Source organism: Marmota monax, unplaced genomic scaffold, assembly GCF_021218885.2.
Source record: "Marmota monax isolate L192 unplaced genomic scaffold, Marmota_monax_Labrador192_F-V1.1 WCK01_AAM20220418_F8-fsc00060, whole genome shotgun sequence".
Taxonomy (NCBI): Eukaryota; Metazoa; Chordata; class Mammalia; order Rodentia; family Sciuridae; genus Marmota; species Marmota monax.
This window is the reverse complement of record NW_026692826.1, coordinates 11,179,849-11,324,027: the sequence shown is the minus strand read 5'-3', so window position 1 is coordinate 11,324,027 and position 144,179 is coordinate 11,179,849. Positions and strand designations below refer to the sequence as shown.

Sequence of the window (144,179 nt, the reverse complement as noted above, 5' to 3'; positions counted from 1 at the left end):
TCACCCCCATCATGGCTCTGGGATCTGTGTAGCATAAGCCTACCTAGACACCCCTGAGGAGTCGGTGTAGTGCAATACAAAGTTTGCCCCGGCGGTATTCAAAAGGAAGGTGTCTGGGAGTTGCAGGCCCCCAGGGATTCTGGGTAGTATAGTCTTGCCCTCTACCTCCATAGCCCTCACTGTGGAAGCCTCTGAGAGTTCTAGGCCACATGGACACGGGGCACCTCCAAGAATTCTAAGTAGTATAGTTCAGCTCCCTACCCTGAAGCCCTCAGTATTGCAGATCCTGGGAACTGCAATTCCCCCTGAGCATTCTGGAGAAGGTAGTCCAGTGTTTTGCCTACATGCCCCTACTGCAAGGGCCATGAGAACTGAAGGCCACATGCTTGCCTTGGTGCTGAAGACCTCACGGTGGAAGCCTCCTGGAATTGCAAGCAGCACACTCACCAGTGTGTCCCCAGGAATTGTAGGTAGTGTAGTCTGACCTGCATAATGCACAGCTCTCACTTGGGAGGCCTCTGGAAGTTGCAGGCTGCATACTCACCTGGGAAACACACCCCACCAAGGATTCTAGATACTGTAGTTAAGCTCTCAGTCCAACAGTCCTCACAACAGAGGATCCTGAGAGCTACTGGCACCGAGATTTGTGGGTAATTTAGTCCTGTGTTTTTCCTACTCACTGCAGAAAATTCTGAAACTAAAGTTCCCCCTTAGGATTGTGGGTAATGCAGTTCAGTGGTTTGCCCACTCACCACAGAGGATTCTGGAAGCTGCAGTCCCTGAGGGTTCTGGATAATGCAGTCTAGTGTTTGGCCTGCACATTCCTGCTGAGGATCACAGGAGATGAAGACCCCATGCTTTCCCTGGGACCCTGGAGATTCTAGGAAGTGAGCTCTACCAACAAAACCATCACCACCAAATCCTCTGGGACTTACAGGGTTACAGGGTATGCAGGCATCCCCAGAGATTCTGAGCATTGAAGTCTGGTATTCTGCCCTTACAATTCTCACCCCCAGAGGCTCCTGGGCAGAGCAGGCACCCAAAAGTAATTGGCAGCATAGTTTGATTTTTTGTCAGTACAGCCCTCTCTGCAGAGGTCTCTGCAAGTTGCAGGTCCTCAAGAATTATGGGTAGCACAGTCTGTCATTTGACCTATGTTGCCCTCACTGTAGAAGGCTCTGGTAACTGCAATGAGGATTCTGCAGTTACCCAGGATTCAGGTAGTACAATCCATCATAATCTTTGCATCTCTCATCCTAGAGGCTCCTGAGAGCTTCTTGCTGCATTTTCATGAGCTCTTACCCTCAGGCCCCAGTGAGACTCCAGGCACTGGGCCCTCCCTGCACCATCTTGAGGGGGCATTTGTGTCCTCAGACACTCAAGCCACACAAAATACATTGACATACCATGATAATGAGCAGCCAAAGCCTCAGTAAGAAATACTGTTGTAAAATAAGTTCTCCTAAAATATTACCTGAGAAAGTAAAGAACATGGCAGAACTTACTTCTCAGCCCACCAGGCAGTGCACAGGAAGCTTCTTCCTCATGTTTTCCTCACATGGACCTCAGTCATCCTGAATCCACAGTGGAGCCTCCATGGGTAGGTGCCAAGGAGAAGGAAGCTCTGGTCATCATCATAGACATATCCACCAGGCATCCCCAGTCCATGGTATCTTTCCAGGTGTCTCCCCAGGATTTAAAAAAAAAAGAAGGAAAAAAAAACCTCTGGTCTACACCTTAGATAGAGCCTCTAGGAGTCCCTAGATGTGGCATCTCTCAGGTGGATCCCCAGGAGAAGGAAGTTGGATTAGGGCACAGAACACAGCCCCCAAAAGCAGTTGATCAGAGAAAGTTGTTCTGAGTTCCCCCTGCTGGCCACTGTGGGCAGTGAAGGATGCTGGGTGTTCACTGTTCAGAGCTGCACCCCCTTGTGCTAAGCACAATGAAGCTCTTAAATTCATAGTTCTGACTATTCCAGGTCATGATTTTGGAAATCGAAAAGAAATAGAGCCTACCTCCTATGTCTTGATCAGAATAGATGGAGATAGCAAGCAGCAAAGTACATGGCCCATAGACAAAATTTCATTGATTTCCTATATTTCAGCCATCATATAGGGGAAAGAGTGAAATTTATAAACTGGAATAAGAAAAATTTTTAAAGCATTAATATTTAAAATAGAGACCCCAAATTTGAAGTACTTACATCTAAGTATTAAAGTACAATCATATTTCAGAAAATCTTGAAATGTTTATAAAGAAATCAAATGAAATATAAATAAATACAGAGATAGTCTTTGTTCAGGTCTCAATATAATCAACATGAAACTACCTCAAACCTGATCTGAAGATTCAGTGCATTCCAGAAATTCCCAACACGCTCTTTTTAAACCTAGACTAGACATCACTGACTTCAAAAGGACACACACTTCAAGAAGCCACACATAAGGATGTCAGAACCTATCAAAATACTCTCTAGATTTGCATTTAAAATGGGAAACTGTAAAACTCTAGAAGATGTGCATGACCACATATTTCATGATGAGGTTCTAAATACAACCCACCCCCAAAATCCACGAAAGCTATGGATGTGGCTCAGTGGTTAAGCAACCTGGGTTCAATCCCTGCTATCAAACAAACAAACAATAACAACAAGAAATCCATGAAAGAAAAACCTGAAAATGTGGACTGTATTAAATTCCTCTGTAAAAAAAATCATATTAAGGAAATAAAAAGACAAATCAAAGACTGAGGGAATCTTTGGAAAGTATATGTCTAAAACAAACTTGTGGGGGCGGCGGCGGCGCGGGCTGGTGCGCGGCACAGCGTCCTGTGCTGGAATGTGCGGCTCCCGCGAGCTCGCGGCGCAGCAGCAGGCCAAGCGCCGCCGAGGCCCCTGGCCCCAGACCCCGGCGGCAGCCCGGACGGCTGGGCGAGGGCTGGCAGCCTGAGCACTTTCTGCAGCCCCGCTCCTGGCCTTTAAGGGCCTCGACAGCCCAAGCACCCAACTTTTTCCACCCCTCCCCCCCTCCCCTAAAACTCCAACAACAAAGAAAAGTAGTCGGCGGAGGGGTGGCGACGCCGGGTCGCCAGTTCCCCCTCTCCGAGGAAGACCGAATACAGTTATGGCTACCCAGGTGATGGGGCAGTCTTCTGGAGGAGGAGGGCTGTTCACTGGCAGTGGCAACATTGGCATGGCCTTGCCCAACGACATGTATGACTTGCATGACCTCTCCAAAGCTGAACTGGCTGCTCCTCAGCTTATCATGCTAGCAAACGTGGCCTTAACTGGGGAAGTGAATGGCAGCTGCTGTGATTACCTGGTTGGTGAAGAAAGACAGATGGCAGAATTGATGCCTGTTGGGGATAACAACTTTTCAGATAGTGATGGAGAAGGACTTGAGGAATCTCCTGAAATAAAAGGTGAACCTAATGGACTCGAAAACATGGAACTGAGAAGTTTGGAAGCCAGTGTTGTAGAACCACAGCCTGTATTTGAGGCATCAGCTGCTCCAGAAATTTACAGCTCAAATAAAGATCTTCCTAATGAAACACCTGGAGCAGAGGACAAATGCAAGAACTTGAAGACCAAACCCTTTCGCTGTAAGCCATGCCAATATGAAGCAGAATCTGAAGAACAATTTGTGCATCATATCAGAGTTCATAGTGCCAAGAAGTTTTTTGTGGAAGAAAGTGCAGAGAAGCAAGCAAAAGCCAGAGAATCTGGCTCTTCCACTGCTGAAGAGGGAGATTTCTCTAAGGGCCCCATTCGCTGTGACCGCTGTGGCTACAATACCAATAGATATGATCACTATACTGCGCACCTGAAACACCACACAAGAGCTGGAGATAACGAGCGAGTCTACAAGTGCATCATTTGCACTTACACAACAGTAAGCGAGTATCACTGGAGGAAACACTTAAGAAACCATTTTCCAAGGAAAGTATACACATGTGGTAAATGCAACTATTTTTCAGACAGAAAAAACAATTACGTTCAGCACGTTCGAACTCATACAGGAGAACGCCCATATAAATGTGAACTTTGTCCTTATTCAAGTTCTCAGAAGACTCATCTAACTAGACATATGCGTACTCATTCAGGTGAGAAGCCATTTAAATGTGATCAATGCAGTTATGTGGCCTCTAATCAACATGAAGTAACTCGCCATGCAAGACAGGTTCACAATGGGCCTAAACCTCTTAATTGCCCCCACTGTGACTACAAAACAGCAGATAGAAGCAACTTCAAAAAACATGTAGAGCTACATGTGAACCCACGGCAGTTTAATTGCCCTGTATGCGACTATGCAGCTTCCAAAAAGTGTAATCTACAGTATCATTTCAAATCTAAGCATCCTACTTGTCCTAATAAAACAATGGATGTGTCAAAAGTGAAATTAAAGAAAACCAAAAAGCGAGAGGCTGACTTACTTGATAACAGTACTACCAATGAAAAAACAGAAACAGAGCAAACGAAAATAAAAGGGGATGTAGCTGGAAAGAAAAATGAGAGGTCTGTAAAAGTGGAGAAAAAAGATAATGTTTCAAAAGAGAAAAAACCTTGTAGCAATGTTTCAATGATTCAGGTCACTACCAGAACTCGCAAGTCAGCAACAGAAGCTAAAGACATGGATGTGCATACAAGAAATAATTCAGAAAAATCCTGTAAAGCCAAGAAAAGCAAAAGGAAGATGGAAATTGAAGCCCATTCCAAGCATGATCCTGTGAATGATGAGGAATCTATGACAAAAAAGAAAAGGAAGATAGAAGGTAAATCCAAAAATAGTCAGGAAGTACCAAAGGGTGATAACAAAGTGGAGGAGAATAAAAAACAAAATACCTGTGTGAAAAAAAAAAACAAAGAAGAAAACCCTAAAAAATAAACAAAGTAAAAAAAGCAGCAAGCCTTCTCAGAAAGACACCTCTCAGAAGGAACCTGTTCAAAAGGAGACTAGTCAGAAGGGGCCTGTTCAAGATGTTCAGAAGGGGCCCTTGCAGATAGAGTTGCCTCTACCCATGGAACCTGTTCAGGTAGAGCCTGCTCACATGGAGGTGGTTCAGAAGGGGCCTGTTCAAGTAGAGCCTGCTCACATGGAGGTGGTTCAGAAGGGGCTTGTTCAAGTAGAGCCTGCTCAGGTGGAAGTGGTTCACCAGGAGTCTGCTCACATGGAGCTGATCCCTCCTATGGAGACTGTCCACATGGAGGAGGTTGTTCACAAGGGGCCTTCTCACGTGGAGCTGCCCCCTCCTGTGGAGTCTGCTCATATGGAAGAGGTTCAGAAGGAGCCTGCTGAGATGGAGCTGCCCTCTCCTATGGAATCTCCTCTTACAGAGGATGTTCAGAAGGGGCCTCTGCAGATAGAGTTGCCTCTACCCATGGAACCTGTTCAGATGGGGCCTGTTAACATGGAGTCTGTTCAGATGGAAGTTGTTCAGAAGGAGCCTGCTCAGATGGAGCTGTCTCCTCCCATAGATCCTCCTCTTCACAATGAGCCAATTCCCAAAAAGACTTCTCCCCGAAAAGATAACAGAAAGGAAAGGTCCAATATGCAGAGTGAAATGACACGTAAGGAGCAAGTCCTTATTGAAGTAGGCTTAGTGCCTGTTAAAGATAGCCAGATTCTAAAGGAAAATAAAAGCACACAGGAACTTTTGGCATCATCAACACCACTGCCAAAGGAAGACTTAAGAGAGGAGGAGTCAGAAGACCAAAAATTACTCTCAGAAGGTGAAGGAAACAAAGAAGACCCTTTTCTGAAAGTAGGAACAGAAGAAGCAGAGAAGAGTGTAGCCGATTCCTGTACCAAGGAATCTAGTACTAGTGTTTCATCTTCTGGACAAAAGTTGAATATGCCAGGGGGTGAAACTTTAGCTGATAAGCATCAGACTGACTCAGCTATGCTTTGTGAAGTGGAAATGGATACTGATCATAACCCAGCAGAGAATCTCCCTGATAAAGACTCAGCAGTTGGAGAACCAGTTTCACCATTGCTTCTTCCCCCACCAATAGGCGAACATGAAGCAGTGTCCCAAACTGTGCTGGCTTCACCTCCTGTTACTGTGGCAGTAAATGAGTCTCAGGAAATTGATGAAGATGAAGGTATCCACAGTCATGACGGAAGTGACCTAAGTGACAACATGTCAGAGGGTAGTGATGATTCTGGATTGCATGGGGCTCGTCCAGTTCCACAAGAAGCTAGTACAAAAGATGCAAAAGAAGCCTTGGCAGGCAAAGGGACTGAGGGAGATTTTGTTTGCATCTTCTGTGATCGTTCTTTTAGGAAAGAAAAAGATTACAGCAAACACCTCAATCGCCATTTGGTTAATGTGTATTTCCTTGAAAAAGCAGCTAAAGGGCAGGAGTAATTAAAGATTGGGACAAGGTTCCAGTTCTTGGTTTGTAAGAGCTATTAATTTTTATATTCATTTATAATAGTAGAAAAACCTTTTAAGATTGCTTTAATTAGTGTCTAGTATTGATTTTTAAGAGGCATCCTTTTCCTTAGGACTTCATATATACCTGTTGATTGTTGTATAAATTTTAGCAAATCCAAGGGAGTTTAGTGTACTAAAAAAAACAGCAGATACCTAAATCTATTTAGCTTATATGTTCAATTGAAATGAGAAGGCCATGATGATATAATAGCATTCTATTGCTTTGTCCATTTACAACTTGACATTGTTTTCCTCCGTGTCTGTCTTCTATCACTTTAGTTTACTTTTCCTTTTTTATTTAGCTCTATAAAAATTGGCTCAATAGCAAATTACTTGAACAATTTGCCTGCTTTATATAAAGTTAGCACTTTAAGATTTCTTTAGAGATGAAAAAAAGACATTTAAATTGAAGAAAAATTAGCCCAACAGTGGACATTGTATCAGTCCAGGTATTTACTTGCTGAGTTTTGATCAATATTTTGTGTTAATTGTCATAAAAACAGTGATTTTGGTGTTTTTAAATTTTTTTTTTATTTTGGTGCTTTAATGGCTTAAGATGTTGCACATTGTTTTTGTTTTTTGTTGTTTTTTTTTTAACCTATGCAGTTATATTTTTCTAGAAATAGCATTTGTGTTGAGCAGTAACACTTTATACATATATATGCATGTTTATTTTGGCCTCATCAGAGGAATATTTTTAGGCTTGTTTGCAAAAGGGCAGTTTTTATTTTCTTTGCTGCAATTGTCTTTTTTGCAGAATAATAGTGTGTGCAAGTTTGTGAGCAAATGAAACATGCAGGTTCAATCCATTCATTATGATTTTCATATCTTATACCTATGCCAGAATCTGTATTTCACATTAAGTTATTTATTTTGAAAGAATATAGTAAATTCACAGCTCTCTTTCTTGATTTTGCAATAAATAAACCAAGAGGTTTTTATTTTTAAAACACATTTTAATCTCAAATACCAACCATCAGTTACATTATTTTTTAATTTTTTTTGCCTGTTATGGTACAGTTACTTCTTAACTGTAATGTTATCTTTGGGGAGAACCTTTTCTCTTAAATGGTTGGTGTCCATGTGGCTACTTAGCTGAATAAAGAATTGTAACTGAGATTTGGAAATTGCAAACCTAGAATTAGGAGACGCAATCATTCCTTCAAGTTGTATGGGACATCACTTGTGAGATTCCAAAGCCATAGCTATTATACAGCAAATCTAGAATGAGAGATGGCATGAGTTCTGGCAAGTCAGCTGCAGCTTCCTGTGAATACAGCGAAGAAAGCTGGTGAACTTCAGTACAGTCCAGATTTTAAAAATCATACTTTCTCAGGGATCTCCACAAACTAGTGGGTGTCCTGGCTGTCCCTATGACAGCCTCTTCTACAGGTGAGGCCTCAAGTGAATTGCAGCTATCCTGATGTGCCTATAGGGGCACTTTGTATGAAAAAGGGTGTGTACTCCAAAACTGTTCTGTAGGTTCTTTGGCCATTTGCCAGAGAGTATGAAAGAATCCAACATAGGATTTGTATTAACGTTAGGAGTTCATTTCAGTAAAATAAAGTGTGATCCCAATAGGGAATCTTGAATTTCAGCCTCCCATGTTCTATTTTTGAAATAACCCCCTTCATGAATATTTTGATAATTTTCTTTTACCTGGTTATCTCTTTGAGGTAGGTTTCAGATTTTGGCAGTACAACATGAAAGATTAGGACAAGCATTAATGTATGGGTGGAAAACTTGTTAATCTGAGAGTGAAGTTTGAGTTAAAAGTTGCTCAAACTTGGAATTGACTGGGAGGCCAAAGAATTTTAAGAAGATTCTCTCAAAACATGAGTAAGTTGTGTGATAACGGTGTGTTTGGCGTGTATGAATGGGAATTTATAAATGTTGAATTATAGGCTCCGACAATCATTGTCAGCAGGAGATCAAGCTGCAAATATTTATGTTTTAAACCTTAAATTATAAAGCTAGTTAAGTCTTCCTAATAACTAGTTTTTAATGTTAATGAGCACATTTTACCTAAGTTACCTTTTACATTATATTGAAAAAGATTCATTTTAAGCACAGATTAGAGATTGGGAATCTGCTTGGGGAAGAGGTCTTTCTGGATTCTTTCATACTGTAAAGGAAAGAAATTTGCCTTCTGGGGAATTGAACTAATTTCTAATCTAGCCTTTAAGACTAGAATGCTGAAGACAAAAATATGAAGGAGATTAAAACCCCTTATTAAGTTGATGTGTAAAACATTGTTACTGGAAATTGATTGGGACTTGAGGCCTTTCTTCCAGAAAACAAGGACTTGATTATCAGGCCTATATTAGGTCCTGAACCTTAATGCCATGTATTTGTACTTTTTAAAAATTGTTTCAATGAAAAATATATTAGTAATTGGAACTTCTGGTCCAGTTGGGAGTTCTTCCATTTGAAAAATGTGATATTTGCATGGAACTGTTTGAATCTTTGTATTTTCTAGTGCCCTCCCCACAATAGAATTGAAGCTAGAACTTTCTCTTTTGATAAAGGAACAATAAACATGTTATTTGTAAATTGGTATTTAGTAACTAGTGGTAAACTTGAAGTACTAGAATGCATTATAAGCCTAATCCTAGGTAGTCATGAAAATCTAATTATTTTTGAACCTGTATTCCCATTGGTTTCCAGTATATTTAAGTTATATTTTCCTCTTTATCAGAGCTGCTTCTTATTCGGGGGCTACTTTTATTTTTATTGAGGTGTCATTCATAAGGAGCTAAAATTGTTTTGATAAGGCTTCTTATAACTGTAGCTGGATGTTTTGCTCTAGTCTTCCAAGAAGGGCCATTTTATTTTTTAGAGTAGTCACTTATAACGGCATGTGGTCATTGACTCTGGGGGCCGTTTGCATTGCATGCTGATATAAATTAAAACCCCAGTTAACATCATCACATGTCACCCCATGAATGTTGAAGATGGAAGGAATACCTTGCCTGTAGTATACTGTCACTTCTGGACTGAAAAGCTGGGGGAGGAAATTTACTTTGCATATATCAAAAAAACTTAAAGCCAGTATGTCAAGTTCAATTGTTGACCTCAGCAGATGAAGTGAGCTGATAGTGTTAATTCAGATTTAAGAAATTATCTGAATCTTGGTTTGTGTAGATTTATAATCTACATACTATATTAATTAAATCAGATAGCTTTTACAGTACCACATGTGTACATAGGCACCCTCCCATCCCCTTCTGCATCCATTAGTTACTGAACTTTCTGAACTGGCATTGTAACATAACAACAATGTTTTGTTGCACCAATTTTATAAACTTTTACAGTGCAATACGTGTTATTTTTCTGAGGCAAACCAAAGGTATATTTCTCAAGGTTCTTGCTGCTTTCTTTAGCAGCATTTGATGGTGGATCTTTTATATACATTTGTAATAGATAAAAATAAGCCAGATTGCAAATTCTTTTTAAAATCTTAAACCATGTACCAAGTTTTCGGTTGAAATTGTGTAGGATAAGTTAAAACTTAAATTGCATTCTATTAACCAATGTGAGTGTATTTCTGTAAGCATAGTTATGTTGAAATAAAGTTTTAAAAAGCAAAAAAAAAAAAAAATAAATAAATAAATAAATAAATAAAAATAAAACAAACTTGTGTAAAAAATATAGTAAGACTCAACAATAAGACAACATAATGGGAAAAGATATGAACAGACAACTCACAAGAAAGATACGACATGGTAAAGAAGCATAGAAATGATTCTTAGTATCACCTGTCATGCACTGCACATCTACCGAGCTGCTAAGATCTTTAGTAAGTGTAGTATCAACCATGAGGATGATGAACAGCCACAGGCACTCCTGTGCATTGCTGGAAGAGCACAAAACAGTTCAACACTATCAAAAAACTGACCATTTTCCCCAAAGTTAGACATGGTTTCACCACATGGTCCTAAAAATATAGACAACTGCCTCAAAAATGTATATCGAGATAACAGCACACCATTACATATAGTATTCTATTCACAATGCACTAATACCTTAAGCAATCAGGATGTACTTCAATGGGTAATAAAATAGCATAACTGCTATGAATCTATGCCATGGAGGCCCTGGTGTCTCTGAGCTCCCCCAGGTCCCTACTCTAGACTGCCTTTACTTTTGCACACCTCACAGAGGGAAAAGTGAATTCTGAATAAAAACACCTGTACATGCAGCTCATCAACTCATGCTCAATATGCAGTTGCTGCCTATGGAAAAAGATTAAAAAGTTCTGGATGTGGGTGGTAAACTTAGAAAAATGCAAGCACAACAACCCAGGCCTACATCTTTGTTCATAGGAGCTTCCTGGGGAACAACAGACAAATGTGGAGGCAACTCCAGGATCCCCACACAACCACATCTAGGGGAGAACCTGAAGGTGGCTGTCATTAGGGCCCCTGTGTCTCACCTCTGATCAGCTTAGAGGACATTATGCTACAGATTCATACCTCCATCCCAATTTTTAATTTCATCTCTTTCCACAGGTTGCAAATGCATCCTGAGCTTGGATTCTGTTGATTGATTAGCTTGTTTAATGTTGCAAAGAGAGCTATTCCACTACCTAGTCCTGATGCACAACCTCTGAAATTCACTGTTCTGGTTATTCAACATACATTTGGTTTAGCAGTTGTTGGGGTTTGCACACTCTGCCATCTGCGCAACTTTCTCTGTGTCCAGAGGCTGCAGAGGTGTTATCTGTTGTTCCAATTAACTTTTCCCTTCATTTTCATTGAGCCATAGTGGCCCTGAGGTTAGCAATTGTAGCTCCAACTCATCGAAATTCTGCAGGTCTCCTCCGGCGAGCAGAGTGTCCCTGTCTCCCGGGGACTGGTGGCAGCTCTGTGGGAGTGGAGCAGAACAGTGGAGTGGAGCCTCCTCGGGCTGGGGAACCTGGAGGAGAAAGGGCAGAGCCGAGGTGCGCGGATGCCAGACCCACAGTTTCCACTGCAGGATAAACCAAGCACCTTTCAGAAACTACAACCTGGCTTCTGTCCGCCAAGTACCTCCTATGGGCGGCACAAACAGGGGACCTTTTTGGCAGCAGAACGTGGAGACCCGGAACCCCTGAAGCCACACCTGAGAAGGACGAGTGCCCTCCAGGCTCCATAAAGTCAATCCAGGGTGCTGGAGTGGGAGAAAGGGCTGCGTTCCAGGACGTGATTTCTGAGTTCTAATTCCGCTGCACCCTGGCCCAAGCCTGCGTGGTTTGGCTATGTGACTTAACCCCTCTGAGCTGTAGTTTCCCACCTGCGCCAGGCGGTGGCAGTGCTGTCCTGGTTCCGGCCAGATGGGCAGCAAGGAGCTGGTGGTTTCAGGGTTGGAAAGCACTCTGGGGCTCTGTAGCACTGCCACATTCTGTGCATGGATCCTGCTCCCCTCTCCATAGCTCTGTATTCAGCTTGTACTCAGCTTCAAGTCACTGCAGCCATAACGTAATTCCACATAGGTAATCGCCCATTCTTCAATATACCCCACATTGTTTGGAGAACCATGCGGTAAATGCCCTCATTTGCGGGGCTGGGATGTGGCTCAGTGACTGAACGCTTGCCTCATACATGTGAGGCCCTAGTTTCAATCCTCAGCACCACATAAAAAGAAAATAAAAATTAAAAATAAAAACTAAATGCCCTCATTTGCTATTCCCCCTTTCAAGACTTAAACCTTTCTTTCAAGCTTTGGATCTGAGATTTCTCAGTGTCCAATGCAGGTGGGTTTGGTTTTTCCCTCATCTAAGACTGGACCCTGCATTATGGTGGGGCTGGAAGCTGATAGGCATGAAGTGGTGTTTACACATGATGTTGAGGCTGGGACAAAGTTATGTCTAGGAATAGTGACTGAGTCTGAACCAAAATGTAAGGAGTTTTGAGAGCTGTTGAGTAAACACCCAGGCCCTGCCTCTCTGATTTTGAGTCTGAATTATACAAATTAACAGGTGGGATGGGAGCTACTTCTACATAGCATACATGAAAGCAATTCATAGGAGAAAGGAAGAAAGAAAGACTGCAGAAAGGATCCTACACTTGGCTGGGCTCTGGGCACTTCTCTGACCTGTGGCCCTTCCCCCATGGGGCACTAAGCCGTGCCCCTTTACTGACAGGAGGTTCCCTGTCCTACAGACACCAGGTTGTCCTCATCTTGGACATAAGGGTTTTCTGGGTTTCAGCAGAAGTTCAGTGTCTAAGCCCAATGGATGCTACTGGAAAGAGCGGGCAGCTGCAAAAGGAGGATGTGAAAGGCTGGCCAAGGGGAAGTAAATGCAGGTTTGCCCTTGCACAGAAATGGGCTTTCAGTGGACACACTTTGTGCAATAAAGTGGCTAACTCTGAGATAAACAAGATTGATAAGCATTTAGCCAAACTAACCAAAATGAAAAGAGAGAAGACTTACATTAATAAAATTAGAGATGAAAATGGAGAAATTACAGAAATTCAGCAGACATAAGGGACTATATTGAAAACTTATACTCCAATAAATTGGAAAACCTAGAAGAAATAGACACATACAACCTACTAAAACTGAATCAAGAGGACATAGAAAACCTAAACAGACCAATAACTAGGAATGATATATAAAAACCATAAAGTATGCCTTCCAAAAAATAAAACCCTGGGACCAGATAGATTCTCAGCTGAATTCTACCAGACCTTTAAAGAAGAACTAAAGCCAATACTCCTCAAATTATTCCATGAAATAGAAAGGAATGGAGCACTTCCAAATTCATTCTATGAAGCTAGTATCACTCTCATATCAAAACCAGATAAGGACACATCAAGTAAAGAACACTACAGACCACTGTCATTGATGAACTTAGACTTTTAAAAAATATACCTAATAAAATATTAGCAAATCATGTTCAACAACATACTAAGAAGATTGTACATCATGATCAACTTGTTTTATACCAGAGATGCAAGGATGGTTTAATATACACAGATCAGTAAATGTAATTCATCACATAAGTAGAATTAAGGGCAAAAATCATTTAGTCATCTTGATAGATACAGAGAAAGCATTTGACAAAATTCAGCACAAAATTTGACAAAATAAAATCAATGAAGAAACTAGGGATAGAAGAAACCTTCCTAAATACCATAAAGGGTATATATGAAAAAACCTAAAGCCAACCCCACAGTAAATAGGAGAAAACTGAAAGCATTTCCTTTAAAATCAATAACAGACAAAGATGTCCACTCTCGCCACTCCTGTTTAATATAATTCTAGGCAGAACAATTAGACAAGAGAAGGAAATAAAGGGATTAAAAATAGGAAAGAAAGAAGTCAAATTATCACTGTTGGCAGATGATTTGGTCCTATACTTAGAAGATAAAAAAAAAAACTCCACCAAAAGACTAGCAGGGCTAATAAGCAAGTTTGTAAAAGTAAAAAGTTACAGAATCAACATAAAAAATCAGTAGCTTTCCTATACATCAATAATTAACCTGCAGAGAAAGTAATCAAGAAAACTATTCCATTCTCAGTAGCCTCAAAGAAAATAAAATACCTGGGAATAAATCTAACCAAGGAGGTGAAAGATCTCTACAATGAAATCTATAGAACATATAATAAAGAAATTGAAGATGACTCAAGAAGATGTAAATACCTCCTGTGTTCATGGACACAAATATGAGCTTTCAAGGCCCCGTCTTTTTTCTGATGTGGCTCACAGGAGTCAGAAAGCAGTGTACTTAGTACTGCAAATTCACCACAAAGCCTATCTTTCAAACATATCTTAAATAATAAACTTGAACAGGCAGGTGACAAAAATCAGGGAAAAGAAACCATAAAGGGCATGTTGCTTCATGCCCTCTCCAGGTACCACCTCCCAGCACCTTCAGCAACATGGAAGGTCCTTAACCCCTGTCCTTTTGCTTTTCATTTAATGATTCATTAAATAATTACTCATGGTGATCACCTGAAACTTCAACTCTCAATCCTCCCCCAAACCTGTGGGAGGGTTCAAGTTCCAATGAGCTGATCACAGAGTTGGTTCCACTGCACCCAGGGCCACCTAGGAATCATAGACCATGGTTCACCTCCCTGGCTGCAAACAGACACACTGCTTCATTGATTGAAGGATCAGGAGGTTAGTGCCAGGAAACTGGGTCAAAGATCTTTTTTTTTTTTTTTTTGAACCAGAGATTGAACCCAGGGACACTTAACCACTGAGCTCCATCCCCATACCTTTATTTATTTATTTATTTATTCAACTATTTTATTTTTAGATAAGGTCTTCCTAAGTTGCTTTAGGGTATCAATAAGTTGTTCAGGATGGCTTTGAATTTGTATTCCCCCTGCCTCACCCTCCCCAAGGCACTAGATTAACAGGCATCCAACACTGTGCCTTGTCCGTATTTCTTATTATGACTCACCAACACACATAAAGAAATAAATGGAAAATAAATAAATGAATTTTACATATGCTTTTCAACTTGAAAAAGAACTTGAATACACACTACACTAGCAAACATGAAAAGATGCTTAACGACTTAATTATGGACATGTAAGTTAAAGTCACAGTGAAATTTCCTCACTCCTGTTAATATGACCATTATCAAAATAATTTAAAATAGCAAGCATTGGTAAGAATGAAGACAAATGTGTAATCTGTATGTGGAATAATTGCAGTTTCATCAAAAAGTTAAAATTAGAATTATTAGAATTATCATAGTACTCAAGTCTGTTCCTAGGTTTTTACACCAAAGAACTGAAAGAAGATATTCAAAGCAAAATGTGTATGTGTTCTTTCCATCTGTTTAAGTCATGAAAATGAGGGACAGGCTCAGAAAGAATTCCAGGAAGAAAAATGGGGATCTGAGTAAAAAATTATTATAGCTATGGTGTTTCATCCCCCATTAAAAAAAAAGAAATTGTCAACTCTTTTCACGGAGCACAGCAGGCCTGTGATTCTTGCTCTCATAGAACACCAGTTAGGTGGGTCTCCATATACAGCACAGCAGTCCTGTATGTTCCTGTCTTTCCATGTAGACATGCTCACAGTTTAGATATCAAGTTTCTTGTATCTGCCAGTAGACATGATCAGCCTTAAGAATCCTTCCATCAGAAAACTCCAGTTTTCTGGATATAGAATTCAACAGTTTTGCACATCTACCCATCAATAGAACCCCAATCACCTGTCTGACAAATGGTGCCCAGGAGCCCTGAGTTTCCTGCTATCATTATCCCAGTTGCCTTGCTTTGAATATGGACAGAAGCAGCCCTGGCATTGTGGGTCTCCAAATAGATTCCAGCAGCCATGGTAATTCTGAGACCATGAGCATTATAGACCACTAGCAAAGGAAATTCTGGACAGTATGAATTCCTGACCATACAGAACCCCATGCTCCAGTTCCTGAAGTACAGCCCATCAGTACTGTGTGTCCACCCATCATGGAAACCAAGTTGCCTGGCTTTTTTATAGCAGTCCATCAGTCCTTCACATCCTACCATCATAAGAATCCATTTCCCTAGCTGTCCACAAAGAGCAGAGCAAGTTTGTAAGTCCTGACATCACAGGACCCCAATTTTCTGTGACTTCCATATAAATTCAAGAAGCCCTGCAATTTCTGCCATCATAGAAATCCAATTGTCTCCCCTTGAGCATACACACCAGCAGCCCCAGGAATCTTGTCATTAGAGAAACCCATTTTCTCTGTTCTCCACATTAAAACCAGCAGCCTGGCAATTCCTGCCATCATACAACCAAGTTAACTTGCTCCCCAAGCAAATCCCAACAGTACTGTGAGGCATACCATAAATTCCCCTTGCTTACACATGGAGTTCAGCAGCTTGGTGAATCCTGCCATCATAGAACCCAATTTCCCTGGATCCCCATATACAGCCCAGTAACCCAGTGAATTCTGCCATCCTACAACACCAGTTACCTGCCTCTCCATGTGGACACCAGCAGCCCTTGGATTTCTGATATCATGGAAACACAACTTTCTGTGTCTCCATGAAGATTGCAGCAGCCCTGTGTGTACTGCTGTCATAGACACCAGTTCCATGTCTTTCTATCTAGAAGACAGTAGTCCTAGTTGTCCAGTCATCAATAGAATCCCAGTTCCCTTGATACAAGAGTCCAGCAGTACTGTGAGTCCTACCATCACAGAACCATACTTCCCTGAGGTTTCTCATAAATCTGGGAGCACTTCAAGTCTTATCAACAGAACATCAGTTCCCTTGCTCGCCATATAAAAAAGCAGCAGCTCTGGGAGCCCAAACATCATTGAATCACTATTCCATTGCTTACTCAAAGCCATCAGTTCTAAACATCCTGCCATCACAGGTTACAAAGATCCCTTTGCTACACAATTAGTTCAGCAGTCAAGTATGCTTTTCTCATAGAAAATCAGTTCTGAGGCACTACACAAAGATCCCTACAGACCTGGAGGTTCTGTCATCAAAGTCTCCAGTTCTGTGCCATTCAACATAGACCCCAGTATAATGAAGAGTCTGGCCATCACAGAAACTCTGTAATCTTGCTTTCCACATACATAATATCAACATTGTGTATTCTTCCTTCATAGTATATTAGTTCCCTGGTTCTCCAAATAGAGCACAAAGCCTGGCAATTTTTGTTCCCCTAAAACCCCAGTTCCCTGGCTCTACACATACACCTAGCAATGCTGAGACTCCTTCCACTATAAAATGCCAGTTTCTTGACTCTCCTCATGAAACCCAACAGTTTGGGCTGTCCTACCATCATACCACATCAGGTCCCTAGGTCTCTACATAGAGCACAGCAATGCTGGTTGCCCTGCCATCAGAGAACTCCTGCTCCCTGGAACCCCATGTAGAGACAACAAGCCATGAGTGTCCACATCATAGAATTTCACTTCCCTGGTTCATCACATATAGCACAACAGCCCTACAGTCTTTCCATAACAGACCCAGATTTTCCTGACTCACCATGGAGAGTCAAGTAGCCTTATGATACACACCATCATAGAACTCCAATTCCCTGAATTACCTCATAGAACTCAGAAGATATGAACATAATGCCATCAATGTAACACAAGTTTCTTGTCTCAGTATCAAGGCCCAACAGCTCCAATGAGTCATGTCATCAAGAAAATCCCAGTTTCCAGTATTTCCACAATAAGTCAGAATTCCCAATATCCCTGCCATCATAGAATCTGTTTCCTGGCTTTGAACAAAGAGACCAGCAGTCTTATAATCCTGCCATCATAAAAATCCAGTTCCCTTGTGCTCAAATAGAGTCCACCAGCCCTATGAGTCTTGTCATCAAATAACACAACTGTGTGGGCTAAGCAGAGTCCAGTGAACCATGAGTCCTGACATCATACAATTCCAGTTACTAGCTCTCCGTGTACAGACCTTTGGTACTGAACATGTAGACATCAATAGAATTATAGCTCAATGTTTCACCACATAGATTCCAGCAGTCCTGAATAGTTTCCCATCATAGAACCCCACATTCTTCACTCTCCACCTAGAACCCAATAATTCTGTGAATCCTGAAATCCACTTCCCTGACTCTCCACATAAAATCCAGAAGACCTGTTTCCTTTCATTATTAGAATCCCAGTCCTAGGCTATCCAAACAGTGCTCAGCAACACTGGCAATCATATCATCAGAAATGCCACTTATCTGGTACTCCATGTATAACTCTGCAGCCTTATAAAGCTTGTCATCCATATAAATCCTTTATACTAGTCCAACACACAGAGACCAGTAGAACTCCAAATCATGCCATCAATAGAACCACATATCCCTGGCTCTCCATCAAGTCCATTAGTCTTTCAAGCCCTGCCATCATAGAACCCCATTACCAGCAGTACCACAATGTGTGCCATCATAGATGCCCTGTTTCCCACCTCTCCATATGTTGTCTAAATGTTCTGTGATTCCTACCATAATAGTACTCCATTTTCCTTGGTCTCCACCTAGCACTCAGCAGACCTCAGAATCCTGCCCTAATAGGTCCCTGGTTTCCTGGCTCCTCACAAAGTGCCCTGCAGCTTTACAACTGCTGCCTTTCTAGAACTCCAGTACCCTGGCTCTCCACAAAGAGCTCAGTAGAAAAACAATATCCTGTTTTTTCACAGAGTCCAATCTTGTGTTTCCTTCCAATTTAGATATCATGTTCTCTGGCTCTCCACAAAATGCTCAGCATTTCTATAAGTTCTGCAACTTTATAAAGCCAGTTCCTTTACTCTTCATATATAGTCAAGTAGCTTTCAGTGTCCTTCTATCATAGAACTAGGGTTCCTTAGATCTCTGAACAGACTCCAGCAGCCTTGGGTGTTCTGACTTAATAGATCCCCAGTTCTCTGGCAATCTGTGAAGAGGCTACAGTCCTGAAAATAAAGGCCTCCAGAGCAGCCTCTGGTTTTCTTTGGTTATTTTAGCAGACCCACCCTATCCATGTGGCCCTCTGTCTTGCAGAGTGATGCCAGTGTGGTGAGTTTTCTAACACTCATCCTTGAACCTCTCCATGCCAAAGAGCACTTACCTGGTTCTATAGCCCTGTGCAGTCACAGCCACACCTTCCACCTGAACAACCTCTTCATCTTCAAGATCTCAACCCTGAAATAGTACTTTCTTAACTCCTCAATATGTCAAATTTTTTACTCTCACCCTCCATGTGAAAATTATGTGGTTTTTCTTTTTTGCCACAAAATGTTACGAGGACTCTACTAAAGTAACTTGGAAATTTAAATCATATCTTTCTCCACTTAAAAACATGTGGTGAGGGGCTGGGGATGTGGCTCAGTGGTAGAGTGCTTGCCTAGCATGCATGAGGCACTGGATTCGATACTCAGCACTGCATAAAAATTAATAAGATGTTGTGTCCACCTAAAACTAAAAAAAATACATAATATAATATAATAAATAAATAAATAAATAAATAAAAACATGTGGTGAGCCACTGCTGTAGGGCATACATATAATCCCAGCTACTTGGGAAGTTGAGGCAGGAGGAGTCCTGGAAAGTTCAAGGTCAACCTGGACAACATAGCCAGACCTTGTGTTGCAAAATAACACTAAAATAAAGGGCAAGGAAAGATAGAGATCTTGCCTAGTTGCAGAGCACTGTCCCCTAGGCTCAATCCCCAGTACTGCAAAAATAATAAAATAAAACAACATAGTGGACTAGGGTTGTAGCTCAGTGATAGATCACTTGCCTTGATGCATGAGGCACTGGGTTTGAATCTCAGCACCATATAAAAATAAATAAAGATATTGTATCCATATACAACTAAAGAAATATTTATAAAAACAACATAGTGACCAATTTTCCAGTTCATTTCAGCATAACTTACAGACATTTTGGGACTCAGTGACCACCATAGGTGGGAGATCAATATGACAACAATAGTTCCAAGGTCATCATCCACACATACACCTTGTTTCTCAGACAAATTCAAACGTTACCATCAAAAGTAAAATCCAGGATCCCCTATGAAACAAGAGGCCCTTTCAGAGGGTCCATAAAATGAAAACTTTTCATGATATAATACATTATTTGCCTTTTTATTCTCATCATTTCATATTTGTATAGCAGAATTTGACCAGAGACTTACATTAACCCAAGAAACTGATTGCAGAAGCAATTTTCAAGAATCTGGTTTTTTATCATGCTAGACTTTAAAATATTTGCAAAAGAGTAAAACAATACTGCTCTTCTCACTTTTTTGATTATTATTTATAACAATTTTATGTTAACTTGTGATGCATTTATAACTGTGTGTGTGTGTGTGTGTGTGTGTGTGTTGTGATACTGAAGTGTGAGCCCAGGGATGTGGGCCACTGAGCTACATCCCCAGCCCTCTGTTTTATTTTGAAACAGGGCCTGGCTAAGTGTCCCAGGCTCTCCTCAAACTTTTGATCCACTTGCCTCAACTTCCCAAGTCCCTAGGATTTGAGTGTGTGCCAATGTGCAATTAATAAATTACTAATTGTGATAAGCAGAATAATGGTCTTTCAAAGATATATACATGTTTCATCTGTGGAACCTTTCAATATGTTATCTTAAATGACAAAATGGATTTTGTAGATATGATTAAGAATCCTTTGCTGGGCTTGGTGGTGCACATCTGTAATCCCAGGGAGCTGAGGTTGATCTTGAGAGGGAGACATCAAGAGATTGCTATCTGGCATACTTTCATTTTAGCCCTGTGAAACTCATCTTAGACTTCTTACTACAGGACTCTAGATAATAAATATTTGTCATTTAAGTCACTATCTGTGGCAACTTCCTTGAGCAGCCATAGGGAATTGACACAGTAACTCAAACTTTACTCAATTTTAATTTCCAAAACAATAAAAATGAACTGATGTTACCTTATGATAAAAGCTCTTTGTGATGAACAATTAACAATTAAAAAAAATGGGATTGTGCTCTGTTGTCCAGAATTTGTCTCAAATTCAAGACCTCTCAAGTGATCCTCCTGCCTCAGCCTCTCTGAGACAAAAAATTTAAGAACCACTCCTCTAAATAAATCCTGTGTCTTTATGACTTGTCACCTTTGTTCTTGCTGTTCTGAGTGCCTAGAATGTCCTTGCCTTAATTAAAATCCTCACCATTGTTTAAGGTCCATCTTACTGTGTACCTCATCATCACTCCAGCCAGAAGGCTCCCTCAATCCTGTTTTCTGACATTCCGTGAGGAGGTAACCATCTCTGTAAATCCTGCTCTCCACAATTCAAGGTCCCTGGCTCTATACATAGACCCCAGCTATACTGCCATGATAAAATCCCAGGTTCTGGATGCTCCACAAAATCCAATATTCCCAGTGAGTACTGCTATCATAGACTCTAATTTACTAGCTCATCATGTAAAGCCCAGCATCACTGTGAGTCCTACCAGCAAGAGAATCCCAGTTCCATTTTTCTAAACATAGAGTTCAGAGGAACTGAGTGTCCTGCTGATACAGCTGAAGCCAGATTTAAAGATAGGTAGTTGTTAGACCAGGATGCAAGAAAAGACCACTGACTCCAATTAAAACCAAATTAAAGCAAGCTTATTATTTCAATCGGCTGGGCTGCCTCTCCCTCCCAAAACGGCGGGAACAAGACAGCAACCCCAGATTTCCTGCAGCCCAGCTTTATAGCCCAGAAAGTTACACAAAGGGGGGTTACAGATAACAGAACTCTGACAAGCATCACACTAATGGTAGTTTACATTTTTTGCTGGCCCCAACATCAGAATTTATGAGGACCATTAAAGCCTCAGAGAGGGTCGTTGTCTGGCCAGGGAAGGCTAATATTTATGAGGTGTCATTAAGTTTCAGAGAGGGCTGCTATTGTAAGGGTCCGGCGAAGCATTGGAGGAAGAGACCACCAAGAGACTGATTCATGCAATTGCAGAAGGGGATTTATTGTGGATCCTTCCAGCGCACTGGGGCTCCGTGCTCACTCAAGAAGGGAGAGCAGCCCAGAGCCCAGAGCAGGGGCTGAGCACTGCTTAAGTACACTTCTTGGGGAGGGCGGGGACTTTACATACATCACAGTCTCCTTTAACAAATCATCATACACCACGGGAAAATCAAACAACAATTCCTAAACATGATTAGTTCATTCATTGGAGGGAACAGGTCAGGCGGGGGTGATTGGTTACTCCTAAGCGGGGTACACATTCAAACTGATTGGTTTAGGCCCTGCGATGCCTACGTGCAAGATCGCACAGGGCCCTAGGCTATTAATCAACTAAATGGCCAGTAGGGCGTTGTCTTAACTGCCTCAGGAATTTCAGGTTCTGGGTGTAGCAGAGGAACTTAACAATACCTAGTCCTTCACTTTTTAACTCAAGCCTTGCAGCTTAGGAATTTTACAATGCCTGGTCTTTTACATTTTAACTCAGGCTTTGCAGTTTAGAAGCAGCTTAGAAACTTTACCCTTTCATTATCTGGTCAGAGATCCAGGCATGGGTGAGTTCAAGGCATGGGCAGGCATTCCAAGCAGGTTCAGAATTTGCAGTAATTTATAGTAAAGCCGAAATTATCTTTTCATGGCTTTGTGGCAAGATGGCTCCCAATTTTAAGAAAAGATCAGGTTGGGTCTATCATAGTTAGTGTACTTAGGTAAATTGGGTCTAATATGGAGTAAGATAAAGAAAATGGAGACCATTATCGAGAATGCAGTCCAGGAAACCAGAGCAGCATTTGGGGAAATTGAAATGTTAATGTCCCCAATGCTGGGAATCCATTCTAAGGAACTGTTAATGAGACAGCTCTCAGCAAACAGGGAGGTGCTAATCAAACCACCCCAGGCCCTTCCTGCCAAAATACTCCTCCAGTCATCTGTCTCCCATCTTTTGGCCTTCCCACCTACATTCTATCACTGCAGGATAAAGGGAAACAAAGGACAGAAATGTGGGAGGAATAAAAGAAGACCTTAGCTATAAAAAAGGGAAGACCTCGCCCTTCCACCTTTTGGGTTCCCTTCTTCCTGGGGAGGAAGTCTTTTCTGCTATCCTTTAATAAAGCTTTCCACTTTCCACTCTACACTTGTCTCGACATGCTTCTCTGGTGTTATACTTCAATGTTCAGGGAAGCAAGGACTCATCACCAGTAAACAGCGGTAACACCACTGATTATCAGTGATGAGTCCTGCTTCCCCACATGTTGAAATTTGAACATTAGAGAAGTACACTGAAGCAAGCATATTAACCAGGGTTTATTTTAAAAGGGGTAACATAGACTTCTCCAGTGAGGGAAAAGGGGGCCATAGCTGGTATCCTGGTATCCCAAGAGGTGAGGTGTTCTGCCCTTTTTAATATGTCCTAGGATTCCTTTGTTCTCCTCCCTTTTCCCCCTTATCTTTCTCCTTCCTGCCTAGTGACTAGGCCCAGGAATGCCCAGTGGGAGGGCCAAAAGGTGGGAAACTGGTGGGCTGAAGGGGGAAGGGCAGGACTGAGTAGCCAAGGACACATTAACAACTTTATAGCTCCCTTTAGGGAGGGGAAATTCTTGGGACAGGTTACTTTGGGAACAGGTTGGAGCAGGGGCAAGTTCTTGATAAGATCCCACAGGGGACAGTCTCCAACTTCCCATACTCACTCAAATTGGCCTCTGAGACATGACCTGACTTGATTTACTTATCTACACTGGTTGCCTGTCTAATTCTGGCTTCACTGCTACCAGAGAAACCCACTTACCTGTCTCTCTTGTAGACCGCAGGAGACCAAAAATTCTTCCATAAATAGAGCCTCAGCTTCAATGCTTTCCACATAAAGATTAGCAGGACAGATTGTCCCACCATCCTAGAATTGCAGTTTCCTGTAGGTTTGTTGTTGTTGTTGTTGTTTTGGTACTGGGGATTGAACTCAGGGTCACTTGACCACTGAGCCACATCCCCAGCCCATTTTTGTGTTTTATTTAGAGACAGAGTCTCACTGAGTTGCCTTGTACCTCATTGTTGCTGAGGCTGGCTTTGAACTCATGATCTTCCTGCCTCCTGAGCCACTGGGATTACAGATGTGCTCTACTGCACCTGGAAGTTCCCTGGATTTTGAAGAAAAACCCAGAAGCACTGTATATACTTTCATTATAAAAGCCACTTTTGGCTCTCTGCATGGAACCCAGCATTCCTGCCATCACAGAACCCAATTTCCCTGGCTCTCCACATAGACCTCAGCAGGCCTAAGAGTCCTGCCATCATATAACCCAAAGTCCCTGCCTCTGAAAGTATTGTGCTGTAGCCTGGGGAGTCTTGCCATGATAAAAACCCAGTTCCTTTTCTTTACACCTAGAGACAAACATCACTACAAGTCCTGTCATCATGGAATCCCAGTTTCCTGGCTCTCCAGGTGAATTCTCAGAGGCCTGCAAGTATTGCAGTGAATAAAATCTCTCAATGTAGATTTCAGCAGACCTATGTATCTTGTCATTATAAGCATCATTTTACTCCTCTCCATGTACAGCTTAGCAGCCATACATTCCCTGACGTCATAGAAACAAAGGTCCCTCTTTCTTTAGATAGATTCCATCAGCCCTGTGATTCCTGCCAACATGTAATCCAAGACTCCAGCTCTGCATACAGATCCCCAAAGCCCTGCCATCCTGTCATTATAGAAACCAGTTTTCTTCTCCCCATATGTAGATCCGCTGGCCTGTGGGTGCTGCCACCATAGAACCCAAGTTCCCCAGTTCTCCACACAGAATGTAGTAGTGCTGGGAGACATGAAATTATTGAAATCTCATGATCTGACTCTCCACATATAGCCCAGCAGCCCTGTGAGACCCACCTTCATAGAACTTCACTCCCCTACCATCATAGAACCAAGTTCCCCTCTGTCTACATAGAGCTCAGTTGAATTGTGAATTCTGTTATAAAATCTTAGTTCCCTGGATGTCCAAATAGAGGTGTCCAGTAACATTACAAATCCTGTCAGCAATGGAATCACACTTTACTTTTACTCCACATAAAGCCCAGCAGCTCCAGGTTTGCTATAACCACAGAAACATAGTTTCCTGTTTCTGCACATAGAGCCCATAAGCTTTGGAAGTCCCTCCAACAATACAACCCATTTCCCTGTTTTTTTATCAAGAGCCCAAAAGTACTGAGAGTCCTGTCATCATATAACCCCAGTTCCTTGTGGCTTCCAGTTCCATGACTTCCACCAGACTTGAAATTCCTGAAAACATTTTTTTTAAAAAAAAGTTCACTTGCTATATCCATGGAGAACAGCAGTCCTGAGGGTCATACAATCATAGAAACCAAGTTCCCTTGCTCTCCATATACAGACCTGCAGAACTGTGAGTTCTGACATGATAGGACCCCTTTTCTCTGTCTCCAAGGAAAGCCAAGAAAACATGGGAGGCCAGTTTATCCAACCTGTGTTCCCTGGCTTTCCACATATCTCAGCAGCTCTGGTGTTTGTGCTATCATAGAAAAGAGTTTTTCTCTACATAAAGCTCAGTTGTCCTGCTGTCACAGAACACCAGTTTTGCATCTCTCATTGTAGAGTCCAGGAGCCCTGTGCATCGTGCCATAAACAGAAAACCTGTTTTGTTGTTGTTTTGGTTCTTCATGTACAGCTCAGACAGGATAGGAATTCTACCATCATTTGAATTTCATCCCTTTGTTCTTCGCATGGACCACAGAAGCACTTTGAGTCCTGTCAACATAAAATCAAGATCTCTCAATTTTCACCAAGAGGCCAAAAAAATGTGAATCCTATCATAATATAATCCCATTTCCCTAGGACACATAAATCTCAACAACTTTGTGAGTTTCACCATTATAGTGTCAAATCTCAAGTCATGTCATGATAGAACCTCAAATCCCTGGCACTCCACAGAGTCCTGCAGCATGGAGATTCCCATCATTAGTACTCCAGTTCCTTGACTCTCCAAATATGATCATGAAGACTTGGAATCCCTGCTATTTTATTTCTCCTGTTCTCTGGCTATCCATGAAAAATCAAACATTTCTATAAGTTTTGTCATTATAGAATTTGTCATTTTTTACTCTTCACAGAGATCCAAGTAGCTTTGGGTGTCCTGTCATCAAAGAAACCCAGTTCTATGACTCCACATTTTTAGGAGGCTTTGGGTATTATAAAATCATAGGTTGAAATTGACCAGACCTCCATGAAGAGCAATGCATTCCTTGGAGTCAGCCTTAATTTAAACCCTGTTGCCTGGATTTCAGAATAAAGTCCAGCATACTACAAACACCTATCATAAAACTCTATTTCCCTGACTCTCAAAGTAGAATCTGGCAGTCTTGCACATCTTGCCATACTATAATGCCAGTTATCTGTCTCTATATGTAGATCCAGCAACAATAATCACATTGCCAACAAAAGAGACTCAGGTCCCTGGCTGGCCACACAGAGTTTAGAAGCCCTGGGGTTTCTACCATTACAGAAACCTGTTTTTCTGTCTGCACATATAGCTGAGCAGCTCTGTGTGTTCTGACATGAGAGAAACCCAGTTTCCTGGCTTTGGACATACAGTAAATCAGTCATTTGACTTCTACCACAATTGAACCCTATTTCACTTGCTTTTCACATGGAGACCAGCAGACCTTTTATAACTGCTATCATAAGACACTACTTATCTGGATCTCCAAGTAAAGTGCAGAAGATCTGAAGATCCTTAAAAAATATAACACAACTTGTCTGACTCTCTTTGTAAATACCAGCAGCTTTTCTTTCCTCCCATCATAGAAACTGGTTCCTTTTTCTACACATAGAGGTCAGCAGATCTATGAATCCTGTCATAATGGAAAACCAGTTATATGGCTCCCATAGACCCAAAATGATATGGTTTGTCATCATAAATCCCAAGAACCCTAGGTAGATCTCAACAGTTCTGGGAATTCTAACATAAAAGAAACTGTTAACTATGTTCTACACTGTGCTCAGCAGGCTTGTGTATCCTACCACCATATAAGATGAGTTATATGGTTCTTCAGAGAGTTCAGGAGCCAGTGAGACTGCCTATAATATAAACCCTATTCTGTGGTTATGCACATATAGCCAGTAACTCTGGGAGTGGTACCATCAATAGAACCTTAATTCCCCAGGTTACCATGTAGAGTCCAGTATTGCTTTGAGTCTTGGTATCATAGAAATCAGTTCACTGACTCTAACTCTAATCCTAACCCCTGACCCTAACCCTAACCCCAAACCCTAACCCTAACTATAACCCTAACAATCTTACCTTAAACCTACCCTGCAGTTAACATTAAAATTGTTGAGTTTCATAACCTATAAGCCTTAGGGAAGTAGTTCTTTGGATTCTCTGCAGCTAGGTGGCATTTTTGAATACTGCATTGTTCACAATCCTATGGTCCTTGAAGCTTTCAGGTGTTCTTGAAATGAGTGGTGAAATTGCTAGACTACATTACGCACCATCCCACATAGACATGTTTCCCAGAATCTCTGAACTAATTTGACTGTTCACTCAATGATGGCCACTTTTTTAATGCACAAGTATCCTAGTAATTCATACAGTCATCTGGCAAATTACAAGATAACATTTACCATAATACTTAGGTAGTTCCTAGATCCTCTACAGTAAGAGAGCAATCCAAGGACTACAAAACCCACAATGCTAAGACACTGTGTGTTCCCAAATTTTCCTGCTATGTGATAAATTACAAATATTGATTACCCACAATCCTACATGGACAAATTTCCCAGAATTCTCTGCAGTAAGCAGGCAAATTTTGTGATTATATTACCCACAGTTCTTAGGAAGTTTCCAGAATCCTCTACAGCAAAAGGGAAATTCTAATGACTAACTTGCCAACAATTCTAAGGGGCAGAAACCACCATGGTTGCCCATCAGTGAGCAGTCAAATTGAATTACAGTGCCCATGATTCTTTGCGAATAAGTTTTTCAGGAATCACTGCAGGACTACAGTGCCCACAATAATTTTTAACAAGTTTCCCAGGAATCCCTGAAGCAAGCAAATAAATTTTGGAAATGTATTATCTCCAATTCTAAAGAGGTAGGAAGGTCTCAGAATCCCCCACATTGAGTGGTTAAACCCAGGACTAAGTAAACCATAATTTAATTATCTATAATTTTCTAAAATGAAAGAGCCCAAAATTCCTCATTGTGAGACCACTTTACCCACAATCCTAATATGGGAAGAAATGCCCAAGATTCCCTAAGTGAACAGGTAAAAACTTGGGACTACATTACCTACAATCCTAAAGGGAGCAATATCCCAGGGTACCCAGTGCCAAGCAAAAAAATTGTGGGACTACATTGTCCACAATCCTAATGGGAGGAAGTTTCCAAAATCCTCTGTCATGAGTGGTAAACCCAGGAATGTATCACATACAGACTAAGATTTAGGAACTCCTAATTTCCTACTGTGAGCTGGCTAAACCAGGGACTACACTACCCACAATTCCAAGAAAAAGGGAAGCTCCCAGCATTGCCAATGGTTACCAAGGAAAAATGGGGGCATGTTATTCATAAATTTTGGAACTGTATTACCTAAGGCAAACATGTTCCAGGAATCCCTGGGCCTGTGGTAAACCTGAGACTGTATTTTTTAAATCTTTATGGGGGAGGAATCTCCCAAATCTCCCAGTAGGTGATAAACCCAAGACTGCATTACCCACAATCCTCATTGAGGAGAATAACAAATCCACAGGAAAGGAAACTTCCACAAGTTCACCAATGTGTAATACGTGGACTACATGACCCACAATTCTATGGCACAGGAAGTTCCCAGAATTCTTTACATGGAGAGGGCAAATCATGGGACTACATTACCCAAAATTCTCAGGGAGGATGCTCCCAGAATATCCAGCAGTAGGCAGGCAATTTAGACTACATTACTCAAAATCCACCTTTGAAATCCTACTGCTATCAGGGAAAAACCTGGGACATTAAGGGTAATACTAAAATGGAGGAAGTGGGATACTGGGAACTTCCTCAATTTTAGGATTATGGGTAATGGTGTCCCCCCCCACACACACACAAAGTGGTTATGTCTAGAACTACAATACCCACAATTATATGGGCATGAAGCACCCAGGAATCCCCAAAGTGAGTAGTAAATCTGAAATTACATTACCAATAATTCTAGGGCAAGAGTCTCCCAGGACAGCCGTCAGTGAGCAAGCAAATAATGGAACTTTAATTCCCAGAATTCTATGAAGATATATTTCCCAGGATCTCATGCAGTAAGCAGGCAAAATTTGGGATTACATACTCCACCAAACTAAGGGATAAGATGATTCCCAGAATACCCAGTGGTGAGCAAGCAAATGTTGGGACTACATTACCCATAATCCTTAGGAGAGGAGGTTCCCAGGATCTTCTGCACAAAGAAGACAAATTATGAGACTACATTACCCACAATTCAAATAGGAAGAAAGCTCCCACAATTCCCAACAGATAGTATAAATTGTGTGACTACATTACCCACAATTCTGAGGGGAGGAAGTTCCCAGAATTCCGCAAAGTGAGTGGTATGCTCACAACTACTTCACCCACCATCCTCAGGGAAGGAGGCACCCAAAATACCAAGTGTGAGTGGAGAAATACTGGGACTATGTTACCCATAATACTAAAGGGGTGGAACTTCCCAGGATCCTTTGCACAAAGAGGACAATCATGGGACTACATTACCCATAATTCTATTGGGTGGAATTCCCAGAGCTGCCCAAAGTGAGTGGTATGCTCTTTACTACTTCACCCACCGTCCTTATGGGAAAAGGCTCACAGAATACCCAGTGGTGAATGGCAAATGTTGATACTATGTTATTCATGATTCTAAGGAGAGGAAGTTCCCAGAATTCTTTGCTCAGAGAGGCTAAATCATGGGACTACAATACCCACAAGTTCATGGGAAAGGAAGCTTCCACAAATCCCCCACTGTGTAGTACGTGGGACTACATGACCCACAATTCTATGGCACAGGAAGTTCCCAGAATTATTTACATGGAGAGGGCAAATCATGGGACTACATTACCCAAAGTCCTCAGGGAGGAGACTCCCAGAATACCCGTCAGTGGGCAGGCAATTTGAACTACCTTACCCATAATCCTAGGAGGAAGGAAGTTCCCAAGGTCCTCTGCACAGAGCCAATAAATCATGAAACTACATTACCCACAACTCTATCTCCCACAATTCTCCACAGTTGAATAAAATGTGGGATTATATTACCCACAATTCCATGTGAGTTGGTGGGAGGAATTACCCAGAATTCCTCAACCTGAGCCATAAACCTCTTAATAATTCACCCACAATATTTAGGGAGGGCCTCCCATAATACCAAGCTAAGAACAAGAGAAATTGGGACTACATTATCCATAATACCAAGGGGAGGAAGTTGCCAGGATCTCCAGTGTCAGTGGTTAAACCTAAGACTATAATTGTCACGAGCAGCTTCTCAGCCTTGTCTGGTTACCAGGAGTTCCCTTCCGGATATCTGCACTGGACCCCGGACCGCGACGTACGCGAACACCAAGCACGAACTCGATTGCCTTTTGAAATGCTGGTTTATTCGCACACCACACAAAGCAATACACGAGGTGACTGGCTCACACTGCACGATCTTACTCTCAGGCGATGAGAGTTGATTGTGAGCAAATACATGGAGTTTCCCTCGCGCTTATATACTCTATATGTTTACAACAAACTTGTTTATGTCTAACTTATCTAACATAAGCACACTACCTAGTTACATCATCAACTTATCTAACATGGGCATACTATCTAGTCATCCTATAACCAAAAACATGTTTACAACTAAAAAGTCACTTAGTCACTGCAAAGTCCAAAACAAGTCCAAAACAAGTCCTTTTGCTGATTCATGTTGTTTGTTCATCCTTGATGTTTACTCCTGTCAGGATCCTCATGGGTCACATCTCTAGGGATCCCTCCTCCTCGGGGAGCTTCCTTCTCTTCAGACTAGCCTCAGGGAAACGTTCTAGAAGTTCCTGGATGAGCAGGTGGCAGGTGATTAAAAGGTGGGGAGAATGTGGAGAGAGCTCTGTATTGGGCTTGAAAGCTGAGGGCACCCCTGTGTGTGAATTCTGCTTTCTCCTTCACTATTTCATCCAGCTCACTTCACTGAAGGGCTCCTTCCCCCAACTGTGACCCTCATCATGTTAACACAGTGACCTAGGGTGGTTTCTCAGGATCCTGACAGGCAGGAAGGAAGAACAGTGAGGGAGGGTCCTGAGCTTGAGAAGAGGCTCCATCATTTCTTAATGTTTTAATAGTTCATTTTCTCTTGCAGTGTTAAAGTAGAAGAAAAAATGTTGAAAAATTTAAAAGTAAATATTTAAGCCCACAAAGTTATTTAAGTAGATGAATTATTTCTAACACAGTCAGAATTTATTAAAACTTATTTCAAGACTTTCATGGAATTAAATATCATATTTTCTTTGGTTGATAAAGTCAGTGTTTAATTGGCAGTACATGTAAAAATATTTTTATTAGAAGATTTTAGTTATACATAATAGTGGTGTTCATTTTGATGTATATATACATGCATGGAATATAATTTAGTCCATTTCATCATCAGTACTTCTACTTTCTTTCTTTCTCCCTCTCCTTTCCCCCTCCTCTACTGGTCTTCATTCTATATATTTATTGTTTTATTAAATTGGTGCTTAATAGATACACATGAAGGTGGAATTCACTGTGGTCTCTTTATATATATATATACATACCATCATTTGATCAGTTTTATTCCTCAGTTTCTCCCTTTCTTATCCCTCCTTCCTTCTCATTCTCCTCCTCCTCCATCCCCTTTATTCCACTGATGGAATAGGATCATACCCTTTTTATATTTCCTCATTTCCCTCTAGTTTCTACATATGAGATAAAATATTTGACCCTGAAGGAGATGTCCGGCTTGGGGACCCTCTTGGGTCATGTCTCTAGGGACACCAGGAGCTCTCATTTGACTTTCTGAGTCTGACTTAATTCATTTGGCATGGTGTTCTCCAGATCCATTCATTTATCATCAAATGCTGTAATTTCATTCTTTATGGCTAAGTAACTGTCATTGTGTATATACATCATATTTTCTTTATCCATTCCTGTGTTGATGAACACCTGGGTTGGTTCCATATTGTGCCTATTGTGAATTGTGCTGCTGTAAACAATGATGTGCCCATATCACCATAGTATCCTGATTTTAGTTCTTTTAGATAAATACTGAGGTGTGGGATAGTTGGGTCACATGGTGGTTTCATCCTAATGTTTTGAGGAATCTCCACCCTGCTTTCCAGAGTGATTGGACTAGTCTGCAGTCCCATCAACAACATGTGAATGTACTTTCCCTGTACATCCTCACCAATACTTGTTATTATTTGTATTCTTAATGTTTGCCATTCTAACTGGAATGAGATGAAATCTCAGTATAGTTTTGGTTTGCATTTCCCTGATCGCCAGGGATGTTTTTTCATATATTAATTGGCTATTTCTATTTCTTCTTTTGAGAAGTGTCTGTTTAGTTATTTTGCCCACTTATTGAGTTATTAATTTTTTGTTATCAAGTGTTTTGGCTACTTTTTCATCAGCAATATTTTAAAAAATATACTTTTAGCTTACTTTGTTTTTGATTGAGAGAATTGTCTGGTTTGAAATTTCTCATAATAATCATAAATGATTTTAATTAATTTCTACTTATTAAGATATCACTGGGGGCTGGATGTGCAGTTTGGTGGCAGAGCACTTGCCTAGCACGTAAGAGGCCCTGATTGGATCCCAACACCTACTCTCCCTTTCCCCTCACAAATAGAAGATGTCTTTGACAGGACCTAAGCATCAGAAGTATCCAGAGGTATCATTTGAAAAGATTATGTATTTACACATATGCATATACATCACAATATATGTCTTCCAAATTTGGATAAAATAATTCTGAGCAAAATGTTCAAATCAATTTTGGAAGATATAAACAGAGTTGTGATATTTTTAATGGCAACTATTGATATTGCATACTTAAAACCAGTATAGATGAAATTTCCTCAGGATTCAAATCATTATAGTATGTAAGAGGCAAGTCATAGCTGCATTTTGTAATTCAAGACATTTACTAAAAATAAACTTTTAACAGAAATTTTCTAATTTTTAAATTTAGGAAGTATATTCATGTGTCTTATTAAAGTTGTACATTCATCAGAGAGTTTATTTTATTACTTGCAAACAAGGGGAGTGGGCCTTCTGATGAGCATGATGCTTTATATATTGTCAGGAATTGTTGGAGAACTCTATTAAGTGTTTTGTCTTTGTTCAAAATATCATTTAAAAATGTACCAACATATTTGATATCAGAAATTTAAATTTCTTCTTTTGAGATTATGTATTTATTAGCACTTGGGGTTATTTCATGTGGGAAGTGCCATGATTACATCTTATCCTAACATTGGTACTTCTATGTGTTTATAAGGTTGTTTCTAGAATAGAGTTGAGTATATCTTGTATTTGTTGGATTTATTAGAAAAGTATATATACTTTTTACCATATTTCAAAGGATTATCATATTTAAATTAGAAGAAGCAGAGATTAGACATATTAATATTGTGAGCTAACAAAGTACAGGTTTAGTCATCATGTTGGGGAGGTTGACATAATGGTTTCTGCCCTGTTCTACACCTGCCATGGTTGTCTATGATCGGATATCTGTCCTGGAGAATTTTAAAATTTTATTTTGGTCAGAGTCTTGCTAAATTGCCCAGTAGGGCCTCAAATTTGTGATCCTCCTGCCTTAGTGTCCCAAATACCTGGGTTTGCAGGTGTGTGTCAAAGTGATTGGCTTGTCCTAGAGGATTTTAATGTTAGTATCATAAGTTTCCAATGTATGAATAATTTCCCAGGCTAAATTATGGTCATTTTTATTCTTCTCGATAATTGATAAAGTTTTTTGTTGTTTTGATGGTTTGCTTAATACAAACATACTTGACAATGTGACACTGCTGTTCATGATAGTTTAGCTGTGCAAGCTGTGCTGGTTCATGATAGCAAGAAGAGTATTTTGATTCTGGTAGTCTGAACTGTGTTTCAGGTCAACATGTTTCTTAGGAGTAGTGATTATTCATTTTCTATTTGATTACACAAATAAAGCAAAAATACTTTTTTTTGTGGTGGTGGGGGTTGGACCCAGGGTCTTCTGCATGCTGGGCAAGCACTTTTCATTTAGCATCATAGATCCTTTAATTATCATTAGCTTCATGACAATCTATAGTGATAATAAAATAACTTAGAAATTCAGCTAAATTTAGAATGATTCAACAGTTTGGGCATCCACTTTTTTGTGGTTTCTAGAAGGTATAGTGTTTTCCTACAACACAGCAGCATCTAAGGTCACTCCTGAACTGAGCTGCCACCCGTGCTCCTCTTTTTGGTGCACTACTTCCTGCAGAACATCATAGAAGAGATGGATGCCGGTGTCTTTTTAAATTCTTCTACTTGGGAGGTATTACTCATGGTGGTTGCAATTTCCACTTACCTTTTTCTTTTCTTTAACTCTTTGTTCCAGTAGCAAATATTTGATTCTATTTCTGCTAAAGGGTATCCATAGAAACAAAGTCAGGGATCTTTGGGAAGGGATTGAAAGTCACAATGAGCCAATTTAACATTGGAACTTTTTTTTTTAAACAAAGACACTCTTTTGAGAAAGTTTAGCCATATATCAAAATAATCACTGAAATGTTTTTTTTTTCTCTAAAGAGACTGGGTTTTCAGAAGGCACACCCAGGACCTAGTGACAGCATAAAAGTATAATAAGTTTACACGTGTTATTACATCAACATAAAGCATGTAAGTAAAAGGCACATATCTTTTTTTAAACTTTTTTTTAAAAGAGAGAGAGAGAGAGAGAGAGAGAGAGAGAGAGAGTTTTAATATTTATTTTTTAGTTTTTGGCAGACACAACATCTTTGTTTGTATGTGGTGCTGAGGATGGAACCTGGGCCGCATGCATGCCAGGCGAGCGCGCTACCGCTTGATTCACATCCCCAGCCCGAAAAGGCACATATCTTAAATTAAATATTTGAATTATTTATTTTTTTTGTCATAAATGTTTATAAGAAATTATAGAACTGGCTGAGTGTCAGCTAACAGTAATTAACTATCACTAATTAAACAAGTAGATGTTTGAAAAATATAACCATGTCTTAAGGTTATATTTTATCTTTATGCAGAAATTGCAAAGAAAGTGCAGAGATTGCCCAGATAGCCTCAACCCAATTTTTCCCTTGTGATGTCTTACGTGCGCTATCTCAGATGTGTTAACATCTTAGACCATATGTATGAAGAACAAATACTGGTATGCTACTGATTACTGAAATTGCATTTCCTTTGGATTCTCAGTTCTGCCTCTTCCTGTTCCAAGGCCCAATCCAGGATCCCATGTGACAACCAGTTATCATATCTCCATAGACTCCTCTGGAGGTAACAGTGTCTATGACCTTCCTTGTGCTGATGACCATGACAGTGTTAATAAGGACTTGTTAGGGCTGGGGATGTGGCTCAAGCGGTAGCGCGCTCACCTGGCATGCGTGCGGCCTGGGTTGGATCCTCAGCACCACATAACAAAGATGTTGTGTCCGCCGAAAACTAAAAAATAAATATTAAAAAAAATCCTCTCTCTCTCTCTCTCTCTCTCTCTCTCTCTCTCTCTCTCTCTCTCTCTCTCTCTTAAGAAAAAAAGAAGGACTTGTTAGGTATTTTTTTTAGATTGTTCTCCATTGGGTGTTTTAGTTTTTCTCATGTTAAGACTGGGGTTATAGGTCTGGAGAAAGCAGGTCACAGAGGTGGAGAGCTATTCTGTCATATCCTCAAGGTGAATGTCATGTTGGTACTTATCAGAGTCAATGGCCAGCATCTCACTGGGGGTTCTTCTTTCTGCCTAGGAGGGGGTAAACAACCCTAAAACTTAAATCCCAAATAATTAGTGGATAACAAAACACAAATACTCAGAAATATGTTTACAAAAGGTGAAGCCCCTTATAGCTCTAGTCCTTATGGATTCTGGAACTAGACAAAGAAAAAAATGGCTCTGGTGGTTTATTTAAGGAGGTACCTCAAAGGCAGGGATAAGGTTTCAAGCATGGAATCTTACTTCATGATGTCTTACAGTCAGCAGGTTGATTGACATCTTGGTAGGACACACCCATCTCAGGTGCTATGTGGGCCATGGCAGAACCGGATAGAGATTCACATTGTCCCTGGGCAATTGACCAGAGAAAATGTCCACTGGTCATTCTCAGACATCAGATGTCTCTACCCATGTGGCTTCTATGCAAGGTGACCCACATTGCAACCCTTGGGTATGTCTGCTTTGATTATCTGCAATTGTTGTACACAAAAGGTTTCTTGGCAACCCCATTTGTTTATATGTTCAGTCCAGTGTGGACATCTGGATAGGTACTTTAAGCTGTGTTATTTAATTCTCTAGTATTTTGTTGCCCAGTTCATTTCTGCTTTAGCCATTGGGAGTTCTTTCCAATGGGGGTTCTTTCTATTTCCTCCTATTGTCCTTTAGCATAATTTCTGTTTTTTTCCCCAAAGTTTTTTCTTTCTGATACTTGATGATTACCCTGACTCATTAATTTACTGTATCAGTCCTAGCATCCGCCACTTCTTCAAAGAACCCTGGCTCCTTTTATTAGAAAGTGATATTAAAAGCTTTCATTTGGCAGCTGAATGTGCTCATTGCATCCTCACAACTGACAGTGCAAAGAAGTGTATGTGCATTCTAATACACACCCTCCCATTATAATTATGTTTATGTGGAACCATCGGTGTTTGTACTAAGCTAAACATGAGTTTATATTGATCTGCAGTGAGTGGGTTCAGATCCATTATGATATAGATCACTCTGCCTTCACTCCTTACTTATCTGTAACTTCTCACCTAGATTCTGTCATGTAATTAATTTATTGTTTGGTTATGAGCAATTAATTCATTATAGTTTTAGATTATAGGTTGTGATATAAGAAACACACACTTGGTTTCAGTCCTCAGCTTCTGGTTCAAAGATCTTAAAACTCTCATATTCTCCAAGTAATAGGGTATTAGAATCATCTTTTGTCCTATTTGTTCTTTGACCTTGGTTCCTTAAACAGAGCTCCTAAATCCTCCAGAATCTCCTGGGTGAAAGGAAGATCTTTTGCTCTCATAAGATTATTGACAGGCTCTAGGGAAGCTTCAGGTTGTAGGATGGTCAGGAGAAAGACCAAGCAAAAGCTTGGAACTTTCAGTCCCCCACTCTATCCTCTGGAGGAAAAAAAGCTAGAGATTGAGTTAATAACCCATGATACTTACATGACTTTTTCCATTTCTTTACCAAAGTCTCTAAAAACAAAGGTGAATTAGGGAGTTTTTGAGTTGCTGAATACCTCCATGCACAGAGAGAGTAGTGTGCCCCAACTCTAAGTGGACAAAGGCTGTTGTACTAGGGACCCTCCTGGGCTTCATCCTGTGCATCTCATCTGACTGCAATTTTGTCTTTTCTAAAATGTCATAAAAGATGGGCCATACAGTGTGTAGCCTCTTCAGTCTGGCTTATTTTACTTAGCAGCATATCAGGTAGGATTTTTTTATTAGTTGCTCAAGACAATACAATGATCTTGACATATCATACATTCGATTCAAATAGGATATGAATTCTCATTTTTCCATGTGTACAGATTGCAGGATCACATTCGTTATACCTCCATGTGTATACATACAGCCATCCTAGTGTCAGTTGTATTCTGCTGCCCTCCCTATCCCCCCTCCCCTCCCCTCCCCTCCCCTCCCATCATCTCTCTCTACCCATTCTACTGTGACACTTATCTCTCTCTCTCTTTTTTTTCTTCCCTTCCCCCTTACACCATCATATATGTATTTTGTGAAACCATGAGGGTCTCCTTCCATCTTCTGTGCAATTCCCCTTCTCCCTTTCATTCCCTCCCACCTCTTTTCCTTGTTTTGTGGTAATCTTCTTCTCATGCTTTTCCTCCCTACTCTGTTTTGAGTCACCTTCCTTATATCAGAGAAGACATTTGGCATTTGTTTTTTAGGGATTGGCTAACTTTGCTTAGTCAGGTAGGATTCATCTGTGTCTCTGTATAGGTTGGTGGTTTATTCCTTTATGTTGTGTGCTGATTCAGCTATGGAAGGACATTGGACATTCTGATTTTTCATCTAACCAACATCAGCAGAACTGCTGCATGTAATTACATACTGGATTTTTTGATTATGATTTTTCAAAATATTTGTTAACTGCAGATAATTGATAGGCACACTGTTGGGTCATAGATTAGACTTCTTTTGTTTTGGAAAGAACTGGCACACTGTCCTCCAAAGTGGCCATGCCACATGTTTTCCTAGCAATGCGTGAGAGTGCTGATGTCCCACATCCTGCAGCTGTTGATGCACTGCTATTTCTTTGAGTGTAGCAGTTCTAATAGCTGTGCTGTGCTACCTCACTATTGTTTTAATTCATGATTCTCTAATAATATGTAATGCTGAGCATCATTTTGTATAACTATTTGCCATGTTTGTATTTTCTTTGGTTATGTGTCTGTTCAGATATTTACCATTTTTATTTGGGTTTTTAGTTATTGGCTTTTGACAATCCTTTGTGTATTTTGAATGAATTTTTTTCAGGAATGTGTTTTGTAGATAATTTATCTGTCCGTGACTTGTCTTTTTGTTCTTTTTCTCATTGAGTATATAATTTAATTTTTTTTGTGTGGTGATTGAACCCAGGTCTTCCTGCTAGGCAAGTGTTCTACCACTGAACTACATTCTACCCCTTTTTAAATATCCCAGTCTGGCCTCCAATTTATAATCCTCCTGCCTCAGTCTTTTGAGCAATTGGAATTATAGGCATGCAACATTGGTAAAAATTTAATTTTGTAAAGTCCACATTATCAGTATTTTTCTTCTGTCCATTGACTTTTTTTTTAATATTTATTTTTTTAGTTTTCGGTGGACACAACATCTTTGTTTGTATGTGGTGCTGAGGATCGAACCTGGGCTGCACGCATGTCAGGCGAGCTCGCTACCGCTTGAGCCACATCCCCAGCCATGTCCATTGACTTTTCTTATTGTAAGTTAAAATGCACCACTAAGCACTGGGGATATAGCTCAGTATTATAGAGCTTGTCTGGCATGTCTATGGGCCTGCATTTTATCCCCAGTACCAGAACACACACTTATACCCTCACCACTAAGTCTAAGATTACATAGATTTTCTTCTGTTTCCTTCTAGAAAATTTTTAGTTTTCTCAAAGTTTGCTTATGGACTATTATGAGTCAATTTTTATAGGAATTTCAGTTTGTGTGTACATTGATTTCATTCAATATAGTTTTCAAAAACTTGTTTAATCACAGCCATTTGAAAAATTGTGGAGAATGGGTTTCATTTCTGTTTGAGTTTCCAAAATCATGGCTTTGAATAAACTAAATACAGTGCTGAATATCATTCATTTCTTAGGAATTCCAGGAGGGTGTGTGTGTGTGTGTGAACTGCTGAACTGCAGTATCCTATGCTGAGCTTCAATGGCTACCAGAGGTTGCACAGCACCTTACCAGAACTGGCTGTATAATAATACAGAGATGGTGGTGAGATAATGCCAATGTGTCAATCATCCATATGTAGCCTCTAGTGCTAATACATTCTCTAGTGACCTTTGATGCTATTCCACATGTGGCCTCTGGTACAGTGTCCATAGTGACCTCAAACACTAATACAATAGCTGCCATATGATCTTTTTTTTAAATATTTATTTTTTTAGTTGTAGTTGGACAAAATACCTTTATTTTATTTATTTTTATGTGGTGCTGCGGATTGAACCCAGGACCTTACGTGTGCTAGGTGCACACTCTACACTTCAGCCTCAGCCCCAGCCCTGCCATATGGTCTTTAATGTTAATATAATGACCACACTGTGGCCTCTAACATTAATGTAATATCCTAACACTATATTGTGTCCTCTAACACTAATATAATTTTCACACTGTGGTCTCTAATACTAACACAATAGCCATACTGAAGCTTCTAATACTTGTGGACTTTGATATTAATATAATGTCCACACTTTGGTCACTAATACTAACATAATAACCGCATGGTGGCCTCTAATACTTATATAATATCCATGCAGTGGCATCTAACACTAACATAATAGGTACTCTGTGACCTTTTCTATTAATATAGTGTCCACACTGTGAGTTCTAATAAGAAAATAGCTTCTCTGTGTCCTTTAAAGTAAATATGATATCCACTCTGTCTTATGAGAATATAATACATGCCATGTGTTCTTTAATGTTAATACAATGTCTACACTGTGGTTTGGAATACTGTAATATCTACACAGTGGCATCTAGTACTGATTTAATACCTGCCTTGTGGCATTTAATATTAATATATTATCCATACTGTCACTATTAATATTAATATAATATCCATATGGTTGCATCCAACACAAATATGAGCCACATCATGGTTTCTAAGGTTAATTGAATCCAACCTTTAGCCTTTAATCCTAGTATAATATCTGAATTTTGGAAGTTACTAATGTAATGTCCACACTGTGGCCTCTAATAATACTAAGATAATATTCACAGTATGTCATCTAACATTACACTCTTATCTGTAATAATAAAATAATATCAGTAATATGGACTCTAGTACTAACATTATAACATCTTTGTGACTTTAAAGTAAATATAATAACCACATTGTGGCCTGTAAAACTAATACAATAGCTGTTCTGTGACATTTCATACTAATATGATATTCATACTCCAGCATCTAAAACTAATGGAAGAGCTTCCCTTTGGACTTTCATGTCCATATTGTATCCATGCTGTGGCATCTGAAAGTAATAAAATAGATGCCCTTAGGTTTTTTCATAGTAATATTATGTCCATACCATAGCACCTAAAACTAATAAAATAGCTGCCCTGTGGCCTTTAATATTAACATATTATCCATACTCTAGTATCTAAAATCACAGCACAATAGCTGCCCTTTGACCTTTTATATTAATGATATCCATATTATAGTATCTAAAACTAATACAAAAGTTGCCCTATTGTCTTTAATACTAAAGATGTCTATATTATACACTCTAAAACTAATAAAATAGGTGTCCTGGGACCTTTAGCACTAATATAGTATCCATACTGTGGTCTCTACATTAATATAATTACTGCCATGTGGCTTTTAATACTAATTTGATGTCTACACTGTTGACTCTAAATCTAATATAATAGCTTCCCTGTGGCTTTTTTTTTTTTTTTTACTGATATGATATCCATATTATAGCATGGAAAATTGATTTAACAGCTGCTGTGTGGATTTTAATATTAATATGATACTCATACTATAAAATATAAAAGTGATATAAATGCTACCCTGTGACCTTTAATATTAATATATCTACACTGTAGCATCTAAATTGATATAACAGATGTCCTGTTGCCTTTAATAGTAATATAATACCCATATTTTAGTATCCAAAGCTAATATTATGGCATCTCTGTGGCCTTTAAAATTAATGTAATATCAGTACTATTCTATGTTAAACTAATATAACAGCTGTCCTGTGGCCTTTAATACTGATGTAATAGCCACACTATAGCATATTATACTAATATATTATCTGTCCCGCAGCCTTTCATACAGATATGATATCCATTATATGGCATCAACAACTAATATAATACCTGCTCTGTGGTCTTTCACACTAATATGCTATCCATATTACAGCATCTAATGTTAATATAATATTTGCCCAGTGGACATTAGTACTAATATATCCTCCATAGTAGAGCATCTAAACCTGATATAATAATTACTCTATGGCCTTTCATAGTAATATGAAATCTAAAATATACGATCTAAAACTAATGTAATAGCTGATCTTTGGTCTTTAATAATGATATGATATGCATACTGTAGCATCTTAAACTATCCTAACAACTGCTCTGTGACCTTTAATACTAATGTAATATCCATATTAAAGCATCTAAATTCAATATAATACCTCACTTTGGTCTTTAATGTTAATATAATATCCATTAGTGTAGCATCTGAAACTAATAAAATAGCTGCCATGTAGGCATATGATATACATTCCATAGCATCTAAAACTAGTATAATAGCTTCCTTGCTGTCTTTAACATTAACATAATATATATTTTAAAATATTTTTAGTTGTAGATGCACACAATACCTTTATTTTATATATTTCTATGTGGTGCTGAGGATAGAACCTAGTGCCTCACACGTGTCAGGCAAAGGCTCTCTAATGATCCCAGCCCCAGTCTACATTAACATAATATTAATATTATTATTAATATTATAAATATTAGAGGACAGTAAAATGTGTCCTCTAAAATGAATATAATAGCTTCCCTGTGGCCTTTTAATACTAATATTTTGTCCCTAATATAGCATCAAAAATGGATATTATAGCTGCCCTGTGGCCTTTCACACTAATACAATATGCATATTGTGACCTCTAAAACTAATATAATAGCATCCCTGTGACCTTCAATACTAATATGAGATGTACTATGATACCTAAAGTATTATAATAGATGCCCTGTAGTTTTTAATACTAATGATATCCATTCTGTAAAATCTAAAATTAACACAATAGAAGTTCTCTGGTTTCTAATACTAAAGATCTCCATCCTATGCCATCTAAAGTAATATAATAGTTGTATTATGGTTTTAAAAGCACTGTATTATAATATATATTTCATAGTATCTAAAATTAATATAATAGCTGCCTTGTGGCTTTTATATTAACAAAATATCCATACTATAGCATCCAATACTAATATATTAACTGCTTTGTGGTCTTTTATTGTACTATTATATACATAATATACCATTTCAATCTAACATGATAACTGCCCTGTGGACTTTAACATCAATACAATATACATACTGTCTCATCTAATCTAATCTAGTAGATGCCCTGTGTCCTTTATTATTAAAGTAAAATCCCATATATAGCATCTTAAACCAATATGTGTCCTTTGCCTCTAATACTAATATGATGTTCATACTGTAGCATCTAATGTGAATATAATAGCTATCTAGAGGCCTTTAATACTTACGGGGTATATAATGTAGCCTCTAAAACTAAACTTATGTAATAGCTAACCAGTGGCCTTTAATACTGATGTAATAGCCATACTACAGAATCTTATACTAATGTATTAGCTGCCTGTGATCTTTTATACTAATAGCATACCTATACTACAGTATCTCAAGCTAACATAATAGATGCCCTTTGTTTTTTAATATTAATGTAATATCCATATGATAGCATGTCTAATTAATATAATAGGTGCTCTGTGGCCTTAAATATTAATATATACCTATAATATAGTATCTTAAATTAATACTATATTTGTCCTATATCCTTAGTGCTAATATTATATCCATACTAGAGGATCTAAAACTAGTCAAACAGATGCCTTGTGGCCTTTAATATTAATATGCTGTCCCTCCTATAGCCTCTAAACATAAAGGAATAGCTGCCTATGGCCTTTAATATTGATATGATAAACATATTGTGTCCTTTAAAACTAAACAATACTTTTCCTGTGGCTTTGATATTAATGTAATATCCATAATACAGCATGTAAAATTAATATAATAGCTGCCCTGTAGTTGTTAATATAATCTCCATGCTATATAATCCAAAATAATAGAATAGTTGCCCTGTGCCCATTTAATATCTATATTACAGCATCTTAAACTAATACAATGTGTGTCCTCAGCCTCTAATATTAATGTAATATTCATACTATAACCTCTAACCCTAATACAAAATGTGACTTTTTGTTTTTATTTAATGTAATATTTTTACTAAAATATCTTATATGTAATATATGCCCTATGACATTTAATACTAATATGACATCCATATTATAGCATCCAATATTAATATAATAGCTGCCCTTTGGATTTTAATATTAAAATAACATGTATAAAAGTAGTGTAATAGCTGTCTTGTGGCCTTTATTATTAATGTAAATCCATACTAACTGATAAAATAGCTTCCCTGAGTCCTTGAGTACTATTATTCTATTCCTATGAACTATGAACAATTTATGAAACAGGTGCTTTGTGGCCTCTAATATGACATGGCATCCATAATAGAGCATGAAAAAGTGATAGAGTAACTGCCATTGAGCCTTTGATAGTGAAAGTCATCCATAATATAACACAAGGACATGACAAAGTACTACTTTTGGCCTTCATTGGTGATAGGTAATCCTTAAGACAGAAAGAAAAACTGATCAATTGGCTACCTTCTGGTGTTCAATTCTGATCAGATATCCATATTATGGGTCACATCACTAATTGACATTACTTGCCTTGTGGCCTGGAAAACTGATATGATATCATACTATAGTATGAAAAACTGACAAAATAACTTGCATATCTCCCCTAACACTAAACAGACATACTCATTTTATCATGGAAAACATATGAGGGTGCAATGTGGCCTTTATATTTATATGATCAGCACCTAAAATTGATTAATGGCTTCCTTATGGCCTTTATGACTGATGGTATATCACTAAAATACCTTTTAAAAGTCACATAGTGGTTTCCTTGTGGTGTTCAACATTAATACAATATTCATATTATAGCATATTTCAAACTACAATAATTCTTGCACTTTGACCTTTCATACTCATGAAATCCATATCGGAGCATCTAAAGTTATTGTAAGAGATGAACTTGGCCCTTATGACTAAAAGGATATCTATATTCTAGCATTGAAAACTAACATAAGATTGGCACTGAATATCAATATCATGTCCATACTGTGGCCTCAGGATGCAATATTTCATCTCTCCTGTCACCTTAACATTAATAAAATACCCATATTATGGAATGTAAACTAAATGACAGCTGCCCTGTGGCCCTAATATTGATGTGATATCCATGCTACATGAGTTACATTAATATATAAATTTCCCTTGTTTTGATTCAACTGGATATCATATTAAAAAAATTGTAGTTGTAGATGGACAGTATGCCTTTATTTATTTGTTTATTTATTTATTTATTTGGTGCTGGGGATTGAACCCCAGCATGTACCCCTTGTGCATGCAAGGCAAGTACTCTACCAACTGAGCTATATCCACAGCCCTCATTTTTTTTTTTTTATGTTGTGCTAAGGATCAAACCTAGTGCTTCACACATGATAGGCAAGCACTCTGTCATTGAGCTACAGCCTCAGCCCTCAATTGGGTATCATATTGTAGCATGTAAAATTAATATCATAGCGTTGGTTAATGTAATATTCATGTTATATCATCCAAATCTATTATAAAGTCTGCCTCAAAGAATTTGTTCTAAAATGATAATCCATTTTACAGGTTTATTATTTATGTTATATCCATAGTACAGCATTCAAAACCAATAAAATAGCTGCATGAAAACCTGATAAATTGCTTCTTTTTGACATTAATACTAACATAATATCCATATTATAGCATCAAAACTTGATAAAATTTCTGACTTGTGAACTTTCATATTGAGATATTACCCATACTATGGAATGTAAAAATGATATAATAGCTGCCCTGTGGACTTCAATACTCATACAATATTCATGTTATAGCATTAAAAACTGATAAAATATCTGGCTTGTAGCCCTCAATATTGATACACTATCCATATTATAGCTTCAAAAACTGATAATGCACCTGCCTTGGGTTCTTTTATACTAAAAAGCAAGTCAATGTGACGTTCTCTGTGGTCTTTAGTTAGTAATGTCATATTTATTTGTATAGCATCACAAAAATCACATGATATATACAATGTGGTCTTTAATACTCATATGAAAAACCTCATAATAGCATTGATTCCTAATATAATCAGTCCCCAAGACCTTTAGTAAAAATATAATATCCACATAGAGCTTCAATTCTCATATAATAACTGCCCTGTGACATGAATGCTACTATGACATCTGCCCTTGAAAACTGAAATTGACACAGCCGCTGCCTGCTCGGCCGCCGCCGCAGAGCCTCCGCACCAGCCAGCCCCAGCCGTGGACCCTGCAGAGCGACAGCTTGCCCCAGCCAGCCCCGGCAACAGACCCCACAGACCGCCTGCAGAGCGACAGCTTGCCCCAAGATCTGTCCGAGGCCTTGAAGGAGGCCACCAAGGAGGTGCACGCCCAGGCAGAGAATGCCGGAGTTCATGAGGAACTTCCAGAGGGGTCAGGTGACCCGAAGGGGCTTCAAGCTGGTGATGGGGTCTCTGTACCACGTCTATGTGGCCCTGGAGGAGGAGATGGATCACAACAAGGACAACCCCGTCTTCGTCCCCGTCTGCTTCCCCGAGGAACTGCACCGCAGGGCTGCACTGGAGCAGGACATGGCCTTCTGGTACCAGTGAGCTGGCAGGAGCCGTCCCACGCAGCCACACACCGCTGCGTGGATCGGCTCCAGCAGGAGGGCGCAGGAAGCCTGAGCTGCTGGTGGCCCACACCTACACCCGCTACCTGGGCGACCTGTCCGGAGGCCAGGTCCTCAAGAAGATCACGCCCTGGACCTGCCCAGTTCCAGAGAGGGCCTGAGCCTACCTGTGCTGCATTTTACCTATTCACTGCAAGGGGAAGGCCCTGGTAACTTATGCCGCTTATCATTGTGGTTAACATAGTTATGAGTTTTGTCCACACTTCTCTGCTCATAGTCACATGAATCTGAAGGTTTCATGCCTGTCCTGGTACCCTGAGGATTCTGATCAGTTAGTGTTAGGGCTAGGATTAGTGCAAGGGCTAGGGTTTGGGTTAATATTTGCCCTTTATGACTTCTACATAGGATTCTGGCAGCCTCTGCCACTTCAGATTGTGGGTAATGTAGTCTGTGATGTGTCTGCTTATTGTGGGGATCCTTGGAGCATTGGGTGCTCCCTAGCATTGGGGTGCAAGGAGAGTGAAGGCTGAAGAGGGACTGAGGGAAGCTGGGGGCAGGTGCTTGTGTGCTGCTAGGAAAGATTGAGTGTGACATTGAGGTACAAGGAGAGTGAAGCACTGATAATCAGGGTCAGGATGGACCCCAGGAAATGTTTCTTTGAAGCAAGTTCATTTCTAGTGGCCAAGAGAGGACAGAGGAGCTAAGCCAGTGTGACAGAAAGGAGGTCACTCACCTGAGGAGAAGCAGATCCTGGAGGCTCTTACCACGTAGTGAATGAGAGGCGATGGTGCCAGCTGCACCTCAGCCAATCTCTTCACAGGGAACAACTGACCAAGTACCCTCTTTCCCACTGGAGGATATTTGGGTAAATGAGATAAAGCCTCATTTCTGCAGGATTAGAACAAGACAAGAATGTCTGCTGTTGCCCTCAGGTTTGGTCATTGTCCCCAAACCCACCCATTGCTGAGCCATTAGAGCCAACAAAACCTGTCCCACTCAACCACAACCACTAATGCCAGATGACCCCAAATCATACTCTACACAGCCACAATCCCCAGGCCTATAGCATTTCCAACTCAGATATACAGAAAAGACACAATTTCAAGGCTACTTGCTGCCAGGTGCTGTCATCCCCTCAGGCAGTGGGGCCATCTCTCCTGCTCAGTTCCCCTTTTTCCTTAGTTGGAGACCATGGTGTAGAGAGGGAGGCTGGGGCACAGCAGTGATGAACTTGGCTCAGGTGGCCTGGGCTGGCTGGGCTGGATGCTGTGTCTGCCTCCCTACTTGAGATTTGTGTTGCATGTGGGCTGTGCTCCTTCCTCCCTCCAGTGGGTTGTGAAATCTCTTTGCTTACAGAATTTACCCTTCCATGTAGCAGCCATCACCAGAATATTTCTGGAGAAGGGTCCAGGCCCAAGTGATGAGCTGGCAGAGGTGGGCACCTTCCTAATGACAGAGATCCCACCACAGTCTCCTGATTTATGGTCCCCAGAGGTAGGCCCTGAGAGACAAAGGCCTAGATAAGCATTTCTGCAGGACATGAGGTTGGATACTGCCTGATTTATAGACTTGCCATCTCAGAATATACAGGTAAAGCCTTTCTTTAGGTATTTCTGAAAACTCTAATAGTTCCTGCCTTCATCTTTCAAAAAAAGCAGTTTTGCCTTCAAATGAAAGAACACCCCCAAATATCAGAGCAGATGTGGGCATTCCATCTTTCCGATGGTGTGCAGGGCTTACTCCCTCCTGAGATCACCCTGGCCCCAGAAGCCTCTTCCTGGCATTTAATTTCTCAGATAGTCTGATGCATTTCTGAGCAGCATCAAGATGCTGACTTTATATTCTAAACTGTACATTTGAACAGGCTTGGGAAGGTCTTGAACAGCCTGGGTGAGAATCTGCTATTGATGACATCAAAGCTATTGGCCTATTGGAGATGGAGCAGAGATGACCAAGGTCTCTGGGGGACTGTAGAGATGGGGTAAACAGTGTGAAGGTGTCACCTGAGGTCCTCTTTGGAGAGATATACCAAGACTTTAAAGATGGGTGAACACCTAGAATGTGTGCTCACACACACAAACAGTTAAGTTTTGCTGTGCTTAGCAAAACAAGGAGTTCTGTGAGAAAATATGAACTCTTTGAACTGTGTCCTTGTTGCTGTCTTAAGAAGATAAAAGAATGTTCTGCCAAGTGTAAAATTTATATATATATATGTGTGTTTGTTTGGGAATAACTAACCACAAGTTAATTGATAAGAAATACGGAGCACTGTGACCATAAACAAAGTTTTCCTGAGAATGTTTATCCATGCTTGTAAGGATTAAGCTGCCAAAAGGATGTTTTTTCTTTTCCCTTGTTTTAATTAACAATGCTGTATAAAAGAAGGAGAGAAAAAGTAAAGATGGTGCTCATTTTTACTGGATGTGTGTGTGTGCGTGTCTTTCTTTAAGCATCTCTGCTGTACCAGGAATTACAGATTGTCAGCGGGTTCTGACACTAGAAGACCACAGAGACAGGGTGGACCCTGTGGTGAAGTGATCTGGGGTCCTCAGTGGAGAAATTATGACCAAGGCCTCCAGCCTGGGAAAACATGCTGTTAACTGCAGAGACAGGGCATGGGGTGAAGGAATGTGATGGGGTGATCTGGGGTTCTCTCATGGAGATGGGATCACCACACTTGTCCTATCGAAGCCAGAATCAGACAGGCAGTCAGTATAGGAGACCAATTTGAGTCTGGGAAGTTAGAGACTGTCCCCTGAGGGATTGAAGTGTTAATTCCTTCAGAGCCCTTCCTCCACCCTTATCAATAACTGCCCCTGCTCCAACCTGTTGCTAAGGTAACCAGTCCCAGGAACTGGGTTAATTAATGTGTCCTTGGTTACTCGTCATGCCCTTCCTCCTTCAGTCCACTTGGCTCCCACCTTTGGGCAATCCCACCAAACATTCCTGGGCCTAGTCATGTACACAGGAAGGAGAAAGATAAGGAGGAAAAGGTAGGAGAATAAAGGAAGCCTAGGACATATAAAAAGGGCAGAACACCTCGCCTCTTGGGATACCAGGATACCAGGTATGGCCCCCTTCTCCCTTCCCAGGGGAAGTCTATGCTACCCCTTTTTAAATAAACCATGCTTCATATGCTTGCCTTGGCATGCTTCTCTAATGTTCAAACTTCAACATGTGGAGAAGCAGGACTCATCACCAATAACCAGCAGTATCACTATCTCCTTTAGGAGCCACCAGGACTAGATCCCTGGGATAGAGGGGTCTCCCTAATCCTAGAGCTGAAGATCTGGGAACACAAGGCAGGTGCTCAGTGAGGGCAGAATCAGGGAACAGGTGAGGAAGGGGCAGCAGCCCCATATCATGTGCTCTGCTTGCTAAAACAGTCCAATTATTAGAACACAGATGAACTCACTATTGCCAGGGTAGGACAGATGCCTCAAAGCCACCTGTGTTCCTGTGGATGGATGACAGTTGTTTACCTGTCCTTCTGTGGATAGCATTTGCATGTTAGGACATTACAAAGAAGGCTGCTGTGGACATTCCTGTACATGTGGCCTTTGCAAACTCACCTTCACTTTCTCTGGTTTACATCAAGTATGCAATGGCTGGCAACACGGAGGCATGTGTTGGCATGTTTAGGAATCACTGACTGTTTTCCTGAGTGACTGTGTCTGCCCAGTCTCTTCTTTCCCTCCTCCTGCTCCCTAAATTGGTCCTAATGGCCTCTCATCTCCTTCATACCTCATTCTCATCCTTCACCATCTCCTCCTTCATATGTGCTCATTGAATCTATTTGCACCATCCCAAGGAAGCAAAATTGTGACGTGTACAGTCAAAGTTAGAAATAGAGAATGTCCACATGCTTCTTCCCCTTTCAATGCTTTATTCACTCAAATTACTCAATACAGTTTTATTCTATAGGTTCTTAATCAAGAAAACGACAATCCTTAATGCTAGGCACTGCATTAGACATAATCAATCCCCAGCAATCAATTCTAAGCACTGCAAAACACACTTAATCATGACAGTCTAATGACAGACATTCCCTCTGCATGCTAAGTTAAAAAGTCTTAAGCCTTAGGCTTTATGTCCTGCAGATGCACACTCATTCAGACTGTAGTGATCAGGTTCAGAACAAAGGCCAGCTTTTCCTAGTGTGGAGTGGATGACTGGTTGAGGAGAGGGTCACAGGGAGAAGTCAATGCTCTCACCAAGGTCCAGACAAGGTGGTAGAGTTTGAGAGCAGTGAGGATCATGCAGAGGATCAGGAATGATGACAAATGATGGGATTTTATCAGGTCCTCATCAGGCTCTCCAGCTCGAGTGCATCCTTGTTTCCGCTGGCTGAATCCCTGCTCATTTGCTCTATTATTTACACTAAATTTGGGGGCTTTTGCCCCCCTTCAATATCAGCTACCACTGTATTTCTCAGTGACATCATTTACCCTGGGGTCAGAAACTTTTGGTCTGGTGGTCTCCACCCTGATCTTCTTGCCTTTCCCTCTTATCAGGTGAGGACAGCCTGACAGGGGCTTCACTCTGTTTATCAGGGTGAGGGGAAGTAACTTGTTTGAGACCATAATGGAGGATTCCATGGGTGTGCCTGGTGAGACTGCAGGTTTAAAACTGGAATTTTAAAAATGGAGTTGCTTAGGCTCAGGCCTAAGGCCATTCTCACATCCATGAAGTTGCTCTGACACTCTGTTATTTGCCTTATGGGTCAACCCTACTCACAGTGTGTCACATTTCCCTCTTAACAGACACCCTTTTCAGGGTTGGGCACTGACAAAAGAGAGTGTTCAGGATCAGCATCAAGCAACTAGGATGACTCCTAATGTGGAGACATTTGGTGGGGTGATCTTGTCAGGGAGACAGAGCCCATCCTGATGTGTAGAAAGAATTGCAATATCCTGTCACCTAGCGCCCCTTGAGGTGGAGCCCATCTCAACACTGTCACTCTGTCAGGACTCCAGAGCAGCTGCCAGCACCATTTGTCATCCCAGGCCCCATGTCTCCCACATTGCTGAGCCAGCTCCTGCCCTCCAGCAAGGTGTGACCTTCCTATAAGCACCAAATGTTTCCCTCTTCCTGCCTGATCCAGAGCTCATGGCTGAGGAGGGGTCAGCTGGTGTTGTTGATATGAATAGAAGAGGTTAACCAGGAATAGAGACAACTCATAGATGAATGTTGGTGGACTTAGAGCTGGGGTGGGGTTGTTGCAGGGCAGCATCCCCTCCAGAGTTCAAAGTATGGCCTGCACAGGGCCAGGAAGTGCCATGGGGAAGACAGGCCTTGGAATCTGGCAGAGGTGCCTCTACATGTAATGCTGTGTTGGTTTTCTGAGTGCAGTGGCTTGAAAGCCAGGCCTCCTTTGAAGTCTTATGGGGAGAAAGGATGCTACTTGAACTTTCAGGGGCATCTGGGCAGAAATGTACCTTGGGAGCCAGGCCAGAACCCCATGAGGAACAGGTACAGATTGTCACCTTTCAACAGAAGTTATAGAGCTTCATTTTGATTAAAAAACAGAGGTCTCCAGAATTTTCTTAAGTTTTCTGCTGAGCTGAAACCACTGCCATCCTTCAGTAGTGTGGTTGGCATCTTCCTGTTTTAGAGGGAGAATTTGAGAATTATTCAGGACTTGAAGGTGGATCTTTTTAGCTCAGCAGTCACAGATCAGAATTGAGCTCCCTGGGACTTCTGTGCAATGAAGTCTTCCCTAGAGAGGGGAGTGTTCCACCTTCCCACCACCTGTGCACAAGGTCACACTCCTGTACCCCATTAGCCTTTCTGAGTGGGGTGTGGGCTGACATGCTTGTGTCTGTGGGGCATCTCCCTTGAGTATTGAGAAGGAAACATGGCTGAGAAAGGCCCAGGGAGAGTAGACAAGGGTGGATTTCCCATGAAATTGCAATTCATTGTGTTTGAGAAGAGAGTTGGGGCCCCCAACCTATTCTACCCTCACTCCCTTTAAGGGCCAGCTGGACCCAATGGACACAGGTGACCATGTGGAGTATCCTCTTCTGTGCCTTTCTGAGGCACCTTTTCTTCTGAGATTAAAAGGGACACCTTGGCTGTTCCAAATTGTGGATAGCTAGAGGGGAAGCTGGAGGAGGTATGAGAGGTGGTTTGTCCAGCCCTGGGCTTTCTGGACTCTTGGACTTTGGGGATTGAGTTTCTAACACATGAAATGTGGAATGCAAACATTGAGACTATAGTACAATCTTTTCAGATCAAGGCACAGAATAGTGGGTTCCATTTCAGCTTAAATGTGCTAACTTGTGTTGTGAAATAAACAGAACACTAAATTTCAGGGGTTTTACATCAGGGCTAGGCAGTGGCATAGCTCTCTCTGCAACACCGAAGATGCTAATCAAAAGAATCTAAGATCAGGGCTGGGAATATAGCTCAGTTGGTAGAGGTCTTGCCTCGCATGCACAAGGCCATGGGTTCAATCCCCAATACCAAAACAAAAACAAAAACAAAAAACAAACCAAAACAAAACAAAACCAACAACAACAACAAAAAAAAACAAAATAGGGCTGGGGATGTGGCTCAGTGGTCAAGTATCCCTGAGTTCACTCTCCAGTACCCCAAAAAAAGAAAAATTAAAAAAAATTCAAGCTCAGAATTGCAACCTATGGAAAGAGATGAAATTAAAATTTGGAATGGGGGTATGAAGCTGCAGTATAAAGTGCTCCAAGATACTCAGAGGCAAGAGCCATAATAACAGCCACCTCCAGGCTTTCTCTGGCCAGTGTGGCCCTGTGGGGGCTCCTGGAGTTACCTCCAGATCTGTCTGTCCTTTTCCAGGTGTTCTCTGGGCAAAGATGCAGACTTGGGTTGTTTTGCCTGCATTTTTCTGAGATTAATAAATGCATTTACAACCTAAAAAAATCTCTTCCCATAGGCAACAACTGCATCCTGAGCCTGTTTATCAACTGCCTCTACAGGTGTTTCCATACAGAATTCACTATGCCCCAGTGTGGGGTATAAGAGTAAGGAAAGCCCAGGTGAACCAGGTCAGAGGCCTGGGGAAGCTCAGAGACCTCAGGCCTCCATGGCATGAATGTACTGCTTTTCTGTCATTGAGGCACATTCTAATTCTTTAATTTATTTGGACATTCTACACAAGAACTTCTTGTGTAATTGCATGCTGTATTTAGACATGTTTTCAAGACATATTTTCTAAGCAGTTGAAAATTCTTAGGTTCAAATTCATATGGTGTGCTCATGGGAAAAAATTAAACTTTTAAAAATGATGAACTATTATGTATTCCACCAGTGATAAATGAGTGTTCTGTTTCTACATCTTCCAATGGATACTGCATCAAAGAAGATTGTGGCCATTTAATACACATGTAGTGCCAACATGGCAGTGTGGGTCATTTCTCCTCATGTCAGGGGATGCTGAGCAGCATTTCTATCCTTCTTTGCCATTTTCATATCTTCTTTGGTGAGTTGTGAGTTCAGATCTCCACCTATTTTTAATTGGATTGTTGGTTTCTTACAGTATTTAGGATACAAGCCCACTTTAGATATGTATTTTCCAAATATTTTCACCAGTCTGTGGCTTATTTTTTGTTCCCTTAATATAAATTTTTCAGAGTAGATATTTTCATTTAAAATTTTTTTGGTATTGAGCATAGAACCCAGGGGTGTTCTACCACTGAGCTATACTTGCAGCCCTGCTTAATTTTTTTTTTTTTTTTTTTTTTTTTACTTTGAGACAGGGCCTTGCTAAGCTGTCTCAGGCTACCTAATAGCTGGGATTAGAGGCATGCATACCATGCTCAATGACAATTCCAATTTTAATTAAGTCCACATTATCAATTCTTTCTTTCATGGATATATTTTGGAGCTGCATTTAAAAAGCTCAATATGAAACATGGTCATAAGTATTTTCTACTACAATTTTTATAATTACACATTTTCAATGTAAGTCATGGACTATTTGGAGTGAGTTTTGTTAATCTGATAAAGGTTTTACCTGTCCATTTCTCCTATAAGTTTTCCAAACACTCCATCACCATCTGTGCAGCAGATGCTCTTTTCTTCATTGAAGGTCTTTTTCCTTTGACAAAATCAGCTGCCTGTAGGTATGGGTGAGTTTTGGGCTCTCCACTCATCTCCATTTATCTACCTGTCTATTCCTTCACAGCATCACATTTCCTCACTACTTCAGCTTTCTGACAGGTGTTGAGATATAGATGTGTGAGATCTTGTCCTTCTGTAGTCTGTATCTATTCTTGGTTCAGAAACAGTTTGCTGGAAATTTGAGTGTGATTGCACTGAATCTGCAGATGAGATGTGAGAGAATTTCTTTTCTTTTTTTTAAATTGCTAGCCTCTGTACCTATACTTTTCCATATTGCCCTTAGTTAGCTGGCTTTCTCTTGACTCCACCTGCAAACCCATACTACACCTTCTATGGGTTGAACTATGAATGCCAGTGCATATTCCTACCCTAAACACACCTCCTTTTTTTGAATCTCTGATCATTCTTTTTTTTTTTTTTGAGAGAGAGAGAGAGAGAGAGAGAGAGAGAGAGAGAGAGAAATTTTTTAATATTTATTTTTTTAGTTTTTGGCAGACACAACACCTTTGTTTGTATGTGGTGTTGAGGATGGAACCCGGACCGCACACATGCCAGGAGAGCGCGCTACCGCTTGAGCCACATCCCCAGCCCAAGATGTGAGAGAATTTCATCTTGACTATGTAGAGACCTCAATAAGAAATATCTCTATTATTTATATTTTGTTCAATTTCTTTCAATTTGCCAAGGTTTTCTGAAAGCACAGTTATAATTAAAAACTTATATTTTAAATTTTCAACTTTGGGGGTGCTATTTTAAATGGAATTATTTAAATTATTTTCTTATTTTAGTTTTTAAATTCCAATTTTTTCTATATAGTTTTGATGATTTATAAGAAATCAATTGACTTTTGCTTATTGACTGTGTATTTTGCCTTTTGCTGATTATCCTATACAAGCAAACATGGAATGGTGGATTCTATTGCTGTTTGATTTCCAAAGTTATGGCCTGGTAAAGTCGAACCATGAATTTCAGAGCTTCACCAGGACTGCCACAGGGGGGCGCAGGGCCATTGCTGAACAGCGAGCACTGAGCATCCTCAACTGTCCACAGTGGCCAGCAGGGGGTGCTCAGAGTGACCTTTTCTGAACCCCTTCTATCATCCCTCTGTCAGGGATGGGTGTCCTGTGCCCACAGCAAACTTTATTCTCAGGACTCATCTGGGGAAATTCCATGGCTGGGGATACCTGGGGTCTATGTCCACAGTGAGGTAAACCTAACCTTCAAGACCTACCATAACCCTCACCCTTGTGGTCCACTAGGGGAGACCATGGCTGTAGACATGTGGGGCTATGACTGTAATGATAAAGCTTCCTTTTCCTTGGGACCCACACAGGGAGATGCTGTGGCTGAGGACACCTGGTGGCCATGTTCACAGTGAGGTAACTCAAACCTAAACTTGGGACCTCACCCAGGAAAAGGCCACAGGTGCAGGCTAAAGGCACCTTGGAGCAATGACTGTTGTGGCAGAGCCTCCTTGGTACCCTCACAGAGAGATGCCTTGGCTGGGGACACCTAGGGACTATGTGTACCATGAGATTTCTTCCCCCTTGGCCTCTACACATGGATGCCACTGTGGTTTTGTAATAACTAAAGTTTACTGATGAAATGGTGGGGAAGAATGAGGAAAATCCTCTTGTCCACTATCCCATGTGCTGAGAAGAAGCTCTGCTGTGTTTTACTTTTGTAGGTCATATTTTAGTGGGACTAAATTTTACGAAAGTATCCCTTGTGAGGCTTAGGCTACTCATTGTCATAGTATTCTAAAATACATTTTATGGGGAGAAATCCCAGGACACTGAAAGGAGAAACTGAGACATGAACCCAGGATAGTGCAGGGGAGGCCTGGGGTTCCCAGCATGTGGCATCTCACTAGTGCCTGAGAGGAAGGGCTAATGTTGCCTCATTGTTTATATTTATTTTTGTGTAACTTTTTTTAGTGTTACAGTACTTGAAAAATATTGAGAAGTTGATGAATCAGTGTAATAATAATATTATGGCTGTATTGAAGAGATATTCCTACTATGTGACTATAAGATATTGTAGACAATATCAGGGCTTTCTAGATAAGTCTGCACACAGTTGAGTGGCCTGCCTGAAATTCCCAGAAGCCACTGTGGTGATAAGTGTGCCAGACCACACTGCCCAGAATCCCTGGGTGCCTGGGCAAACATTGCTACAGCTCCCACAGTCTTTTGTGGAGGGGGCCAGCCCCCTCAGGCAATCACTGAGCTACACTACCAAGATTCCTTGGGATACCAGGGCAAACACATGGCCCAAAGCTTCCAAAGGCTTCCGAGGTAGGGGCTGAACAGTAGAATACCAGACTGCAGTGGCACAATCCTCAGGGTTCTCTTGGTATCTATGTGACAGGCAGCTCCCAGCCTTTGGGGTGAAAGATGCATTGGCAGAACAATTGACTACACTACATGAACATTGGGTGCCTGCAGCTCCAAGAGGTCTCTGCAATGAGGACTGGATTTCACTGCCTAGAGTTCCTGAGCTTGCCCATGTGAATGTGCACCATAGAGCTCACATTGACCTCCACAATGAGGGCTGTACAGGTAGAATACTGCACTGGAGATGCCTGAGGGAAATATGCACCTCTGATAGTCCTCTGTGGTGAGAACTGCATGGGTAGGTCATTGGATCATAGCACTGAGTCTTCAAGGTGCCTGAGTAAGCATATAGCCTGCAGCTTACATAGACATCTGACAGAGGTGTATGTGGGAAAACACTGGACTACATTACTCACAATTATCAGGGGGGCAGCAGAAGCTTATAGGAGTGCTCCCCACTGTAAGCCAGCAAAATATGGGACTACATTACCCACAATCCTAAGGGGGGGGAAGAAGCTTTCAGGATCCCCCACAGAGAACCAGCATAACACTGGACTATATTACCCACAATGTTTGGGTGGGGGTGGGAATGGGAGGTTCATAGGAATTCCTTCACCATGAGCTGTAACGTCGGACTACATTACCCACAATCCTGGGGGACAGAAATCACAGGATTCCCCTGCCTCCTGTGAACTGGCAAAACATGCCACTAAATTGTTCACAATCCTGAGGTGGGAGAGGCTCCCAGATTCCCCCACAGGAGCCAGCAAAATGCCGCACTACAGTGCTTTCAGCCCTCAGGGGCAGAAGTTCTCAAGAGCCCCCATTCTCTCCCCATCCACACCCTATGAGCAGGCAAAATGCTGAACTTGGATTATCTGTAATTCAAGGAGGGGGAGGTAGAAGTGCACAGAATCAACCCCTCTGAGCCAGAAAATACAGGGGCTTCATTACAGTCCTAATGGGGCAGAAGTTTCCTGGGTTCTGCAGAGAGAACCAACAAAATACTGGATCACATTACCCACAATCTATGGGGTGGGGGGTCACCTCATGGGAGCATTGCCCCCAATAAACTGTCAAAATGCTGGACTACATTACCCACAGCCCTCAGGGTCAGAAACTTTTAGGAGAATTATTTCCACCTCTTCCCATGAGTGGGAAAAAAAGTCTGGACTAAATGACCTACAATCCTAAGGAAGATGAAGCCCCAGGATCCCCCATGAAGAGCCAGCAAAATGCTGAGCTACATTACAACAAGAATAGAGTTAGGGTTTGGGTTTTTCTGGCTGTCCTTGGAGGATCCTGGGGGCTTCCTCACCCTAAGAATTATGGGTGATGTAGTCCTTGATCTCACCCACACACCTCTGCCAGGAGACCCATGAAAGCTGAATGCACATGCTTACCCTTATACCCTGAGGATTCTGAGTAATTTTAGGGGTAGGGTTAGGGCTAGGCAAAAATTAGCCACAGGGCAAAGGTTAGTAAGATTTACAAAACCAAGTGGTACTCTTGAATTTCTGCCACTAAAGACCATGTGTATTATTGACAGGAGTAAACATCAAGGATGAACAAACAACATGAATCAGCAAAAGGACTTGTTTTGGACTTGTTTTGGACTTTGCAGTGACTAAGTGACTTTTTAGTTGTAAACATGTTTTTGGTTATAGGATGACTAGATAGTATGCCCATGTTAGATAAGTTGATGATGTAACTAGGTAGTGTGCTTATGTTAGATAAGTTAGACATAAACAAGTTTGTTGTAAACATATAGAGTATATAAGCGCGAGGGAAACTCCATGTATTTGCTCACAATCAACTCTCATCGCCTGAGAGTAAGATCGTGCAGTGTGAGCCAGTCACCTCGTGTATTGCTTTGTGTGGTGTGCGAATAAACCAGCATTTCAAAAGGCAATCGAGTTCGTGCTTGGTGTTCGCGTACGTCGCGGTCCGGGGTCCAGTGCAGATATCCGGAAGGGAACTCCTGGTAACCAGACAAGGCTGAGAAGCTGCTCGTGACAGATCCCCAAACCAGGCATCTCCCTTAGACTGCTCTGAGGAGAATGAAACCCTGGGTGTCCATAGAGACATGACCTGGGGGGTCCCCAAGCCATGCATCCCCCTCAGGCTGCTCTGAGGAGAAGGGAACTCCTGGCATCCCTAGAGACATGACCCAAGAGGGTCCCCAAGCCAGATGTCTCCCTCAGGCTGCACTGAGGAGAAGGGTTCCTGGCATCCCAAGAGATGTGACCCACAGGGGTCCCCAAGCCAGGTGCCACCTTCAGGCTGCTATGAGGAGAATAAAACCCTGGGTGTCCCTAAAGACATGACCTAGGAGGATTCCCAAGCCACACGTTCCCCTCAGGCTGTTCTGAGGAGAATGAAACCTTGGGTATCCCTAGAGACATGAACCATGAGGGTCCCCAAGCCACACATCCCCCTTCAGGCTGCCCTGATGAGAAGGAAACTCTGGGTGTCCCTAGAGACATGACCCAGGAGAGTCCCCAAACCATACATCCCCCTCAGGCTGCTTTGAGGAGAAGGAAGCTCTGGGTGTCCCTAGGAACATGACCCACGAGGGTCCCCAAGTCAGGCATCCCTCTCAGGCTGCTCTAAGGAGAAGAGGGTTCCTGGTGTCCCTAGAGACATGACTCACAAGGGTCCCCAACCCTGGTGTCTCCCTCAGGCTGCTCTGAGGAAAAGGGAGTTCTGGCGCCCCTAGAGACAAGACCTTTGAGGGTCCCCAAGCCATGCATCCCCCTCAGGCTTTTCTGAGGAGAAGGAAGCTCTGGGTGCCCTAGAAATGTGACACCAGAGGGTCCCCAAGACAAGCATCCCCCTCAGGCTGCTCTGAGGAGAAAGGAACCCCAGGTGTTTCTAGAGCCATGACTCACAAAGTCTCTAAGCCAAAAGTTCACTGAGGCTGCTCTGAGGAGAAGGGAGCTCCGGGAGTCCCTGGAGGCATGACTACGAGGGTCCCCAACCTGGGTCTCTCTCAATCTGCTCTGAGAAGGGAGCTCTGCCCCTCTCTGTGGAGTGACCCAACACTCCCGTGAGCTGGGGCTCTCCGGGATTGGTCCTTAGGGGGAAGCCAGCTCCTCACTCTCAAAGAGGCAGCATTAAAGATGTGGTGAGGCCCCTCCCCTTGTTGGCCACACCCCTCTGGCCACGCCCAGCGCAGGAGCTGCTCTTAGCTCAGAGGCGGGGCCTCTCCCAGCTCCCTGGTGAATGTCAGCGCCTTCTTCCACCTCAGCAGTTACTGAATAAAATCTGTTCCCACTGCTGTAACTAGGTCTAGCTGTGGCGCCATGAGGAGTGGAATCTCAGGAGAGGAGAAATGGAGTCCAAGAGACCCCCTCCCTACACCCCAGCCCTGCACTCCACCAGGCCAAGTGCTTCAGCAGCCTGAGCCAGGCGGGCAGAGGCACGGAGGGAGGCAGCCACAGGGAGTCTAAACACTCACGCAGGCGCCCAAGGGCAGAAGGCCAGAAACAGACTACCACAGAGGCTTCTGGGATGTGTAGTCTTCCAGACAGAGTGACTTAGCCAGGGACTGTCCCATTTTAGAATCAGGGGTTTTAAGAAAATCTGTTAAGTCCCAGCCCAGGATGGCCACTGTCAAGACGAGGAGAACCTGAGCTCAGAAACAAACTCCCAGAACCCCAGGGCGATTCTAGACAGTTCACTCCATCTTACCAATCCTCCTCTAGTAGCAGAGGCATCTGGGAGCTGCCAGCCACATTGCACACCCTTGACTCAGGGCAATCTAGATAATTCAGTCTGTCCTACCTAACCATCTCTCACCATAGAGTCCCCTGGAAGCAATGGGCTGCAAATTCACTCAGCATTCCTGGGGATTTGGGTCAGCATATCAGGTGTCCTGTCCACACAAGCCTTGCCATAGAGGACCATGGGAGCTGAGTGCCATGACTACTCTGCCATAGAGGACCTGGGCAGAGTAGTCGTGCTCTGACATGCAGCCCTCCCCCAAGAGGCCTCTAGGAGATATGGACCAGAAGTGTATTTTGGCACTCTGCCACCCAGCCCTCAATGTGAAGGCTTTGGAAGACACAGGCCCCCAAGTTTTCTGGGCGGTGCAGTCTGGTGTTCTGCAGGTTCAGCACTCACTCTGGAAGCTGCAAGCCAAGTGTTTGCCTGGCAGCCCCAGGATAGTGTGATCCATTATTCTACAATGCAGCCCTTGCTCTGGAGGCTGCAGATCCCCCAAAGATCATGGAAAGTATAGTCTGGTACTATGTTGGTATAGCCTCACCAAGGTGGCTCCTGTGGCTGTGCGCCCCCAAGAATTCTGGACACTGTAGTCAGTTCTTCAGCCCTGACTTCAGAGGCCTCTGGGAGCTGTGGGCCACTTGGTGTTCTAGGTAGTGCAGCAATCTACCCTACCTAAGTGGACCTCTTCATCAAGGCTCTTGATATCTGCCTGCCACATTCCTGACCAGGTACTCCTGAGGACTCTGGGTAGCACAACCCAAAGCTCTGCCCACACAGCCCTCACAGGAAGATGTCTGGGAGCTTCCATTCCCCCAGGAATTCTGGGTAGTGTAGTCTGACCTGCGTTCATAGCCCATGCCATGGAGGCCTCTGGGAATTGCAGACTGCACACTGGCCTGGGTGTCTCCCACCAAAGATTCTGTAGTACAGTTCAGCTCTCTCCAGTTCTCATCAGGGCAGGTCCTGGGAGTTGCAGCCCCTGAGAATTGAGTGTACAATTCCCAGGGGCTGCTGATACACCCCTGCCAGGAGGACTATAGAAACTGCAAGCCAGAAGCTTGCCCTGGTACTCTGAGGATTCTAGCTAGTATAATCTGGTGCTCCTCCAGTGCAGCCCTCACCATGCAGGCCTCTGGGAACTGCAGCTGCATGTTCACCTGGGGATTCTGAGCAGTACTGTAGTCTGGCCTTCGGCCTGCACAGTTCTCACAGTGGACATCTCAGGGAGTTGTAGGCTGCACACTCTCCTTGACACTCCCCTGCCCCAGGGGATTCTAGGTAGTGGAATTCATTTCTCTCCTCTACAGCTCCCTAAAAATTATGGGAAATGTAGTCCAGTGTTTTGCCTGTACACCACAGAGGATCCTGGGAGCTGCCACACCTGAGGATTCTGGGTAATGTAGTGCAGTGTTTTTCCTGCACACCCCTACCAACAGGACATGAAAGCTGCAGGCCACATGCTTGTTCCAGTAATCTGAGGATTCTAGGTAGTGTCATCCAATGCTCTAGCAATGCAGCCCTCAACAGAGAAAGCTCTCGAATTACAGGTTGTCCATTCATCCAGGAATCCTCAGGGATTCAGGGTAGTGTAGCCCAGTGTTCTTCCCACACAGTCATGACTATGTAGGGCCATGGGAGCTGCATTCACAAGGGCATGCCCAGGAATTCTGGGCAATGTAGTCTGGCTTTCTGATCTTGCAGTCTTTTTTTTTTTTTTTTTTTTTAAGACACAACATCTTTATTTGTATGTGGTGCTGAGGATCGAACCCAGGGCCGCACGCATGCCAGGCGAGCACGGTACCACTTGAGCCACATCCCCAGCCCTGATCTTGCAGTCTTCATCACAGAGGCCTCTGGGAGCTGCAGGCACCGAGAATTATGTACAATGTACTCTGTTGTTTGGCCCATTTTTCAATCACCCCTCCCCCACTGAGCTAGAACTCCATCCACTAGATTATTCTTTTAACAGACACAAATACAATATGTACACTTAAAGTAATTTTGAGTTTTAATGCATCCTCTTTTCAATCAGTATTTTTCAAGTACTTTAACACTATAACAAAAGTGAGCCATAACCAGGCACAGTGGTGCATGCCTGTAATCACAGAGGCTCAGGAGGTTGAGACAAAAGGATCTCAAGTTCAAAGCCAGCCTCAGCAAAAGCGAGGTGCTAAGCAACTCAGTGAGACCCTGTCTCTGAATAAAATACAAAACAGGTTGGAGATGTGGCTCAGTGGTTGAGTGCCCCTGAGTTCAATCCCTGGTACCAAAAGAAAAAAAAAATGAGCCATTATAACATGAATAAAAGCAAGAAATGAGGCATGCATTAGCTCTTCCCTCAGGCCCTAGTGTGGCTTCAGATGCTGGGCCCTCCTTGCCCTCCTTGCACCATCCTGAGGTTGTATTTGTATTTCCCCTTTCTGTCCTAGGATTTCTCCCCCAAAATACCCCCAATCCCAGCGAAACATTTTGACATGCAATGATGGCAAGTGGCCAAAGCCTCAATAAAGAATACTTTTGTAAACATAAGTCCTACTAAAATGTTACCAGGGAAAGTAAAGAATGTAACAGGGCTGCTTCCTCAGCACACTGGGCAGCAGCGAAGGAAGCTCTGGTCCTCACCATGGACACTGCCACCGGGCATCCCAGGCCACGGTGTCTTCCTAGGAGGGTCATCAGGAGAAGGAAGCTATGGCCCTCTGGATCCTCATGCTTTTCAGGTGTCCCCAGGCCATGGCCTATCCCAGGTGAGTCACTAGGATAAGGAAGCTCTGATTCTCATTGTAACCATGGCCCCCAAGTGTCCCCAGCAGGTGCATCTCTTCAGGTGGATCCTGAGGGTTAGGAATCTCTGGTTCTCACTGTAGACACAACCTCTCAGTGTCCCCAGCAGCAGCATCTCCCAGGGTGGGTCCAGAGGAGAAGAAACACTCCCCCCACAATCATCCACAGGCTTCCCCAACTGTGGGGTCTTCCCAGGTGGGTCCCAGGGATAAGGAAGCTCGCTGTAAACACAGGACACCCACTCCCTGAAGGTGGGATCCTCACAGGAATGGGAGAGAGTGACTCTGTGCGCCCCCTGCTGGTCGATGTGGACAGCATAGGACCCTGGGGCGCTCCTTCTTTAACCATGGCTAAGCGCCCCCTCATGGCAACACTGGTGAAACTCTGAATTTGTTCTAATTACTCCAGGACATCAAACAGAAATAGAGTATACCATCCCACGTCTTGATCTAACTGGGTGGAAATAACAAAAAACAAAGTAAATAGCCACTGGAAAAAAGTCATTTGATTTCCTATATATTATAAATAATGTGTAGCAGTTTTTGAAGTTTGAAAACTAAAATAAGAAAAAAAAATTGGGGAGAGTGTGTACCATGGATTGAACTCAGAGGCACTCTACCACTGAGCCACATTGCCAGCCCTATTTTGTATTTTATTTAGAGACAGGGCTCACTGAGTTGCTTGGTGCCTCGCTGTTGCTGAGTCTGGCTTTGAACTCACAATTCTCCCATCTCAGCCTCTCAAGCTGCTGGGATTATAGGCATGTGCCACTGTGCCCAAATAAGGCATTGCCATTTTCAATAGCACTCCCCAAAATTAAAGTCCTTAATTAAAATCTTAAAATACAAACATACTTTCCGAAAACTTTGAACACAATTGAAAGAAAACAAATTTAATATAAATGAATGCAGACATTCCTTGTTCAGGATTGGCAGACTAATATAGTTAGGATGAAGTTCTCTCAAACTCCTTCTGAGCTTTTTTTTTTTTTTTTTTTTTTTGAGAAAGGTCTATTTAGTTCTACTGCACATTTATGATCTGTTTACTTAGTTTTTTGCTAATGAACTTTTGGAGTATCTTATATATGCTGGATATCAACCCCATGCCAGATCTATACATTATGAATTTTCTTCTTCCATTCCATTATGAAATTTCTTCTTCCATTCTCTGAGGAGTGTTCCTTGCTATGGAATCAGCCTGATCTTTGCATCTGTACAGCACATAGGGGAAGCTGAGAAAACAAATCTGACAGTTTCTTGGACTTTCTTAATTTTGCAGTAGTGCATTCGCATGGGTGCCCATCCACAAGGAAGTCACCAGATCACAGTATGCACCCTGGCCTGAGTAAAGGGGTATGTGGAGGAAATGAGCACCCTGCTCCCCACAGAGCTGATTCCACAGGGTGGCATTCGTACCACATCGGTTGCCTCATCTGGGGAGTTCCACTGAGTACTCAAAGGACGGAGATGTAAACTCACTTTCTCAGTGCAAATGCACTTTACAGCAGCTGTTCTCCAACCCTTCTGGCTAGCTGTCCTCTCTGGAACAGGCTGCTGTGTGCTTGGATCATGCACAACCATCTCTGATTGTTCCTTAGGACGCTGGGGGTCTCACATGAACCTACATATGCTTGTCTACTCTGCATCATTCAAAATCAAGAAGATAGTTCCCAAGTCTGTCAATTCACACCCGTGTTAAATTCCTAGGAAGATGGTGATGTTGACCTAGAAAATGAGGTCGCTCCTTTACATATTGCCCTGATTTTAGCAGTTGCTGGGGTTTGAGCACTCTGCCATCTGAGCGACTTTCTCGGTGTCCAGAGGCTGCAGAGGTGTTATCTGTTGTTCCAACTTAACTTTTCCCTTCATTTTCATTGAGCCATAGTGGCCCTGAGGTTAGCAACTGTAGCTCCAACCCACCGAAATCCTGCAGGTGTCCTCCGGGCGAGCAGAGTGTCCCTGCCTCCCGGGGACTGGTGGCTGCGCTGTGGGAGTGGAGCAGAACAGGTGAGCGCCTCCTGGGCTGGGGAGCCTGGAGGAGAAAGGGCAGAGCCGTGGTGCGCGGATGCCAGGCCCACAGTTTCCACTGCAGGACAAACCAAGCATCTTTCAGAAACTACAACCTGGCTCCTGTCTGCCAGGTATTCCTATGGGCGACACAAACAGGGGGCCTTTCTGGCAGCAGAGCGTGGAGACCCGGGACCCCTGAAGCCGCACCTGGGAAGGGCGAGTGCCCTCCAGGCTCCATAAAGTCAATCCAGGGCGCTGGAGTGGGAGAAAGGGCTGCGTTCCAGGTAGCGATTTCTGAGTTCTAAATCCGCTGCACCCTGGCCCAAGCCTGCGTGGTTAGGCTATGTGACTTAACACCTCTGAGCTGTAGTTTCCCACCTGCGCCAGGCGGTGGCAGTGCAGTCCTGCTTTCCGCCAGACTAGCGGCTAGGAGCTGGTGGTTTCAGGGTTGGAAAGCTCTCTGGGGCTCTGCAGCACTGCCACACTCTGGGCATGGATCCTGCTCCCCTCTCCATAGCTCTGTATTCAGCTTGTACTCACACTTCATGACACTGCAGCCATGACGTAATTCCACATGGGTACTCACCCACACTTCAATATACCCCACACTGTTTGGAGAACCATGCAGTAAATGCCCTCATTTGCGGGGCTGGGATGTGGCTCAGTGACTGAGAGCTTGCTTCATACATGTGAGGCCCTGGGTTCGATCTTCAGCACCACACAAAAAGAAAATAAAAATTAAAAATAAAAACTAAATGCCCTCATTTGCTATTCCCCCTTTCAAGACTTAAACCTTTCTTTCAAGCTTTGGATCTGAGATTTCTCAGTGTCCAATGCAGGTGGGTTTGGTTTTTCCCTCATCTAAGACTGGGCCTTGCAATATGGTGGGGCTGGAAGCTGATAAGCACGACGTGGTGTTTACACATGATGTTGAGGCTGGGACTGCAGCAAAGTTATGTCTAGGAATAGTGACTGAGCCTGGACCAAAATGTAAGGAGTTTTGAGAGCTGTTGAGTAAACACCCAGGCCCTGCCTCTCTGATCTTGAGTCTGAATTATACCAATTAACAGGTGGGATGGGAGCTACTTCTACATAGCATACATGAAAGCAATTCATAGGAGAAAGGAAGAAAGGAAGACTGCAGAAGGCATCCTACACTTGGCTGGGCTCTGGGCACTGCTCTGACCTGTGGCCCTTCCCCATGGGGCACTAAGCCCCGCCTCCTCACTGCCAGGAGGTTCCCTGTCCTACAGACGCCAGGGTGGCCTCATCTTGGACACAACAGGGGGCCTTTCCACCAAGGCCTTCTGGGTTCCAGCAGAAGTTCAGTGTCTAAGCCCAGTGGAGGCTACTGGAAAGAGCGGGCAGCTGCAAAAGGGGGTGTGAAAGGCTGGCCAAGGGGAAGTAAACGCAGGTTTGCCCTTGCACAGAAATGGGCTTTCAGTGGACACACTTTGTGCAATAAAGTGGCTAACTCTAAGATAAACAAGATTGATAAGCATTTAGCCAAACTAACCAAAATGAAAAGAGAGAAGACTTACATTAATAAAATTAGAGATGAAAATGGAGAAATCACAGACATTACAGAAATTCAGCAGAACATTAGAGACTATATTGAAAACTTATATTCCAATAAATTGGAAAAACTAGAAGAAATAGACACATAAACCTGCTAAAACTGAATCAAGAGGACATAGAAAACCTAAACAGACCAATAATTAGGAATGATAGATAGAAACCATAAAAAAAAATGCCTTCCCCTAGAAGTATGGCACTTGCATAAAAACAGACACATAGGGCTGGGATATAACCCAGTTGGTAGAGTGCTTGCCTTGCATGCACAAAGCCCTGGGTTCAATCCCCAGCAACCCTGCCCCCCCCCCCACATACACGACACATATACTTATAGTACAGAGTAGAAGACACAGAGACAAACCCACACCTACACTCATCTGATCCTTCACAAAGGTGTCAAAAACATACATGGGAAAAAAGAGCCTTTAAATAAATAGTGCTGGGAAAACTGGCTATCTGTATGTACAAGAATGAAACTAGACCCTTATCTCTCAGCTTGCACAAAAATCAACTGAAAGATTAAAGAAATTAGACCATAAACCATCTCCTAGAAGAAAGTATATGGTCAACACTCCAGCATATAGGCACAAGCATCAACTTTCTCAATAAAATCCCTAAAGATCAAAAAGTAATGCCAAGTGTTGATAAATGGGATGTATCAAATTAAAAACCTGCTCAGCAAAAAAGAAATGTGAAGAGAGAATATACAGAATAGAAGAAAATCTTTGCTAGCTACTCTTCAGACAGAGGATTAATATTTAGACTATATAAAGACATTCAAAACCACCAAAAAAACAAATAACCAATAAATAAATGGGTAAATGAATTAAACAGACACTTCTTAAAAGAAGAAATAAAAATAGCCAACAAATACATAAGAAAGTGTTCAACATCATTAGTAATTAGAGAAATTCAAATCAAAATCACACTGAGATTTCATCTCACCCCAGTCAGAATGGCAGTCATCAAGAATACAAATAACAATAAATGCTGGAGAGGATGGGAGAAGAAAAAGCACTTTTACACTGCTGGTGAGACTAAATTAGTACAACCACTGTGGAAATCAGTGTGGGGCTCCTCAAAGGAGTAGGTGTGAATCCAGCACACGACCCAGCTGGACCACGCCTCAGTATTTAGCCTAAAGAATTAAAGTCAGCGTACTACAGCAGTATTTGCACACCCATGTTTACAGTGGAGTTTTATTCAGCCATAAATAAAAATGAAATTATGCCATTTGCAGGAAAATGGATAGAACTTGAGACCAGTATGTCAAGCAAAATAAAGCCAAACTCAGAAAGTTAAAGGTGGTATGTTTATCTGCTATGTGAAAGCTAATGATGAAAAAGGAAAAGAGAGGTGGGAGAGCTCATGAAAATAAAAGGGAGATCAGTAGAATAGAAAAAGGGACAGAGGTAAGGAGGAGGGGAAGGAAAGGGGAAATACTGCGAATGATGTTGGCCAATAGTGATATTGTGCACATGTGCAAATATATAACAACAAATATCACCATTATGTACAACTATAATGCACCAATAAAAAAAGTGGGAGAATAAAAGAATGGCCAACTCTGTGTGTGTTCTTATAAATATTTTAGACTTAAACTGTGCAGTAAACTGTGTTGCAAGAAGCACTGGCCTAAAGAAAGCCGTGTGGCAGCGATGTCCTTCAGGTGGGTGGCCGAGAACCCCATGTTAGCCTTCTTGGTTTCATTTAGAATTTCCAGTTTGAGGCTCAGCCCTCCTCTCAGGCCTTTTCAACAGGAGTTTAGGGTTAGACAGCAGGAGGATTTGGGTCTGGAAGTGAGAAGTTTTTCCTAGAACCATGGGGCTGGGGCTACAACAAGCATGTGGCAAAGTTTGAGCAGCAGAGCAGCACTGGGCTTACTGTACCAGGAGGCCCCAGCCAACTGTGAAGGAGAGGAGGAGGGACCCACAGAGTCCTGCAGGGTGGGATCATGGGTGGTGAGGCAGGACGGGGAAAGGTGGGTACAGGCAAGTGGGTTTCACGGTGTTCACAGCTGGAGGTCAGATGTTCCAGCTGTGTGACCTTAAGAAAGTTAACTAACCTTTCAGAGTTTCCGTGTCTCATTTATAAAGTGGCCTTAGAATTTATTCATTCTTACATGGAATGATTAAATGAGAAGTGGAGATTTTAAACACCACAAGCATGAACATCGCTTCTGCTTTCTTCGCGCCTTTTCACTTGTTCCTCAAAGATTCCAATTTGATGGGCCCAGAAACACTGCCTGAAGAAGGTGCCCACATTCCTCAGGCTGGGTCCTTGGACCACACCTTGGGCGGTGCTGTTCCTGAGGAAGGGGCAGGAGTTGAGGCGTTGACTGAGGAGCAGAGCTATCCCAGTTCTTCAAGGCAGCTCTGGGGGTGCCCCACATCACAGAACGAGGCCGTAGTGCACACAGAGCAGTCCACAGGCAGAGCCCTGGGTGGGTGTCGGGAGAGCACTTCATGCTGCGTGCTGCATGTCTCTGGCAGGTGTCTGTGTGGCACATGACGTCTGCTGGGGTGGAGGGGATGTTGGGGACACTTAGGATCTTTCACTCTGGAGACACAGGGAGGGAGGTGGAAGGCGGGGCTGCAGTCCTTAGGTGCTGGGTCAAGAGACTTGGGCTTCCCTAGAAGCAGCAAGAAGCCACAGAGCACATAAGAAGAGGGTGGCCAGACCATGCTGATGGCCTGTGAGGGAGGAGCAGGAGGGTGGGCAGCAAGCAGGGCCAGTCACTGGGGACCCGAGTAAGCCAGCCAGGTGACAGCCAGTGAGAGCTTCCTGAGAGGAAATGAGGTGGAACCTGACCTGAGAGCCATCTAGGAGGAAGATCAGGGGCCTGGAGGGGAGGCGGGGTGGGGAAGGAGAGCAGGAGTGGTGACCCTGTGTGTCTCTGCAGAGGCAGGCCAGGGCAGCAGGTGTATGTGGAAAGGGAGTCCTGACCTCAGGCCTTTACAAAGTAAAGTACGGACCCTGTTGGATCATGGAGCTCCTGGGATCTCAGAGGAGAGGCCTGGGAGGAGGAGAAGTTCCCATGTTTGGACCCTTGGGGACCAGGTGCCACCAAGGCAGGGTAAGGAGCAGGAAGGGTGTGGTGCATTGATAGGATTCCAGGTCACATCCATCTCCAGGAGGTGGGAGCACATGGAGGCAGGAGATAGAGCAGGCTAGGAGGAGAGGGGGGAGGTGGCAGCTGGCTGGGCCAGAGAAAACAAGGAGGCCTGGAGGATCCTGTCACTAGATGCCCCCAGGAGACCCCACCTTAGTGGGTCCATTGGGCAGGAGTCACTCTGACCAAAGCCCTGGCTCTAGCTGGAGGCATTTTGGTAATGTGGGAGCAGAAGCCAGTTGGCTCTGCTTAGGAGAAATGGGGAGTGGACAGGGAACCAGGAGCCCTTCTGTGAGACATGCATGGGAAGGACAGTTTAGGCCATGGGGAACACAGAGCACAAGACCAGGAAAGGGGCTTTTGGGGTGAGGAGCAGCTGTCTGCACTGCTCACTTCTCAGGCATGTTATACCTAGAGCGAGAAACCAGAGAAGTGGAGGGAGAATCTTTGGAGGAGGAGGATGTCCCAGATGCTTTTGCTTATATTCTGAATGTGTGCTATGGGATTGTAGACCAAAACCAGAGATACCTGGGTGATGCTTGCCTGTCTGTCAGCTCCCCACCTGGCCACAGCCTTGCAGCTCCCACTGACCAGCAAGCAGGCTCTGCACTGCAACCATGGAGCCTCACACTAGTCCAGAGGCATCCAGGAGAGCCCCACTGTTGGAAATGCACAGATGCAAACAATGGTTTCCACATGGCTCTGGAATGTGGGGAATGCAGTCTGCTGTGGCTGAGAGAGCATCTGCAAGGGAGATGCTTCAGAGTCCTTGGTTGGGAAGTTTCCTGAGGCTCCAACATGGCTTCACCAAAAAGACAGGAAGACCACTTTGAGCAGGTGCAGAGGAAAACCTGGAGAGAAGAAATGTGACTTTGGATGAGACTCGTGGTAGTGGGATGAGAAAGCCTCACTGTGCCAATTTCAACTTAAATAGTGTCATTTGGTATAAATTCCTGGACCAGAGGGTAGACTCCAGGGCCCCAAAAGCAATGCTGAAGACCAGGGAAGGAAACTTCAATGTGGCTGTGTTGGGAAGGCACCATGAAGGCAGGTGCCTCAGCCACGTCTCTGGGGTGCTGAGGCGAGCCTTAGGTTTCAATGGAGGAAGAATTGAGCCTTGGTAACACTGTGGTCTTGTGGATAGTTCTCTAGTGCTGGGTCCAGAGAAGTCTTTCTCTTTGAGGGCTCAATTCAGTTCCTGTGAGATGATTGCTCCTGCTGAGGACAGAATGCAACCTCATTATGGGGTTACTTTCTGGAGGTATAAGATGAGGACTGAAGACTTCTAAATGTCACTCCTGTCTGAAACAGGAGGCTGCAAGTCTCTGTAAATCTGGCCTCTGTTCTGGAGGGGATGAGAGAGGTTAGTAAACTTTTGTGCTGCTCATTTTTAGAGGAATAGCTCTTAAATGTGTAACATGTCTCCCTGCAGAGCCAAGTAGGGACCTGAGGACAGATGCAAACTGAGACAGACTTCTGGACACCTGCTGCCCAGTGAAGAGTCAGTGCTTTGAGTGAAGGCCGTCTTTCCAGGTGGCTGATGCAGTGTCTCCTGCCCCATCCAGGGAGCACTCAGCATGGGCTCAGGGCTCCTGATGATCTCCTATCATCCCATACCTGTGCCCTGGAGGTATGATCATGGAGCTCCTGGGATCTCAGAGGAGAGGCCTGGAGGAGGTGGAGTTCCCATGTTTGAACCCTTGGTGGAAACACAGTCAGCAACAGATTTTCAACCTCAGAGTCCTGGTGACAATGTATTTGATAAGTGGTTGGCAGAGGTGGCTCTTTGAAACATTCCTGTCACTGAAGATACAACCCACCCACAAATACACTCTATGTACTTGGGGCAGATCAAGAGGCTCTGGAATGCACTATACACTTTCCACAGTGGATAGCTCAGTCCCTTGCCTCTACCCTGGAGCAGGAGCTGGGAGGGACGTGGCTCAGGGCAGGCGCCACCCAGCTCATGTCCCATGTTGCCCTCCTGAGATGACCTCACTGTGTCTGCTCCTTGCCTTTGATTTTAAATGATCACCATTAGGACCAGCTTGTGGCTAAAAAGGAGAAATGATTCTTTCCTGGGAATTAGCCACTAATTTTGTTGCCTAGACCTTTGACCCGTATGACATCCACTTAACCTGGTTAGGTAGTAATGTCAGACAGTACCACTTCCACAGAACAACCTCCATAAGAAAACACCCCTGAATCCTAGAATCCCTCGCTCCAGGTCATGTCCTTCACTGAGGCTGGGGGGCAGAGACACACCACCTGCCCTTCAGCTCTGGGTGGATCCTGAGCCCACTGTTCTAGGACAACTCAGAATCCACATGCACCTACCAGCAGAGCAGGCTGTGAGCCTAGTGTGAGGTCAGAGACAGAAAACAAATGAGCATAGTGTGACCAGTGGAGCTGTTGGGATGACTTAGGTCCAGGACACCTGCTGCCCGGTGAACTCTAACAGGTTCAGTGGGGTCAGCCAGAAGGTGGGAGGCAGGAAGCCCTTTGGACAGGGGGTTGAGCATGGGAAGAGAACAGCCATGGTAGGGACACTGACAGGATGAGACATGATGGGGGTCAGGGAGCACATCAGCACCTGGGGCTCGTGAAGGCCACTCCTGACCTTGCATCCTCCCTGTGTGAGGGACCACAGCTGGGACACACTTGGGGCACAACTGGGGCACACACATAGTCTTTGCCACCTGCCACCCCACCCTCTGTGCTCTTGCCCACCTCAAGCCTTGCCAGTGCCAGAACATAAGGGATGACAGCATCCTTCCAGCTGAGACCCCCAGGGTGTGCCCAGCTCACTCTGATGGAGACAAGGTGCAGCCGCAAGGGGATCTGAACTGAATTCTCTGGGCACTCCACCTTAAGCAATAGGGGAAAAGGACTCTACCCCTGAAATGGATACTTTATGTTCATAATTTCAGCTCACTTTTGTTGCTTTAAAGAACACATTTTCTTAGGAGACTTTTACACCAAAGTATCATCTTCAAAGAGAAAGCTCAATATGAAATTTCTCTAAGCACAATTTCATTTTAAATACATAGATACGTCTTGTGTTGTTTATATTTCTTTGAAGTGCGGAAGATCCCCAGGGCACAGCAGAGCCTGCGATTTATTAATTGTTGGTTTCACAGCACGTTGACTTTTCCTGCCTGGGGTCTCCAGGGTCAAGGACCAAAAACGAAGGCAGTGCAGGTCTGCACACTTCAGATGTCTATAGAAGTCTTCAAGCTCAGGTCCTTACAGGAAGCTAAAGGCCAGGGTGACTAATGGATGGCAGGAGGTGGAAGTGGGAAGCAAATAGCCAGAAAGAAAGTACATGTCAACACTTGGAAAGGTTCCCTGAAGCACCACATCTGAGATGCCCTTCCAAGAGCAGGAGTTCTGTGCAGCCAGGGAGGCACCTGCCGAGCACCTGTGGAACCAGCTCCCGTCCTGAGCTCCCTGTTACACATCAGCACCATGTTAATCTGCATGTTCCCTGTGAGTTGGGCAGTGGGTTCAGGACTTGAGTGGCTACCCTGGCTCCTATTTAGGGGTGAAAATGTGGGACTCAGAGGAGCAGCTGGGTAGAGCAGAGACCTGATGCCTCCCGCTCTGTCCATGCTCACAAGCTGGAACCACTGGCCCTGAAACCTCCTGCTCCTGGTCCTGCCAGGCCTGTCTCGCCTTCTCCTGTGTTAACTCCATATCCTGACCTCCCCAGCAAACCCAACAGCCCTGGAGACCTTTGCCCGAAGTGCTTGAGAGTGTGGCACTGACAAATGAAAGGTGACATCTGATCCTATGGTGCAGTAGCAGCAGAAACATGGGCACCTCTAAGCTTGGAAAGCACTTGCACATCCATCCCCCTAGGAGGAGGCACCAGCATTTCACAGGTGAGGACACCAAGGCAGAGCATGAGTGGATCCAGGACCCAGCCCAGGGTCACATGTGCATGCTGCACACTGACCCCAAAAGTCAGCTGAAGCCCCTCCAGGTCCTGGAGGGGAAATGCCGTATCCACAGAGACATCACACAGCAAACAGACTCTGCACTAATCCACCCAGGCAAATTACTCCAAATTAACCAAAAAGGACTCCTGACAGAAGTCTTCCAGGCTGGCAATCCATGAAAATCTGCATCCAGGAGAGGCCGGAGGAGAAGAGGAGGCTGCCATTAGTGGAGAGGCGGAGATGGGAAGGGCTTCAGGGAGGGGAAGGTGGCACCTCACCGGATGGGTGCACTTGTAACCTCTGGAACCCTCTCCACACCGTGCACAGACTGCCCAGCTCTGCCTGTGACCAAGTCCAAAGCAGCAGCATAACTCTGCAGCCAATAGATAAAGAAGCTTTTACCTGGTCAAACAGATGAAAGTCTAATGTGGGCATTTCCTCTGGCAGAGCTGTTGCTCCAGGGAGTGTGCCCACTTCACCCCTGTGGATGCCTGGATTTGAAGTATTAAAGATGCAACACTTATTTTTACCTGAAATAGTTTGAGGTTTAAACAGAACTCTCCTTGGCTGTGTCGTTTCGCTGTTGCCGGCTTCTACCCCTTCACATTCACAAATCCTGCCTGTGGCCCTCCAAGTCAAGGTGACAGCCAGGGCTGGAAGGCATGCTAAGACCCTGGTGCTATAACCTCCGGTGGCATGGCCTTGAGTTGACCTCCTAAAGCCTGTTTCCCTGGTAAAATGGGGCGGTAACTGTAGGCTGGCAGTAGGTACATACAATAGAGTACTAGGTGACTACACCATACCAGGCTTTCAATAAACAAAATCTTGGGAATTCTGTGTCTTTATAGCTTCAATTGCAATTTTTATTTCAGGATTGGTCCCTGTTGGGCCTCAGATGTAAAGCCTACTCTCAAAACACACAGGCAGGCCAAGCACAGTGGCCAGGCACCAGTGTTACGCCTGTCCACAGACAGCCTCCTTAAGATGCTTCTGTATTTCTTCTGCATTGAGTCACTGAGGTTAAGCTGTGGAAATCAAATGCCTGCATCACCCTCTCTGGCACATGCCACACCCACAAGGACTTTGCTGAAGGGTCATTTTGGACATGAGCAGATGAGGCCCCTAGAAGCATGCCATCGTCCTCCCAGCAGGTGTGTTCCAGGGTAGCAGCCTCTAGTTACGTAGACAGGGTGGGTCTTATAGCCACACACCTCCATCACGGCACTGCAGTTTCGGGTGGCTTGATTTTAGGCACACACACTCAGCAGGCTTTTTTAAATACAGAGGACATAGGAAAGGTGTGGAAATCCCTTGTATCCTACCCAAGAGATAACTATGTTAGCCTAGGTGGATTTCCTCAATTTGGCATTGAGGTTGCTCCAGGTGGGTGACATGCAGATGCCACTCCACTGCTAGCAGAGTGCAGAAGGCCCTTACACCTGACTGAGCTGGCAGACAGCCCACCTCCTGGGGCAGGAAGGGATGGGCAGGGACCAGACTTCTGGCAGTAGCACCACACATGGTGTTGGCTGACCCCTCTTTGTGGAGCTGTCCTGGGCATTATCACCTCTTCAGCAGCAGCACTGGCCTCCACCAGCCAGCAGCACACCCTCTTTGACTATGGATGTGCCCCTGGGGGAACCCCTGGGGGCTATGCCCCCCTGTTAAGATGCAGCATGCCCATGAAGTTTCCACCACTGCTGCACCTCACAGGGCCGCCTCCTGCTCAGACCTCCTGACCTGACACCCATCCTTCACCACAGGTAGTCCACTGAACTCTGCTGCCTAGTGGGCCCAACCCTTAGGCTGGTAATTCTGTTACCAGGGATCCTAAACACAATTTCTCTTTGTGTTTTGTTATCTGAAAAGTGAAAAGCATAGTGAATTGCCAACCTCCTTTCTTTCTGACCTATGTGTTTGGGATTTTGAAGTCTCCTACAAATTTCATTTTGGATACTAACAACCCAAAGCATGCATTCTGCAGGTCTGTGCTCAGTTGGCAGCACTTTTGTTTTGTTTTGTTTGGGTACCAGGGATTGAACCCAGGGGCACTCAACCACTGAGCTACATCCCCAGCCCTATATTGTATTTTATTTAGACAGGGTCTCACTGAGTTGCTTAGTGCCTTGCTTTTGCTGAGGTTGGCTTTAAACTCACCATCCTCCTGCCTCAGCCTCCCTAGCCACTGGGATTATAGGCATATGCCACTGCACCCGACTCAGCAGTTTGTTTTTGAGTTAGGGTCTCACTGTGTTGCCCAGGCTGGCCTCAAACTCCTGGGCTCAAGCCACCCTCCTGACTCAGCCTCCCTGATGGCTGGGACTACAAGCATATACTGTTCCAAAGGCATGAGAAATATGTGTATTTAATGGCCTAACAATTCAACACACCTGGCTTTGGTCACTACCAAAGACTGATTCTTTGAAACAATGACTTGAGAAAGAGTAAGCCTTACTTGTCCCTATTTTCTTCCCCACTTTCTGACTGAGACCAGCCCACCAACAATTCCTCCTGAGGCTTCCATGACCCCACAGCTGTGCAGAAGGACAGGCTCTCAGGCCAGGGCCCATGGGACATTTGCCTTTATCTCTGAGGCCAGAATGTGAAAACGTTTCCTGCTGAAGGCTCTGAGAGTTGTGCCAGTCCACACCCAACCTGATGTCAGGCTTGAGGCCCAGAGAACCCTGCTTAGGCCCAGCTAGAAATCCAGTGGCTTCCTCGTCCTCTTGCTGTTTCTTATGCCAACCAAGTCCTGAGGGCAGCAGTGATTAAGAGCTGGGTACAGCCCCTCTAGAACTTCCTTGTGCTCATGAGGCCTAGGACCTCGTTCACAGAGCTCTGATTCAGCAGGTCTGGGTGGTGCGCTGCTGAGGAGCCCTATGAGAGTGTTAGCCTGGGACCACACTCTGAACCGTAGGGTTCCCACAGGATTCCAGAGAATGCTGCACCCCATCTGGTGGTCAAGGCCAGCCTGAGGCACTTACACCCCACCTTCCCATGGAAGGGCTGCTTGTTACCCAGAGCCCAAACCTGCAATTTCCCTCCTTCCCTCCCCACTCCCAGAATGCTGTCCATTGCTCCACTTCGGAAATGTCTGGGTTGGAGCTCCTCCTCTCACAATGCTCCTCCGCCTCTCCCACCCATAAACAAGGTTTCCCTGGATAGGGCAGCATGTGATCATGGAAGGCCTGACTCTTCAGAAGTCCAAAGACTGCATTCAGTTTTCAGAAGTTCCCCAGGCTGCTGTGGAGTGTGGCTCCCTGGCACTGTTCTCAGCTTGCTCACCCACATGTGTCTGTTTGGGAGTCCATCTACAAATCTGACCCTCTGCCGAGCCTGGTGCCTCTCTCATGGGTAGGGATCGTGACTCTGAGCCTTTATGGCCTAGCATTAGTCCCCTGGCCTGTAACAAGACAAATATATAACAAAAGTAAATGAAAATTAAATTGGGGGGAATGAAGTGTGGCGATCTGTTCCAAAGGCATAGGGAATACGTGTATTTAATGGCCTAATAATTCAATTTTTAGGTGTTGATTTCCAATAAATGATACAAAACTAAGCAAATTTGGGAAACAGGGCATTACATAAAATCTAAGCATTGGAAACATCTTAACTATTCAGCAAAAATAGAATGATCATAAATCAAGCCTATGACATGAAGTTTTAAATTGTGTTTTTTGTTTGATTTGGTTTGGTTTGGTACCAGGGATTGAACTCAGGGGCACTCTACCACTTAGCCACATCCTCAGCCCTATTTTGTATTTTATTTAGAGACAGGGTCTCACTGAGTTGTTTAGCACCTCGATATTGCTGAGGGTGGCTTTGAACTCACAATCCTCCTGTCTCAGCTTCCGGACCGGCTGGGATTACAAGTTAAAATGTGTTTTCTAAAAACACAATGAAAACGTTAATCACGCAACAAGCAGTGACAAAAGCAGGTTGCAAAACTGGACAAACAGCATGGTCACATTTCACGACATATGAATACACATGCAGAGAGGTGGAGGGCACCTACAGCACCCAGGTTTCAGGTGAGTGGAGTCCCACCACGTCAGGGATCTCACTCTACTTTCGCCTCCTTGGATACACCATGTTTCTCGTGCAATGAGGTTATGGCAACATTATAATTATGTAACTTGCAAATTACAAAAACTGGGAGAACACAACAGTCTTTTTTTTTATTGTTTGCTTGGCTTTACGGCTGAGCCACATCCCCAGCCCTTTTTCTTATTTTGACGTAGGGTCTGCTAAATTGTCCAGGCTGGCCTGGAACTTGCGGTCCCGCCTGAGGTCTCTGGGTAACTGGGAGTACAGGCCTGCACCGTCGAGCCCGTTTACAACAGTGTTTTTAAAACCCCGTTACTTATCTTTCTGACTTCCTCACGAATGGCTCAAGAGTCAGGCTATATCTTGGTTTCTTTCACCTCTTTCCGATGCTTATTAACAAGTCCTTAGGGACGTCGCTAATAATGGGTGCCACCTTTCTCCACACTTCTTCCTTTTTTATATTAGCTGCCTTCAAGTCTCCCTCTCATCAGAGGGGCGTTCTTACCTGTTCCTGTCCCTTTTCATTTGGCCTGAGCTTGACTGCGCCTTTGGAGTTCGCCCCCTGAAGGACCTTCTCCCACCTGCAGCCTGGCAGTTAGTGCGGGCAGGTGATGCCCAGTGAGATCAGGTCTCCGCAGGTTCTCCCCAGCACCCTTATGAATAATTACCCAAGACGACGGCAAGTGAGCTCCTTTCCCAGGCCTCCTTTGGAGGCAAACAAAACGAGTTCCTCCACCCGCCTCCCGCCCCGCAGGTCGGTGGTGCTTCTATTCCCAGGCTCCGGGAACGCAGAGAAAGAAACTTGACGTTACTGTGAACAGCAGTCGGGTGGGGGCGTAGCCGGGTCCTCCCGGGCTAGGGAAGGCGGGGAGGTAAGGAGGCAGGGTGCACACAGGGCTTGGGGAGACAGGGAGGTAGAGAGGTGGGGCGTGGGAAGACGAAGAGGCGGGGCGTGAGGAGGCGGGGCGTGGGGAGGCGGAGCGGCGCGCACCAGCGTCCCCGCGCTCCTCCCGCGCGCGGCCCCTGGAGTCCCGGAGGCGCGCGGCCAGGCCAGCTCCGGCCCGCGGCACACCAGGCAACCCGTCGCCCCAGCTAGCGGGGGCCGGGGCGGGAGCCGGGGCCGACGGCTGGGGGCGTCGCCCGCAAGAGTCTTTCTGCGGCCCCTGAGCTTTGAGGGCGAAACGAGACTGATCGGGGCCGAAACCATGAACCGGAGTTTTCACAAGTCTCAGACCCTGCGCTTCTACGACTGCAGCGCGGTGGAAGTCAAGAGCAAGGTAAGCCCAGGAAGGCTGCCCGACGATCTGCACCCCTCCCCTGGCAAACGATCGGGCTCCCCGCGGAGGGGGACCGGAGCGGTGTGGGAGGCGACCGGCGCCAACTTTCGAGCTCCGGCACCGCGCGCCACTGTGCGCTGGGTTCGTGGGATGTGCGTGGGGGACCCCGGCCCTTCTTCCCGCCGCCTGCACAGACACAAAGCCTGGCAGCCTCAGGAGGGTCTTGTTGGGACTGAGGGCTGTCGGACAGTCCGTGCACGCTCCAGACCCGCTCCCCGAGAGCTGCTCTTTTGTTACACGGTAAGAGGCGACCCGGGCGCGCCACACGTTAAGGGAGGGCGGCGTTTCCGGGGCGAACTGGGGGACGAGACTGTGCGGATTCCGGGCTGTGGAGGGCCCGGGGAGGGACCCTGCTGTGCCGCCTCCTTGACTACGAAGAAGCCTCGTTACCAGCGAGGAGGCTGGTCGCTGGCACCCAACCTGGCTCCATGTACCAGATTCCCTGGCCCCAGTCGTGCCCCTAGCCCCCACCCCTGGGGCACGCCCCTGGCCGAGATCCAGCCACCCCCACCCCCAAACGTGCCCCCCACTCAGACACCTCACCCGGGAGTGCCCCCAACTCAGTTCAGACCCCAAGTCTGAGGCGGGCCCCTGGCCCATACATCCTCACCTCCGTGGGCGCTCAGAACTTGACCCGCTACAGGACGCGCGTCCCGGGGCCAGACCCAGACCCCCACCCTGGGCGCGCCCCAGCTCCTGATGCCTGCGCCAGGCTGAGCGTGCCCTAACTTGCGGGTGCAGTGTGCGTGTCTGGGTAATTGGCTGATAGGATCTGGAGCTTCTGCCCTTTGCGGGGGCGGCTTCTTCTCAGCAGACTCTTTTGTCTGGGAGGGTCTCTGTGGTGCACGCAGGGGGCAGAGGAGGAGCTGCAGTTACTCATGGCCCTGTGGGAGAGGGGCCCTTAATCCTTTTGCTGACTGCTGCCTGAGAACTGAGTGGCCCGCTCACCCTTTCTGGCTGCGTACCCTTTCTCGGTAAAGTGAGGTGGAAGCTGCCAGAGTGGTGGGAAAGGGGCCGGGCCACTAGCTCTGTGTTCATCTTGGGCACAGGACCAGTGTTTTCTCTGGGCTCTGGGGAGGTGAGTCCCACCCTAGACTATAGGTGGCCCAAAGGATCCATCGGTGTAGGATTTCCAGGGCCCTCACAGGGGTTCGTGGGGGACCTCGCAAGGGGCATGGCCACATCCCGGAGTTGCGGGATTTCCTTTCCTCTTGGGAAGACACAGTCATTTTTTGAATTCATGCCCTTTCCCCAAATGCTACTTCGGTAATCCCTATCCATGCCCATCTTCTCTGGTCCAAACCCATAGATCCGGGGTGCTATCCATGGGTTGTGAAGGAAGGACCCGCAGTAGCAGAGGGAGTTTGAAGAATCTGCCCTATTGAACTCTGTACAGTAGCCACTAAGCCCCTAGTGTTTGGGGTTTCTTGTTTTGAGATCATTGTAGTTCACCAACAGTTGTGAGAGAAAATAGACCCCGAGACTCTTCATCCTGCCTCCCCCAAAGCTGACATCTTATGTGACTGGCACCATGTGGCCTGTGCCAACTGTGGATATCAGCACAGTGCTGAGTGCTCACTTGTGTGGCCAGCAGCTCAGTCAGGTACAGGGCCTTTCATCACAGGGACCTCTCCTGCTGCCTGTTGTGCAGTGCCTACTTCAACTTAAGTGAGTTGGTCAGTATGGAACACTGTTCTGGTAGTCAGTAGCTGTGTGAGGTGCCTTTTCAAACATAGCAAGGCCCTAGGACAGATCTGGAGGTGCTCTCACTGGTCCTAACCCTGCAGTTCTGGAATTGCGCCTGTGCAGGCTGCCAGGGGCTAGAGTAGGGATCTGCCTTTGCCTGTCCAGGGGTGTTAGTCTGCCTGCCTCTTCCAGCCCTGCTCAGTAGAGAGGTGCTGCCCCATGCCCCACAGGAAACTCAAGTTCAAGAGCAGTGAGTGTCATGGCCGGAGTTTGGACTTGAGAGTCCTCAGGAGGCCTCATGGACCTGGGCCCCCTGAAGTAGCTGTCATATCTCCTCCTGTCACACAGCCTGACTTGCTGCTTGTCAGAGGGTCCACATGGCTCTTCCTTCTGCACATGCCCTCCCACAGGTACTTACTGTGGAGTCTTCTCTGCAGAGAGTGACTGTTGTCACCATATAGGAGGCAGAACTTCATGAGATTAGGACTTAATGCAACCTGGACGGAGCACCACAGAGCATGGCAGTCAGAGAGCTGAGTGGACCTGGGTTCTGCCACCTGCTACCTTTGGGGCTTTCAGACAAGTCATTTAACCTTTCCCAGCCTCAGTTGTCTTGTGTAAAGTGAGCATCATATCTGATTTGTTTACTTTCCAAGATGGAGAGAGTCAATGAATCTGAGAGCAATCTAAGACTGAGCAGAGCCCACCATGGCAAGAGCTCATTTCTGTGGATCAGGATCCTCTGGCATTTCGAGATCTGGGCTGAAAAGTTCTTCAGGCCCTCTCATGTCTAAAATATATTAATTTAACCAATCTCTCACTCAGATTACTTTCAGTTTTTTTTTTTTCCATAGTAAAACAGTGTTTTTAAATCTTCACATAAAGGAGTGTGTGTGTGTGTGTGTGTGTGTGTGTGTGTGATGTGAAGATTATTGGTTCTGTTAAGTCAGTGCAGGGCTCTTATTGTTTGTTTAGGACAAACCCCTAGAAGTAAAATTACTTGGAAGAAAGGTATGCACCTTTGTGGGCCTTTCTGTGTGTGTGTGTTTGTGTGATGCTGGGATCAAACCTGGGGCCTCTGGCATGCTAAGTAAGCACTTGGTATGCACATTTCTAAGGCTAATAAATATTGCCGAATGTTCTGGGCACTCATTTCTGCCAGTTTCTATGCTGTTTGATATCTGTCCATCCATCTCTCTCTCCTCTTCTTCTCCCAGTGCTGGGCATTTTCTCATACCTTCCAGACTATATAAGTAAAACCATGTCCCATTGTTTGAATTTGCATTTCTTGAGTTATTAGTGATTTGAAGGTTTTCACATGTATTGGCTATTTGTATACCTATTTTTAATTTTCTGCTCTTGTCCTGTATCATTTTTCCTATCAGTGGTCTTTTTGAGTTATGAGAGCTGCTAGTGCAGGTGGAACTGGCCCCTCTGTCACTAGAGGGGCCTTGCCCTAGGCACTAGCCCTGCACTCCCAAAGGGTGGGAATAAGCTGGCACAAGCTGATCCTGTGCTGGCTGGGCAGTCTGCTGGGGACATCTGGGCACAGGGCCTTATATTAGCATGTCTCCTCTGATCCCCAAGATATTATCACTAGCTGATCTCATTGGCCACCATGGTGCTTCAGGGGCACACCCTTCCTTCTGAGATGAGACATGGGGTGAGATGGAGCCCAGGCCAGCCTCCCTATTGAGTGGCTGGGGACTTGCCTTCCGTGGGCCAGTTGAGAACTGCCTGGACACAGTTTGACTCATCTGTGTGTCAGTTACACCCTCTTAAGACTCTGGTTTGCTGTACTGTTCACGTATGTGTTCAAACAGGTTCAGGGACTTGATCTGGGAAGTGGCATCCAGAGGAGACTTGTCATGAACCCAGGTAGCACGTCAGTCTGGGGGCATGGTGGCATCAGTGTACCCAGAAGGCTGCCCACCTCTGGTGGGTAGGATCTGGAGTGGTAAAGCATTCTGACAGCCTTCCTGGGGCACCATACCTGGGCAGGGGGTCAAGCCCTTTCCTAGGACCAAGGGCACTTCAGATACAGGGCGGAGTCCTCCCAATTTTATGGAAGGGGAGAGTGATGGCGGTAGAACTGCTGGGTGGTTGGGTTTGTCCAGTTGGCTGTTTCCATGTCAAATCCATGTCCACTGGCTCCCCAGTTCCTCTTGGCAAATTTTAGTTGTATATGAACGTGGGAGCCCAAGGAGGTGCTGTCCCCTTTACAGCTCATCACCCACCCCACCCCTGCCAGCCTCTTCCCAGCGCACACCAGGGCCCTTCTCTGCAGCTGCCCCTGAACACTGTCTACAGTTCAGAGGTTACGTTCTAGAACAATTCTGTTTTTTTTTAAATATTTATTCTTAAATTTTAGGTAGACACTATCTTTATTTTACATTTATGTGGTGCTGAGTATTGAACCCAGTGCCTCGTGCATGCTAGGCGAGCGCTCTACCACTGAGCCACAACCCCAGCCCTCATTCTAGAACATTTCTAGATGTAAATAACGGTTCATCAATCCCTGTTACAACCTGTAAGAAAGGCTGTCTCACACTCTCATCATGCATAAAAAGACACTGAGCCACAGGCTCCTCTGACCTACCCAGGGTCATAAAGCTCAGCACAGGGTCTGAAACCCACAGAACCCACAGCCTGACTCCAGCACCCACAGTTGGGCCACTGTCTGCTGTTGGTGGAGAAGGGCTTGTGGCTCTTAGGAACTGCAGACCATGGATTCCGGACCAAGGTATAGATACAGGTGTCCCAGCCGCCTTCTGTAGTACAGGAGGCCCTGGTTGTCCAGCCGCCTTCTGTAGTATAGGAGGCCCTGGTTGTCCAGCCGTCCCTCTGTAGTATAGGAGGCCCTGGTCTAGAGCTCATGAAAACACTGGGGAGTGTGCCTTGGGCCTTAGGGAAAGAAGCTCTGTCGTTCTTGCACACCTTAGGTTCCTGCTGCAAGCCTTTAAAGGAGGGCCTCTGTTTGGTGTCTGTTCTCTGAAGTCCAGTCCCACCCTCTGTCCATTCATTTGCTTATTTGCTTGCTCCTCTATTGAGCATCTGCTACATGCCAGGCACAGGGCCCTCGCTGGGATACAAAGACAGCCAGGGTTGACACCATCCCTGCCTCCGTAGAGCAAGTGGCAGATTTGGCTGAGTGGTGGGGTCCTTTATCACAACATTCAAATCCTTAACTTCATATCTTCGTGAAGCCAGATGCCCAAGGGCAACCTGGTTGGCCCTCTGTCTAACAAGGCCAGCCTCCATGTTGAAGCCCTGGGGTTGCTCTTTGCCTCTATGACAGAGAGGCCTACCAGGCTGGCTGGCTCAGGTTTGGGGTTGGCTCCTCTGGGGGGTGCAAGGCTCCTATATGGGTCTTGCCTCCTCTGGGGCTTTTCAGTCTTCCCCTCATGTGTTTTCTGGGTTTAGCACACTGGGAGGCCAGAAAGTTAACAGGATTCCTCAGATTCTCCAAGGGAAAAATTCAGCATCTAACATGTGAAAAGTGGTGCTCAATATGCAATAGGCACCCAATAAATGTCTGTTCAGTTGATTCAAATGAGAAATGACTGGATATTCCTGTTAGCTACTAATTCACAAATGGTCTGTTAGGCTACTTTAGGAAATACCTACTTTTTAAAGAAAGTGATGAATACTTAATTACAGTTGGCTTATTGTCAGAGCGTCTCTGAGAAAGGCTAGTGCCTTGCCCCCTCCCTGCTTGTCAAGGTGGTTAAGCTAGTGCTATGGGTCAGTGGTAGGCAGGGCTGGAAAAGATGAGCTCGACAAGACATAGCAACTTAGGAAGCTGAAACTCCATCACTGTTTCTGCTGCTGTTGGGTCTCCTGACTTCCTCAGTGCTCTGCATGGCCAGCTCTGTGTCTCCAAGATCCAGCACTGTTGGCTTCTTCCAGCAGATCCCTGGGGGTCAGGACCACTTCCTGGGCAGACATTTGGGAGTGCTCTGCCCTGTCATTCCCTGCTCCTGGGGTCTGGGCTTGGCTGCTCTGCCGCATCTCTCCCTGAGCTTCATCTCAGCCTGTCCATCCAGAGCATTAAGCACTTGAAACCTCAGGGCCTTCTCCATTTCCATGCTATCTGTGCTCTGTCTTCACTGTGGGAGTGACCTCAGCACCACCTGCAGCCCAGCACTGAGTTGTCTTTGCACATAGACTGTGCCCCCTGCCTGGATTTAGGGTGGAGCTGTGGCTAAGGCAGGTCTGAGGACACAGGAATCCCAGAAGGACTCAACCACACTTATTAAGTACTTGTGGATTAATTAAAGCAAATCATTAAGTTTGCTCTGCAGAATTTAGGGCTCCTGCTTATGTGTGAAGTTTCCATAGCCTTCCATTCAATGCTGAGGTCGAGTGGTTACTTTTGCGGGTCTCTTGGCAATCCCTGAGTCCACAGCAGTGGGCATTGTGGGGAAGCGGGTTGAGAGCAGAGCTGAGAGTTCTGCTTTTTCTGCCCTCATGGTCCCCACGAGGCTCCGTTCTTACACTCTTGCTCCAGGATGTCACTGCTACGTATCAGGGAAACTTCTCTGCTTCTAAAAGTCCTGCCTTCTGAGTGAATGTGTCTGCTTTCTACCTTACATCATTGGTACTCCTGTCAACGGCTGGATTAGGAATCAGTGAGTCCATGGCCACAGATCTTTACTGAGACAGGATGGGTGGACTAAGACACCCAGACCCCGATTGCTTCCCCTCAGTGATTTCTTTTGGGGACGTATGCTGGTGTGAAAGGGCCAAGAGGGAACCTAGGACCCTTAATGTGATTGCTTTGAGTGGTAAGCTATTCTAGAGGAATTTAGATATGAAAGCCATGTTAGTGTCCTGTTCTCTATGGGCAAGGGACATGCACCACTGGCTGCCCACCCCCCCCACATTCCTAACATCACTTCCTCGCTGCTCTGACAGAGTGTCACTATGTGATACAATGTGCTTTTCTGCCTTCTGTGGAGGTGGTGGCCCCTCACCCCCACCCTGTGACTGCAGCCCCTGGGGCCTACCAACACCAATATGGTGGCAGCCATCCAGTCTGTGCTGAAGCTGAGCAGTTGCTGAGTTGGACTGTGTCATTCAGGTGCTCGGTTATGTCTGAAAACTTCGCAGGAACATGCTCCTTTTGCGGGAGGTGGCATCGTTTGCCTGCAAGATGACCCCATGTCTGAACAATGGCGGCTGCAGGTGTCAGGTAGCCTGTTGTGAGAAGCAGTGCCTTGAGAAAGCCCACTCCCACCTCATGAGGTAACGAGCCCTGTGGCCCCACATGTGAGGTCTGTCTCTCGAGGGTCCTGCTGCTTTTTCTCAGGGGTGTGGCCTCACCAGCTGTGGGAGGGGCAAAGGGCTGGAAGGACCTCTCTCAGCTTAGGCAGTGGTCACAGCCTGGCCGAGGATCAGCACCGGGTGCTTAGTAGCTGAGATGTGCCGTTGTGAGGTTGCCCCAGGTTCTTTCTGCAGCCTGTTTCTATGGGCCCCTCCCTGCCCCAGAAGCCTGATCAGGCGTGTGGGAGAAGCTGCCACCCAGGAGGGTCCAGGTGTGGGTGGCACGTTTGAGTGAAGTTTTATATCAGGCTCCTTTCTCCAGAAGCACCTGCCATGTGCTTGGCAGAGTCTCTGTTGCTGCTCTTGACACCTTATGTGGTAGAGTTTCCCCACCTGGAGGATGAGGACCCTGAGGCTCAGCAAGGCAGAGCCATTAAGTCGCAGTTCTGAATTGCAACACCATCCTGCATGCGACTAGTCCATTATCCCTGCCTCCACCTCAGGAGAAACAGACAACACCTGCTGCGCTGAGGTCAGTGTCCCCCACCTCCCTTCTCAGTGTCTCCGGACACCGACTTGGGGCTGGGCTGCTTCCTAAATGCCTCCTGCATCCTGTGAGATCCCCTCTCCTCAGCAGTCTGGGCCTTTGATCCTTCCATGAGTGTTGGCATGGGGTACGTCTGGCCCTGTGCAGTCTGTCTGGCGGATGCAGGGAGTGCAGACCAGGAGCACAGGCCTGGCCACCTCACCCACTTCCTTTTGTGCTGCAGTGGCTCTCTGTGGCTGGTCTGGAGCATTACCGATCCCTTCAGATCCAGGCACGGAAGGTCACTTACAAAGGCCCACCAGAGAGCACCACTTCCACCCAGAACTGCAGGCTCAGTCACTCATGGAGTTACAATAAACCCTTTTTATTTTGAAAAATGACCTTAAAAATAGCTGCCTTTCCACAAGGAAAGGCACAGGCTGAGCAAACTAAGGCTGCTCCTGAGAAGTCAGGACCCATGCTCAGCTGAAGACCAGTCGTATCCCACAGTGTGAGCCAGCCACACAGCTGGCTTTGTCACAGATGCATACACAAATGTGCAAGTTTGGGTCCTGAGGTTGAGCAGCACCTGTGAGAGCAGGCACAGTGTGCTTCTCCAGGCCTCAGGGGACAAGCAGCTCAGGAGAGGTCTCACTCTCCCATGTCACATAGTGTGAGCACCAGAATGCATTCTTGTCACACTCACAGCGGCCTTTCAAGAAATGTGTCCTCATCCCTGTTCTACCAGGTAGGCACAGGCTCAGAGCTTAACACCTGGTCCAGAGTTGCGGTGCCAGCATGTGAACCTGTAGCCTGGCTCCACCCAACTTGGCCTGATGTCTGAGTTTGTATCTGTAAGTTGCCTGATCCAGCCCATACCCTCTTAGCCCCTCTCCAGCTCTCTGCCCGGAAACCACCTGACTCTTCCACGTATCACGAGCACACATTGGAATGTGCCCAGTTTCCTCTGCAGGCCAGGTTCCAGCCATGGAATGACTTCTCGGAAAGTCCCATAAAGGTGGGTCAGATGAGCAGGCCCCAGGCACCCAGACCTGGGCTGGCCCTAGCCCCCAGGTCTCTCTGGGACCTCCTGTGCCCAGCTTCTGAGCAGTCCCCTCTGTGCTGACTGCTCCCTTGTAGACAGCCCCTCTCATCCACACCCAGTTGTCTTCTTCCACTGGGAGGTCCCTTACTCCTGAGCACCCCCAACCACTGGAGCACTCCAGGTTTTGTCTTAGTGCTCCCTGGAATGTGGCTTTCACTTTCCCATTACTAGCCTTGTGACTTCTAGGCTAGGTCTTCTCTTCTGCTCTGTGAAATGGGGACAGTAACACCTTTCCAAATAGGCTTGGTGTCAGGCTGAAGGCCACGCACATGAGGCCTGGCACTGACTCTGTGGCCCGCATGTCTCTGGGCCTCTTCTGACACCAACCCAGCCTACAGAGCACACAAAGCACACGGAAGGCCAACAGCAGGCCTGTGGGCAGGGTACGTGGCCTCACAGGGGCCACAGGTGGGGCACAGGTGGGCTCTTGCATCAGCAGACACCTGGGTATCTCATGCTCCATGCAGTGATGGCCCAGACAGTTCTGTAGGTGTGACTGTGGCACCACTATCACCCTGGGCCGTAGGGGGTGGACAAGGCACAGGAAGGGGCCAGGTCCCACCCTGCCTGACTCACAGCCTGTGGCCTGATTTCAAATGTGTCCCAACGCGTCAGCCAGGAAGTCATCCCACGGCACACCACTGCCCGGTCCCACGCTCCGACAGATAGCTCATTGGTTGACAGCTTGTTTCTTGTTAGCCTGCTGCCTCCTCTTTTCCTGTATAGAGTTCTTTCCAGTTCTCTATAGGGCGTGTGCATGCACACACACTGATAGGTTCTGCCCCTCGAAGTTCTGGGGCAGCTCCTGCCCACCAGACACACACACACACGCACACACACACGCACACAAGAGCATTCGTAGCACGGATGTGTGGGTATGGCTGGTGGTCCAGCCTCTGTCCCCCTTCCTGAAGAATCTGCTCTGGGCCAAGTCTCTGACAGTCTAAGATGGCTCTGCAGTTAGAGATGGGCACTGAGAAAGGAGAGCCTTCTTCCTCTGGGGGATGCTCTTGTGGTCCCAGGACCCACCTCCCAGGAGAGCGGAACACCAGATCTGTGCTTGCCTTTCTGCCCACCATGATGGGCCCTGTGTGCTGTCCTTGCTGCTCTGGTCTGGGCTGTGCAGGCTCAGTTCACACTCCGTGTGCACCCACTCTTTCCCCTCCTTACACGCCTAATTTAAATCAGAGCCTGGGTGTACGGCTGCTCCACTGGAGTCCCTGTCTGTAACCGTGTGCCTACTTTTTAATACCCTGCTGGCCAGCACACCCCCAGGCCCCGGAAGGCAGGGGGTGGTTGTTCAGCAGCACACACCCACCCCAGCTCAGGCCAGGCTTAGCTGGCATTCAAGACAGTCCTGTTGACTGAATGCATATGAAAAATGCTCCCTAGCTGCTGACAGCCTGGTCCTGGGTCCGCAGAGCAGAGGCCAGGCACTGCTCTAGGAGAAGGGGGCTGAGGTCTGGTGCCTACAGAGCTCCAGAGGATGCTGGTGCTGCTGGTTCCAGGGACACCTGCAGGAGCCAGCGCTGCAACTGCTGATCCCTGCCGGGGCCCAGCAGGCCCAGACTCTGTTGGTCTTTTGGGGCTCCTGGATCAGACAGGATTCCCAGCTTGGGTGTTGCACCTTGTACCATCCTGTCAGCTTCCGACCCATTTGAGATCACACAGCCAGTTCCGTACTGTGTTCTGTTTTTCTCACTCACGGAGTGTGAAGAATCCCTTGAGTTCTTTGAACCATCTTTCTTCTCTGTCTCTCACGCTCATTCTTTGTCTCTTTCACCTTTCTTTCTTTCTCTTTCTTGACAGGATCTGGCAAAGCTGCCCAGGCCAGGAACTTGAGGGTAAGAGGCTTAAACCCTCTTTTAAACATCACTTCTCTTGACTTCCTCATATTTCTGTGAACCTGCCGTTTCTTTTCTTTTCTTTTTTTAAAGAGAGAGAGAGAGAGAAAATTTTAATATTTATTTATTTTTTAGTTCTCGGCGGACACAACGCCTTTGTTGGTATGTGGTGCTGAGGATCGAACCCGGGCCGCTCGCCTGCCAGGCGTGCGGGCTACCGCTTGAGCCACACCCCCAGCCCCTGCCGTTTCTTTTATGTCCTCTTACAGTTTCCGTTTTACACTATTGTAAATATTGTGATGAGCTTTTTCTGTGGGAATTTCTGTAGGAGCTTGTGATGACCTGAGATTATCCTCACCAAGGGTCTGGGGCAGGGCCTATCACCTGGGTGGGGCCTAGCACATGGGATGGGAGCTCACAGGGAGAGGCACCCAGCACAGGTGAGGTGGGGTCCTATCTAGGGGTGCATCCTCATGGTCCAAGGTAGTGACCTGGAAAGAGCACTGTAAAGATCGTTTAAAGTCTGTAGAGACCACCAGGGGAAAGGAGGAGGAGAGGGAAAGGGAAATGCTGAGGAAGCGTATTGACTAAATTATATTATTATATCACGTGCACGTTTAAATTTGTAAAAACAAATCTCACTATAATATGTATAATTATAATGCACCAATAAAAATATGGGAAGAAGACTATAGAACTATAAAAATGAAGACTGCAGTGTTCTTCGTGTGTGGAAGGGTGGGAGTGCCTTTTGTTCAAGATGAGTTTGGTATCTAAAGAGAGGGCTTTGCAGAGCAGGCCTGAAGGCAGCACCCTGGTGACTTTCCCCAGGTCCAGAACAGTCCAGAGCAGGGGCTTTAACCTGGCCATTCATTTGGGGCCTTTTCTTCCTCTCAGTTACTCTGCCTTCCCCAGTGCAGAGACCTGCTGTGGGGGCCTGTAGTCCTTAGAGCTAAGAAGGTTGAAACCAGAGTTAAGTCTAGGGTACCGAATGCGAGGATGGAAGGAGGATCCTTTGAATCACATTAGAGGCTCTCTGCCCCTACCACCTGCCTCCCCCCAGTCCTGCCTCTGCACTGCCCCCCTCCTTCTAGCCCTGTGCGCTTTCCTGATGCACAGGTGCACATGGCTTTCCAATGAGTGCAGCCTACCTCCTGTTCCCCCTTGAGGCTGGAATGACGGAGTGGGGGGAGTTCCCATGGCAGAGCACGGTGATGGATGTGGAGGAGCAGAAGGGAAGGTAGCACTTCCGCCTGTAGGGACTCAGGGCTTTCCTCAGGAGCCTGTGACTGGCCTTGGTGCACCCTGGCAGGCAAGACATCATGAGCCATGCCAGAGGTGGGCCAGAGAACCTGGGCTGGCATCCATGAGGCTAGCTCCGTGCTGTTGGGAAAAGAGGGATGGAGAGCAGGCCGCAGGTGGAGAGCACAGGCTCCTTTGTGTGAGCAACAGGGGAGAGCTGGGAGCCTGAGACCCACCACAGCTTCAGGAGGCTAGAGGACAGAGTGGCCCTTGTGCTGCAGGGGTCTGGGGCACAGGGCGATGGGGCAGACACTCTGCACATGAGCTGGTGCGTGGCCGAGCAGGGCCAAGGCTGTGGCAGTGCACATGTGCAGGGCAGGGCTGATGGCACTTAGCCAGAAGAACACAACCCTTTCATGACTGTGCAGAGGAGCATCCTGTCCTTCTGTTCATGACATTCTCAGCCAACATCAACTTTAAAAAGTTCTAGAGTTTTAGTCTAAAGCTGGTTGACAGATTTAATTCATTAGTTCAGTGAAAATCACTGCAGAGTTGGGGAGGTCCTGCCACTTGTCAGGGGGATTAAGACGTTAAAATGTGCAACTACTTGGGGTTTGGGAGGTGGCCTGGTCTTTTGGCTGGTGAAGACTGCCCAGTTTCTGTGGCCTGTGCTAGCCAGTGTGACGCAGATGGTGACCATCTCTGTGGCGCTTAGAAGCCAGAAGCCAAGTGATGTAACCTTTCTGAAGTTTGGGGGCATCTGAAGTCAGGGCATCTGCCCCATAGCACCATGGCATCCAGCAAGGAATGTTTCCACAGTATACCAGTCCAGCGGCCCACACGTTGGGGACCGTTTGCTGCTGTTGTTTAAAGGCTTGCAACCCATGTTTGTTTCTATCTTAAGCACAAAATACCTTTTGAAGAGTGCATAAAAGCAACAACCACTGGTTGTCTGTGAGGTGGGGACCTGGGGAGGCTCCAGAATGCCTCTTGAATTTTAAGTTGTGTGGCTATATTCCTGTCCAAACCATAAAGAGAAACCATGTGTGTGATCTTCATCTTAAAGCTGTGTTCAGGAACCCCAAGGGTGCTCTGTGAGCATGTTGGGTGGTTTCTGTGTGGTGGGGGTGCAGTTGCCTTGGTGGGTATCTTTGTGGGCCCTCAAGAGCAGCCCCAGGGAACTGAGCTACCCAGCAACGGTGCCCAGGGCTCAGGCGCGTGAGCCTTATTGGGTCTATGGGAGGCACCATGCCTGGAGTCCCCACCATGGGGACCTCTGGAGTGACGCTTTCTGCCAGTTCGCACGGGCACATGTGATCAGCGTCTGTGACCACCTCAGGTGAGCGCTACTTGGTGTGGGTGCAGAAGAGGAAAGAATACTTTAAAAACGGCAGAGCGCTGGAGGAAATGACCAAAGGTGGTAGAAGTCAGAAACTGCCTTCATCTCGATCCTCCTTGTCCATGAAAGCAACCCGAGAAGGAGGCAGGGACAAGTCAGCACAGCAGAGGGGCAGAGAGCCAGGGCCGGCCTCCCACTGGGCCTCCATGCCAGGCCCTCTAAAGGGGCCAGGCTGCCTGCCCAAGATCAGCAGCCGCGCATGTGCACCTCGTGCCCGCACACAAGCAGTAGAGTCAGTGGGAGGCCGCTCCCCCAGGCATTGAAGGCCAGCAGAGGACCCAGGCCCCAAGTGCCCCCTGTGACAAGACTGCAGCCTGCAAGGACAGGACTGTTTATAGTTCCTGCTCCTCTGAACCCTGGTGAGGAAGACACAGCCAGGCTCAGCATGAGGGGGCAGCTGCTTCACAGACTCAGGGAGCACGTTGGGGACCATGTCCAGCAGGAGCTGTACCTGGCTCAGCAAGAAGGTTTTAAGTAAATAGTAGCTAAGTTGGAGGTGAAACCTGGGACCATGTTTTCAGGGGTGAGAGAGTGCATGTGTGGCTGGGCTGCAAGTGGCTCCGTTTGTGATGCAGAGAGCTCTGGAGCAGGCCGCAAATAAGGGTCTTCTTTCCAGCCTAGAATCAAGCCCCTCCGTGAACAGCTTCTCACGCTCCCCAAGTCCCCAGCAGAGGAGCTTGGAAGGACACCTCCATCTGAGACATTAATGATTTAATCAAGGGCACAAAAACAGCAAGGCAGACTCATAGTACACTGAAGTGGGCCCAGGCGTGCCCACAGCAAGAGACCCGCGCCAGGAAGGTTTGCCAGCCAAGTCAGGACTGAGGAGATCTCAGGCATGCCAGAACTGGGGGCTTTTTCTGTCCTTTTAGATAGAAAAATATATATTCTTTCTAGTCATTCATGCTCTGAATTAAATGTTTCCATACAGAATCAATTTGTTTAAATGTAGGTACCTTTAGATACCCCTTAGATATTAAAATAAATAAAATTTTACATATTAAATATCTTTTAACCTGAAAAATAAGAAACAATTGTGGTCATGTCGATGTATCATTCTTGGGACGACACCCTGAAGGGGAACAGAGTCATGTGGTCAGAGCCCTGTGGCTCCAGAACCTTTGCTCATGTGAAGCCCTGGTCTCGACCTTGGAGAAGGGGGTGCAGGACACTAGGAGTTTGGGGTCAGGGTGGGGACCGTGTGTGAGGGAGGGCACGTTCCACCCTGCTCTGGCGCCTGCCATCTCTCCTGCTTACCCTCCGGAAAACCTCGCCCTACCTGCTGGGCCTCCCCTGAGTCCTGGCTGTGCTGACAGCAGGTGCTGGGACCCCTCTTAGTCCTTCCTGGGTGCCTGGTGACAGCAGGTGCTGGGACCCCTCTTAGTCCTTCCTGTGTGCCTGGTGACAGCAGGTGCTGGGACCCCTCTTAGTCCTTCCTGGGTGCCTGGTGACAGCAGGTGCTGGGACCTCTCCTGGTCCTTCCTGGGTGCCTGGTGACAGCAGGTGCTGGGACCTCTCCTGGTCCTTCCTGTGTGCCTGGTGACAGCAGGTGCTGGGACCCCTCTTAGTCCTTCCTGTGTGCCTGGTGACAGCAGGTGCTGGGACCTCTCCTGGTCCTTCCTGGGTGCCTGGTGACAGCAGGTGCTGGGACCCCTCTTAGTCCTTCCTGGGTGCCTGGTGACAGCAGGTGCTGGGACCCCTCTTAGTCCTTCCTGGGTGCCTGGTGACAGCAGGTGCTGGGACCCCTCTTAGTCCTTCCTGGGTGCCTGGTGACAGCAGGTGCTGGGACCCCTCTTAGTCCTTCCTGGGTGCCTGGTGACAGCAGGTGCTGGGACCTCTCCTGGTCCTTCCTGTGTGCCTGGTCCACCCGGTTCTCTCCAGAGCCTCCTTCTGTATCTCCATATTTCTGAACATGGTTTTTAATCAGCTTTCAATTTAGCTATGTGCCAATTGAAAAAAAAATCATCTTAAGATAAACCTTTTTAAAAATAACAACTCTATAAGCTATAATTAATGTGAAATAAAATTCACACGTTTAAGTATAACGTTCGTTGGTTTTTTAGTAGTCAGAGTTGTGTAGTCATTACCACTATCTAATTTTAGAACATTTTCTTCACCCAAAAAGAAACCCTTGGGGCACAGACCCCTTGGCAGCTCCCTCCCCCAGCCTGTGGCAGCGCTGTCACTCTTCCTGCCTGCTGACTTGCCTGCTCTGGGTGTTTCACGTAAGTGGATGCACATGCTGCCTGGTTTTTTGTATCTGGTACCTTCACCTGGCAGATGCTCTCGAGGTTCTCCTTTGCTGTAGTGCAGACTAGTGCTTCAGGCCTCATTATGACTGAATCATGTCTGGGTGCAGTCCTCAGCATGTCTTGTTTGTCCGTTCTTCAATAGTGGACGTTCACCTTGTCTTCACTCTGGGTGATGGTGTCATGATTCATGCACATGTGTCTGTGTGGACATGTGCATTCATTATTTCTTTTGAGGGAGGATATGCCTGAGAGTGAAGTTATTGGGTCATGTGGTAATTCTGTTTGATTTTTTTTTAACAGCTTTCTTTTTAAATAGTTGTACACAATACTTTTTTTAAAAATTTTTTATTGTTGGTTGTTCAAAACATTACAAATTTCTTGATATATCATATTTCACACTTTGATTCAAGTGGGTTATGAACTCCCATTTTTACCCCATATACAGATTGCAGAATCACATCAGTTACACATCCACTGATTTACATATTGCCATACTAGTGTCTGTTGTGTTCTGCTGCCTTTCCTATCCTCTACTACCCCCCCTCCCCTCCCCTCCCCTCCCCTCTTCTCTCTCTGCCCCCTCTACTGTCATTCATTTCTCCCCCTTGTATTATTTTTCCCTTTCCCCTCACTTCCTCTTGTATGTACTTTTGTATAACCCTGAGGGTCTCCTTCCATTTCCATGCAATTTCCCTTCTCTCTCCCTTTCCCTCCCACCTCTCATCCCTGTTTAATGTTAATCTTCTTCTCCTGCTCTTCGTCCCTACTCTGTTCCCAGTTGCTCTCCTTATATCAAAGAAGACATTTGGCATTTGTTTTTTAGGGATTGGCTAGCTTCACTTAGCATAATCTGCTCTAATGCCATCCATTTCCCTGCAAATTCTATGATTTTGTCATTTTTTAATGCAGAGTAATACTCCATTGTGTATAAATGCCACATTTTTTTTATCCATTCGTCTATTGAAGGGCATCTAGGTTGGTTCCACAGTCTTGCTATTGTGAATTGTGCTGCTATGAACATCGATGTAGCAGTGTCCCTGTAGCATGCTCTTTTTAGGTCTTTAGGGAATAGACCGAGAAGGGGAATAGCTGGGTCAAATGGTGGCTCCATTCCCAGCTTTCCAAGAAATCTCCATACTGCTTTCCAAATTGGCTGCACCAATTTGCAGTCCCACCATCAATGTACAAGTGTACCCTTTTCCCCACATCCTCGCCAGCACTTGTTGTTGTTTGACTTCATAATGGCTGCCAATCTTACTGGAGTGAGATGGTATCTTAGGGTGGTTTTGATTTGCATTTCTCTGACTGCTAGAGATGGTGAGCATTTTTTCATGTACTTGTTGATTGATTGTATGTCCTCCTCTGAGAAGTGTCTGTTCAGGTCCTTGGCCCATTTGTTGATTGGGTTATTTGTTATCTTATTGTCTAATTTTTTGAGTTCTTTGTATACTCTGGATATTAGGGCTCTATCTGAAGTGTGAGGAGTAAAGATTTGTTCCCAGGGTGTAGGCTCCCTATTTACCTCTCTTATTGTTTCTTTTGCTGAGAAAAAACTTTTTAGTTTGAGTAAGTCCCATTTGTTGATTCTAGTTATTAACTTTTGTGCTATGGGTGTCCTATTGAGGAATTTGGAGCCCGACCCCACCGTATGTAGATCGTAGCCAACTTTTTCTTCTATCAGACGGCATGTCTCTGATTTGATATCAAGCTCCTTGATCCATTTTGAATTAACTTTTGTGCATGGCGAGAGAAAGGGATTCAGTTTCATTTTGTTGCATATGGATTTCCAGTTTTCCCAGCACCATTTGTTGAAGATGCTATCCTTCCTCCATTGCATGCTTTTAGCCCCTTTATCAAATATAAGATAGTTGTAGTTTTGTACACAATACTTTTATTTTGTTTATTTTATGTGGTGCTGAGGATCACACCCAGGGCCTCAAACATGCTAGGCAAGCGCTCTACCGCTGAGCCACAACCCCAGTCCTAATTCTGTTTAATTTTTTAAGAAACTGTTAGCTCTTTACCAAAGCAGTTGTACTATTTATATTCCTACAAAAAAGGATGAGGTTCATATTCCTTTTCATCATCACCAACATGTTCTTATCTTAAGGTCCACTATTTCCACCCTGGGGACCACATCTTCAACTCATGGGCTTCAGATCCTGAATCTAGGGTCCATTTCTTTGGGGAAATGTCTATTCGGGTTCTTGGCCCACCTTTTTTAATAGGTTAGTTTGCCTTTTTACTGTCGAGTTTTAAGGGTTCTTTTTTATGTTTCAGGTACAAGTCCCTTATCAGACATAAGATATCTGCTTTAAAAATATTATCCACATTTCATAGATTATCTTTCCACTTTCTTTTTTTAAAAATTTTTTAGTTGTTGATGGCTCTTTATTTATTTATTCGTATGTGGTGTTCATAATTGAATCCAGGGCCTCATGCATGCTACAGCCCAGCCTCTTCCTCCACTTTCTTGATGGTACCCTTTGAAGCAAAAAAGTTCTGATTTTAATGAAATACAGTTTATCTACTTTTTTGTTGCTTATGCTTTTGGTATCCCATCTAAGAAATCGGTGCCTAACCCAAGTACTGAAAATCGAATCCTGTGTGTTCTAAAAGTTTCATGGTGTAACCCTCGGTTTGTGATCCAGTCTGAACTCATTTCCCCGGGTGGAATGAGCTGGAGTCCAGCTTCCTTGCTGGGCACGTGGACCTGCAGTCGCCCAGCACATTTGCTGAAAAGACTTTCTTTCCTCCACTGAATTGTCCTGACATTCTTATGACATCAACTGACGTATCCCTGATTCACTTCTAGCCCATCAATCCTCTGTATGTCTACCTTTATGTCAGCATTACAGCATAAGTTTTGAAATCAGGAAGCGTGAGCCTCCAACTCCACTCTTTTTCAAGATCTTTTTGGATATATTGGGTTCTTTGTATTTCCAAAAGGTTTAGGGCCATCTTGCCAATTACTGCAAAAAAGGCATCTAAAAGTTTTTTTGTCATTCTTTTTTTAAAAATTTTTATTATGAGTTGTTCAAAACATTACATAGCTCTTGATATATCATATTTCATTCATTTGATTCAAGTGGGTTATGAACTCCCATTTTTACCCCGTATACAGATTGCAGAATCACATCAGTTACACATCCACTGTTTTACATATTGCCATACTAGTGTCTGTTGTGTTCTGCTGCCTTTCCTATCCTCTACTACCCCCCTCCCCTCCCCTCCCCTCCCCTCCCCTCCCCTCCCCTCCCCTCCCCTCCCCTCTTCTCTCTCTACCCCATCTACTGTAATTCATTTCTCCCCCTTGTTTTTTTTCCCTTTCCCCTCACTTCCTCTTGTATGTACTTTTGTATAACCCTGAGGGTCTCCTTCCATTTCCATGCAATTTCCCTTCTCTCTCCCTTTCCCTCCCACCTCTCGTCCCTGTTTAATGTTAATCTTCTTCTCCTGCTCTTCGTCCCTACTCTGTTCTTAGTTACTCTCCTTATATCAAAGAAGACATTTGGCATTTGCTTTTTAGGGATTGGCTAGCTTCACTTAGCATAATCTGCTCTAATGCCATCCATTTCCCTGCAGATTCCATGATTTTGTCATTTTTTAGTGCAGAGTAATACTCCATTGTGTATAAATGCCACATTTTTTTAATCCATTCATCTATTGAAGGGCATCTAGGTTGGTTCCACAGTCTAGCTATTGTGAATTGTGCTGCTATGAACATCGATGTAGCAGTATCCCTATAGTACACTCTTTTAAGGTCTTTAGGGAATAGTACAAGAAGGGGAATAGCTGGGTCAAATGGTGGTTCCATTCCCAGCTTTCCAAGGAATCTCCATACTGCTTTCCAAATTGAAGGCATCTAAAATTTTGATAGGGGTTGCGCTGAACCTGTCAAGCAATTTGGGGAGTATTGCCATTTGAACAATATTAAGACTGCTAATTGATGAACATAGAATGTCTACCTGTCCATTTAGATATTCTTTAATATTTTGACACCATTCTGCAATTTTCCATGTGCAAGTTTTCACTTCTTTTGTTAATTTTATCCCTAAATATTTTATCCTTTTAATATTGTTGTTAATTTGTCAGATTTGTTTTCTTAATTTCATTTTCAGATTGTTCATTGCTACTGTGTGTATGGTTTATTTTTGCATATTGATTTGTTAGCACTGGCAAATGTTTTACTAGATTCCTAGGATTTCCTATATACAATGCGTGCCTTCTGTGAATAGAGCCGTTGCAACTTCTTCCCTTCAGTCTAGTGTCCTTGTTTCTTCCCTAACTATCCTCTGTAGAGCCTCTCTTATAGCATTAATCAGACATGACAGTGGGTATTCTTGTTTTTTTCTGGATCTCAGGGCATGTGTCTCTTTAACCATTGAGTCTGGCATTGTCGGTGAGTCTTCATAGAAGTCCTCTATGAGGCTGAGGAATTTCCCTTCTGTTCCTAGTTTGTTGAGTATTTTCATCATAAAAAGATGTGTTTTGCAGCTGGGGCTGTGGCTCAGCGGCAGAGCACTTGCTAGCACATGTGAGGTACTGGGTTCGATCCTCAGTACCACATAAAAAAATAAATTAAATAAAGGTAGTGTGTCCAACTACAACTAAAACAATGTTTTTAAAAAGATGTGTTTTAGAATTGGGGTTGTGGCTCAGTGGTAGAGCACTCGCGTAGCATGCACGAGGCACTGGGTTCGATCCTCAGCACCACATAAATGTAAAATAAAGATATTGTGTCCACCTAAAACTTAAAAAATAAATATATTTTTTTAAAAAAAAGATGTGTTTTACTTTTTTAAACTGTTGTGGTGATTGAATGGCTTTTGTCCGTTAATACACAAGTATGACATTGATTTTTCAAACGTTGAACCAACCTTGCATTTCTGTGATAAATCTCACTGGTCATGGCGTGTAGTTCTATTTAGATGTTTTGGGGTTTTTTTTTGTTTGTTTGTTTTTAAATATTTATTTTTTAGTTGTAGTTGGACACAATACCTTTATTTTGTTTATTTATTTATTTTTTATGTAGTGCTAAGGACCGAACCCAGGGCCTCGTACGTGCAAGGCGAGTGCTCTACTGGTGAGCCACAACCCAGGCCCCTATTTAGATGTTTGGATATGATTTACTAATATATTTTGAGGACTTTTGCAATTCTTCATAATGGATGTTGGTGTGTGGTTTTCTCCTCTTGAGGTTTCTTTTTCTGGTTTTGGTATCAAGGTAAAACTGGTGTCACAGAATAAATTGGGACTCATTTTTTCCTCTTATTTTTCGAAAGAGTTCATGAAGGAATGGTACTAATTTTGTAGACATTTAGTATAATTTCCCAATCAAGCCATCTGGGCCTGGACTTTTCTTTGTGGGAATTTTTTGATTCGTAAAGTCAGTCTCCTTACTTGTTGTAAAAGTTTTTTAAGATTTTCTATTTCTTTTTGAGTTAATCTGGTATTTGTGTCTTTATAAGAATCTCTCCGTGTCATCTAGGTCATCCAATTTTGGCACATAGTTACTCATAGTATTTCAGAATAATCTTTTTTAAAAAATAAAATCTCATTTTAGAACAGTTTCAGATTTGTGGGGAAATTGCAAAGATAACCCAGAGAGTTTCCGGACACGCAGGCTGAGTTCCTGCTTTTCACCTCTCGTTTTGATCAACGGTGCTCCACTGCCACGGCCCGAGCAGAGACTGAGCTGGTGTTCATCAGGTTTCCCTGGCCTTTACCTGAAGACCTTTCTGACCTGATGTTCCAGAATCTTACCCTGAGAACCTCACTGTATGGGGTGTGAAGTCCTTGTGCTCCCTCTGGCTGTGACGGTTTCTCAGGCTGACCTTGCTTCGGAGGACCAGTTTTGATTGATATTGATATTGATATGGTCTGGTATTTTGTGGAATCTCTCTCAGTTGGGATTTGTCTGTTGGTTTTCAGTGTTAGAACGAGACTGTGGACTTTAGGGAGAAGGACCACAATGGAGTAGTGCCACTTTCATCACATCTTACTGAGGATACAAGCTGTCATGTGATTTGCCCTTGGCCCCCTGGCTGAGGATGTTTTCCAGCCAGGTCCACTCTGAAGTCACTCTTTCTTCCCCTTTCTACACTGTGCTCCTGGGACCAAACTTATTATGTGGGGGGCCTACATGTCAGGGGTGGGAGGTAATGTTCTCCCTCCTTGAAGGTGGTGTAGATCCACATAAGTTATTGATACCTTTCTGCATGGGAGGTCTGTCTATCCTGCCTCTTTTATTTATTCAGTCACTTATTTATATCATTGTAGACTCAGGGACATTTACTTTATACTTTGAGTTATAATTCAGAGCTACTTTGTTTTGGCCAGTTGGTTCTGGTTTTCTTTGACATGCTCCATGTTTGGTGGGGGGATGGTTGTTTTCAGCACTTCCTTGCTTTCTGGTGCTGCGTGATCCAGCCTCATGTTTCCTGTGCCTTCTCTCAGAATCAGACCCTTCTCCAACGAGCCCGCTTCCTTGGGCGCCAGGTGCGATTGGTGCTTCTGGAATGCCTGTAGAGTCCTCAGTTCCTTTAGGTCAATAGTATTGCCTCCTCTTACTTCTTTTTTTTTTTTTTAATATTTTTTAGTTGTAGATGGACACAATATCTTTATTTATTTATTTTTATGTGGTGCTGAGGATGGAACCCAGTGCCTCACACATGCGAGGCAGGCGCTCTACCACTGAGATACAGCCCCAGCCCCCTCCCGTTACTTCTGATTTTAGTAGTTTGAATCTTTTCTCTTTTTCTGTTAGTCTGACTACCTAAAGATTTGCTAATTTTGTTGATCTTTTCAAAGACCCAACTTTTGGCTTGTTATTTTCTCTAGCTTTTCTAGCTTTTATTCTATTTATTTCTGTTCTGATCTTTATTTTTTATTTATTTATTTTTTTTTTAGAGAGAGAGAGAACTTTTTTAGATATTCATTTATATTTTTTAGTTCTCGGCGGACACAACATCTTTGTTTGTATGTGGTGCTGAGGATCCAACCCGGGCTGCACGCCTGCCAGGCGAGCGCGCTACTGCTGGAGCCACACCCCCAGCCCCTGTTCTGGTCTTTATTATTTCCCGCTTTCTGCTTGCTGTGGGTTAGGTTGTCTCTCCCCCCACCCCCATCTACCTTCCTCCTCGTTTCTAATGACAGAAGTTTAACTTACTGATTTAAATGTTTCTTTTTTAATATAGGTGTTTACAGCTATAAATTTGCCTATAAGCCCTGTGTTAGCTGCAATCCAAAGTTTTGATATAGTGTATTTTAATTAATCTCTATTTTATAAATTTATCCTGTGATTCTTTCTTTAATCCACATGTTATGGAGGAGTGTGTTGTTTAATTTCCACATATTTGTAAAACTGAACCCCCCATTTTTATCATCCTATTTCAGGAATAATTGTTGGGGTCAGCTACAAAATAGATAAGTGTAATTATTAAAATAATACTGGAACAACACTTCACTTGGCTGGAAGCTGTAGGAAAGGAGGAACTGCATGTCTTTCGAGGTAGCCCAATGTCTCTGAGGACCCCGTGCTTCCTAGAGGAGGAGCTTCAGGCTCACGTTCACTTCTCGCCTCTGCCTGGGGTTAGCCGTTTTGCCCTGGGAGTCCTGGATCCTTTTAGGCCTGAATGATGGAGCCTGAATCAGGTACTGGGGGTGAGGGTGAGCATTTTGATTCTTTGTCTACTGATTTGCCTGCTGACCCAGCCAGGCACAGCAAGGCAAGCTTACCTAAAACCTCTCTTAATAAGTACTGGTTTGGGATTGAATCCAGTTACTGGTTTAGAGGGAGACCATCTCCCAGGGTAGGCATCCCTTAGCAGCATGTTGTGGGGCCAAAGAGGTTGGAGTGGTACCTTGTCGAAGCCCCCGTGTAAACCAACATTCAAACCAAGACTCCGAGCGCAAGGGAGTGGCCAGGCTCCCACCAGACTTCATGGTGGTTTGGGTCATGGTCTTCCAACATTGTGAGCCCACTAAGGAATTTTGTAGAACTACCAAGAGGTGGTTGCAGCTCAGTGGCAGAGGGTGTGTCTAGAGTCTAACTCCACAGGGGATAATATACTTTAATGCTAGCATCTAAATTTTTTGAAATATAAATAGTACAAAGGATATAATTTCCACCATGCTGTAAATATTTCACTTAAAAATAAAGCTTTTTAGCATGTGATCTTTTAAATATAGTGAGTGACGTCTGAAATCTGTAGTGATTTGATACCATCAGCAGATGTTTTAAAATAGGATGGATAGGCTCTTTGCAATGAACAGAAATTGTACGTGAAAAAGTTTTTTCTCCTTGATTCCTTCTTTCTATTACTCTCCCAAGAGATTCTGTTCTATTATTTTTTGCCTTAAAAATGTATGCTTAATTATCTGAAACAATAATATATGCTTTTCTCTGCAAAAACAATATTTGTTTTTAATGTTGATGTTAAAAGTTCTCTGATGGGGCTGTAACGCTCTGTGCTTTACAGTTACTTCTACTGTTGTGAAGTTTTAATGCTCAAGACCAAAAGTTCTAGAGATCCGATGCACTGCAATTGACATTCTAGAATTGTGCACTGAATAATAGCTAAGTAGCAAAGTATCTATATCACAGTAAAAAAAAAAAAAAAAAAAAAATCCAGGTTGAGTCATTGCAGTTCTTATCAAATCATGTTTGCAATATAGTTGCAAAATCTGTTGAAATATTATTTGTATCCAAAGTGAATATTTAAAATCCTTTGTATAACAAGGATGTTCATGTTACATGAGCCAATCTGCAGCTTCTTTGCTGTGTTGCCAATGCATAGCTTTGTTTACACAAACAAATCAATCAAATGCTTACACAGAGGAAGGTGGAAGCAGGGGAGGAGAGGCTTCTTCTTGGCTCACCAGCCACCTCTCCCCAGGACATGTGCCAGAAACAAGTGATAATGGAGTGGTCTGTCATTAAAATTGTTTGGATGATCTATTGATTGACAGTTCAACTAGGACAACTTTTAATTTTGTTGAAAGCTAATAATGGGAAGCCACTTGATTTGCAAGATTTATTGCTTGCTCATTAAGTCCATGTGCTTTTTCAGTTTGGGGTAAGTGTGCTGACACCATGTGGCAGTGGGTTGCACCTGTTAATTCCTTCATTTGAAGGCCCCTGTTTGAATCTGATATAACTGAGGAAATAAAATACTAGTGTCCTGGGCTAGGGCTGTAGCTCAGTAGTAGAATACTTGCTTAGCATGTGTGAGGCACTGGATTTGATCCTTAGCACTACATAAAAAATAAAATAAAGGCATTCTGTCCATCTACAACTACAAAAAATAAATTTAAATGCTAGTGTCCCATGGTAGTGATATTTTTAAATAAAATGCTCCATATGTCACATTCCACATCTCTGTTTGATACTCTGGGCACCTTGAGAACAGGAGGCAGACTTGCTGCTGCAGGGCAATACCAGCGTTATTGTCAGTGACGTGCTTTGCTTCAAGAAAGGCCTGAATTAACTCTTCTTTTCAAATTAACGTGAACACATATCAAGAGGGAAATTATTAAAATACTGAGGAATAAATTGAGCTGTGTCTTAGATTAGTTACTATGCTGAGATCAAAACACTGTAGGTGGGTGTTGAGGGTGCCCTCAGCGCTGAGCCACAGGGAGGGTACTGGCGATGGAAAGGGGTGTGCTTGCATGCATCCTGTTGGGACACTCTGAGAACCATGTGTGAAAGCCAGAAATGGTGCACCCATGATTGCATCCTCTCATGTGTAGTGAGAAGAGAGGTTTGGCTGACCAAGGAGGACACTGCTCTGGGAGTTGCACATGGGCCATACCAGACACTAGGCATGAGCTTGCCCTAGTGAAATAAATGTTTTGTGATTTGATAGGATAACCAAATCTGAAAGAATCATGTAAAGCTCATGTTGCTGGTTGTATCCCTTGTGCCTTAAAGGTGTGCATCTCCTGTGGGCAGAGGCGCCTGCAGGGTCCAGGGCGCTCCTGGTGTGGTGTGCGGAGGGGCCTGCAGCATCCACTGGGCACACCCACCTGTGGTGCATCCTGGCATTAAGTGCTGAGAAGAAATACAATGCTTATCTTTGAGGAATGGAAGAGGGAGTCTGGGGGATTCTCTGCACCCCTATGACAGCCTTTCCTCTGCCACTTCCAGGATACAGGTGCCATCAGAGCTGTAACTGGCCAGAAACTGCATTCTTGGGTGGGGTTTTTCCCCTGCTGACTGTGTAGAAGGGGGCTTAGGCTTTTGGTCATTGCAAGTGGCTTCTCCCAAACCAGCATGCTGCATTATCCCACAGCTGAGTTCCAGGGATAGTGCAGGTTAGGAAGAGGCTGGCTTTGCTTTAGATGACCTGGAGGAGGTGGAATGGGGACTGATTCTCAGGAGGGTGCCAGACCCTGCAGGTGCCTCTGCCCACAGGAGATGCACACCTTCAAGACACAAGGGATATAGCCAGCAACACCTATTTATTTTAAAAATAAATAGGACTAGGCATGTAAAGCCTCCCTGGGTTCAATCCATAGTACAAAATAAATAAATAAATAAATAAAGACACCCTAGTTTAAGATTAAAACCCATAAGGACTTCACCTCACCCTTATAAAAATGTCTGGAAGATACTTTCTCTCTGCCTCTGAATCTCCTGGTCCTGCTGTGGCGCTGTGCCCCTGAGGAGGGGGGTTGTAGTCAGCACGGACTCCTGCGTCTCACCCTCTAGGTCTGTGTGCACTTGGCCTTGCTTTTCTGACAAGCTGAGCCTAATGGACCCTGCAGGCCTGTCCTCGAGATGTGGGGCACCTGCTCGGTGTGAACAGGTGCACAGCTCCTCCCTCCATGCTGCTTCATTCCCCGATGCCCCTCGCTGCTGGTGGCCTCTCGCTTGCTCACAGCCAGTTATGTGACCACGGCCTGGCTGACTCTGTGACTCTGGGGCCTGGTGGAGGCTCGGGAGTCTTGCTCATGAACACACTGTACTTCCTCTGGTTCACCCCATCTCTTGCATTGTAGTTTGGGGCTGAATTCCGAAGATTCTCCTTGAACCGCCACAAGCCTGGCAAGTTTGAAGATTTCTACCAGCTGGTGGTGCACACCCACCACATCTCCAGCACCGAGGTGACCATCGGCTATGCAGATGTGCATGGCGACCTGCTTCCCATCAACAACGATGACAACTTCTGCAAGGCCGTCTCCAGCGCCAACCCCCTGCTCAGGGTCTTCATCCAGAAGCGAGGTATGGAGGCCCAGTTGCTCCATGTGTCAGCATCACTTATTAAAAACTTGTGGTTTGAGTTTTGTCTGCCATGGTAGAATCATGAGATTCTATTTCCTAGCCTGTAGGAGATTGAAGAAATCAAACTTTTTTCGTCAACATTAACTTATTAGAACAACTTAACAATAGCTAGACTGTATTTTCCACCTTACATAGTGTTGATTTCTGTCTTTTAAGCACTGAGGAAAAAGTAATATTGATACTTTTAGTATTTTAACTAGAAGCAAGCAAATTCAGTAATGAAGTGGAATTCCTCAGTAGCCTAAAAATGAAATTTGAGGGCACTAGTGTATGTTCCCCATGTCTTTCAGGATTGGAGCAAAATGTTAGCTTTAACTTATAACTTTGATTAATGTTTAGCACTGAAGGCCTCGCTGAAACGATGTCATTTGATGAGAACATAAATGACTAGCTTTGAAGGGGGTGGAGGCCGGATGCCTGCTCGTCTGGGACCACATGCGGCTCGCATCCCACAGTGCAGTTTAGACTGTTTCTTCCTCAAGAAGCCTGGGAGAACCTTGTCATTTCAAAATAACCTGCTGGAGGAAGGAATGAACTGCAAGCAAAGCTTGAAAATGGGAAAATGGCATGTTTGCGATTAATTTAGCTTATATGGACAGGGTAGACCTGTGTTGACATGAAGAGGGTGTTCTCCCTCCTGGGACAGACCTTCTGTGTGCACAGTGAGCACTGACTGCCTCAGAACAGAGTGACCTGGGACCCTTGCAATGTGGCACTACAGCACTCTGCATCTGCAGTTATAGACTTGCTTGTAGGTGCCTCTCTGAGAACTTAGAAAGGGCTCCATGAGCACAGACCAGAGGAAGCTGCATGGGGGTGAGAGGGGAGTGCTCAGGTGTGGGAGTTGGCCACTGGCTTTGCATCTGCAGGTGAGGCTCTCTGTGTCCGGTACCTTAGTGTTCTTGTTTGCAAAATGAGTTGTCAATGGTACAGTCACAACACGCTGAGCAGTGTGCTAGCGTACAGTCTGTGCTCTGCAAATATTAGCTCTTCTTGTTATTCCCACTCATGGCAATGGGGGGACAGCAGGAGACCGCTGACCTCACAGCAGGCTGACTCACAGGCATGAGATCAAAGCCTCTGCATCTGCAGTCTTGGCTGAGCCTGCAGGCCCTTCTGATGGTTTGGGGCGCCAACATAGGCCTGCCTTCCTGACAGCGGCCAGGGCTACTGCTGGGGAGCAGGACCCTCAGTGTTCCTTGAATGGCTCTATGTGGCTTCTGGCATCCCCTTATTCTGTTCTCGGTGGTGGCCACCCCCTGCCCAGCCCATCCTGGGAGGGGTGCCTGCACCGCACTGCCCCTGCCTGGAACTCTCTGCCCTTCACATCTCTCAGGAACCTGGACGCTCTCTCGCCTTCTCAGGGAGGCTGCGCTCCATCTGCTCTGATCAGCTCACACGGCTCTCCACCTGCTTTGCTCTCTTAGTTTGCTCTTTTTCTCTGATTACTTATTGACAGCTATCAGGGTGCTGTCCATCTTCACCAGACCCCACGCCCATGGAGGTTGTTACTGGCTGTGCCCCAGCAGCCCCAGGTCACAGTCTTGCTCACCAGGGGACATGTGTGAAAGCCCTGGGAAGACAGCTGTGGACATGGGCTTCATTGTGCGTCCTGCGTTTTGCCCCTGGCTGCAGGGTGGGGTTGAAGCTGGGCAGAGGTTGGCCTGAGCAAGGGCTACCACTGCTGGGTCACTAAGCTGAGGCAATATGGGCCCAGGGTTGTCCCCTGGCCCCTCGTCCCTGCTGGGGTGTTCATAGCTTTCTTCTCACTCTCCTCAGTGGGTTCTAACTGGAGATGACAGGCAGGGCAGTAGCTAGGCATTGGACATCCAGGGACAGCCAGACACCTGGCATCAGGACAACCTCGTGTCAGGACAGACTTGCCGGTCTGCCCCTCAGAAGACTGGAGACTGAAGTGGTTGGGTCCTGAAGCCCCGAGGTTGGGGCTCACAGTTCACAGCCTTCTGGGCATCAGCCGTGAGAGGCCAGCTTCTGTTCACCGTCCTACACAGCATCCACACCAGAGTGTCATGCTGTCACTTTCCACACCGATATATCTTATTAAATATGTTTATAGTCACAAATGAAAAGTCAGCATCCTCCTAACACCTACTGAAATAAACCCCCAGCCGTGCTTACAATATCAGACCACTACTTACTAATCTCTTCCCTCAAACCACACAAAGACATAACTTCAGACTGACATCTCTGGCCACCTAGGTGTAAGCCCAGCAAACAGTGGAATGAGGACCACACCCACCCCACAAGGACCCTAGTATGGTGCTCACATTCATTTCACAACAGCCAAAGGGCGGACACAACCTGGTGTCCATCATGGTAAATGGACAGACAGACTGTATGCATGCAATGGAACGTGATCATGAATAAACTTCCAATCAGCTGAGGGCACTGCGCCAGATGTAGGTTACTTTGAGACGGCTCCTACTGTCAATCCTTGCTCAGGCCTCTGTATTTGCAAATTTGCCTGCTTGCTAAAATTTATTTGTAGCCCCAAATCAATACTGACTGTGGTTTTGTAGTCCTGTGAGCACATGCACAAAGTGATAAGAAATTCAAGTGGCCGATTTGCACATTCCCAACTGAGACCGACAAGGGGTCTCTGCTCCTCATTTGCTCATGCTGTAGACCTCGCTCTGCTGATTCAACAGCACGCTTTCCACATTCCTGCATTTCTCCTTACGATCCTGCTGCTGAGGGAGGCCCAGGCACAGGACTGAACCATCCAGCACCTCAGCACAGGTGGCTGCTCTGCGCCTCAAGGGGAAGTCGTGTGCCTGGAGAAGCTAAGATCAGTTGTGCTGCCTGAGTTCTGCGTTGGTGAGGCTGCGGTGCATCTTAAACCAGGTGTCTTTAAACAGAAAGCAAGGTGATGTATTGGTGAGTTGGTGACAGTGCTGTGCCCAGGGGTTGCAGGTGCCCACCTGTCATTCCTCAGGACCCACAGCTCCATGTTCGCTAAGAACCTTGCAGGACAAGGGTCAGTTGTATGTGAAAAATCCAGGATGGCCTGTCCACAGGGATAAAAGGAGAGGAGAACTGGGACAGGTCACTTCTTGGGGTGACCAAGATGTTCTGGACCTAGAGGCTTCCGGACACATGAACTCCATGCTACATCTCCGTAAGGTGGTAGAAGAGAGCCAGGCTGGCCAAGACAGTGGCTCAGAGCACAGCCTGGTCCAAGCCCTAGCTGGGTCGGCTCAGGGCCTGCCTCCAGCCTTCACCTCCCAAACTTAGCCACCCTCGCCATGTAAGAACTTTGGTTCTCTAATCATCATGTTTGTTCAAAATCTTTAAAAATCATCTCTTCCCCTACTAATTAGAACCCCTGGTACGTGCCCAGGGAGCTCTCCTGGTTGTAGGAACCCCTGCTAGGCCCAGATGTGAGCTTGGCCCAGGTGTGCACATGGCTTTCTGTCCTCTGTAGGGATGCAACGTGCACAGCCCAGTAGGATTCACAGCCAAGTCATTTTGTCACCAGGAGAGATCAGGTATCTTCACATCTTGTATCTTAAATGTCACTTACAGTAATAGTCATTTAAAAAACACAGTACATGTTATTACTAATGTGTTCATAAGAAAGCACACACGGTCTTGTATCACACTGTTGATATTCTGATGGTTGTTTCCCGTGTAATCCCCCATATTTTACTTTATGCTTTTAAAACATTAGTTCAAAAAGTATTCCTAAGCATCATCAGATTGCTCTAGGGCTGGTGGGTAGCACATACAAGGCCAAGTGCTGGTAGGTGTTTGGGACCCATTCTCTGTGCCCCTGCCACCGCCTGCCCTCCCCAGGGACATTTGCAAAGCTGGCTCAGCCAGAGAGCACAGGACCAAGACCAGCAGAAGAAACTCAGTGTCTCTATTTTTAGAATAAATAGAATAAACAGGAAGTACAGATACTAACAATTCACCACTCAAATAAACCCTTCAAGCACCAGCAAACCCATGGTCTTCATACTTACCTCCATGCCCTGCCCAGCCAGAGGGGCATGTTGCAGGCAGGCCAGCATCTGTGACTGCCTGGGCATTCAGGGCACTCTGTTGGGCTCCTAGGATAAGGAGAGCACATTTGTAAATCTTGAGATTTATCAGAATTTGCATGAAGGTGAATTTGTGTGTGATTTCTCTTAAGTGAGTTGCTTGGAAGAGTAATAAGGAATGATCTTCAGATTAAAATGTGTAGACAGCTGGGAATTTGATACAGACCTGACAGAGCGTCTGAATTCAGGCACATGAACCCTGCTCACATTTTTCTTGGATTCCTGTGTGTCTGGATCTACACTGGGGGCTGCCTCCTCAGCAGGAGGCACCCAGCAAGCTGTCAGAATTGTTTCGGACCCCTTCCCACATGGCTCTCAAGAGCTGCCTAGAGTCTCAAGGTGCTGGTGCTGACCTAGCCTCGTGTTCTTGAGCTCATGGGGACAGGCCAGAAGCCAGGTTGTCACCCCTCTACAAGGCTCATGAGCCTCTGCTGCCACAGATGCGTGGAAGTTGGCATGTTTGGAAGATTTCTTCTTTTTTTTTTTTTTCAAATAAAAAAAAGGGCAAAAAAGCCTCCCACTGCTTCTTGGGAGGCTTCTTCCCATTGCTTCTGTGTTCTGTCCGTGGGAACGTGGGGAACACAGCGTGCCTGCAGTTTCCCTGCAGTGGGCCGCGAGAATGTGCTGATGCAGCAGGCCAGAGTGGCAGGGCCAGAGGCACTCGTGACAGAGGAATGAGGGGCCCGACACTTCTCAGCCCCCACTGTAGACATGCAGCAGGCTGCACCTGCTTCTAGCTGAACCCCTGGGGGCTGCTCTCCAGCAGCCCAGGTGTGGCACCTGCTGTGACATGATGACAGCCCATGTTCTCTGCCTTGGTTCTCCTTCCTTCCTTCCTTCCATACTGGAGATTGAACCCAGAGGTGCTTAATCACTGAGCCACATCCCCAGCCCCTTATTTATTTATTTGCTTGTTTATTTATTTATTTTTTGAGACAGAGTCTCTCTAAGTTGCTCAGGCTGGCTTTGAACTTGCAATCTTCCTGCCTCAGCCTCCTGAGTCATTGAGATTACCTGCATGTGTCACCACACCCAGCTGATTCTTGCTTTTTAAATTCAATGTATCTTCCATTAACACTTCGTAAAACTATTTTGTTTTTAAAAATTCCTTTCTGTTCATTCTTTTAAAAAAAATTTTTTTCAGTTATAGATGGACGCAATACTTTTATTTATTTATTTATTTATTTTATGTCGTGCCAAGGATTGAACCCCGTGCTTCACACATGCGAGGCAAGCACTCTGCCACTGAGCCACAATCCCAGCCCTCTATTCGTTCTTTTTTTTTTTTATATTTATTTATTTTTTAGTTTTTAGCGGACACAACATCTTTGTTTATATGTGGTGCCGGGGATCGAACCCGGGCAGCACGCATGCCAGGCAAGCACGCTACCGCTTGAGCCACATCCCCAGCCCCTCTATTCGTTCTTAAATATTTGTGAAAGGAAATCTAGGTGACACGGAAGTCCGATCCCAAGGTCACATTTGTGACACTCATGGTGGTGAAATCACCCTGGCCTCTTGCTGTAACAGGCAGCTGGAAGTGGTTTTGTGGAAGGGGCTGTCGTGGATGCGACGGAGATGGCGCTGGCTGGGCTCTGTCCTTGGTCCTGTGGTGGACTCCCTTCACCCCTCCTTCTGTGGTGGGCACTGGTCGTGAGAAGACAGGAATGCCGTGGGTCTCTTGCTGACCACCCTTTAGACCGCCCCAGTTCCTCCTCGTCAGAAGCTGTGTGAGCACATTTATGTACTCACCAACTTCTCTCTTGGAGTCAGCTGGTAGGTGGTTCTTGCTGGGTTAGAAGCTTGTGTTTTAAACAGAGATACTTACTTCTGGGATTCCTCTCCTTGGCAGGGCATTAGAATAGCATTTGAATTGGTTCTTCTTCCTTTGAAAAATATATGTCTTTGAAAACTGTCACTGTGGCTTGGAAACCCATTGTCTGGGATAAATTTGCTGTCAACTTGGCCAAAGTATTGAATGGCTTAAAATTGTCATTTTTTTTCCTGCCACCCCAGAGTGGCTCGTTGTGTGAGGATGAACATGCTTATTATCTATGTCAATTTTGGGCTTTTTTTTCAGGTTTAGGCAATAATAAGCTGAGCCAAAGTGATTGGCTTTCAGGTCATTGTGGTAGCAGGATTTGTCTTTGAAGTGAATCTTTTAAAACCCAAAGCAACATGCTTCTCAGAGAATGTAACAGGGGTTGTTTTGGGGGTGGTTAGGGTTGTGTGCTGGTGGAAAGCTTCAGCCCTCTAAGAGGCCACTTAGGCAAACCCACACCTACCACCACCCTGCAAGACCATACCACCAGCCGTGGCACAGCACAGGAAAGCACCAGGTCTCTGGCCCCACTGGAGTCTTGTGGGCGGGCTCTTCAGGCACAAACTGGACATTCATTCTTGACTCCCTGCATGCCTACTGGCCACTCCTCAGGTGTGCTAGCACATGGATCGGGACTGCCCAATTGGATCAGCTGTGGCAGTACACGGATGCTCAAGGACCACATGCATGGCTACTGTGGTGCACAGATCAGGCGTGACTCCTGCTCTCCTAGCACAGGTCTCTGCTGACTGGAGCCAACCACTAAGTAGATGAAAATTGAACAGCACAACATCAGCAAACGCGAAGGGCCACCCCTGCTGTGATACAGAGTCTGGGGGCCACTTGCAGAGCAGGTGCGTGAGCAAGGACTCTTGAGGGACCCAGCTGACACCCCTGGGTGCTGGGCCTGGCTTCAGGGTACAGTCTTGCTGTCAAGAGTTTCCATCACGGGCTTTGTGGCTGAACCCCTGGTCACCCATGTGCCTGCCAGGGACCACATGTCTGAAAGGCTGGTGAGAGCCTGCAGTTGGGAGGTGTGAAGAGACTTCTTATCCTGCATGGATGGTGGAAATCCAGCCTCACTCACTGTTGGCCTGGCAGAGTGGGACATGCAACCCCTCAGGTGGTCTGAGCTGTCCAGGCCCTTGTCAGGGTTGCTAGGCACAGTGCCAGCCCAGGTTGTTTGCTGAGGTGATTTTCCAGAGGCCAGGTTCTTGTCTCGCCCCCTTGACCTGGGTGTCCACAGCCCAGGCTGCACCTTATGCAGCATCCTCCGCAGAAAGTACAGCCGTAGGCACTGCTGGCCATCGTCCCAGAGCTGACTTCTTGTGCTGACTGCTCATGAGCAGTACCTGGACAGGCTTGTGCTATACCCTGCAACCACAAAGCTGGGAGAAGTGTCCAGGCTGCAGTCAGCTACAGGCCTGCCTCATTTATTAGGCATCTGCTGCATCCTGGGGACATGCAGCCAAGCCATGGTTCCTGACCTAAAGGGACCTGCAACTGCAGGGTGTCCCCTAGTGGCAGGTGCGGGCCATGTAGATGAGAAGCAGGGAGCAAGGCGAGCGGTGGAGATAAGAAGGCAGCCCGATCAGACAGGTCCGGGGGCTTTTTGAGGAGCTGTGCCAGACCCAGTGCATGATCGCTGTGGGGTGGCCGAAGGACTTCCGGAACGCCCATGGCCGCACAGGCTCTGCTGGCTCTCAGTCCAGCCCACCCTGTGATCTGGCCTGGGCAGGACTCTCCAGGGAGGAGCAGGGCAGTCAGCCCAATAGGCTGCTGGGGGTGCTGCCACCCTACCTCTGCCAGCTGTCCAGGGCCTGTTGCTGCTCTTGGGTGCTGCCTCCTGGGAGCCTGCTGGACACTGAGCTCACGGCTGCAAGGTGTAGAGTACTTCTCCTTTCCGTCTCTCTCCTTTAATCCCCAAGCTCCAGCTGACGACAGCACCCACCACAACTTCTCCACCCCTCGCCTGGCCTCACTGCTATGTGGACTCCTGGGCCTGACCCAGGACCAAGGCTGGGCTGGCCAGGCCTCTGAGCTGGTCTCCTGCCCACCCTCCTCCTCATGCTCAGTTTAGGAAGCAGCAATGTGGTCCTGATAGCTGGCCCCAGGAGAACCTCTGATCAGTCCCGTCAGGCACACAGAGGCCTCTGTTACCAAAGCATTGGTTCCTAGCTACTGTGAGGCCCTACACCAGAGCCTCGGGTTGGGCCTGCGGTCTGGACCCTCCCACCCTTGAACCAGCATCCTGGGGGTGAAGGTCGTAGCTCAGCTTCTCCGTGACTCAGGCACACAGAGGGTCATGACCTGCTACCCAAGAAGATGGAGATGCATCTAACTGTAAACCACGGGCTCTCTTCAAGTTACATGACGCTCACGGCAAACCACATTGCATGATTCTTCACATTTAGCACATGATGAAACCGAGACTTCAGGAAGTCAAGCAGCAAAGCTCTTCTCAGCTAAAGTCTGGATTTCTGTGGCATCCCCACTCTCCGCGGCTTCTACAGTGCCTTCATGATGGCTCAGGTGTGCTGGCGCTTCATTTCTCAAGAGGAGACTTTCCCTGCAGCTCAGAACATCGGTCAGCTTAGGAGCTGGAGTAGCCCCCGTGACCACATCATTTCTGTAGGAAACCAATATTCCCAGGAGAGCCACTGTTTACCGTGCCCGAGTGTAGAGAAGGTCATGGCAGAAATGATTTACCTCGACTGGCTTGGAGTCCAGAGGCATAAATATTTCCACAGTGAACTCTTCGTTTCCAAAAACGTAAGCAAGATCTGGATTTCCTCTGGCACAGCAGTTTCTTTTCCTGTTTTTGCCCTTATCTCTGCACTTTCGCCTCCCCTGCTGGAAAGGGACCACTGTGGAGGTCACCATCTGCAGCATGTGGCACCTGTCCCTGGTTCTCATCCACCCGAAGCATCCTGTGGCACTGGTGAGCACAGAGGTGTGGAGTGTGTGTCCGGCCTGGTGTGGAGGGCCATGTGCTAGGTGAGTCCACCCATCACCACCCCCAGAAAAGTGGGGATGAATGCACTGACTTTATCATGCCACAGAGGAGAGTGTTGAAACATACTGCTAATAAGAATTAGCTACTTTTCATAGTGGCAAAACAGGCACACCACAAAAAGAACCCTGCTAGCCACTTCAGGTACTTTTCAGTGGTGCTAAGCACATCCACCCTGCAGCTGTCACCACCACACACCTCCCGTCTTCCCAGTGTTCCCAAACGCCAGAAAGTAGCTTGATGCCTGTAGGGACCGATTTGTATAAAACATCCACGGGGCATTTTTTATTACTGGTATCCACAGCCTTGTCAGACATTTTAAATCAAAAGTGAGGAATCACACTCCTCCAAAAGAAAGATCACTTGAGGAATAGCAGTCTCTTGCTCAGGAAGCACTGACCCCTGAAGAGACCCCAGGCTTCCTGGCTGCTGTGGCTCCGCCCCTCCTGCTCACTGGTGGCTTCTGCTGTGTGGAGTGGGGGGCACTCATGGGAAGCCGAGCACCTGGGAGGTGACTAGTCGGCAGCCTGCATTGTGCTTGGGGAGCCAGGCTGCTTGCAGGCTCCTGTCTGGGTGTGCAGGGTGCCTGCTTCCTGATCCACTGCTGCCTGCCCTGTCTGAGCCCCTGAGGATACGGCCTGGGCAGTGGGTTCTCTGGGGTTCCAGGCCTGGGCCGTGTTTGTTTGGAGGGCCCTGGAAAACTGCAGTGCTGGTCCTTCCAGAAGGAGCCCCTAGGCCTTGCCTCCAAGCCCTCTCCTCCGCCTCCCAGGAAGTGAAGGGAAGCAGGACTGCCCAGGCCCAGGCCCGGTGCAGGAAGTGCCCTGCCCGGGGCTGGGAGGGTGGGGTGCTGCAAGCAGGGACCCTCATCTCTAGGCTGGAGTGCTGGTCTTCCTTCTTGGCCACCCTTCCAGCTTCTCTGGCTTTCTGCACCTCATGTGTGGGGCTGGCATCGAGGGGTCTGCCCTCCCACCCCACCCTGGCCCCCATCTGGGTGATGGGCTTCAGGTAGGGTGACTCCTGTTGAGGCCTCACCTTGGGGATTCTACACAGAGCCGCTTCCAAATGACAGCTGAACCGAGGCCTCACCAAGCTGGAGGCCAACCTGATGGCCTCATGGGGACACCAGGCTTAGAGACACCCAAAGAGCATTTGTTGATACTCTTGCTCTCTAGAATGAGCAGAGGGTCCCCTGAGGGCGAGTCTCTTCTGCCTCAGCCTTGCCAGCCCACCACCCTCCAGGATTTCCAGTGATTCCTTAAAGATTCGACGGGACTCTTCTTGTAGTTCACCACGATCTTCTTGTATGGTGAAAACCATATTTTTGACGTTCAGGGTGGAGCTGATACCTGTGACCACTTTGATCCCGGACTCAGGAGGTTGGTGGTACTTGACTGAAGCAGGTCTTCCTGACCCCACAGCTTCAGCAGCAGGGAGCTCTGTGGCCCTCGTCAGGTGTCTGTGCCTAGACACGCACTTGACCAACCCAAATCTGCTGCTGTGTCAGATTCAGGAATGTCCTCTCATGCAGGCCTCGTTTGCCAGGCCAAGTCTGAGCCCTGATCTCTGGCAGATGTATCCATATCTCTCATAAGCATTTCTAGACCTGGCTTTCTTTTTCTTTTTCCTTATTTGTGGTGCTGGTGATTGAACCCAGGTGTATCCACCCTGAGCCACACTTCAGTCCCTTTTTATTTTTTGAGACAGGGTCTCACCAAGTCACCATGCTGGCCTTGAACTTGGAGCTTCCTGCATCATCCTCCCGAATCGTGGTCACTCCAGTGTGACCACCCCACTTGGTAGACTTGGTTTGTTTATAGACCAAGACATAAATGGTGTAAGTGCCTGTCCAGCAAGTTACTTGAGAGCCCCTGCAACTGAGCTCCCTGAACTTCCTCGGTTGCCGCAGATCTGTGTCTGCGTGTCAGAACACCAGAGGCTCACGTGGAGCCTGCAGCCACCAGCTGCTGTGTGGACTCGGGTGTGTCCTATAATGGTTTCTTTTGCTGGTTTTCCTATAGGTTAGTGGAGCCCAGAGAACTGCCAGGAGGGAAGGAAAGACAGATAGCTGCGGGCGGCCTGGTGACTAAGTGAGAACACAGATCTGTGTCCACAGCAATATTTGCATAAATAGACTCTGGAACCATCCAAAAAGCAGGGAAAGCCAGCCTCGGTGGTAGCTGTGGAGTCCATGAATGCCAGTGGCTTGGGGCTCCCTTGGGGGGGTGAAAGCACTCTACAATTTGAGGTGCTGAGTGTTGCCCATCTCTGAAGGTCATTGCACCATGGTTAAAGCAAGGGCCTCTGGCAGGTAAATCAGCTCTACAGGGAGTTTCAGCCGAGTGTTCCTGTGGTACTGAGAGGTCCTCAGCCCAGCCCTGCTCCTGGGAGAGTCCACTCTGACAGGACTGGGGGGCCTCTGGGGATATGCTGGGAGACCGCGCTCAGGGCTGTGAGCCAGGCAGTTGGCCTCAGTCTGGAGCTGCCAGGCCCTAGGCTTGTGCCATGCTGCTGAAGTGAGCAGCCCTCTTGGCGGATTCAGGAGAGGGACGTTCTGCCTTTGGCCACAGAAGCATCTGCCAGTGACCTCCACACACAGGGCCCCTTGTGTTTGTCTTAGCCTGCACCTCCATGTGGAGCCCCACAGCTGAGAACCTTGCTGATGCTCCCAGCCTTTCACGGGGTCCTACAGTCGCGTTGGCTGGTGGCTTAGCACAGTCATGAGAAATGCTGAAGTCGGCCTCCCCTAAGTATGGGCTTTTCTGCCAACAGTTATTTTCAGTTGTTTCAATTACAGTTGTGCTCTCTGGTAACCACTGCAGTGGTGCATAAATGCAGGCTGAATCACAGCGGGCCCACAGAGTCAGCTCTGGGGTGGGAGGACACATAGACAGCCCCGGGAGGAGTCCGGCCCAGAGCCTGTTCCTCCAGCACACCTGAGGCCACTGTGTTCTGGGGCCTGGTGGGGCCACCACCCACTGGAAGTGGGAAGCTGTGGGATGCGTGCCACCCCAACTCTCCTGCAGCCCAGAGAGTGCTGGCAAGGCCCCACCCACCTCTGCCCTGCTCCTCCTCAGGAATTCTGGGGTGTGTTTCCTTTTGCATTCAAGAGTGAGGGGTGGGAAACAGCAATTCTTCCTCTAGCAAGGTGGGAGTCAGGAGAGGCTGAGGGCCCCTCTTCTGGGTTCACATCAGGAAGGGTATAGGGGACACAGACTGTAGAACTCATGACCGGTGCTGTTTTGTGCCTGGAAGAGGGATTTGGGGAGGAAGGGGTGGCAAGAGGAGGTACCAGGTACTCAGATCTGCATTACAAAACTTGCTTGTTGAGGAAGCCGGGTCTCTGTTCCTGAGGGCCCCCTGGGGTCACTCTGTGACCTCAAGTTGCTGATACCCCACACAGGGGCCTGCAATTTGCACTCCTATGTGCCAAGGCCAAAGCAGCACAGACTGCAGCAGAGCCAGGGAGGGAGGGGAACTGCTGCCCCAGGCATCCCCCTGCTTCGGTTGAGCTGACTGAGAGGGCTTCCCCACCTCTGGCCCTCAGAACCACCAGGTCCTGCTCACTGGACCAGCCTGGCCCTCATACCAGCACCAGCGCGGAGCCCAGAGAGTGAGTCTTGCTCTGTAGCTCTAAAGGCACGTGGTCCTGGGCAAGTCATCCCAGCTCCCTGGGCTAGGGTTCCCAAATCAGTTGAACATTGGTCAGGGAGGGTTAACTCTGGCAGACTCTCAGAACAGATCTCAGGGGTGTCAGCCACTCAGTGTTCAGGAAGAAAGGCACCCCTGGAACACAGCAGGCATATCCATACGGGAAGGAGTGGAGAAGGTGGGGCTGGGGATTCTTGCTTAGCACCAATGAAGGGGCCAAGCAGTCCTTCTGCCACTCCTGGGGGTGATCAACGAGCCACTGAGGCCGCCTCCGGCACGCTGCATGTCCTCCTCACAGAAGCGTACCTCAGGTGAGGTCCACGGTGCATCAAGATCACACAACATCCTTGCAGGACACCGGGTCCATCCACTTGGAAGCAAAATTTTAAAACCAGTAAAACCAGTGTCCCATAGTACAATTCTCACAGGAAGGAGCTTGTCCTGGGCTGCTGTCAGCTCACCAGTCTGGAGCAGAACAGGCACCTTGAAGGCAGAGAGCTTGGAGCAGGCAGAGCCATGTCCTTGGGAAGAAGACCCCAGCCTCAGGCCTGCAGAGGAGATCCATTATGCCGCCACAATTTCCTAAGACACTTTAAACACCAGAAGTGAGAAGACGTGGTCAAAAAGCAGGCTTGGAGGTCTGAGTAAAATTGTATTTTTTTGTTGTTGTTGTAGATGGATATAATATCTTTATTTTATTTATTTATATGAGGTGCTGAGGATTGAACCCAGTGCTTCACACATGCTAGGCAAGTGCTCTACCAGTGAGCCCCAGCCCCAGCCCTATATGTAGTTCCATGTAAAACAGTGGGAAGGCATAGCAACTGCAGCCAGAGTGCCATCAGCCTATGGTGAGGAACAGCAGCAGCAGATCAGTTGTGCATGCACACCTGGAATGTGTGTATGCAGTGGTGTGGGACCCAGTGTGGGAGCTGGACCACTGTGCCCAGGGTCTTTGGTCCTGTGCCTGGAATAAGTTCGCTTCGAGGTATTGCCACATTCAGGTAGCTTAGGCTGTAAGTCTAAATAGAAAACAAAGATCATGAAGGTTAATTTGCTTTAATTAAAATGAATTTTACGATCATTTCTTGGCACATCGCAAGCTAAATCACCTTCTGAGTGTACACTCAGCCACTCAGCGAGCTCGTGGAGAAAGCTGCACTTGTGCATCCGTTTCCTGCATGCCACGTCCTCCTCAGCCAGGCTCTGGCATTTGTGCCTTGCTGTGGTGCTCAGCAGAGCTCAAGCATGGCCAGCACATGGGTGTCCTGGACTGCATGCTTTCCTAATACACCAAGCGTGCCCAGCACATGGTGTCCTGGACTGCATGCTTTCCTAATACACCAAGCGTGCCCAGCACATGGTGTCCTGGACTGCATGCTTTCCTAATACACCAAGCGTGCCCAGCACATGGTGTCCTGGACTGCATGCTTTCCTAATACACCAAGCGTGCCCAGCACGTGGTGTCCTGGACTGCATGCTTTCCTAATACACCAAGCGTGCCCAGCACGTGGTGTCCTGGACTACATGCTTTCCTAATACACCAAGCGTGCCCAGCACATGGTGTCCTGGACTGCATGCTTTCCTAATACACCAAGCGTGCCCAGCACATGGTGTCCTGGACTGCATGCTTTCCTAATACACCAAAAGGAGCAGACCTCCTCGAATGGCAGCAGGAGCAGGAGCTGGAGCTAAGGCAGGTGCACACCTCGCGAGTGCCCCTGTGTGGGTGCTGACTCCAGTCCTTGGCGCACACCCAGTTCCTGCCATAGCCGCCTGCCCTGTCTCCAGATCAGAGCACCTGAGAGTGGCCCGTGGGACAGGTCAGCACAATCTGGCTCATCTTCTCAGCCGCCATGTTCTCCCCAGAGGCCTGAGCCTTTACCTACTGCTCCCCCAGCAGGCTGTCGTATGACTGGATCTCAGAGGGATGCTGCCCACCAGCCCTGTGCAGCTTTGAGGCCCAGGGGCTGCATGTCCCATGCAGCAAGAGCCTCGTGCATAGCTGCTGCGGGAAGGAGGTGAACTTGTATGGCTGGGCAGATGCTGTTCTCTCAGGTCTGCCCAGTGACAGGGGCCAAGAACTGATTGCTTTCTACCTGATACAAGAGTCTGGATTCCTGTCACCTCCTCCTGTGGCTTCTTTCTGCCTTATATGAAAAGAAGATGTTTCACTTGTCAGTTACATGTCAAGCAAAGGTGCATTTGCCACAGTGAAGTGGCACTGGCAGAGACTGACAGGGTCTGAGAGAGTCGGCATTTACCTACAGTAAAGGGTGAGCAGGTTCCTCTTGCACCCTTCCCTTTCCCTGGGCTTCGGGTCATTCTGGCAGCGGCACCTCCCTCTGCAGAACCACAGGGCCAGGTCCAACAGTCTCCAGTGGCTGAAAACCCTCGTTGGTAACAAAAATTGAAGCCAAAATGTGCAGCGAGGGTCAGTTTGTGTAAGACTTGTGGCACCAGTATATGACTGGCCAGGACAGCTGAGCCAGGCTCCTGAGCAGAGCCCGTCCTGGGGCTCAGGCTGGCCCACAGTGCAGTTGGTATGCCAGGATGAGCGGCTCTGGCCGTGTACCTGCAAGGCCCTCATCCTGGGGAAGGCAGAAGAGCCTGCTTCCCCTTGAGTCCCCACGGTCCAGATGCTGGACGTGTTTAAACACTTAAATTGAGCAACAAATACATCACTTAGAGTGACTTTTGAAAGAAATAAGAGTTCTATTCTTCTGAGATGAGTATAGGTGAATGCTGGAACATGAAGATAATAAGCTCAGGTTATGATACCCAACCTGTTTTCATGCACCTGTGTCACATTTGTTGTAAAACCCACAGAGTTGAAAACATGGGTCTTAGTGGGCTAAAGATGGAGTTCAGGGGGTGTCCCAGGACAGAGCAGGCATGTTGGCACCCCTCAAGTGGTATGGTGGAGGCAGAAACTTGCAGACTCTGATTTCCTAAGGATGGCTTCAGTCTGCGCCGAGGAAAGACAGCTCTCCCAGGAGTCCAAGGCTGCAGCGACCAGGGACACCCTTTATTGGGAAGGCCACATTCTACAGCCAGCAGGACCCAGGCATCGACCTTTCCTTTGTCAGTGCATTCAGCCTTATAGCTACCACCACACAGGACTCCCTGGGACCCCAGGGGGAGATGCCTCCCGACCTGCCCAGGCCACTGGCTGCACTTGCCTGCTGGACCCTCGTGTAAGACCAGTCTTGTGGCACATGGCCTGCACTGGCTCCCTGCCTGTGTTCCTCTACAGATGGCCATGTGCTGTGCACCCATCTTTGCCCTGTGTGAATCACATGCTGTGGGGGCCCCTGTGCAGGCCTCCGTGTGTGCCACTCAGCTCGGTAGCTCCTGTGGGAGCTATGCACTGAACTGCTTGGGACCCACAAGACCCCACAGATCAGCTCTGAGTTTCGCTTCACGTGCCTCTTCTTGTTTCCTACCCTGTCCGAGGAGAGAGGGCTGACCCCTGCCTTGATACTGCTACTGGGGCTGCCTCCTGCCAGGAGGGAATCATCTGGGGCAGGTTGTTAGCATTATTTGCTATGAAGGCAAAAAGACCCAGAAAAGTGGCTGTTTGGTACTAACATGGTATAAGGAAAGGCCTCTCACAGGAGCTGAAGCGCTTTGCGGGAAACCCCTCACACAGCAAGTCAGCATGTCGCGGTCGTGCCAGCCCATGTCCACACACTGCTAGTGGGCCCAGCCCAGAACCAGTCCCCGCTGACTCCTGGGTGGAGGGAACTGAGGTTTCATTTAGAGGGTCAATCTATTGAGTGATCTCTCTTCTTTGCCTATTGAAAGTTGTGTAGGACCTTTATGGCTGGTTCTGATGTAGCATTTCTGTGGTCTGGGAGCCACCAGGGCTGAAGCCAAGGAAGATGCCCAGGAGGACAGGGCCTCGGCCACTGAGGGAGCTGGTCTGGGTGCTCCCTGTCCAGGAAGCAGAGTTGTGTGCAGTAGAGAGGAGCTGTGCTGCACTCCCCACCCTCTGTGCATGGCTGTTCTCTCTACGCCCAAGCCTGGCTCGTTCTGCAGACATCTCTTCCTTCCCTCTGTCTCCCACATTGGTAAGCTCTCCTCCTCTTCCTTGATTTCCTGTAGAAGCCTAATGCAGATGGAAAGTCTTCTCTGCATGCACCTCCCTGTTTCCTGAGGCACAGGCCTCAGGGTCCAAACACCTCCCCCCACCAAGCCCGCCCAGAGGGGAAGGAGCCTTCAGCACTGTGGCTTCCAGGTGATCTCCGCATCTCCATTGGGTCTAGGGCCAGCCCCGTCACATGCATCCTGCGCATGCCTGAGAAGGGCAGGAGGGCTAGCTGCTCATCAGAAGGAGCCAGTGGCTGTGGACAGAGGGCTGTGGACAGCTCGGCCCTCCCAGCTGTCTGCTTCCCTGCCTCCAGCCTCAGTTTACCTCCAGCAGCAGGAGATGCCGTGGAACTGTGGTGTCTGTACTCCCCTGGGTACAGCCGGAGCCTGGTGGATACAGGCCTGGCCTGCCAGCTGACTACGCTGTCTGTACTGCTCAAGTGCTCGTTTCCCACGTTCCCAGCTGCAGAGTGAAGCAGAGGGGACAAGAGCAGATCCCTCCCAGGCAGCAGGGGCACCAAGTAGGGTCTGGCCCCTGGGGGGACCCTGGGGCAGGGTGCCCAGCAGGATGATCAGGCTAAGGACTAAGCCTTGCAACTTTGCCTCCTTCCTGCCAGGGCTGGTTCTCAGCCACTTTCTCAGGCAGACTTTGGGGTCATAAAGAGCCCTCCTTTGCTAGAAGTGTGTGGAGGAGGCGGGGTGCCCCTTTGGCACCGCTTAGTTGGATAACTATGGGGTGTCATATGGAATGTAGACTGTTAATCAGCCCCCTTGCCACTACCAGGCAGATGCCAGCAGCATCTGCCCAGCCAGTTGTAACAGTCGCTAGGTGTCCCCTGAGGGCAAAGCCCAGGTAAGTGGTAGCTGCCTGGGTCATGTTTAGGGTTGGGCTTAGGGTTAGGATGGGGCTGGGCCTGCAGGATCTGGCCTGCCCCTCAGCTGGTGTGATTGTGATGTAATGATGCACAGTCTAGGAGAGGCCAGGCTGGGTCTCAGTAGTGCCAAGGTCACTAGAGTGCTGGGTCACCTGCTTCCTACAGAGATGAGAGTCCCTGTGGCGCCAGGCAGCCCCATCGCTCACAAATGGGCAGAGATAGTAACGTTGGAAAATAAGATCACCCTCCCGGAAACATCCAGGGCCACTGGCAGAGAATGAGAACTCCAGAGCCTGGTGGGATTGGCCCGGGAGGCCTCCAGCAGTACCTGGGTGTGAGCGTGGACCAGGCTGCTCTGCTTGGATTCCTGTGTGGGCGGCACTTGCTCCTCCTGCTGCATGTCCCTGCCTGTTAGCAGCTGTCACCGCCCTTGCCAGCCCTGCTCTGCCAGCCAAAGAACTCCCCAAGCAGGACCTCAGGTGAGCAGGGTTCTGTACCTGCACTCCACAGCCAGCTAGCTCAACCAGGCCAGACCAGCACGCAGGCCTCTGTTCAGCTGTCCCCACCCCACCCTGCCACCTTCCTGTAGGATGTTTACTTCTGGGCTGCTCTCTGCAGACACTGAGCTTCACTGCTGCCAGAGCCACCGAGAGGTGCTCGTCTCAGACCTGGCTTCCCTGGACAGAGGCAGGCCCTGCTGCAGCAGCTCTCAGGAACCAGCGTCCAGTTGCTACCAGCAGGCAGCTCCATTTTGGGGCCAGACAGTACACCACCTGAGCCTTCACGTACCTACAGTAGTTCTTGGACCATTTCATGGCCAACCAGAATGTGAACAACCTGTGGACCAACTTGTCACTGCACTGTCCTGTCCCATGAGGAGGTGAAGATCTGATTAGAGTTGGGCAACCTGAGCCTTGTGCTCCTGCAGGTCTAGCCAGAGGCAGAGGGGATCTCAAGCCAGATCTCCATGTGTGGTCTGAAGGGAGGCCAGTGGCAGGTCTTGGGGGCCCCTTCAGCCCTTCTGCTGGCTCAGGGCAATGACCTGCTGATGTGGCTGACACAGGGCAAGTGTTGCAGTGTGTGGGTGTGTGCTTCAGCTGCCGGGTTGACCCCTCCCTTCCCAGCCTTGCTGAGCACTGAGGCTGGCTCAGTGTGACTCAGCTGACTGACTTCAGCTCCTGAGATTACCAAGAGAAAACATTCCCTTCTAGTTAAGAGAAAAAGAGAGAGAGATGACCATAGCCACCTTCAGGTCCTTTCTTTGGAGATGCAGTGGGTCATGCCACCTGGGCTGGCCAGGCAGCATGCCCACCTCCTGGCACTACCCAGAGGAGACTTGGGAGGGAGCAGCGAGTTCCCCTGGGTGCTTCCTGACTGGCTTCCCCTCTCATTCCATACCTCTGCAAAAATGTATGAAACAGGGACTTGCCTTCCATGGTTTGCTCTCTCCCTGCAGCTAGGCTCTGCACCTCCTGCTTCTCCGTCCTGGGAAGAAGAGCCGCAACGTGAGCCCTCCAGGCTGCTTGGTGTTGACACAATCTGAGGGCGGGAAAGGAGAGGGGACCCACCTGACATCTGCCTTCAATTCTTGGAAGAGACACTTGCTGTGTCCACATCTCTTCAGCACGGCCCCTCTGGGATACCCACCCCCACACCTGCCCCTGCTGGCACCACCTGACTCTGCGCTGCTGCCATCCTCCATGGATGAGATGCTGTCTAACCTTCTGGTGCTGTGCCGGAGGATGCACCTCCTAACTCCTTGAGGGTCCACTCCCAGCCCCACAGGGACCACAGCACCAGTGCCAGCTCCATTGGGCCATTACTAGGAGACCAGGGCTGGAATGTGTCTTCCCAAGGTGCTGTGGTCAGATGCTTCCCTGGAGCAAAGATGGCCAAAAGGCCAGGCAGGAAGTCTGTGCACATCTCCCCTGATTAAGAAGCACATGCTGGGCTGGGTTGTGGCTCAGAGGTAGAGCGCTTGCCTACCATGCATGAGGCACTGGGTTCAATGACCAGCAACACATAAAAATAAAATGAAGCTATTGCATCCACCTATAACTAAAAAATAAATATTAAAAAAAAAAGAAGAAGCACATGCTTTGAGAGTGGGCAGGTTCTCTGCCCAGTTCCTCTTTTCCATCCCTTGTGCTGTGCTCTCTCCTTGTCAGCGTGCCTCTCTGTAGCGTGGTGTCCCTGCATCTCCAGGAGCCTTGCTTGTCTGCCTGCCTGGCTTTCTCTCGCATGTGGCATCAGTACCTGCTCCTGACCAGGGAACTGAATCTCCTTTGTCAATTTGGATACCGCCCCAGGACTGAGCATAATGGCTTCCAAGCATCAGTAGCTGGAAAATTTGAAAGCCTAAGGAGGGAGCTATGGCCGCCTCCACATGATCTTCAGTTAGCAGAGTGAGGGTGTCCACGTTGGGACACCCCATTCAAAAAAGAGCCATTGTTTGAAGAGATCCATTTAACAGAAAAGCAGCATCTATTTCTGCCTTCTTGCCATCCAGGTGGGGTCCCTGGTGTCTGATCACGCTTCCTGTAACTGTGGCCTTTCCAAGGAGGCCACAACCCTGCCCCCAATGGCCCTTCATCATTTCTACTCTTGCATGGTAGATGTTTTCAGGCCAGAGCAGCACAGTTCCTAGTATGTATCACACTTGCAGGAAGCTGGGGAGACTGGGAGCTGGGCGTGATAGTGCCTGATTTCTCGGAGTGGGACTTCCTGTGTTGGTAGTGAGTGGAAGCATCATGTGGTAGCATCATGCTGGTTCCCGGCAACTTCTGTTGGTGCCTGGCGTTCAGGTGGGACCACTCCCCACGATGGACAGGTGCACAGGAGTACTTGGTTTCCGTTTTTATAAGCCAGGCAGCGATTGCTGTTGTTGCTTAGAAATACACAGGAATACCACTTGGGCTTAGGCAGTGATTTCTTAAATACAACACCAAAAGCTCAAGCAACAAAAGAAAAAACAGGATCAAAATCACAATTTAAAACTTCTGTGTTTCAAAGGACATGATCAAGAAAGTAAACAGATATCTTACAGATTGGAAGAAAACATTTCCAAAGTATGTACCTTCTCGGGGACTTGGGTCTAGAATGTGTAACTATTCTCATGTCAGCAATAAAAAGACAGAAAATCCAGTTGGAAATGGGTGAAGAACCCGAATAGACATTTGTCCAGAGAAGGTAACAAATAGCCAACAAGCACATGAAAAGATGTTGGACATCGCTGGTCTTGACGGAAACAAACCCACAGACAGCTGTAGTCAGACAAAGGAGAGCCAGAGTTGAAAACGTGGAGAGGAACTTGGAGGCCCCACACACACTGCTGGAGAGATGTGAAGTGTTGCAGCCACTATGGGAAATAGCATAGCTGTCCCTGAAAAGCTGAACAGGGCTGAGGCGTGGCTCAGTGGTAAAAGCATGTGCGTAGCGTGTATGCGGCCCTGGGCTCAGTCTTCCACACCATACACAGTTAAACACGGAGCTACCACATGACCATAAAGCTGATGCACACATATGTTTGTGGCAGCATTAGTCACAATAGGAAAAGGCATAAAGCACCCATATGAGCACCAATGGCTGAGATAATGAGCAAATGAAGGTTATCTGCACAAATATTATTCAGCTATAAAAGGAAATGAAGACAGGCGCAGTGGCCACACCTATCATTAGGCAACTCAGAAGGCTGAGGCAGGAAGATTGAAAATTAGAGACCAGCCTCGGCAACTGTCTCAATAAAAAATAAAAAGGACTGGGGATATAGCTCAGTGGTAGAGTGCCCTGAGTTCAGTCCCCAGTACCAGGAAAAATGAAAAGAGGAAGGACTTGAATGTGAATGAAGCTCATGAAAACCCTGGACTGTGGAAGCTCATGGGACTTAGAAGAAGCCGGTTGGAAACTCCCCTGCCCCATGGTTCTGTTAACACAGTGTCCAGAGCAGGAATCCGGAGACCGTAGCCAACAGGAAGCTGCGATGGGGAGAAGGGCATTGGGAGGCACAGGTCCATTTGGGGGGGGGGGGGTGATTAAAAAGGTCTTGTAGTTAGATGAAGGCTCCACAGCATACCAAAACCACTGAACTCTGGGCCTTAAAAAGAGAGAAAATGGTGAATTTTACGTAAATTTTATCTAAAAGAAATTTAAATGAAATGCACATGGAGCCAGTGTGGCTAGTGATGGAGCAGTGGGTGTTATGGCCTCCTGCGCAGCCTGGGGCCGGGCTGCCGCTCCTCACTGGGCCCTGGGTCATTCCTTGCCGTGTGACCTTTCCTGGGAGCCTCTCTGCAGAGATGCTTCTTTGAAGAGGTAGCCTGAGATTGTGGGAGGAGACACCAGAAGGCCAGTTGCCTGGGACTGCTGGGGCAGCATTTTCCATAGCGAAAGCAGATGCTTTGGGCTGTTTTTGCTTGTGTTTGTTTTGGTTTTGTGGTGCTGGGGATGCAGCCAGGGCTCGCGCCTGCTAGGCCAGGACTCTGGGGCTGAATTGCACCAGGTCAGGACTTGGTACACGTTTTTAAGACAGGGAAATAATGAAGAGGTAGGGCCAGTGCTTCCAGGGAAGGCTTGTGCTGTCTTGCCAGCCCCTCTCCTGCCTCTGCACCCTGTTGGGTCAGGACCAGCTCCTGCCCACCCTCAGGACTCCATATCAAGTGCACATACTGCACCACTGTGCCTAGACACAGGACCCCAGAGGAGTTGAGGCTGGTTCACTCCTGGGTTCTGTTTTCCTGTATTAGTGGGAATAAAACATTGCTTTAAAGTTACAGAAAAGGGCTGAGATATACAGATATAGTTGGTAGAGTGCTTGCCTTGCATGCACAAGGCCCTGGGTTCAATCCCCAGCACCACACACCCACACACACAAAAAAATAAAAAAGTTACAGAAAAGACTACTTGGATGAGAATGAGGACTTGGTGTGTGGGGTGTTTTCTTCTGCTGGCAGAAATCCTGTAACACACTCAGCTCTCAGCCCCCTGGAATCTCCCTTAAGGGGAATGTACCTGGGGAACACGGGCCATGGGGATCTCCTTGGTGAGCTTCCGCCCAGCATGCTGCACGCAGCCCTCCTGTCGCAGGGACAGTGTGCTCAATGCTCAGCAGCCCCGAACACTGCCAGCAACACCCCTGGGTTGGGGTGGGGCAGAGAGAGGAGAAGAGTCCCAGTGTCAGGATGCTGACACTGGGGGGGGTCCTGCGGCTCCTTCCTGTGTGCACATCTTGTTTTTCAGCTTCTGTGGCAGACTTAGATGTTGACGTTTCTGTTGTTCTTAGAGCAGAATCTTGTGCCAGCTTGTTTTGCTCCGCGTTGTTGTTCTCAGACTGCAGCCTGTGCCTGTGCCGGCACCCAGCTGTGGGGAGGAGGGCTGGTCAGTACCTGGGGCTGGGGCTGGAGCATGTGCATGTGGGCCTGCACCCCACAGCTGCACTCACATGTGGCATGCCATCTGATGTCCCCAAGAAGATGAGAAGCACATTCTCTTCTTGCTTTCTCCTCCTGTCTTCCTTTCCTCTTTTAAAACTTGGCTTGCACTTAAACAATGGCACCTGCTCCTGAGCGGGGAAGGCTGCTGCTTGTGCTGTCCAGGGGCTATGAGGTGGGATGCTCTGTGCCAGACACCAAGGTCCCTGCCCACTTCTCTTCATGGTGTTGAAGTCAGGACCTGATGCAAGACGGAGATGTGCTCTCTAGGTGGAGAAAAACTGGGTCAGCAACTGTAGGACAGGTTAGTCAGAGGAGTCAGAAAGGTCCGGAGTCAGGGGCCTTGCCTCGCACATCTGCACCAGGTCAGACACCAGGGTCTGAGCCGTTCTCTAGCTTCTTGCCACCAAAGGATCAAGACAGTATCTCCAGGCCTGTTTCTGCATCCGTCTGGTGCCTCCATGTTCAGCGCCCACAGAATGAAATGGAAGGTGAGGTAGCGGGGCTGGCGCTCCTCTCCGCCCTGCTTCTCACTGCCGTGGCTACGGCAAAGGCTATCGGCATGGTTGGCAGGCAGGCCCAGCAACAAGCAAGGCTGGCAGGGAGGCAGCCACCTGCCACCCTCACATCCTGGCAAGAAACCACTCTGACAGGGTCACCTGGTGCCGAGACGCCAGGGATCGCACTCCCTGGCACAAAGCCTGGCCTGGACATTGCTCATGAAGAACAAAGGCCCTGCACTATTCAGGGACTGGAGTGGCTGTCCTGGAGGCATACGTAAGACAGCTCCTGACACTGCTAATGCTCACAGGTCCTCTAACCCACTTTTGTTTCTGTGGTTGAGGATGAGTAGGGCCCCAGCATACTTCCAGACTGCTGAGGGCAGGTGACCGGGACCAGATGCACTGAGTTCTGATGAAAGCGTCCCTTTGGGCCTGGGCATCTACCTCAAGGAAGTAGCCAGAGATGCCCCCAGGGACCCCCTGTGTCACCACTGTGAGATCCAATGTGAGATGGAACCAGTGTCCAGCAACAAGGGATGACTAGAGTATTTCCAAGCAGGACACTACGGGGCCCACACTGCCAACCTTCATTATGGACAGGAGGAGCCCAGACGTGCTGTAGGGACACACAGACCTACCAGGGTTGACAAGATGGTACACGCATGTGTCATTTCCCAAACAAAGAATTGTTCTGTTTAAAACCTGCCTCCAGGGAGAGCTGAGGAGGAGAAGACACTGCTCCCAGAGGGCCACACAATATGCCTGAGGACATTCCTGCACCCCTCCATGGGCATGGCAAGGTGGCTGTGACGCAACTCCCACACAAGGCAGGGTCGTTTGAGCCTGGAGTCCTCGCAGCCTGCTCTGCCTCCAGCCAGTGTCGCCCGGCGCCCTCTGCACTCGAGGACAGACTCGACACCAGAGCCCTTCCTTGCATTTCTTCAGCACAGATGTTCAGTTCCTTGATCCCAAGAGATGTGCGGCATGGCTGCAGCAGCCAAGACCCAGCTTTCTAGGGAGGTGCCCTATCCAGGGCAACCTCTGCTGGCCATCCTGGTTTCGTAGCATGAGCTACAACAAAAATCAGCCAGGGCTGATGTCATTCACTATTTTGGGCAAAGGTCCCCAGGGGTACAGGGCACATCGTACCTGCCTGGGCAGTGTCTGCCTGGCTAGGCTACTGCTCCTGATGGGCAGTGTTGTTGGCATGTTTTTCTCTGGGGTGGGGACACCAGGGAGCCAGTGACCCCCACAGGGAGCTCAGCATCGGGGAGAGAAAGACACAGGTATAGGGGGCAGATGGCAGTCCTGGCTCCACCCACAGCCGGGCTGGGCAGGAGCAGAGCTCCCAGGGCCTGCATCCTGCTGGGAGCCTCCCATCTGCTGAGAAACGGCCTGTCCAAACAGGAGGTACTCCAGCGAGTCCAGTTTCTCTGTCTGACGCAACTGAGGGCCCAGGGCAGCAGAGGCCACAGCTGTCAGGTGAGTGTGCATCCAGTGCTGGAGGAAAGAGGATGCTACTGGTTCTGCTGAGCTGCCAAGGCCTGGCTAGCCAGGTTTCATGGTGCAGCCATGGGGTGGCTCCCCTTACCATACCAGAGATCATCAATGACACCAAGGAACCAGCCTCCAGTTTTCCATCCAGACGTGGCATGATTTGAAGGGGAACCTGGATGCACATTCTGATCCTCATCTGGATGCCTGACGGGAAGATGAAAAGGGGCTTTTCAAGCAGAGTGGCCAGGCCCTGCCCTGCACATGCCTCAGGCAGGTACTCAGGAGTGAGCAGTGCCTCCTAGAGTGGGCCAGTCCCTCTGGTGGACCTGTCCTGGTTCCCTCCCTGTGCCAGGTAGTTAGCTCTGTCCAGGAGGGTGGCCCCCCAAACCTCCAGGTTTTACAAGCTCCCCAACCTTTCTTGCAGGAGAGCAGGCCAGCTCAGGATCAGGAGTGGGTTTAATCCATGTCAGGCTCAAACATGAAATGAGGAAAGATTTCATAGAAATTCTCTAGTTTGAAAACCTGTAATCAGCTGGGCATAATGGCACACACCTGTAATCCCAGTGGCTCAGGAGGCGGAGGCAGGAGGATTGCAAGTTCAAAGCCAGCCTTAGCAACTTAGTGAGGCTCTAAGCAACTCAGCGAGACCCTGTCTCAAAATAAAATATAAAAAAGGACTGGGGGGCCTGGAGGTGTGATTCAGTGGTCTTTGTGAGGCACTGGATTCAATCTTCAGCACCATATAAAAATAAATAAATAGAAAAATAAACAAAATATTTTATTAAAAGGGGTAGGGCCGGGGATGTGGCTCAGTGGTTAAGCACCCCTGGGTTCAGTCCTCACTACAAAAAAAAAAAAAAAAAAAGTAAAAGAAAACCTGTAACCATAGGAGATTTATAGCACAGGCTTCTCTTCCCCACTTTTTGGGGGATATCCTGAAATAGAAGTGAGAGAATAAAATGAATGTAATCTGAGTGGAAACAGACATGGGGAGAGCTGTCCTTAAAGGAGGAAGCTGTTCCCATTGCTCACTTTGTGGAAAATACAGATTTAGCACATTCTTGACTGAGAAGCTGTGGCAATTTAGCTCTCATGAAAAGGTATTTCAGGAACCAAAGATGGAATTTTAGGAATGGGGCATTTTTCAGAACACATTCTAAGACAGTTTGAGATTTTTGACTAAGGAAGTTCATATGTGGTGGGTGATGTTTAGAGAACAAGGGGAGCAGTGCCTTCTGAGACCCCACACAGGCCCTGGCAGGTGCCCCAGGCTGGGCTGTCCTGCTGCAGATAGGCAGGGCTCCCTGGCTACAGTCGGAGCCACACACGCCCTTGGCCCTAGCTGCTGGGAAAGAGGTCCAGGCGAAACTAGGCCGGGTCTCAGGGCTTCTGCCCAAGCTCCCCCAGAGCCTTCTCCCAGGACCCCCGAGTTCTTCAGCAGCTTGGGAAGAACCAGAGTCATACGCACCCCTCCCTCCCTGTGGGGCATCTGCTCATTTCCCCACCAAGCAGCCCACACTTTTACTTCCTGCCTAGAGACTTTCCCCTCCCACTGACACAACTGACTGCCAGTGATAGACATACTCCTTGGTTCAGTATTACCTTATTGCTCAGGATAAGTCCATGAACTCAGAGCATAGCCCCTCTGAGAGCATCAGCATAGCCCCAGAATTGGGCTCAGAACCTGCATTCCAGGACAGGGCTCAGTGCATCCCTTACTGGGGCTCAGAATGCACACCCTGGACCAGGGCCAGAGCCTGCCTGTCTCCATGCTCAGTGAGAAGCACCCAGTGTGAGAGTGCACATCCTGTTCCTTGAAACTCTGCTGCACACACTGCTACTGGATTCATCCTGAGGGGTCCTGCTTCTCCCTTCATGTCTCCCAGAGGAGCAGTGTAGTCTCAGCATCAAAGTTGAGCCACCATCTCCTAGAGGGGCATCTGCCAGGGCTGGAGGTGGTATGTGGGGCAGGCCTGGAGGTCTCGGGGCTTCTGCCCAAGCTCCCCCAGAGCCTTCTCCCAGGACCCCTGAGTTGTGCGAAGGCAGGGAAGAGTCCTGATGCCCATACTATTCTTGCCCTTGCTACAAGCTCCATGCAGCACCCACCTCCCCTCAGGACATGGGGCCCCTGGATGCCCACCCACACCCAATATGCATCTGTAGGAAACCAGTGGCAAGCAGCTGCCCCCTGATGCCCTGCAGAGCTGCACCCTGCTCCTAGCCCCTGCAGGCCCGAGTGCCCACAAGTCTGTGTGATGCAGAGGACTGCAGTGGGGCCCACTGTCATTGTTCATTTTCATTGCTTTGATTGACATGTCTGCTCATCATTGTTAACTCTCATTGCTTTGATTGATGTGTTGCACTACAAAGTTAACATCTGGGCCCTAAAGAACATGGCTGGTTTTTTGCACCTTGAGATTTGCTAAAACTCCCTGTGCAGTTAAATAAGTCTCTGGTCAAGGCCAGAGGAGTCAGCAGTGGGTGCTAGCAATAAAGGCCAAAGGTTAGAGACTCAGATTCATGGGGTCTTAGAGCTTATGAAGGAGGCAGCTGTGGTATAGAGGAGGGACCTTGAGTCTGACCCCTCCCTCCAGCCTCACCCACTCCTGAGGGAGCCTGAAGAGTGCAGGTCCTTCCACGTGGTCTCTAGATAAGCCTTGCCACCATCAGCCAGGTTCCAGCTCTACACACTCTTCTTGTCCATGTCCAGGGCACATAAATGGACCCCAAACCTAGAGGATGCCTGGAGACCATCTACTAAAACTAAACTGCACAAATCCTTTGACATAGCAAAAAATAACCTGGGAGTTTGCCCTGCAGATACTTGCTTCTCAGTATAGGCAGCCCACATGCCTAGAGAACAGAGTACCACTGCATGCCTCAGCAGGCACATCACTGCTTAGCAGCTCCGCGAGGGGGTTCTGAAGTCCGTGCTTCTCACTTGCCCTGCCAGTTCAGACACTGATGCCAAGGCAGACCACAGAGATCATGGGGATAGGCAGAGACTGACACATTCTCGGTGACCAAGAAGCATGGTCTGAGGGGCCAAGGCTCCTCCAGTAGCTCAGCATTACTGGAGAAGGGTGAGAGACTACTGAGAAGCTAGAAGCCAAGAACAGGCCAGAGCCCCAGATGCATAGGCAAGCGGAGGAGCAGCAGTCCTGACGACACTGCTCTCTGCAGCCCTGCCTCAGAGGGAGACAAGGACGTGTGTGTGTGTGCGTGTTGCTGGGGATTGAACCCAGGGCCTTGTGCATGCTAGGCAAGCTACCAAGTGAGTTATATTCCCAGCCCAACAAGAACTTTCTAAGTCACTAACAAAATGTACCCATTATTTGACTAGGCCCTTGATAAGAGATTGAGAGCACCAATTTGTGAGAATAAATTCCATTCATTAGAGCAAAACCAGAATCTGGAGCCTTGAGGACTGGCTTTGTCTTTGGCAGAAACTCCAAGCCCACAGCCTCTGCTCAGCCCCAGCTGCTCTGTGCACAGTGCTCCCCTTTCTGCATGCTGTGGGTCAGGTCCTGGCTCCTTGGCTCCCAGGCGACCGCCGTCGCTGCACTGAAGGCAGTGCTGTGAGGTGGCTTGAGCTGCTCACACAGCTCAGCTCCTGTGCAGGTGGCAGCAAGATGGGCCTGGCCAAGGGAGCAAGGCCCAGCCAGCCACAGGTGGCCGCTGTGGAACCCGCCCTCTCTGTGCCTCACACCTCTGCACACTGGCCAAAGGAGTGGGCACTGCTCCCCAGGCACAGCCTCAGCAGGACGGCCTCCGGCGTCTCACAGTGCGGCCACCCAGGGCCACCACTCTTGTCATTGCCATCTGGTGCCCATGGTCTGAGAGCCTCTCCTCTCAGCCCTGGGTTGCATGGCTGAGTGCTTCTTTGTGCACCTGGCCTTCTGGAACCTCTAGCAGGTGGCGAGCAGCTAAGGATGGGGTTTGGCTGCAGCAGGCTCTGGTTTCTGGGAGTCTGGCCCTCTGACAATGAGCTAGTTCTGCTGGTGGCTATCAGAGAACTCTTGCCCACCACCATCTCTGCACCCTGCTCTCCTTCTTTTGTTTTGCCTGACTTTCCTACCCATGATGCCCAGGGCTTATTTCCTTTTACTCCTTCAGTCTTTTGCAGCCCCCTGAGTGAGAAGAGCCAAGATTAGCTCTGAGGCTGTGCACAGACATCCTGGGCTGCTGTGAACTAGCTGCCCCTCAGTGCCCGGTGTGACTGGAGCTGGGTCTGAGGAACAGGCGGCTTTGAAGAGAGGGGTGTGAGGAGGAGAGGTCCTGGCCAGGTTCTCACCAGCAAGGACAGAGAGGCCCCCTAGGCCATGCAGAGTAGGCCACCATGAGGTGCAGACCCCAGGGAGCCAGTACAGAGAACAACATGTATATCAGGGGTTCCGTGGGAGGGAGCCCTTCATCTGGGCCCAGAAGGGCCTCTCTTGCAGAAACTTGTGTCAACACTAAGAGGCTTAACATAAATGTGAAGTGTCGTGGGTGTTGTCTCCGACATAGGGAGACGGCCCTCTTCAGGACTCCAGCCGCCAGCTGGCTGCCCCTTCATCTTCTTCCAACTTTCAGAACCTTTAGACTAAGCCCTTGGCACCCTCTCTGCCCAGTGAGGTCAGTCCGCTGTCTTACTTTGCCATGGTCTTCCATCAGGGCAGCAGCAGTGCCCTGTCTGGCCACGCGCCATGAATGGGCAGAACTGAGTCCTGAGGACACCTTCCATCAGGCTGAGCTGCTTGTGGTGCCAAGGTGCAAGGAGACGGACCATAGTGTGGGTGTGGAGCTATCCTGGGACCCGCGAAGCAGCCAGTTCTCTGCCTTACAGTTGGAAATGGAAGTGTGACAAAAGGTGGATCATCTGCAGGGACCCATCTGGGTGTCATGGAGGACACACAGTCCTGCCCTGGAAGCGCATGTCCCAGGCCCTGCTGGCCCTGGCCCTGCTAAGGCCCTCAACTGGCCACAGCACCCCCATCGCCCATCACTGGGTTTGGTTGCCAGGCAGGCCAGGTGCCTCTGTTTCAGGGAGGCGACTGCACCTGTGCTGACCTCAGGTGTGCCTGGCAGGCGTGGTGAAGTGACCCCTCAGTCTTGCCCATGTGTCTGTGCTCGAGGACCCTCGTAGCAGTTCTGCCAGGGCTTGGGAACTAGCGGGGAGTGTAAAGGTAGCTGGGAGGTCTGGGGCTGGGGCTCAGGGGTAGAGCGCTTGCCTAGCATAAGCTTGGAAACAGCTGGTCTGCTGTAGGGGCGGGGCCTGCAGCCTGCGCTTCAGGCTGAGCTTTGCCAACTACTGTGTGCCATGCTTCTCACTGTTCTGTCTTTGGGCTGTTTCAGAAGAGGCAGACCACTACAGCTTTGGGGCTGGCACCCTCTCCAGGAAGAAGAAGGTGCTGGTGACCCTGAGGGAGGAGGGTCTCCGCCGTCGTGCCCACCTTGACATCAGCCTGCCCCATGACTTTCGGCCCGTGTCCTCCATCATCGACGTGGACATCCTCCCCGAGACGCACCGCCGCGTGAGGCTGTACAGACATGGCTGCGAAAAGCCTCTGGGCTTCTACATCCGAGACGGCACCAGCGTACGGGTCACCCCCCATGGGCTGGAGAAGGTTCCAGGCATCTTCATTTCCCGCATGGTCCCTGGGGGCCTGGCAGAGAGCACCGGACTGCTGGCAGTGAATGACGAAGTCCTGGAGGTAAACGGGATTGAGGTGGCGGGGAAGACGCTGGACCAGGTCACAGACATGATGATTGCCAACAGCCACAACCTCATCGTCACTGTCAAGCCCGCCAATCAGAGGAACAATGTCGTCCGCAGCAGCCGCACGTCCGGCAGCTCTGGCCAGTCCACGGACAGCACTGCCAGCCACCACAGCCTGCCAGTGGCCCACGTGCTGCAGAACTTCCACCCCGATGAGATGGAGAGCGACGAGGAAGCTGACATCGTCATTGAGGGCACCTTAGAGCCTCAGTGTGTCTCCAAGATGCAGGGCACACCTTCAGGCAGCCTGTCTCGGGCCAATGGCAGCAGCCTCGCACACAGGCTGCAGCGGGACCTGGCGCTGCACAGCCCGGGACGGGAGAGCAACGGCAGCATCCACAGACTTCTCTGCTCCCTGAAGGCGGACCCCCGCCACAGCCTGGTCCTGCCGCAAGGCGGGGTGGAGGAGCACGGGCCAGCCGTCACGCTATAGGCCCAGAGGCTGGGTGAGGCAAGTGCTGCCTGTCCCATGCAGGGGCTGTGGGAGCCGGTGGCCCTGGGAGGCACTGTGATTTCAGACGTGAAATTCCTAGCAGGAATATGCTAAAAATGTATGCCAACTTAAAACGAGGACAGCTTGTGTCCCTTCCTCCTTGGTCACAGGCGTAGCCCTCTTCTCTGTGTCAGCTCAGCACTATTTTATAGAATTTTGCCCCACAACTTAACAGACACATGCACACCCCAGGCCAGGCCCCCATGCAGGTTCCAGCCCTCTGAAAGATCTGAATACAGAAATAATTAGTTTTTAAATTTCAAAAGTACTTCATTTTTTTTTAATTAAGCTTTTGAAGTTCATGTTTTTTAACTCAGCTCACGTGAAGATGCCCTTTATGCTGCGCGGTTTCTGCTGACCTGCACAAGACTTCCCCAAGAGGACCGAGGGGCCAGGCCTGTGCCAGGTCCAGCAGCAGCATTCACACCAGGCCAGACCCCCACGGGCATGTGGGTCCCTACAGCAGTAGGCACCACCGTCTCAGGAAGCAGAGTGAAGGTGAGGCAGGCGCTGCCAGAGGTGACTGCGAGCTGCGTGCTCCCAACTTGTCCTTCGGGGAGGTTTTCGAGTGTTTCCTACAGAGGTGGTGGACAACGGGCCTCAGGCACCGGGACAGAGTTATCTCTGCCCCCACAGCAGCCAGCTCTTCCTGTCAGTTGATGAACACATACTGACCTCCATTCCTAACGTCATGGTCAGAGGCAGGGGTTCTCTTGCTTTTGAGTCATATGAACATAATGGTTTTAACAAATATTAAATTCAGTGTCACTTTCCTTTAAACTTTTAGAAGTTTATTCATGTTTGAGTCAATTAAATTTTATATGAAGTATGTCTTCAGCTTAAATCCAATGTCAGGGAGAAAACATTACATTTATGCTTTGAGAACAAACTTTGGCCAAATAAGTCTCCTGCAAACAAAGAGTATTTTCCAGGTTTTCTAAGCCTGAATTCCACTGCTGCTTTCTGCATGATCCAGCACCACCTGCTGGCCATCAGCAGAACTGTCTTGATCTGTCAAGGTCAGAGGGATTTGGTGCAGCCCAGCTGCATTAATTAAGTGAAAAGAAACTTCTTTTCCCTTTGAAACTCTTTCTTGGGCAGAGTAGCCTTTTCCGAGTAGCTTCCTCCCTGCGTCTGAGTTTCTCATTTTGTACAAGGGGCCACAGCACATCTCCAGAGTATAGGACAGAGTGAGACACCACTGGGCAGGGATCCAGCCCCCAGGACGCATGGAGCTGCCACAGGGGAGGTGCTGGCCAGTGAGACAAGCCGTGGAGCCACGGGAATGCCCGGGAGGATCACCAAGATGAGGTTTTCACTGGGTCTCTGCTGGTATTAGTGTCCGTGGAATAACTGGGCCCACTACCAAGAAGGGAAGTTGTATTAAATTGTTACGCAAATGCAAATCCATGTTTTAAAGAGACAAGGCTCACTCAGTGTGTAAGCTTTGTGCCTGTTGCTGGTAACTGCAGGGATCACAGGCTGCTTGGAGGACCTGTGAGAGTGTATTTTTCTACCCGGGTCTATACTTCTGCAATTTGTCTCTTAAAAGAAAAGCAACAAAACCATGTCACTATATATTAAGGATTTTTTGTTTGTTTGTTTTATATATCAGAGAATAAATTTTTTTGCCTTTGAGTTAACAAAATGTGTAACCAATATGTCTCTTGTGTGCTGAGAGGGGACTGCTGGTGCCGAGTGCGGCCCTGCTGGTCTCTTCATTTGGGGTCCTCACATCCTCCGCAAGGCAGAGCCATGCTTCCCCACTGTGCAAATGAGAACCCGGACTGTGCTCAGGGCTCCAGGAGGAGCATCTCTGTATTCAGCAGTGCTCCTAAACTACCTGTTGTAGTTTCTCCAGCTCTGCGCTCCTCTCGAGACAGAGAGGGCTCAGGGGGCTTGCCAGACGTCCTCCACCAAGGATCTGGCTTCTTCACCTCAGGAAGGGACCTCCCAGACACACCCTGGGTGTGTTCTCTTCCCTGGGTAAACTGCTGGATGTTTTGAGGGAGGTACCTGGAGGGTCCCTCACAATTCTGGTAAATGTAAGGAATTCTTCACTTACTTACATCAATATAAACACATGGACTCCTGTTTTATTCAGTGGTTACAATCTATTACCTTCAATGTTTATTTTTACGTCAAAAAGGCTGACTAGTGAGTGTCTCCAGTCCTCTGTGTATGTTCACACTCAGTCCCACCAATCTCAGGGTGTATTCTGATCCATCTTGCACTCACCTTCTCTCCAGGGAGTGCTGGTGCCACCAAGGAGAACAGCCATCAGAAGAGAAGATGAGCCTCCAGATGTGCTCCCCATTCCTGGGATGTGCCGGGGCAGCCCTGGGCATTGCAAGCAAGAGTGCCCTGCAGCCTACACCAACAAGTACATGCATGTACAGGAAGAATGGTCCCCAAGCCTTCCCAGGGGGCAGCCCTGGGGACGGACACACACACACACACACACACACACGCAGGAAGTCAGTCCCAGGCTTGAGTGGCTCACCCTCCTGCACCCCGGAAGGGCCTGTGTTCCCTTGGCCATCTCTGGGCTGCCCTCAGGAACACGCTCACTGACCAGCATCACACCCTTCGGCCCAACAGTCTGCTAAACGATGTAACTGATGGTGAACCCTACTTTATTCTGGAGCTCTGAAGCCTCATGTGCACATGCGGGATGACCCCAGTAAGTATGCGGACTCAGGCTCAGCAAGCGCCCCTGGTGACCATGCCTCACTCAGCCACAGCATCTGCCACACCCAGGAGAGGCTGCCCACCTGGCACCTTCTCCCTGGTGGATGCTCTCTGTAGCCTCTCACTGGAAAAACCGCAGCTGCAAGTAAAAGCCACTTCCAAGTCCTTCAGCTGTCCCAAGCCTGGGTGCTCTGACAAGCCTTGTTGTCCTCACACAGGTACATGTGCCCACCTCTGCCATTCCTGTCTCTACCATCAGCATCCCGATGCCTTCATTCCCATCTATTCTGCAGGGCTTCTCCCTCTCCTTATCTACAAGTGTCATGGTTCTGACAAGAGTCCCCCAGAGGCTCCTGTTAATGCAGGAATGTCCAGAGGTGAAGTGATTGGACTGAGAGCTGGAACCTAACCAGTCCTAGTTTGAGTGGACTGACTGGGTGGTGACTGTAGGCAGGTGGAGTGTGCCTTGGGAGGCTTCATCCCCTACCTTCCTGGATGGTACAAATGGAGCAGTGCTCCTCTGCCACGCCTTCCGCCATGATGTCCTGCCTGGCCATGGGCCCAGAGCCATGGAGTCGCCCACCATGGGAACTGTGAGCCAAGTTGTCTTGTCAGGTGTTTGGGTCATAGTGCAGCAGAGTCCACTGACACAGCGAGAAACCTGCTCCTGCTATCCCTGATATATCAGCCCATCAGCCCCCTGCATGCTGCCATTCTCCTCCCCGACTCCAGGCCAACAGCCCTACGTGGGCCCCTGCAACACCTCTGGAGCTCCACGCTTCATTCGTGGCCCTTTCTCAGCTCGGCCCTTCTGCCAGCTGTGCTCTGCCTCAATACAGGACTGAGCAGAAGGAAAGAGGAAGAGAGCGGGAGGAAGGCTCCCAACACTCCAGAGACTTACTGCCAAGGGGATTTTCATCAAATTTGCTTATTCAACAAAATTTCTCAAGAACCTCTTGGCTAATTGGCCTGACTGATCTTTGCACCTGGCACTCCTGAATGGGGTGGGGGCGGGGGGCAGCACTGCCCAGAAGCAGCAGCCCAGAGCTGCCTGGTGCTGCTGCCAGCCTGAAATGGGCCCGTCGCCAGTACCCAGCCCCCACCAAGAATTCAGCTCTCTTCCCCAGTCAGCCTGCCTTCACACTGCAGTGCGGACAGGCACAGGGTCTCGCTTCAGGGCTAGGAGCTCTTAAGGGCAAGACCCTGGTCCCCCAGCATCAGACAGGACCCAACAGGGAGGTGGAGAATCAGCCAGTGATGGTGGCAGGAGCAGCATGGAGGCCACCTGATGTCTGTCATTCCGGTTTGCTCCTGTGGGTCTGGGGCTCTGACCTTCAACAGCCACTCTGTGACTTCAGGGAACACATTCTGCTTGCTATCCTCTGGCCTGGCTGGCACCTCCCCCAGGGGCCAGGACATGCCACCTCTGCAGATGGATGTTCTCACAAGGCTGGCAAGGAGGGGACAGGGGCCATCATAGCGTGGAGTGCTGCCCACCAGCCCCATGCTCTGTTTTCCCGGGGAGTGTCACCTATCTGCTACTGGGCCAAGGGACCACCCAAGTGTTTGCACCTCAAGCTTGGCGATTTCCCGACCAGCAGTCATCACTCAAGTACAGCGGCGGCTCCCACAGTTCACTGTCAAATGAGCCAATTCATCTTCCTACTGGTGACACTGTCAAGCAAGACACCACTTATACTTTTAGAAAAGTAAATAAACACACTCCTTTAAGAAAATCTGTAAGATACAGGAAAACATGAAGACATCCCCTGCCTCGGCACCACGCTGGAAACACTGGTGCTTCATCTGCGCTTGGCCTGGCAGGGAATACACCTCCACGGGAGTCCCCGGGGTTCTCCCTGCCCTAGCTGGCCTATGCACAGAGCTTCCCCTCACTGCCAGACTCCGTGGCTCTGTCACCCTGTGCCTGCAGCCTTACTCCCTTGAGGAAGGCAGCCATGCTGATATCTGGGGAGGACCCTCAAGTCCACACTGAGAACAGGACTTCTCCAGGGCCTCAGGCTAGTTCTCAGTCACAAACCACAACAACCAGCTGACTGAAGTATGGTTTGGAGTGTTCTGATGGGGAAAGGGTGGCAGGTAGGTGGGAGTGCCCAGGAAGACTTCAACCATGGCTGGGCCCAGTGGCACATGTCTGCAATCCCAGCATTCCGGAGGCTGGCAGGAGAGTCACCAGCTGGAGGCCAGCCTGGGAAAGTCAGAGCTGCCTAAAGTAAGAAGGGCTGGTAACAGGTTGGTGGTGGAGGCTTGCTAGCATGCACAGGCCCTGGGTTTAGTCCCTGGCACTGCAAAAGGGAAAAACAAAGAACTTGACTATGGTATTTTCTAAATGGATCCAAAACTCATTTCCCAAAGGAAATGCTCAGAATAAAAAGTCCCAGACCATTCAAGGTGCTCTGCAGAAGACTCATGTGGCCTGGGCCTGTGTGCCAGGCTGAAGGCAGCTTCACTCCCTCCTTGGACCCCTGCTGCACTGGCGGGGGCTGCAGGCCCATCAGCCCTGACCCAGCCAGGCCCCCTGCCCCTGTGGAGGGAGTGGAAGCAGCCAGCCCCTGCCAGCCCGAGACTAAGGTGCAATGCCCAACGCCTTGGGGGAGGGGCTACTGAGAGAATCCTCTGAAGCTGGGACTGGGATCTGACTGCACCCAAGATAACGCAGCCAAGACAGCAGGCAGGGACTGCAGCACAGGGCATCCAGAACCACCTGGACCAAGTGACACAGAGCCCTCCTGTGCAGGGCTTGCAGGGGTTCACACCACACAGCCAAGGCGCTCCACTGGCAGTCACTGACAGAGGATACTCGTTCCTCTCTTCCACCTAATTCTCCCCGAGGAATTCCTGCCCACCCTGGCAGTGGGCAGAACGTCACTGATGGAGAATGTGAACGCCAAATGCTAGGAGCACTCTGCCTGAATCCCTTCCCCAGCCCGTTTATGCCAATGTGGAGCAGCAGGCTGGCCTACTCCTGCCTCACAGGCCTGCTCAGCCCAGTGCCAGGTACTCTGGCTGCCCCGCTTTCTTCAGCATGCTCCTTTCTCCTCACTGAAGGTGTGGACCATGCAGCCTTCATCCATAAGGGGTGAAGCTGACTTGCCACCCTTGCAGGACAGGAACTGTGGAGAGCAGGTAATGCCTACCCCGAGTGACTCCATGGTGTGTAGGACAGCAGTCCTCAGGCTGTGCCTGCCCTAGGGACTCCATGGTGTGTAGGACAGCAGTCCTCAGGCTGTGCCTGCCCTAGGGACTCCATGGTGTGTAGGACAGCAGTCCTCAGGCTGTGCCTGCCCTAGTGACTCCATGGTGTGTAGAACAGCAGTCCTCAGGCTGTGCCTGCCCTAGTGACTCCATGGTGTGTAGAACAGCAGTCCTCATTCTGCACCTGCCCTGAGTGACTCCATGGTGTGTAGAACAGCAGTCCTCATTCTGCACCTGCCCTGAGTGACTCCATGGTGTGTAGATAATGGTTATAGTCTGTGCCTATATCTTTGTTACTATCTCATGAAGCAGTAGTGTGCCGTGAGTTACTACATGTTGAGTTTAAGCTCTGAGCAGTAATGACTATACGCATTTTTTATACAAGTAAACAGCCACCATTTGCCTGGCACAACCATAGGCATAAACTGATAAATAAATTACGCATGTTAGTAAGAATGACCACCTATGAACTTACTGAATTAATGAGAAGCACAGGGATGCAGGCTGGGGATGTGGCTCAAGCGCAGTGCGCTCGCCTGGCAGGCGTGCGGCCTGGGTTTGATCCTCAGCACCACCTACAAACAAAGATATTGTGTCCGCCGAAAACTAAAAAATAAATATTAAAAAATTCTCTCTGAAAAAAAAAAAAAGCAGCAGCACATGGATGCATGGGTGTATCAATCTCATGTGGATAAATCGGGCCCATGAGCTTAAGGAACACACCAGACCTCCGAATGATGCAGCCCCTCACTTGAGACCCATAAAAGGAGGGGCACCCTAAGACTGAAAACAGTGACACCCTAACCCTATCCCTGGTCATTTGTCACGAGCTGTGCCCAGAAAAACCTCCATATCAACAAACCTCAAATTCTGTGTCTTCAGGCTTTAGCAGAATGTGGCCCTCCTGCCTGTGATGCTCATGCAAGTCACTCCAAGCTGACACTGTGGAACTGCCACCATCCATACCTGGTCTAGAATAAGTTCCTGCCCTTTGAAGAGGAGGAGGAAGAGGAGGAGGAGGACACGTGGTTATGGGGAACCTTCTCTAAACGGCTGAGAAACACCAGTCCCAGCTCCTACAGAGCAGCCCCAGGAGTGCAGCATCTGGGAAAGATGGGCATTGCTGTTTGTTGACTGTCAGACCACAGAGGGCTTCAAGCTTCTTTCAACAGGCTCCACTTT

The 144,179-nt window shown here is 46.9% G+C and overlaps 2 protein-coding genes and 1 pseudogene across 2 annotated transcripts; all 3 read left to right on the top strand.

The window, feature by feature from the left end:
• The first annotated feature begins 2,819 nt into the window (after window positions 1-2,819).
• On the top strand, window positions 2,820-7,227 carry LOC124095478 (RE1-silencing transcription factor-like). Its single transcript, XM_046448658.2, is given in 2 exon segments — window positions 2,820-4,847; window positions 4,849-7,227. Coding segments are annotated over 2 exon segments (3,243 nt in total). The 5' UTR covers window positions 2,820-3,122; the 3' UTR covers window positions 6,367-7,227.
• Window positions 7,228-45,879: 38,652 nt separating this feature from the next.
• On the top strand, window positions 45,880-48,699 carry LOC124095469 (heme oxygenase 1-like; annotated as a pseudogene).
• Window positions 48,700-78,979: 30,280 nt separating this feature from the next.
• Window positions 78,980-137,848, top strand: Pard6g (par-6 family cell polarity regulator gamma). Its single transcript, XM_046448624.1, has 3 exons — window positions 78,980-79,227; window positions 105,614-105,836; window positions 136,174-137,848. The coding sequence occupies exons 1-3, from the start codon at window positions 79,156-79,158 to the stop codon at window positions 137,028-137,030; spliced, it is 1,152 nt and encodes a 383-aa protein (XP_046304580.1). The 5' UTR covers window positions 78,980-79,155; the 3' UTR covers window positions 137,031-137,848.
• The last annotated feature ends 6,331 nt before the right edge of the window (window positions 137,849-144,179 follow it).

Excerpts from the sequence above, each read along its gene's own strand:
- Pard6g (XM_046448624.1), top strand. The coding sequence starts at position 79,156 with ATGAACCGGAGTTTTCACAAGTCTCAGACCCTGCGCTTCTACGACTGC. Across the intron at positions 79,228-105,613 it reads CGGTGGAAGTCAAGAGCAAG|TTTGGGGCTGAATTCCGAAG; the intron begins GTAAGCCCAGGA and ends CTTGCATTGTAG. Across the intron at positions 105,837-136,173 it reads GGTCTTCATCCAGAAGCGAG|AAGAGGCAGACCACTACAGC; the intron begins GTATGGAGGCCC and ends GGGCTGTTTCAG.